Here is a 128,419-nt window from a genome sequence, read left to right as displayed (position 1 = left end):
CGCGATATGTTAATTAAAACTATAACCGCATTAGCATTTATGTAAATACTGACTAATTCGCATGTTTTATTCAGCATTCGAATGTTGATAAGCACCTCAGAGACGCTGCTGAAACTTTACCGTATCTGTATCCCCGTCCCCCCGGACGAGCGGCACTGAAGCCTGCCAGCTATCGTAATTAATGCCGATGATAATAATACGCGAAGCGCCTTTTCCACTAAGCAGACACGGTGGGGTTTTGGGGAAGTTAAAAACGCGGTGAAAACATTTCTCCGTTTCTCTGTCAACAGGCAGATACTGTATGCGCACATCAACATGCTAGTTACATTTGTAAGCGGTATATTTGAAATTTAAGCGCTGGAAATACATGTCTTAAATTCTGGAAACACACACTTTAACCACTTCAGACCTGAGTATTTACTATAGCTTACATTTTTACGTATAAGAAGTTAATCGGCGCTTTTGTGTTTGTTACTCTCTGAGAAGCCCTGGGGTCTTCATACACTGGTATGAATATGCGGAGCATTATAGGCCTACCCTATAAACTTAACATCCTGTCCATGGAGAAACAAAGCAGACTCCAGCACAGCTCACTGAATTAAGTGCTTCATTAGGCGTTAATTACTTCAACTCGGGGAGGTGGTGGTGACTGGGAAATCCAAAGTTAAGTACTCAGACCGCAGTTCTGCCAGCCCTGTAAATGGGCTTGATTTCACTGAATGAGCGTTTAAGAGCCGAACCGAAAATTCCCGGCCTCCAGCACCAACATTTAGCAGAGTAAACACTTTTAAAGATCAACTATAAGCCGTATAAGTCACTCGGCAGAGCGGCTCCAGCAGCAGACACCTGCCGAGCGGGTAAATACTCAGCGGTTCCTGTAAAAGCAGCCTGTCCTGTTCCGTCCATTAAGGAGCGGCTTTTGGATCGTCGTGTTCTTGCAGGGTACGTTCCCTGCTCACGTTTGACATGTTACCTCTGCCCGCCTCCCACCCCCGCGAGTCCCTCGTGTTCCTCGCCAAAGCGAGGCAGAGAACAGAGAGACAGCCCCCAAGGAGGATGTAATTTGGGGTAATCGCGTATAAATAAATTTACATCACTCACCTATAATAATGAAGCAAATGAAGTTTTGTCAAATTCTGTCACGGATGGATTTGCATCTGATGCAAAGGTGGTGCAGTACGACCCAAGAGGGCTTACAAAATTCTGGGGGTACCTATATCACAGCGCCTCCTGCTGCTCAGTGGGGGAGGGGGGCATCTCAGTACTTGAACTTCTGTTTTTATGTTAAATGCACATACACCTATATCACATTTATATCACATATACACTCACCTAAAGGATTATTAGGAACACCATACTAATACGGTGTTTGACCCCCTTTCTCCTTCAGAACTGCCTTAATTCTACGTGGCATTGATTCAACAAGGTGCTGAAAGCATTTTTTAGAAATGTTGGCCCATATTGATAGGATAGCATCTTGCAGTTGATGGAGATTTGTGGGATGCACATCCAGGGCACGAAGCTCCTGTTCCACCACATCCCAAAGATGCTCTATTGGGTTGAGATCTGGTGACTGTGGGGGCCATTGTAGTACAGTGAACTCATTGTCATGTTCAAGAAACCAATTTGAAATGATTCGAGCTTTGTGAGATGGTGCATTATCCTGCTGGAAGTAGCCATCAGAGGATGGGTACATGGTGGTCATAAAGGGATGGACATGGTCAGAAACAATGCTCAGGTAGGCTGTGGCATTTAAACGATGCCCAGTTGGCACTAAGGGGCCTAAAGTGTGCCAAGAAAACATCCCCCACACCATTACACCACCACCACCAGCCTGCACAGTGGTAACAAGGCATGATGGATCCATGTTCTCATTCTGTTTACGCCAAATTCTGACTCTACCATTTGAATGTCTCAACAGAAATCGAGACTCATCAGACCAGGCAACATTTTTCCAGTCTTCAACTGTCCAATTTTGGTGAGCTCGTGCAAATTGTAGCCTCTTTTTCCTATTTGTAGTGGAGATGAGTGGTACCCGGTGGGGTCTTCTGCTGTTGTAGCCCATCCGCCTCAAGGTTGTGCGTGTTGTGGCTTCACAAATGCTTTGCTGCATACCTCGGTTGTAACGAGTGGTTATTTCAGTCAAAGTTGCTCTTCTATCAGCTTGAATCAGTCGGCCCATTCTCCTCTGACCTCTAGCATCAACAAGGCATTTTCGCCCACAGGACTGCCGCATACTGGATGTTTTTCCCTTTGCACACCATTCTTTGTAAACCCTAGAAATGGTTGTGCGTGAAAATCCCAGTAACTGAGCAGATTGTGAAATACTCAGACTGGCCCGTCTGGCACCAACAACCATGCCACGGTCAAAATTGCTTAAATCACTTTTCTTTCCCATTCTGACATTCAGTTTGGAGTTCAGGAGATTGTCTTGACCAGGACCACACCTCTAAATGCATTGAAGCAACTGCCATGTGATTGGTTGATTAGATAATTACATTAATGAGAAATTGAACAGGTGTTCCTAATAATCCTTTAGGTGAGTGTATCTCAAACCTCCTTCTCTACTCATTGCGGTTCTATGTAAATCTTGGTTCAGACATTTAGGATAAAATGGCTCTTTGCTTTAAAAAGGTTACCGACCTCTGGCTTAGAGGTAAGTGACTAATTAAGTTGATCGTTATGTCTTCGTTTGATCAGAAAAACAGCATAAAATTCCTCTATGAGGCTGTGACTTTGCTCATTTGCTCAAGTGTTTTTTTGTAGAACTCGACTACAATTTAATGCCTCCTTTCTAGAGTCCACATCACGTGACCTCAGTTAAGTAATAAGCTCTTCTTTTTCGTTCAATCAGAATATGAGTATCTGCTCCGCGGGCTGCCGATTAGGTGATTTCAGCACTGGACAGCTCCCCACAGAAAACCCCTGTATCATGCTGGGGCTCGACCTCACAACCCTGGAGATGTGAGGCAAAGGTGTAGCCAATTAAGACATTGTGACATCCTTCATGTGTTTTTATTTGAACAACTTAGCTAAATAGAATGGCACCATGGCTACACAAATCCAGGGTTGTGCATTTGATTCCTAGCATAGCTTTGTGTGTGAGTGGATGGATTTTTCAGTAGACGATGGGTATCAACTCTGGGCTCCTGCGATCGACTTTGAAAAGTAGGCAGAGCTGAAGTGAGTAGATGCATTTTTGAGATACACTCTCAGAAAAAAGGGTAAAAATGTGTTCCTTTGCTTGTCACTGGGGCTGTACCTTTGTAATTGTACCTTTTAGAGTACAGAAAGGTACTCTGAGGAACACCCCTAAGGTAGCCTGAGGAACATCCGAAAGATACTGTGAGTTACATCCCAAAGGTACTGTGAGGAACATCCCAAAGGTACTGTGAGGAACATCCCAAAAGTACTGTGAGGAATATCCCAAAGGCACTGTGAGGAACATCCCAAAGGTACTGTGAGGAACATCCCAAAGGTACTGTGAGGAACATCCCAAAGGTACTCTTAGGAACATCCCAAAGGTACTCTTAGGAACATCCCAAAGGTATCCTGAAGGTTACGAGCGTGGGGAACAATCCAGGAAAGATAAAAATATAAGATATCAGACATAAAAATAAAATTAATAAAAAATGTAGAAAACATTAATAAAAAATTAGAAACAAGTACATTTACGAAAGCTGAGCAATATAAGTGTGGTTTTAAACGAGACTTAAAAATGACCACTGAGTCAGCTGATCTAATTCTTGGAGGTGAACTGTTCCACACTTTAAAAACCATCAGAAAATGCTTTATCACCTTTGGTTTTTAGTGTTTGGAATGGCAAGTAAACCACGGTCAGATAATCTGAAAGGTCCAGCTGTTTGATAAAGTACTATCAATTCAGATACATACTTCGGAGCTAAACCATGGAATGCCTTAAAATCGATCAATTATTATTATTATTATTTTTAAAAATCTGAATTGAATGGTAGCCAGTGAAGTGAGACCAGTAAATGTTTTCTGATATATGGGCTGTTCCCCATTGGACTGGGTCCACGCATGCACTAAATATCACATACTGTATTAGTAGCATAACCGGAGCATTGATTCAATAGTAGCTGCAGCCATTTAGGGAGACACGCACAGACCGGGCGGACTTCACGGAGGATCGAAACCCTTCGTCAGGACGCGTAGAACTCGGGCGCGCATGTTTGAAAGTATCACAGGTGTTGTGTCCAGGTGGGTCCGCCTCAAGGTAAGTAAAGGAGAGCTTTACTGTAGTAGACTGCTTTCCGTTTATTTGCGTATCCCAGAAAACTTTAGTAAGTAATGCTGTGGGTTCGTGTGCGTGTTATGTACGTGTATTTTATCGCATGTGGAGTATTGCTTTCGGCACCATTGACGAATCTAATTTTCATATCCTGCTCAAATTAAAAGTACTCTTTGGCTTTGATTAAAATCAGGTTCCCGTCACCATACGTTTAATCTTATGGCAGCTTCGTACTTTATTCTCACGCAACGATATGAATAATTAGACGGTTAGGTGCGTTTAACTTTGTTATGGATTTTAATATATCAATCATCTATATTATTAGTAATACATTTTAATATTATTAATATATTCATATTCTGACAAAAAGGGGAACTATGGCGTATTGAATACTACATTATTCAGTGAGTCCGTGGGTGAAGTGTAACGACCATCCACGCGCGATGCGAATGAAGTGCAATTCACGGAGCGATAAGTCTGAACTGCATATATATGGTTGACGGGAGGAAGCTGATAAGGGGCGACTGGGGAAAGCCTGGAAAGACTCACACCTCCACTGGAAGACATATGAAATCCAGAGCCCTGAAACCCCCGACTGGTGTCAGAATAAGGTCACGAGTTACATGAAGCCAGTGCCCCCTAGTGGCTGCTGGACCTATGGCTCCGCGTTCAGTGAAGGAAGCTTTGTGTTTTCTCAACCGTACTGCATTGAGATGGGCGTTGGTTTCAACACCATGCGGCTCTTCAGAGCTATACGCCTCAGAAAAGCCATCCGCTTTATCTAGCTTTACAGTACCTGTGAGGTTACTCACTTCTCTGGCTCCGTGTCTGTTTTAGGTCTGATGGCAGCCTGCCCAGTGGGCACACACTCATGGAATCCACGTGGAAAAGATGTTTTCACCACGTGGAAAAGATGGGTAATTTAGGCGTAAAAGGCAAGTTGAATTCCACGTGGATGTTGACACATGGAATCCACGTGTTTTCACCACGTGGAAAAGACGTGGAATTTAGGTGTAAAGGCAAGTTGAATTCATGTGGATGTTGGCCCGTGGAAAATACATGTTGTGTTCAACGTAAATTCCACAAAGTTCAAAATGTCTACAAAGCAGACACAAATCACATAAAAGTTTTGTCATATTTTTATCAATTATTTAGTCATATTTCAAAACAAACAATACAAAATGCACATAAAAACTGGGTGTAGTACATAATACTGACATAACTTATAAAAATGCCAATACTAATTAAGACTAATGAAACAAACAGAACAGCTACACTGTAATCCCGAATAAGTTGGCAAAACTCAAAAAAATTGAGGTAATCAGTTACATCCAATTTTTTAAGTTATGAAATTTCCAATTTTAACTAAGCAGAAAAATCTAGTTTTGAGTTTGTTGTACTCTTGCAAAATAATTTGTTCTTACTTAAAATACCCAAGTTACCCTGTTTATACATTTTGAGATCAATTAACTTATTTTTTTTAATATCTACATTACAAGTCAATAGTGTACAGTGGTCGTACACAGATGTTTTGCTTTGGCAGCAACTTGAACAATTGAGTTAAAGTATTAATCTTTATTAACTCTAATAGTGTTTAATTTACACCATAAGGTAAGTCAATGAGTCTCCACCTCCAAACATCTGCCCCATTTTAATATGCGTACAAGTCATGAGGATCAGAAGAGCCAGCCCAGATTTACCCACCATCATGAGAAAGACTCTGACCAAAAAGGACCTTACAGCTTTTTCTTGTTTTTATTTTAAAGCTTTGCTGGTTCAGTTCTGACTGTTCTTGGAGATTAAAAAAGCTGTGGTCCTGGTGATTTTTATTTTTTTTTTCCTGATGTGTGATTTTATTGCATATTGACATCAAATCAGAGGAAAAACTTTAGGAATCAAACTGGGCCCTTTTCCTGAGTGGTATATCGTTTAAAGGGATAGGCGTGTATTTGATTGCTGATTTTGCCCTTAGATGATTAACATATGCAGAAAGGTGTCAGGACATTTGTAATACCCTTTTCTGTACAGTTCCTGGAACCGCCTACTCCCCTGTAGACCAATGGTGCTGGGTATATATTTGCATAGCATGATACAGTACTGTCTTTGAGTGAATAGTTTTTTTTTTTTTTTAAACCCACCACGATTGCGATGAATAGGGCAAGAGAACAAAAACCACAGAAATGGCTCTTGTGTACTACCTGGTGACCAGGCTAAATGGTTTTTGCCTCTATGGCTTAACTAGAGAATGCGTGTTACTGTGAAAAATCTGTTATTTTGTTCATAGGCTTTCTAGAAAGGACATTTGTATAGTACCTCTACAATTGAGGTTTCTGGGGGGGATGCACATAGATAAGTACTACAATACTCAGACAAAATAGCATACACAGGCAACGCAGAACAGCTAATAATGAAATGTGGTAAAGACTAACATCAGTGCCATACCATCCTCAATCGTGGTGGGTTTCTAAAAATGAAGCTTAATGAAGATCTGAATATTAAATGAGCAAAGTGATTTGATTTGTTCTTCTACCCCAAGTTGTGGTCTAAAGCCAATAAGGCCACCACACATTACATATGCTTTAGCAGAAATACACTCCATCTACCATTAAGATAGCTCTCACCTTTCCTCAGCCCTTTTATACCAGAGGTGGTTCTCAAGAAAGCTGGTTCTTTCATACTTCATATTTCAACTTATTCGGGATTACAGTGTAGCTGTTCTGTTTGTTTCATTAGTCTTAATTAGTATTGGCATTTTTATAAGTTATGTCAGTATTATGTACTACACCCAGTTTTTATGTGCATTTTGTATTGTTTGTTTTGAAATATGACTAAATAATTGATAAAAATATGACAAAACTTTTATGTGATTTGTGTCTGCTTTGTAGACATTTTGAACTTTGTGGAATTTACGTTGAACACAACATGTATTTTCCACGGGCCAACATCCACATGAATTCAACTTGCCTTTACACTTAAATTCCACGTCTTTTCCACGTGGTGAAAACACGTGGATTCCATGTGTCAACATCCACGTGGAATTCAACTTGCCTTTTACGCCTAAATTACCCATCTTTTCCACGTGGTGAAAACATCTTTTCCACGTGGATTCCATGAGTGTGTGCCCACTGGGTGCCTATCCCTCCTGGCTTCAGACAGGGACCCGCAGTACTAAGCTGCTTCAATAGATCGGGAAAAAAAAAACATTAAAAGTCCATTTTAACTAAAGTTAATTTATTCAAAACTGTTCACTCGGTGTGCTCACACAGTAGCTGAAATCATACAAGTTTTGATTGAAATGTAAATCACAGTTTTGTGCAAAACTAATAAATAAGGATTATTCTGTTGGCTTTTGGTCTCCCTCTTTCTTTCTCTCTCTCCCCCTCTGTCTTTCCTTCTCTCTATTTCCTTCTCTGTCTTTCTTCTCCCTCTCTTTCCTTCTCTCGCTCTCTTTTTCTCCATATCTCTCTGTTCTTCTCTCTCTTTCCTTCTCTTGCTCTCTCTTTCTCCATATCTCTCTCTTTCCTTCTCTCTCTCTCACCCTCTCTCTCTCTCTCTTACACACACACACACACACACACACACACACACGAAAGCCAGTGATGGTGACAGCAGTAAGGGATTTTTTTCTCGCAGGTCTCCTTCGTCCCAGTCTCATTCCAGATAAAACTTCACCATGTCCCACATACTTTCCAGTCTTCATTTTCAAACAAGCATCCTATTCAGTACATTTTCATATAGCGCCTTTCCCAATGTAGTTGGCCAGAATCTATTAACAGAGGAGATTGTAGCAGCCTTTTCACACAGATATGGACGGTACCAGTCAAAAGTTTGAACACGTCAAGCTGCCTACAAAGGAGAGTGATAGAGTGTCGCATCACATGACCTGGTCACCTGACCTAAACACAGTAGAAATGGTTTTGGAGGAGTAGAGAGTGAAGGAAAAGCAACTAATGAGTACATATGTGGGAGCTCCTTCAGGACAGCTTGAAAAGCGTCCCAGGAGGCCGCCTCATGGAACTGGTGCAGAGGAGTAGGGTCAGACAGTCCCTGGACCAATTGGGTTAATAGTCTTGCTGAAGGGCCCAGTGGTGAAATCACTCTGCTGACTGCAGGATTGAACTGGAAACCTGCTGAGTCCCAACACACAGATCTGAACCCCCCCCTCCACCCAAAATTTTTTGGTTAGTGCATAATTCAATATGTTATTTTATAGTTTTGATGTGCCTGTGATTATTCTACAATGTAGAGAAGAATACAAAAAGGCGTGTCCAGAATTTCGACTGGTACTGTAAATACAACAGCAGCAGTCAATGTTGCACTGTTTTGAAAGTCAGTGCAGAAATAAGGCAGAAGCCTCTGAAGGACACTAAAGATAAAACTCCAGACTGTAGGAGAAAAATGTCTGGGCCTGCAAGGTGAAACAGTTGTACGACAGTCCCAAACAGTACTTTTACAAAAGCAAGTATTATAGCCCGAAATTTGATTAAACATGCCTACAGCATTCAACAGTATTATAGCTGTCACACAGTGCTGTCTCTCAGGCTGCGGACAGCATCAGGGACGATGGGCGGGTCTTGCAAAAAATGAACGTGATCAAAAGTTTATCAGCTGATCTGTTGGTGCCGTTATTCTGATGCCAATAAGGTGACCAGCAAATCCATCTCAGGAGGGACAATATGAGCTACTGCAGGTTTTACAAACTACTTTAAGACTGAAAGGCTCCTAAATACTTCAGTTATTCTTGTGCTTTGACGTTTTTGTTTCCTTGATAGAGATAGAAAGACTCATCCGGCTGTTTCCTATTAACATTAATGGCACATGCATGATTATAGGAGACTGACCAATCACCACACAGCAAGAACTCTGTGCTTAAGTGAAATCCAGGTCCTTTCAATTGAAATGGTAGTTTGCAAACCCCATCCCAGCTCATAGTGTCCCCCCTGACATGGATCAGGTGGTCACCCTAGATGGCACTGTCACAACACAACCTGCAGTGAGCTTCAACTCCTCACCAGAGAAACGCCCAGAAGATAGAGCAGATAATTCAATCCCGCAAATGAGTTTATGCAAGACTGCCCAGCAGCAGGTGGACTTTCGAGCAATTCCAGCTGAAATGTCACCCATCGCATCGCCAAACAGGCCGATGCTCCTCCTTAATCTGGGAAAGACTCATGCATGAATCTCACTGTCAGACAGACTCCCACCGAATCAGGAGAGTGAGAGATCCTTAAAGGGCACGTGTAAGAAGCAAGGCAGATACCATCCTGAATGACGAACGATTCCCAGATTCAAAGGGCACCCTAAACGGATCAGCAAACATGGGCAGGTGGGTGACGTATTGTCCGTGCCCCTGGTGTGTGCTGCCAATGAGGACTTATAGGGATCAGCGCCGCCCTTCTGGCTGACAGCAGTAAGACGCTCTAAGAGCTCCACAAAAAGCCAGGGAAAACTGCTCCAGTCACGCATGTTTTGCCAATTTGTCTGAAATGCTTGCAGTTCGAAAAACCCAAAGCTCTATAAAAAGTTCTAAAAACTGTTGGATCGGCTGCACTGGGGACAGTGACTCACTGCTTCAGAAGCTCTTCTCCAGGACCTGGGAACACTGTCTGTCACTAACAGCCCGTTGGACTTTCCTTAGCTTTGGGGTAATAAGCTGCTTTAAGGGAGGGGTATGGTGATCAAATGAAAGCAGATGAGGGGCAGGTGGATTACGTGTGGGGAGGTTATGGGGGACAGAGTGACGGCTGGGGGGGGGGGCGGGGTGCTCGTTCGTGATCGGACCTCCCAAACATCTCTGCCGACAGCCATCTTGACCTCCTGCATTCAGATCATCAGCAGCAGCCCAGAGATCCTACATCGCAGATGTTAAGATCAGCAGCCCGTTCAGACTCCAGTCCCGTAAGCCTCCTACACTCCCTGGAGATTCACAGCCCGTCAGCCTGTCGTAGCTCATTAAGGTCACCTGTGTCCCTTCAACTGCTGACCTAATTAAGTGATTAATCAGTGACTGGAACATGGGCATCTCTGCTCGTCCGCCTCTTACCCTGAAGATCCCGTTTCCGGCTCCTGCTCTCCTGCACATTTCCTGATTGCTCACTCTAGCTTACCTTCCACCTCTCTTTTCTCTGGCTTTCAGGCTCCACGTTCTCCTGACAATAAGGGTGTGTAACAGTAAACGAAACCTGCACAGAAAAGAAACTGGGGCACATAGTAAATCCCAAGCAACTCCTGTTTGCTTTGCAAATTATTTAGGAATTATGTGACACATGGTGGGGTAAGTGTCTGTGGTTCCATCAGATTTAGTGAAAGTAAACACACTCCACAGGCAATACGGCCGTTCTAAATAAACAAACATACATAAACAAACATTGATTCGGAGACTGCGTCACGTTATGGCTGTGTGCGTGCGTGTGTGAGGCCACCGGTTACCATGGCTGCCCCACTCGCATTTAATTTCATCTGCTTAGCGCAGCTTTAATTGCCCTTATTACCAAGCAAATCTGAAGATTAAACGCATGCACCATTAACTGGGGAGATTGCAGTTCAACATGGTGCTGGGAGCAGCCACTGGAAGTGACACGTGCAGTCACATGACCCGTGAACCAACAGAATTACCTGTGCTGAAATAACAGGTGATCGTATAACAATGTCTCTTTTAGTTCAGGCTAACCTTGGACACTGTCGGCTCGCCACCTCAAACTGAAGACCCTCTGTGTTCCCTTCCCACAATTCCATTCCTGTCGCTTCCTCTGATTTGTCTGGGTAATTTGTGTTAGTGATGCTGTTGTTAACATTCATGGAGATTATTTTTTAATGCTGTTGTTACCTTTTTCTTATGTGGTTTGGGACATTGTGCTGGAAAATGTGAAATAAGAGACATAATTTATGGAAAGGTATTGACTCAACCTTAAGGTGAACAGGTACAACGGCCGTTTAATCGATGCTCCTTCACGCACCCAGGTGAGTTACGCCTGCCCACTGTAACCACGGAAACAGAGTGACGAAAAGGTTGAGCTGACCCCGTGGTCCTTTTCTGGAAATTTCTGTTAACGGTCCAGACATTATTTCCCAGCATCTTTATGGTGAGCAGATTGAATCTCCAGTTAACGACTTTCCATTAGACACTGCACTGCAGCCAGCTCTTGACGCAAACTCATCCTGCTGAGAGATGTCACAGTCATATATGTAGTCAGATACTGCTTTATTTTGTGACTGTATTATATTTGTAACTATTCCATAGGCCCCTTAGCTGTGATAGGCCGCAGGCTCACCACTGCCCTCTAGTGGACAAGAGGTATAGAAGGATGTATGGACGTTGATCTCAATAAAATAAATCAAATTTGGAAACTTATATTCTCCATCTCTTGTTTAATTGACAGAGACACTTGACTCCTTCACCACTACTCCACCTGCTGGACTACAGTCCACACTACACATATCACCAGGCTAGAACCCAAGAGACGGCGCGACACCTCCGTGTTGTCGACTGACATTGCAGGTGTCCATTTCCGCGAGGTCGACTCCATGCCAGGCTGCTTAGGGGTACACAACGCTGTCATTATCCAACATTAAAGTCAGCGTCATGTTCATTAGCGCTAATGAGCATTCATTTATGTCCGAAGATGATTTATCGCATGTGTGCGGTGGGATTAGAGATGGTCCCTTAGATACCGCTTTATTTTCTGACTTTATTATATGTGTAACTATTTTTTGCCGGTGATGGAGCGGCGCTGCACCCAGGGGGGGCCCTTGGCTCTTGAGGAAACGACTCTTTCTGCCCTCTGAAGTTCGATTCCCGGCTTCTTGTTCTTGTAACATTTCCGTAGTGACCCCCGGGCTTCGGAACAGGCGCATTTTCCCGAATGATGCGGGAACGTCAGATGAGGGAGAGCGGCGGCTGCTGAAGCAACAGCGAGCAGCATATGGGGGCCGGTTCCATCATGCGGGGCAGGCCAGAGAGGATGGCAAGTCCGGAAGCTTCTCTGGGGGAGCCGTCACAGCCCCATTCCGGAAACTTCTTGCCCCGGAGCGGCCGTGTGACTCACTACACCGGGCTGCTACAGCCTATGCCCCCGCTGTTGGGATCTGCCATATAATTCCGGAGGTTTAATAAATGGGGGTTAAAGGTACATCCGGAATGGAACTAACACTCACTAATGGATATTCAGATTCACCACACTGCCCGAGCCGCCTGTCTTTGGGTGGGGTTCGTCTCAGAGGTGTAAAGTTCAGATCCAGAAAGTACAAATCCAGACCAAGGTTATGTTTCAACCAAGCAGTTCAGTATTCTGTGACTGAGACTCTTTACACTCAGCTGGTTGGTTGAAACAAAACCTTGGTCTGGATTTGTACTTTCTGGACCTGAACTTTCCACCTCTGGTTTTTATCCCTCAGTTTCTCTTTAACAGATACACAGAGTAGGAGTCCATGTCTGTTTTGATTGGCCACCTACCAGCAGAGCTGGATAGTTTGGATCCAGGAAGTAAAAATCCAGAGCAGGATTTTTTTTCCAACCAACCAGTTGAGTATAAAGAGTCACAGTCATTGAGTACTCAACTGGCTGGTTGAAACAAAAACTGGATTTGTACTTTCTGGACTTGAACAATTTTCCACCTCTGCCTAACAGATTTCTATAGGACAGTGTTTGTCAATGCGGTGGCCAGCACATCAGATTTCCTGAGGAGTGGAGATGATTCTGGAATCATCCTGGAATTTGAATACCCAGCATTCCTCGTGGGGAAAGAAGCTGATCACCTGAATCCGTGGATTTGGGCCAGTCTAAGCCATGTGTATCCCTGACGCTTATGGTATTCAGGCACATCTGAAAGCTTCCCTTAACCTTTGACCCTACCACCCCACCACCCTCCCAGGCCAGCCTCTGTTGGAGAAGCAGCCTCTGGCCACCTGAATCCTAATTAAAAGATGATCAATTTCACTGGCTGCACACCTGAGCTGATATCGATCGGCCCGGCTGCCCATAATGCACTGAACCTCAGTAATAAACAGCTGTAATGTGTTCGGATGAACAGGGTACAAAATAAAGAAAAGCACAGTGTGCAATGGAAATCCAGGTTGGTATGTTTTTATTCTGTCCTTACATTCTTCGGCTTGTGGATGAAAGAGAACAGCTTGTAAGAAAGAAACGAGCAAGACTCATAAGCATAAATGCTTAGCTATTAGCGTAATCGCACTAAAATCCCAGACTGATTCGATTAGCGTTTCAGTGTGCTGTAATACGCACCTCTGCCTGCGATGGGTGGTGGCGCTGTGCTCTCTGTGTGGTCGACGGCTTTATTTCTCCATCCAGTGGTGAAGGAAGTAAGTAGAAACGAACAGCCAAAAATGCACTCTAGTAAAAGCTGAAGTACCCAGTTGGCCCTTCTACTTAAGTAAGTACTTGCTTGTAAATGTACTTATAGTACTAAAGTACTTGAACTTGTAGTCCCTGATGCAACTGTATAGCATGGCATTAAATCTACCATCCGTACGTATATTCTGTAAAATACAAAAGTTCAGGCAACTTCAGCCGCGCACTAGTTTTCGCGCATGCACACACTGCACAACATTTCCCAGCGCTGCCTGATTTTTATACGCATGCTCCAACAGTTAATCTTCTATTCACCTTTTATATTTTCTACATGAATACATTGATATCTTATATTTTGTTACAAGATTAATTTGCGTGAAATTAATTTGGAAAATTGCGTAAATGTTTTACAAAAATAATGAATTATGACTTAGTACTTTTTATTCGTCGAGTAAATAATTTCTTGTGGTGTGCATATGAGATTTTGGTCATATTGCAAAGCCATATATTTGTGTGTTATTAAATAAAACTTTCCAGATAATGACCACAGGATGCAGATTTGAACACTTTTGTCATTAGATTATCGACATGCTATTCAGAGTTTACCGGCAAGTTAACAAACATCCGAGAATCACCGCTCACCCTTTCCAGAGACACTTTATATTATGTGTCAAAAGGTGTTGTACGTAGTCCGAATTGTATACAGGGTTGCCAACTTTAGTCAGCTGGGCTTTACTTTGACAAAAAAGGCTCAGAAATCTCAGTATTAATCTGAGCCAGCACTACCATTCCCTGTCATCAAATGATTAAAAACAAAACAGCAATGTGATTGTGAAACATAACGCAACACTAAGTAGAAATGTAGTACAATAGAAAGTATAAATATTCGCTGCAAAAGTCAGAAGTGTCCATGGCAAAATATATACGTAAGTACAGATATGTGAAAAATGTAAAGTACGGTAACAAAGTAACTGTTCTTCATTATACTTTCCAGCACTGTCTCCATCTCTTCCTTGTTTGGTTTGGTCCTCAGTTAACCCCAGACCAGAGAGCCGTGAAAGACCCCGCCTGTCGCTCCTGCCGAGTGCGACGTGAGCCCCCCCAGTCCGTCCCTGTGAAAACTGAACATTTTCTTTTTATTTATTTGGAGGGCTGTTTTTCTTTGTGTGGGGCCTACATTCACAAAAGGGGGAGAAAAAGTCATCCATCCATCCATCCATCCATCCATCCTCCATAATCGCTGATGTAGTTCATAGTCATGAGTAATGCTTCTCCCAGTAAACACTGGGAATGTGGGACGCCCCCTAGACAGAACACCATGGGACTCTATGTCTGTTACCCCTAATCAGCATGGAGGGGTTCTCTGCTGAGGGATAAGTGTATAATGTCGCGTGGTGACTAAAGAGTGGACCCCCACCTCAGACATAAACAGCTCCTTGGTGACCCCTCCCTCCTCCTAACAGAAGTGTCCCCCTCTTTCCCTGTCCCCCCCGCCTGTTCAGTCTGCCTCGCCCCCCACAGCAGTGATCCCGCTCTGGCTGCTGCTTGCTGTCCCTGCTTTGAGCTCGGAGCCTCTGTGGAATAAACAAGAGCGACACGTCACCACAGGAAGTGCAGCCTCATAGTCCCCCCCCCCCCCCACCTCCCCGGTAAACTAACTGCCAGACGCGTAAAAGTAATATACAAATTTATCAAAGGCTACTCATATATCCTATTTCATTTCAGATGGCACATTATCCTGAGTTACTCCGCTTCCAAAGTTGAATGCTGAGCTCTGTGGCTGCGTTCTGACTGCCGAACCTCTGCAGGCCCAGACAAAACCAGAACGAAACACAAGCTCCATCTGACGAATGTTGAGGTTCACTCTGCGATCAGCTGACACTCTTCTTGGTTTGTACCCCATTAAAGTACGCGGACACTTTAAAGTTCCATAGTGATGCTCTTACTGACTATGAGAGACAGACTGACACCTTGCATTTTGCAGAACAAATAGATGCATTCCAAATCCTGACCATTAGAGGGCGGCAAAGTTTCTCCCATGTAGCTCAAGCCACTGCTAAACACAGACTAGTGTGAACAAGGAGCTGATGACAGGTTTCAGCGATGAGCCAAGAGATGATAGTATGATTTAATGTTGTCTTTACCTCCTCGAGAGATGGTTTTGTAATCCAAAGTAATATAATGTTTAAACCAAAAGCATTTTAGTTAATCACAATGGTGGTAACAATACTGAAACCTCTAGCTTTTAAACATTATGCTACTTATTGACCTAGAGTTGTGCTTAACCCGATGTGGCTGTGCTCGGATGTAAAGGCGACACTAATAACCGCGTGGCTGCTGACTCAGGATCATACCACGCCGCCCTGCTGGCTGGGAGGACTCAGTGGCTTGTGGCTGGAGGCCAACCAATCAGAGAGTTTTAAAGGTGTCTGGCGCAACTCGGCTCAGCTCAGCACAGCTGCCAAGGTCAGAATTGATGATCTTTCAAAATAGAAGACCTGTCAATATGGTGAAGAACCACTATTTTAGTTTTGCTGTTCTGTTCTAAGGTGAGTAGAGAACTGACAAGACAGCTGACACATTCATGAGTGGTATTATATCTTACAATTTGTTAATTTGCTGAGGGGACTGAGTTGATGTGTTTTGGGAAACAGTTAAACAGCAAAGAGCCTTTCAGGACCTGAACCCACAATATTCTGTTTCCAGATCTCAGGTTTGTTCAGTGGACCCTGAACTGTAAGATCATCACAAGGGGGGCGTGGCACTGAACATTCCAGACCACTGTCAGTACTGCATCACCCTGCCAGCCTCCCTTCCTCAGCATTCCAAACCACTGTCAGCACTGCAGTAAGACATTCTAATTGCAGGACCAGGACCTTCAGAGAGGAACAGCCCTGTGGATATTTTTATACGTTCATCTAATTTTTATGCTTAGTGAATTTTTATGTCTGCATTACCCCCCACAGCTCTCCGCAGCAGTCTGTTGCCCATTCTCTGGATATGTACTGCAACAATGGAAAACGCACCCTTGTTTTTTAGGAATCCATAGCAGACGTTCTACTTTTGATGTAGGATGTCAGCTGGCTGCCATTTTTGGAGACATTCCAATGCTTGCTGGGAAATGTAGGCCTTAAGCAAGCAATTCATCACAGAGTCAGACAGGGTGACAGACTGGCAGAATGCAGCTGGGTAAACAGAGTAAACCTCTCCGCTCCTGACTATTTCGATCCCATTCCCCTCATCGCCAGTGTGAATTACATATTTTTATGAGTGAAAATCCTCAGGGCGCATCTCAGAGGGTTTGAAACGTAGGACATTTGGTTTAGTCCTGAAAATCCTTAACACCGTGTTAGATTTGGGTTTAGGGCTCGGAGTTGTTATCTTAGGAGCTCAGCCCTGGTGCCTCGAAGGCTTCCTCGTCACGTTCCTCAGCTCCAGACAGCAAAGCATGAGCGAAATACCAAAAAGTGACAATTCCACCTTCATTAGAGTAAACGGCTAGTAAATGAAGGATGACACCTAGCGCATAAGGTAACTGGGAAAAGGCGACTCACTGCTAAGCTGAAAGCCCAGCTAAGACACTTGGAACCTGGGCCCAGACATATGGTTTGCTGGCTTGTTCCTCTACACCTTTCCTTAGCCAAAATCTGCAGGTTCCAATCCTCGTTACCAGAAGGTTACTTATATGTCTACAGTAAATAGTCTTTATACATTTTCACTCATAAACCCTCACAGATCCACACCCTCACTCATAAAAACATGAACTGCCATCACTTGAAGCTTGTGGGAGTTTTATTCGCACAAAAATGTTCTGAGGGCAGAAGGAAAAAAAATGATTGGTTCAGAGAGATAACCAATCAGATTGTAGAGTATTTGGGTCCAAGCAACTAGAGGAGCCAGGACCAGCCAATCAGTCTTGGTCCTGCCTTTGCTTTAGTTGCTTGGACCCACCTCCTCTGCAATCTGATTGGTTATCTCTCCCTTCCATACTTTGTATGACTATTTTATTTTAAGGTTTTTTGTGTTTAGTAATTGGACTGTTTAAATGCACCTCTGGGGTTGTCATAAGAGTAACTTTGCTGTGTTACACAATGACAATGATGTTCTTGAACTTTATCGAACAATAGAACATTTAATTATAAACATTATTCTGCAAAATATTTAATGCCACTAATCAATACAGCGTCTGTCAACAGTTTGTGCTTCGCTGAATCCAGAATTTACAGTAATTTATAGAATTCCCTGTTTCAGCATTTAATTTGTTTTTATGTCTCAGGATTGTATTTTTTATTTCAGTACAGCTGTTTAAGGCTGAAAAGGACTTTGGAAATACATCTGCTTTTAGGAGAAGTGAGTCTGCTTGGATTTCATTGGTCTAGGATTCTTCCGAAAATCTGGCGAAAACTTTAATTTCTCCATGTCTTTGCCCTAATGCTGAGCCTAAAATGAACCTTATCCCACACTGAAACCAGACACAGCTGGTAAGCCGTGCAGAGATGGGGGGTGGAGTTGTCGGGCCGAAAACGGAGGCAATTATTGTGATAGAGACCTGGGAACCGTAATATACATAAAACATGCATCCAATGATTTTTCATGGCCAATTGTCTAATACAGAATTACCGTGTGTATTTGTTGCACATACGCAGAAATATGTTTAAATGTTGTTATAATTGTGTTCTGATTGCCTAATGTTTGCGTGCATATATTTTTTAGCGTGAACCAAAGCTTACACACAGAAACACAATATCGTGCAAGCAGGGTTCAGTAATCAGGAAAGCCCAGCTGCACCTACCGTCCCTGCCGTGGATGTGACAGATTATGCACCTTCTTTGTGTCACGTCATTCATACTCATATTTATATTCCAATCAGGGCTAATTTGTGCAGAATTCAAGAAAACTTTTAGAATGATTGTTCATGAAGTGCAATTTGAAGAAACAAAAGAGGCTGTTTTACACAATGATAGTGAGGTTGATTTAAGTCTATAAAGTGATCGGACACTGGACAGTGATATGAATGGTCTGATAATTTGGTGCAGATCTGTGTGGGAGTGCAAGTCTGTGCGGGTGCAGATCTATGTGGATGTAGATCTATAAGGGTGCAGATTCACACGTGCGGTATGTAGATGCTAATGAGAAACATACAGATCTACCTGTCAGACTGTGTCACCTTCTCCTGTCCCCTGCTCCAGGCCTCACCTCCCACAGCTGCTTTAACACTCTTTTTTTCTTTGTCTGTGTGTGTGTGTGTGACAGAGAGACAGTCTGAAATTAGACTTTGTGCTCTCGTATGTCACTCTGTGTCTGTGTCAGTGCAGCAATGTGTCCTGGTGAATAGGTGTGTGCTGCTTGCGATTGTGATGATCTTTGTGACCGCAGTTTCCTTACGGAACGTGTGGGTGTGGGTGGGTGGGTGCATGTCATCCTACGTGACTGTATTTTCAATCGTGAGCACAGATAAGTTTAAGCGACTGGTCCGTGTGTCTGGGTGAGGTGGGGGGAGGGGTGCCAGGTCCCCCCCTCCGACACTGCTGTCCTCTGGGATATCATGACCTGGGGAACAGCGACTCACGTCCAGCCCCCCCCACCCCACAGGAAGATGGTGCAGAGAGCATGGGGCCGCATGCCAATGACAGTCCGCCGCTTACATCATCGCGCAGCCACCCAGTCGTGAGGGGCGGGGCGGGGCGGGGAGGGGGGGAGAGTGATGGCACAAGACTGAAAGAGTGTTCCGGGTTTTCTATGTCGCTTTTCTTTTTAAAAAAAAAAAAAAAAAAATTCCAACCCTCCTGCATCCCGGCAACGTCAGGGCAAATGCACCGTGAAGCTAGTCCGTAATAAGAAATGTGATGTCCGGTGTTTTAAGGTACTTACGGTGACTGGCGCACCATTCAGTCCAAGTGGAACACAAATCAATTGATCCTGGCATTAATGCTAACCAGGGTCCAGCCCTGTATAACATCACCCTGTACAGAGATTTTTTTATTAAAAAATTATGTGAAAAAGCCGTTTCCTCATCCGACTCCGATGTGCTCGTTTGTGTTTTGAGGGATTGTTTAAAATTTGAAAAATTCAGCTCGAGCAGATCAGACGGCAATAAATACTGAGAAGGACAGTGGCGATCAAAATCGAAACAATTCAGTCAGAATACACCTATAACTGTTAATGGTAATGCATGGATATTATAGAATTTATTATTGTTGATAAAAGGCGCCCTCTAATCTCCTCCAGCACAGAGGCTGTACCCCCCCCCCCCACCCCATGTCATCACTCTCTTGGGATCTCTCTGAGTGGCCCTTCCCCGCCCCCCACAAACGGACATGTCCGTGAATGTGGCTGTCCGGGGGCGGGGGGGCAGAGACAGATCGACAGACAGAGGGCATTGTCCCGTGACACGCCGCCTCTGCCAGGGGTCCGAACAGCACCAGCAGCGCAACGCGTCTCCAAGTTTCCGTCGCCGAGGAGCTCGTCTGCGGCCCGGAGACTAATTACCCGCTGGGGCAGGAGCCCGGCCGCAGTTCAATAACTCAATGCTGCGTTGCCATGGCAACGCCTCCACGACGTCTCGATGGGAGGTGGGGGGGGGGGGGGCGAGGGCAACGGGTGCAAGCTGCTCCAGTGCACCCATAAAAGTCACACGGTGACGGGAGCCGTGGAAACCGCACACAAAGGGATTACTGCATACTCATTCTGGGGCTGGGGGTGGGATGGATGGGGCAGGGGGGTTTCTTACATCCAACGCGATGGGACCCGGACATCGAAAGTGCGAGAAACCGGGTTAGAGCACTGCAGGAAGTCTCAGTTATTTATCGCAAGAATTACACAAAGAATCTGCAGTCTGCCTCTGGTCCAGCAGGGGGCAGAGCGCCTAAGGGCTGGAACTACTGAAAACTGGTGGATGTGGAGGGTTTCTGCATGACCTCGATTTTCTACAGCAAATTCCTTAATTTGTAAAGAGGCGTAAAAGAAAATCTTTCGCAAATGAAAGCTACACTGTCACTGTGGATAGACGCATCTTCTAGGTGGCTATATAATAGTATTCGAATAGGGATTTGGTGGTGGGGGGCCGTTAAGGGGTTAACGAGCACCCACCGCACACGCTTCATTACCACGTCTCCGGTTTGGCAGCAAGGGGGGCCTTCAGTACTCGAGCAGACTCCCCCCCCCGCATGTGATCTGGAGGAGCCCACTGCCGCAGAACCCCAAAACAGACCCGCGAGTGCACATCACGATCCCGTCACCGTGAAAAATGAGTAGAGCGTTCGGAGCCGCGTGAGACACGGGTAATTTACGTGCCAGGCCTGACCTTGATAGACCGCCTCCGATTCCCCGGCACTCGATACGGACTCCCAAAGCCACGCTGGGTCTTTAAATAACTTTATCTTTTGGTACATCGATCTCAGGCACTAATCTTTCCCCAGATGAAGCAAGACCCTTCAGTCGTGATCTTGCTAAAAACAGGAACGCATTTCGGGTTCCGATGGGTCGTGCGTGCCGCTCTCGTCGTCGGGGAAACAGGGTTCTGTCGTCCCTGAAATGGAACTTTAATTATTAAAACCAATGTCTTCTAGTTATTCTCTGTGTGTGTGTGTGTGGCAGACGCTCCAGTTTAGGGGCTTGTCTAGCCTCCTGCCGCAGTGTCTGGACCCCCCCCTTCCCCACACACACCCACTCCCCCCCCCACCCCCAACCTGATATCAAGAATCTTGCTGTCTCACGATCTTGTCAGAGTCTTGATCCACCAGATCCGGCCCGGAACAATAACCGGGATCGGCGGCGGGGGGCGGGGGGGAAGCCTGACGCCTCACAAGACACGATCCTCCTGTCTTCCTTCTGCTTCGTTCTGCTCTAAGCAGGACGTTTGGGGCCGGAGACGCACCATCTAACCCGATAACCCTGCATCTGTCTCAGCACCACTCAGAAAGTGCAGAAACTCCGGCACGCAGCAGGGGGGAAACTCCCGTCTGAATGACAAAGTTTTCATCGGAAGAAAGCGCCTTTCTGTGTCGACCGCTCAGGAACCGGCATCATATTTCAAAACCGCATCATAATAACGTGGCGACGGCAAAGGACCCGTGCGGTGTTATCAACAGAATAAATAATTCACCGTTGTGTCGACACGCCAGTGTTTGGAAATCGGGGATTAAAGACTGCGCTGTGACAGAAGCGTGTCTGCCATGGCGTGTGACATCATCGCCCCCCCCCTTTATCTTCGGTGAGCATGCGGCTGGGCTTGTCTTCAGCTGTATGACCACATCCCAGTTTGTTCTATTGCTGCAGACCTGCTTTTCCTGCATATATCTGCGTCTTTCATCTATGCCTTTTGAATATAGAATTGAGGAGCATTCCCCCCCCCCCGTGATTCTGCAGCGCGGAGTAGCACATAGATCGATCTGGGGAGTTTCCCAGCCGAGCCCCAACGCTGCCAGCCGCCCCTCTCCCTCTCACCTGCCCCTCCCCCTCTCACCTGCCCATGCACCTAACCTGCAATCAAAGCCTCCTCTGATATCTCCCTATTTCATCTCTAATGACAGGCTGCTGTAGCTCATCCCATCCAGCTCTCAACTCGAAAAGGTGAACTGCAGCTGGCCTATTAAGACAAGAGCAAGGTCTCAAAAGAGGAAGGTTTGTATATTAGGAGAAATACGGGAGGGTGGGACGGCCCCCCCAGGACATTCTGAAATCCAGGTGTGAGATTTCTTTTCTTTTTTTTTTACCACAAATTAACCAGCTAAAATTGCTTGAAGCACAAGTTTTAAATGTTGTGTAGAATCTGTGTAGCAGTCACAGGGTTGAGTAAAACTGATGTTGTTGGACCACATCCAGGAGGTGGAGAACCCAGACAGCAATGCCATTCACGGGTCAGAAGCAAAACTGAGAGGTTCACGCAGGAACATGGCCGACCGGCATGTAACTCTCCCTTAAACACATTGGCATGGATCTGGAGCCATATGCTTTACACGTAGCGAGGTTCTGTCTATAATCATCTCAATTAATCTGATTTTGGTTTATAACGTTTCTGATACCAGGTGTAATGATTGACGTTCAGGTTGGATGTCAACGTTTATTTTAATAACGAGCTACTGATATGGAGAGAGAGACAGACACAGGCTGGGGAAAAGGGACAGACTGGGGTATCTAGGAAAGGTGATCAATCCTTGGCTCATGATGGCCTTAATGGGCTGATAAGCAATAATTACACCGAGAGTACAGAGCTTGAGAAATATGTATAGACTGAAATGGCAATAATTCACAGTAAACTGACACAGGAAATGATGCTCTGCGTTAGTTTCATCACAGATTTACTCTTAAAACGACAACAATCTGCAGTGCAGATACACTGACGTGCAAATAAACACGAAGAGTCGAAAACAATAGTTTCAATAAAGTAGGAGGTGTCAGGTTTGTCTGAGGCTGGATTCTGATTGGTGGGGGCCTTCTTGGGTCCTTGCTGGTGTTGGGGGTGGCCCAACATGCTGCCTGTCAGCTTTCAGTGTGGGTGGGTGTCCAGCCCATGTTACCTCCTAGCTTGTGCTCCGGTTTGGTCCAAGTCACTGGAATAAATAAATAAATAAATTAATGAACACTCGGTGAGAGGATATAATTATCAGGAGGGGAGGGACAGGAAAATCAAGCTACATTCATAATTCACCTGAAACTGGCATTTCAGCAAAATTAATTTGCTTAGGGATGTAGTAAAAAAACGGTGATTAACAAAGGAGGGGGCAATTTGGAGTGATAACAATAAAACTGACAGGCCCGCAATATACGGGTTTAAAGTTACAGCATTTCAGACCAATACTTGTTTTTCCGTATTTTTTATTTGCTAACATATGCATTTACAGATTTTCACTCATTTTTGTGAATTAACATGAGTCGTGTTAAATTTATACAAATGAACAATCTGATAATATCTCTGAGGTGATGCCACACATCAAAATTCTTCAGTGTCGCAGAACTTAAGAAATACTGTATCGTAACATAAACAATGCAAACAATAATTCTCTCACATGGTGGTAAAACGTACTGCAATTAACAGAAAGATGAACTGGTACTTTACATTTATGAGCAAAAGGACTGAAATCACCAAACTGAAAGGATTTCAGTCGAGAACTTGGTGCAGTTCTGCCACACGCCAGCAGAGGGAGACACACTGGACCGCCACTCCTGCAGAGTGTAAAGAGAGCGCTCAGCTTGGTGGCATGTTGGTGGAATGTTTCGTCCCACATTGGGAGCTGATATTTTATTTTTTTTTTGTGAAATTTCAAAATGCAAAAGAACAAAACAATTTGACACAAACTGTAGGTTTACGAAGTACAGAAACCGTTATGATCACAGCACAAAGCTACAATTTCGGATCATTCACAGTTACGACTACGGGCCTACGTACTTGATTGTAATAACCACTGATGCACGCAATAAATATTGATTTAAACATAAGTTTTCAGTTCGTTCTGAGTCGTAGCGTTTCAAAACTCTAAATGGATTGATCGTAAGATCATTTGGCCCAATTAGCTTTTATACAGAATCCGATTTGCCCCTAAAAACCCAAAGGTGAAAATGTATCTTTTGAACGTAGAGATACGTAGCGCTCATGTGCGCCTCTGTCTGGACGCCGTCGAGGATACACGCCTGTGCACGAGGCAGCAGTAAAGCGACGTGCTTCCGAGTCTAGCCACCACCATTTATGCTGTCGTTTTGGACAAAGCCGTGAATAAGCTTCTTTCCTGAAGGGACCCACGACTTTGACTTACCTGGCTACCGATCTCATGGTAAAACGTTCACCATGACCGTAGCGTGCATGAATTGCGACGCTCACACGACGCCTTCGACACAGACATACTTTTTTGCGCTCCTTTTGATGCGTTCATCCTGCTTTGCAGGAGCATGCAGAGGATGCGCCACATGTTAATGAGAATTGATTCACTGCAGTATGAAAGGGCTTCGTCACGGCCCGTGAGGGGTTAAACTGCAGTCTCTGAAACGAGACAGGAGTCCGGTGCGTGGCATGCTCTGGGCGCCGAAACATGCTGTTCCCGAAAGACGCCGACGTACCTGCCGAATCTTGTGCATTCCCCTGTGCATGTGTGTATGGGCGGATTGTCACTCGGGCTGGGTTAAAAAGACGGACCGCAGCACAAGTCACGCCGGACGCCAACCTTTATGTCCGTATTCTGCTCCGAATCGCAATCGCTCGGCCGAAGTCCAGCCTGCAGGCACCTGCTGCGGATCCCGCCTTGCCTGTGCTCCTTCCCTTCCTCGCCTGTCTTGCCCTCCCCCCCCAAAAGCATCCCCCCCCCCCCCCCAGGCGCTCAGAGACGCTGTCCCTTCTTTCCGACTCCACCCGTCTTAAAAAAAAAAAAATTAAAAAGATGGCTGACACTTGGAGCCGATCTTGCCCTCCGCCCGGGTCCCAAGAGCCCAACCCGTGATTTTCAGAACCGAGAGCTCACAAGTTAGGGTCTCAGGGAACAGGAGGAGCGCTGCTGTGTCCTGCCGGGTGCCCCCAAAGTTCGCTCGCACCCCGGCACTGCTGCAAGCTTAAAAAAAAAACAAGCAACTTGTTTGTCCGCTTCGCACCCGCTTGCCAGACCGGGCAGCCGAGAGCTGTCTGGTTCCTCATCGAAAGGAGAGATTTAACTTGGGGGGGTGGAGTGGGGGTCTCCCTTTCCCCTATGCTGCAGACAACTTATGTCCCTGCATACGGATAGCTCGGCGTCTCGTAATGCCTCTCACGAAACCTCGCCACGGTAAACACACACGGGCGGCGACAGGCAGCACACACATACACGTAAGCTCGGAAATCATCACTGAAAGTAAACCAAGGAAACAGCAGAGGATGGAGAAGAAAACGAATGGAGGTTTGACTACGGAGATTCGGATGTGAACTTGTCTGTCGGAGAGCCGGGGAGCCGAATGAGGGAACCGGTGGCCTCCCGCTAACTAGCCAGCTAGCCTTCCGCGCTGGGGAGGGAAGCCCCTGGCCGCTTGCTCGCTGCTTCCTCTTTGTCCTCAGAGAAAGTGCAGATCATCAGTCTACATCTCGTCCTATGAGCAACCGCCCCCCCCCCCCCCAGCTCCCCACCCCCTCCCCACCATGAGACGAGCTGACCGTTACAAGCTCTCGCCCCCATCGGCGCACACGAACCACGGGGGGGAATCGGGATTCCCTCTGCACGCCCTGCAATCTAAATGTTTCCCAAACGCAGTTTGATGCAAATGAAAAACAAATAAAGGGATGAATGAGAGGCGGCGGTGGCGGTGGTGTCGCTCGCTGGCCGCCCGGTAGCGCCGTGACAAAGGGGACAGCCAGCGCCGGCACTGCCGGACGGGCTCAGCCTTATAGCTGCGCGCTCGGGACACGCACACACGCGTAGGCACGCACGAGAGCGAGCAAGCACGCACACGCACCTCCTCTCCCGGCGGCAGCGGTGTGGTGGCGGACAGCACGGGGGAGCCTCGGCGCCACTCCGCCACGGGATCCGCCGCGCTCACGCCACCCGGCTCACGCATGCCGCGCCGCCCTCATCATCCGCGAGCCTGCAGCCCGTCCTGCCGCGAGTTTACACCACCGCTCGCTGCCCCAGCTTCCCTGCCGCCTGCCAGAGCATTTTTCTGCCATCTCCGTCTCGCGCCTCGCTCACGCCGATTCCATCCCCCCCCTCACCCCCTCCCCCCCCCCCCCGCTAACGCTCAGACGAGCCGTCCCTCCTCACGCGGGGTGGGGGGGACTTCCGGAGAATGAGCCCGGCCCCACCAGCTGTCTGAGACGCGCCGCTGGACCAGTCTGCCGAATGAAACTGCCGTCGGCATTCCCGAGCCAAGATGGACGTGTGTGTATGTGTGTGTGTGCGAGTGTGTGTGTCGGGGGGGGGGGGGAGCCAGCGAGCGAGCGGACTGCCGGCCTTGTGGATGGAAGCGAGAGCGGGCGGGGGTGTGGTGGCAATTCCCTCCCTCTCATCATTAGCTGGATCGCACTAGTCCCCCCTCCCCAGCACCCGAGCACTGCAAGAAAATGTCATTCAACCCCCCCCAACCTCTTCCTGTCCCATCCCCACCCCCCCTTCATTTTTTTGCAGGTCAGTCACAACGATGACACAAACGATAGTCCGATGCCCAGATGCAGGATAGTCTCTCTGTTATCCACCCCCCCGCCCCCCAACCGTGTGGAGTCCCACAGCCCCCACCCCCAACTCCGACATTCGGATCGATGTGCTCCGTCTCCGAAGGTGCTCGGGGCTTCTGCCGCCACGTCACACGGCGCTCGTGTTGCCGTAGTATGGGGGGGGGGGGGGGGGACCTTCAGATGTCACTGATCCACACAAAGAAAAGGCTGTAGGGGAGCTGTAGAGGCGTCCGATCCAGAAGGAGATGAGGTTTATAAATGCTGACGAACGCCTTGGTGCCTGGGGGGGCACACGCTCCACATGCCACGCACAAACACGCACACACGAGCGCCACACGCCACGGTGGAGATCTGCCAGCGTTTCCGTTTATATGTCTGCCTACGTGCCAAAAATTAACAGCTTGCCGTGCTGGCACAATGTGTGTTGGGGGGGGGGGTTTATCGCCACTGTGGTCTCACACACACACTAACGTCCTCCGTCGACCAGACGGCTCGCCTGGAAACCGAATCGCCAGATTATCGTGTCCCGAGTTGGGAACTGGAGCACGGAGACTGGCACGCCGCTCTGCCTGTGTCCATCTCTGACCACGTCGGGGTGTCCGCAGAACCCTGACGGACGTGGGGAACCATAATATAAGCGACTGCATCTTAGGGTCACCCAAAAAATAAATAGCCGAATTCATCGGGATGCTTCCTTTTCTGAAGGAAGCAAGTTGAACCGGATACTTGTTTTTCCACAGTTTGCATGTTGGTTTCCTGAATGCCCCAAACGGCTAAACACAGGGACACCGGACGCAGGAGCAGACATCAGACGGTAGAGGAAGTGTTTGATTCATGTCTGCGTCCGACCTGCCGACTCATCAGCTCGCAGATTCGTATCTTAACAGCTCATCTTTTACCCATGAAGACTCAGACCGCTGGGGTCGTGACCCCAATGATTCCATCAGACAAGAAGCTTGGGTGCAAGAGGCAGGACGCCGTTTTGATCTTGCCTCTGATCAGTGATTCCCATCACATCACCATGCAGATCACAGACAACTCGATTACCGAAGGTCCCAAAGTGGACCTTCAGATGTGGACACCCCACGATCCATGTGGACACGTTCTCCGGCATAATCAGCAAGTTCACAGAATAGTCAGTCAGGCAGTCAAGCCATAATCACTGATGCACATTTCTGCAACTGATCTGCATTCTTTTCTGAACAAAAATTTCCCGGAGTGATTTAGTATTTAATGCAGAAATTATTGTTTTCCCTAGATGCAAAGTCAGGACACTCAATGCTCGTTTTTTGACAAAACCTCTCAGTTTCAGCTTCTTTCACATGGGGAATTCTGCACCTGAGGGGCTGCAGGGGTGAAAACTCCAGTGTAGATCCTGCCAGTCATATTCCAGATCATCTCCTCTGCCCATTCACAGGACTCTGCTGCACCAGAGAGATAAAATATTACAAATTTAATCACTGCTCCTTTAGTAACCAGCAGGTGGCAGTGTGGTTAAAGGCCTGGTATTGAAAAGAGTGTCATCTCCAGTTCCTCCTATGGTAGCTGCGGCAAAGAAAGGGAGATGACTGGCTCAGTAAAAACAAGCAAATGTATAAACGGGTAATGTAATATCAGCACCTTATTATTTGTTTCCATTTACCCAACTCTAAAAACTATAGCCATCAGTGTGTTGGAGGGACCTCTAGTGGTGGAGGGTCAGTCCGACAGACTCATAAATAAATAAGTGAATCTCTCACAAAATGCCACCAGTCAGAGGGGAAACACAAGCTTCCCCAAGGCTAAAGTACAGTGGCAAGAAGCTGCAGAAGCATCTCACCACCTTCTCAGGAGAGCGACGCACCGACAGACACGGCACCCCGTCACGCTGCACAGAGGCACCCGGTCCACGACAGCCCGACTTCTGTCCTGTTCTGAGGTCAAAGGTCATGGCTGCGTCGACCCAAGAAATTGCCTGACGCATCACCCAGGATGCCCATGGGGTGTGTATGTATGTGTGTGTGTGTGTGTGTGTGTGTGTGTGTGGGGGGGGGGGGGGGCAGCCCCAGACAGATCAATGACCCCTCAGGCTGCTGTGTATATTTTGTTTATCTTTCTGCCAAGCTGCTCTTATAAATTTTCATCCCTGAGGGGCTGGGGGGGCTTGGGGGTGATTAAATACCCTAAAATACTCTGAAACCTAATACACCCATTTCCATGTGGTGTATTACTCATTATGTTTAATTTTATGTATGTATGTGTGTGTGTGTGTGTGTGTGTGTGCATAGAGTACCAGTCAAAAGTTTGGACGCACCTACCCATGGAATGGTTTATTTTTTAACTATTCTCTAAATTGTAGAGAATATATAATTATATATTATAAAGGCATCAAAACCATATGATAACATATATGGAATTATGCACTAACTGAAAAAGTATTAAGCAAAAGTATTAAAAAACAAATTCAATTTGTTTGGGGGGGGGCAGCTCTGTGGGTTGCCAGTTCAAATCCCACAGTTGTTAGTGCGACGCCACCATTGGGTCCTTGAATAACGCCCTTAAGCCTAATTCCTCTAGGGACTGGCTGACCCTACTGTCTCCCCCATGCTAGTTTCATCCCTGCTGGGCTGCTTTTCCAGCTGTCCTATATGCTATATGCTCCTCTAAAACCATTCAGCTGTGTTGGGGTCAGGTGACCAGGTCATGTGATGTGACACTCTGTCACTCTCCTTTCGTGGTGGCTTGGTGTGGCCAAACTTTTGTGTGTGTGCATATAAACAAGTAAATAATAATAATTATTATGAGGAGCTTCTTACATGAATGATTTAATATGAACACACAACAGCTGTGATGTGTTTTTCAGAGGCATTGTGGTCATGGTGACTCAGTGACTCAGACCTTTGCCTTGAGCCCCTGGTTCAATCAACCTGCTTTCTCTGGACCACGCATGTGAGCTCGAGGATCTATCAGCCAATGGGGGCACCATGGGCGCAGTTGGTGATCCCTGCAGAGCTAGGGGAAGGGGGGCTACAGACCCATGCACAAAACAGGCGTGGTTCATTAAATGACCTGCTCTTTAAACACAGTTAAGCTTGTTTAACCTACGTTCTCTCTCAGCAGCAATAAAAATACCTCAAGCCTAATAAGGGTACCTGTCGGAAAGCATAGGTGTGTCTATATGTGTGTTCGTGTCTGTACTGCTGAAGAATGACCCACATTCCTTAAAACGTAAAACAGGTTCTCATACTTAAAAAGCCAAGTCTTTTGAACTTAAAATTACGATCACTGCCCTTGATAAAACAAATCGAGGTAAGGGCTGCCTATATACTCCCTTGTGTGGGTTAAAAGATGAGCAGGGAAGATAATTTAAATCCTTGATAAGTTGTGAATGTTAAACTGTAATGTGAAGGTCTGCAAAGGCATTTCACCTTGAATGAATACAAAGACATCTGAGAACGGGAGTGTGACGGACAGTGAAGGAGACGCTCACCTCCATCTAGCAGTCTGCTCTTTCTCCTAGTCAAACTGAGTTTTTTTTTTCTTTGATCGCTGTTGCATAAACAGCAATTAAACCACAAAGAAAGCAGCCATTTTCCCCTTCCTGGTGCCCCCTCCAAATCTCCTGCCTGTGGTTGCTTACCCCCCACCTGCTATTATCTGGGATCAGGAAGTTCTGTGTATTTAGGCACATTTGTATATGTATGCAGTCACATGATTTTTCTGGCTTCCTACTTGTTCATTCGCTTATTATGAGCTCAGGGTACATTTCCCTACATCAGCAGTTTGATTTATTCTGGTTTTGAGTTGCCCTGGAATTCCTGCAACACAATTGTGTTAAATAAAACCTCAATCTTAAATGAGCCAGCAAGCACTACTTCTGGATTTAGTTGCTTGGATAGAGCTGTTTGGGGAATCCAGTGGTATCAGACCCATTTGACCCCAGAGCTAAGCAGTATACAGTGTGTTTGACCTGGATCTGTCAAAGAGCAAGTGTGAAATCTGCCCTATTTTTGCATCACAAATTGTCCAGAATTGTGCTGGTTGTATTCAGTACTCTGCCAGTTGTGTCTCACTCGTTACTCTCCTGGTAGTGTCCTGTTCAGTACTCTGCCAGTTGTGTCTCACTCGTTACTCTCCTGGTAGTGTCCTGTTTGGCACTCTCCTAGTAGTGTCCTGTTCAGTACTCTGCCAGTTGTGTCTCACTCGTTACTCTCCTGGTAGTGTCCTGTTTGGCACTCTCCTATTAGTGTCCTGTTCAGTGCTCTGCCAGTTGTGTCTCACTCGTTACTCTCCTGGTAGTGTCCTGTTTGGCACTCTCCTAGTAGTGTCCAGTTCAGTACTCTGCCAGTTGTGTCTCACTCGTTACTCCTCTGGTAGTGTCCTGTTTGGCACTCTCCTATTAGTGTCCCGTTCAGTACTCTGCCAGTTGTGTCTCACTCGTTACTCCTCTGGTAGTGTCCTGTTTGGCACTCTCCTAGTAATGTCCCGTTCAGTACTCTGCCAGTTGTGTCTCACTCGTTACTCTCCTGGTAGTGTCCTGTTTGGCACTCTCCTAGTAGTGTCCCGTTCAGTACTCTGCCAGTTGTGTCTCACTCGTTACTCTCCTGGTAGTGTCCTGTTTGGCACTCTCCTATTAGTGTCCCGTTCAGTACTCTGCCAGTTGTGTCTCACTCGTTACTCCTCTGGTAGTGTCCTGTTTGGCACTCTCCTAGTAATGTCCCGTTCAGTACTCTGCCAGTTGTGTCTCACTCGTTACTCTCCTGGTAGTGTCCTGTTTGGCACTCTCCTAGTAGTGTCCTGTTCAGTGCTCTGCCAGTTGTGTCTCACTCGTTACTCTCCTGGTAGTGTCCTGTTTGGCACTCTCCTAGTAGTGTCCTGTTCAGTACTCTGCCAGTTGTGTCTCACTCGTTACTCTCCTGGTAGTGTCCTGTTTGGCACTCTCCTAGTAGTGTCCTGTTCAGTGCTCTGCCAGTTGTGTCTCACTCGTTACTCTCCTGGTAGTGTCCTGTTTGGCACTCTCCTATTAGTGTCCTGTTCAGTACTCTGCCAGTTGTGTCTCACTCGTTACTCTCCTGGTAGTGTCCTGTTTGGCACTCTCCTAGTAGTGTCCTGTTCAGTACTCTGCCAGTTGTGTCTCACTCGTTACTCTCCTGGTAGTGTCCTGTTTGGCACTCTCCTATTAGTGTCCTGTTCAGTGCTCTGCCAGTTGTGTCTCACTCGTTACTCTCCTGGTAGTGTCCTGTTTGGCACTCTCCTAGTAGTGTCCTGTTCAGTACTCTGCCAGTTGTGTCTCACTCGTTACTCTCCTGGTAGTGTCCTGTTTGGCACTCTCCTATTAGTGTCCTGTTCAGTGCTCTGCCAGTTGTGTCTCACTCGTTACTCTCCTGGTAGTGTCCTGTTTGGCACTCTCCTATTAGTGTCCTGTTCAGTGCTCTGCCAGTTGTGTCTCACTCGTTACTCTCCTGGTAGTGTCCTGTTTGGCACTCTCCTAGTAGTGTCCTGTTCAGTGCTCTGCCAGTTGTGTCTCACTCGTTACTCTCCTGGTAGTGTCCTGTTTGGTACACTCCCACTTGCATTCTGCTCTGTTCTTTGCTAGTTGTGGCCTGCTCAATACCCTTCCAGTCGTGCCCATATCAATACTTTCCCACTTGTGCTCTGTTCGGTTCTCTCCCGTTTGTGTCCTGCTCGATAATCTCCTGATTATGTCCTGTTTAGTACTTTCCCGGGAGTGCCCTGTTCAGTACTCTCCCAATTGTGTCCTGCTTGGTACTCTCCCGATTGTATTGTGCTTAGTACATCCCCAACTGTGTCCCTCTAAGTACTCTTCCAGTTGTGTCCTGTTGAGTACTCTCCCGATTGTTTTCTGCTTGGTACTCGCCCAATTGTGACTTGCTCTGTACTTTCCCTGATTGTGTCCTGCTCTGTCCTCTCCCGATTGTGACCTGCACTGTACTCTCCCGATTGTGACCTGCACTGTACTCTCCCGATTGTGACCTGCACTGTACTCTCCCGATTGTGACCTGCACTGTACTCTCCTGATTGTGACCTGCTCTTTACTTTCCTGATTGTGTCCTTTTCAGTACTTTCCCGAACATCTGCTGCTCTGTACTTTCCAGATTGTGTCCTGCTTGGCACTTTTCCGGTTGTGTCTTGATTTTCTCATTCTTTCTGAAGTAGCTTCATTAGCTTATCGAATGCACACTGGTTCCTTCAAAAATGACTACTCAGTGTTCCATTTTGCCTAATGTACCCCCTTGGAAGAGGGTTGTACTTGCTCTCATCAGGTTTACATTTCCAAAACAAAAAAAAAAACATTTCTCAAAATGAGAATGCCACACATGACCTTCAAAGAAAGTCCACACAATAGCTCCCTTAATACCATGAGCCCCAGACAGTTTAGAAGTGGAACTGAAAGGCTGGGAAGCGTGTTTCTGGGAGCTTAACCAATTTCAGCGAGCAGGCTCCTGTGCTGTCAAGGCGATGAGCGCCTTCACAAATCAGCACAGAACTGACCCTGATGTATGTCTAGGCAGGCATCTCCTGAAAGATCCACACAGAGAACATGCCTTCTTCAAAAGCCAGTTTAATTTATCTAGGAGAAGGGAAATAAAATGCAGCAGAGAAAAAGAATCCAAAAATTCACATGGAGGATGGCGACAATGAGTTGACATTGAGTTATAGAGGGTGTGCTTATACTATACTGTATTGAGGCACTCTAGGGTGTGGTTTGCAGCTGTCAGTCTGGTCTGTGGCCCGAATTGCACCACGTCGCGGAACGCTGGGGGATTTGCAGAGGGGCTGGCTAATAGCTAAAAATGAACCATATATCTTCAGTCTTTGATGACTAATTACATCCGCTTATTGTGGTCGCATCAGAAAACAAAACGGAAACAGTTAAGGTTACGAAATCGCTGATAGATCTGCCAGCAAACCCTACCCAACCCATGAAGTTTTTGTAAGATGCAAACCAGTCCTCAGACATCCACACCTACTCAAGGGCACCCAGTTTCTTTTGGGAGTATCCGGCAACTTTCACATAAACTGCTACCAGTCATCTTCACCATCTCCTTGGCAGGGCCCCTCATCCAACACAGCTTCCACACATTATCCATTTTCACAGCCATCTACACAGGTTGCTGCTCTGTTTTCACTGATGTTAGAGGTCTTCCACCAAAACCGGTTCATTTCAGTGCTGGGCTGTTCACTCAGGCTGAACACCGACTGAATGTTTGAGCGACTGACGTTCAGCTTAACGACTCTTAACGGGCACCTCAAGTAACGCACCATGTTGCCTTGACGACTCGGGTGAGCCCCAGGGAAAGCTAGTGGGTTGTACAGTTAACTCCCTGGATGTGATTCTAAACCATACAACCTACTACCTCAACCCGGATGCGCACGGTCTCTGCAGAATTGCCTTTGCCGACAGAGACGGCTCACTCTCCAGTGCAATCTCCAGGACTAAATGGGACATTAAACAGTCGATAATTTATCTCAGTCAAAAATCCACCGCATAATTCTGAAACACTTTTTCATCCTACAAGTCCTTCTTTCCGGTAATAAAATGTATCTCTGTGATTCTGAGACATGGCTGCACCTAGAGTGAATTCTCTGACCTTGATGTCAGCTTTGCAGAAGACACAGAAAAAAATAACACACCAAAACGGCGGTATTCAAAAGGTGAAAATTGCTGTGCTGTGATATTTTCATAAAGATTCACTCAAATTTCGCATTTAAGGAGTAGGGTTTCAAAACAATACTGCAGGACATACGAGTCACTATCCTCTATTGATTCTGTCTGCAAATAGTAGCCAATGAAACATGTATTATATGCAGTTACATGCCAACAAACACCATTATTTGCAGCAATATTGAAATACGCAACAATAAATAAGAACAACTGAGTCTACAGACCTGATTTTGAGGGCAACCACTTCACATTTCTTGCAAATTTCTTCCGACTGGTTATGCACTTGTAACACACTTGACTGAGAGGGGGTGCATTAGTGTACATTCAACCACAAAGTTAAATAACAAACACTGCATAAGCAGGATTGGACGTGAATGGGGTGGTGGGGGGGGGGGGATAAGGATAAATGGTAACCGAGGAAACGAGCCGAGTCCCTGGGAGGCGGAATCCCTGGCCGACAGTCACCCTTGCCACAGAGACACTGACCCACAGAGCCAAGCTTGTGTCATTACAGTCACCACAAGTTCGGATCTACGGGTTCGTGACAAGTGGCCGTCTAGGCGTGGGGCAGGAGGCTCAGCTGACCTCACCAACGTTACCACATGTGCTTCTGTTGTCATGTGACTCAAAAAACAGTGAGTAAACTTGGAATTTCAGGACTGCCCATCCCTACCTAAATGGCCCATTCGGTACTGGTCACATGACTCCCCACAAATACACTCATCACTCAGGGTCAGCTTCAAAGTTGGGATACATGTAAATATAAATTATTTTCTCTTTACCTTCCAATCTGTTCTAGCAACATCTCTCAAGGGGCACACCACCCATGTCCAGCCCTGGAACAATTAGAGGAAAAAATAATTTACAATTAATGGAATACTCATCAAACGTGCCAATAATAGCATTTATGTGTGTCTATACTTAAAATTGAGTCCAAAATTAAGCTATGGACTGTCCCAAAGCTTAAATAGTGGTTTATTCTATCACGCCAACGCTGCTCTGTGGTTCAGCACTGACATATCAGGATCGACACCCCTTTATCCTATGAGCAGTTAAGTAAGAAGACCTCTGTCTGAACACGGAAAATACCCCAGGATGCAATGGGAGTTTGGAGTCTCTCTGCACGCTGTAACAGGTCATCGGCCGCCCCTGGCTCCCTTTAACCCCCCCGGAGGTTACCCCCCCGATGCACTCCTTCTACATCCTGAAGCAGAATGCTTCTGTTTAGTCATTTCCGACCGCGGTGAGAACTGCTGTGACTCCTGCAGTTCTTGGTGAGGCTTCATACTTAGCGTGGAAGTGGGGTGAGGTTGCGGGGACTATGGTGACCCTTGGTAGAAATATGGAATCACAGACAAAGTCGGGGGGGGGCATGATAGAATGTCTGCCTATTTTGGGCTACATGTGGCCCATCCACGTTGGCATCCAGACGTACCTGTATTTCACTGTTACTTCCCCCCCGGACATTTACTTGGTCGGTCCTCCCAGGGGGCAGACACTATGGCTATAATGAAGAGGAAGAGCACGGCCATCACTCCAAAGCTCGCCGATTGGCTAACAGCGGACATGGACGCGTGTCGGCCCCGCCCTGCACACGCTTAGCGACTCCCTCCAGCTTCCTGGTCACAGGAGGGTCACAAAACTTACAGCTTACGGGAATCAGCCTACAGCCCAGCTCCACACCAAGCTGCCATCATCCATCAATTTGGTCTGTCAATGGGGAGGCTGACAGGTCACCTCCTTTTCTGTGGACACCTAGAAGAGGAGGGAAGGGCTTCAGCCAATCCGGCGGACGTTGGGAGGACCAGGAAGGCCGAGCCGGACAAAGATTCTGAGAACCAGCGAGCAGAAGCTCCGATGATATGGAACTTTCTGAACTCCCTTGTTTTCGATTATGGAGGGAATCTGGTGCCGGTTTTTCGGATGCTCTGTGGGGGTAATTAAAAACCTGTATGATAACCATGATAACACTTCCCTTTGGCTGTGTGCCATTCATTCTGCCAGGGGAGAATAATGAAGATGAGAAATATGGGCACTGTAATCCTATTTCAGGAGATACCTGGAATGCAGATGGGTACAGATGATACTTATATTCTCTTCCATTCAGTCTAGAAAAAAATGAAACAATCACTAGTCTTCATATCACCGAGGATTCAGGACAAAATGAACAAAGGATTAGCTAGGATATGAATGTAAATATTAGGAGGGAAATATCGTTTTAAGAATAGAGACACGTTAATGGAAGATCAGGAGCTGGAGTGTGAGGTCGGCGAGGATGCTCTCTGAATTTATGTGACACAGGGGCGGGGGGGGGGCAGTCTAGGAATAGACTGGAAAAGGTCTGCGGTCCAGTATAACTGCGACTCTGCTCAGGAGGGGAAGGCTGACATGGGGGAAGTCGGCAGGCGGCCTCACGCGTTAGGGGGTGTAATTAGCGATCGAACGCAAGGCGCCGCAGTCTGGTGGCCCTTTGTCTTCCCCCGAAATTATGACCTTTTAGCGTCAATACAGATCTAGATAAACAAGGCCATGCTTAGGGAGTTAACCAGGGGCCAGTTCAGGGACCGATGAAAATACGTCAATATTAGACATCCGAGCAAGTGAGACAGGATGAAGCAAGACTGCCAGCCTCCTGACATATTTTGAGCTTCCCTGTGCCAAGCAGAGGGGTTTAGCGTGTGTCCTGGGTTCAGAGGCTGTGCTTCAGACTCCCAACTGTGCTTCACTCGTTTCTCACTCCAGGTTAGTGCATCGCCCACAGGAAGTTTTATAAACCTGCCTCTTCTGCTGTACGCAGTTCCAAGTATCTGGGTGCTTGAGCTCATGGCTTCAGACGCTGCCAGCAGAGCTGTTTCATGCGTAAGGATGCTTCCCACAATGCCCCACAGCCCAGGGGGGCCTTTGTTGGCTGTGTCCCTGTAACACCCGCTGAGACTGCTGTCTAAATATGCTACTGGCACACAGGGATGTAGTCAAACATTGAACAGACTTCCTTTGAGTCGTGTTTATCAAGCGGTTTCTTAGGCAGGTGCCAAACCATATATTCCTATCTGTGTTGTAGCTTGAAATAAACATCATACGGCTCAGAAGAAGAATTTAAAGGCTTTATTACAACAGAAAGGCATTAGGATCTCAGTGTTACTAAGCCAGGACTTACATCAGTTGAGAAAGACATTAAAAATCTATTTAAACATGCAGATTATGATTTGTAAATCTGTAACTGTAGCCTTGGACACTGTTACAATTAAATATCCCTGGAAACGCCATCAGTGATGTCTATTGCAGTGGGGCGAAGGCCGCCCAATCCCATCTCCAGCTGGAAGTTCGGCCCACAGATCCAGCGCCCTCTGGTGGAACCAGAGTGCATGAAGCTCCAAACAAGGTTGGATCTGCCGATGTGTGGATGAGTATTCGCCATGGAACATAATTGCGCAAAGTTGGACATCCGGATTCGCCCACAAAGGCAGCCCCCTCGCCATAAAAGTGCATTAGTTATTTTAATTGGCTTGTCCTCCATCTCCATCCTGGGTGAAGCCCATCACAGGTTGCATGGGCGGAGGTCTCCTGTTATTTCTGGAGGACTTAAGTGAGATGTCTGCCCTTCAGGCTCAGGCTCATCTGCATATCCAAACCAGCATCTAAAATGGGCCTCGGTCTCCCCAATGAGTTTTCGGCAATGCCCCTTTAAGATGCAGACTCCCCATTATGCCGATGAAAGGGATGGTCTACGGCGGAGATCAGAGCAAAAAGCCTCCGGCGTGTCAGCTGTCTCCCACGGTTGCCTGGCGATATCCGGCTGCCGTGCCGGGAGCTAGCCGGCCTTCCGAACACCAGCCGTGGGGATGAAGCGGGATCCGGGAATCTAGGAAAATCCGAAAAGCCCCCAGCCCGATGAGACCCGACCCAGATTCAACCGGAAGGAATGTCCAGGCTACAGAGTCGCTGCTTGTGTGACTGTTTAATTGAACCCGCGGTTCGGCTTTTAGGGTCACGTGCAAAACGGTAACCTGCAGCTGAACTGCGCCGCCAGCTTCCAGAATCTTCAGAGGAAGACGAGGATTCTGGGAGCCGGGAAGTTGCCAAGCCTCATGTGAGAATCTCAAAGATCTCTGCCCTTCAGGAACACATGACCTCTCTGATCTCCTCCCCGATCCTGGCAGATGGACGACTAGGCCGATCACTCACAGTGGGTGCTGAGCTCACCAGGTAAATACAGCACCCCCCTCCACCGCCACTCACCCCTCTCATGTTCTTCAAACTATTTCTTTTCCTTAAACCAAACCAATGAAGCTTCTGCTGGCTCCTGGTCCAAGATGACAAACAGTCGGCCGTGATGTAAACATCCAAGTGGGGGGAATGTTCCTGTAGCCCAGCGCTCCTGCAAAAGGCTACCCAGCGACGGGCTGGGCTAACGCTCCAGGCTCGCGCTTTCTTCGTCGGCTGGGTTCCTGTCAACTCGATAAGTAGCTGATGCTCATTTTGCAGAATCCGCTGCACGTGACACATCAAGGTCAAGATTCCTCAGCGAGGAAGGTGAGGATGGACCTTTTGAGTTACCGTAGCTATGAAACGCTTCAAAATGGCCTGCGGAGACATTTACTCATGGAGGTTTCTGGAGGTTTCACCCCCCAGTGACCCTGAGTAAATAGACCCAAACAATGTCGACGTTTAAAACAAACAAACAGGCATGTTCACGAGGAAGCAGTCACATGGATCACTGGGGGGGGGCAGGCTCAATCTGCACATAAAATCTGATAAACAACCCCCCCTCCCCACCCCGGCTCGCCTACACATCCAGGATCAGAGGTCAATGGAAGTCAGGGGAAGGTGCCCCAGGAGGGACCACCTCCCCCCTCCAAGACACACACACAAAACAGACAAGCAGAACAGAGACAGACCCCCCCCCACCATAAATGCGTAATGAAGATTCAGCACTACTGGGATGAAGGTTAACACATGGAGCCCAGATACACACACAGACACAGACACAGACAAACACACTCACAGACATCGACATAGACACAAAGAGACAGATACAGACACTCACAGACACTGACAAAGCCACACACAGACACGCTCACAGATACTGACACAGAAAGACATGAACACCGACACAGACAGACAGACACTGACACACACAGACACCGACATAGACGCATACAGACAAACACAGACATCAACAGACACACACAGACAGTGACAGACACACACTGATGCAGACACACAAAGATACCGATACAGACACACACAGACACTGACATAGACACACACAGACACTGACATGGACACACACAGACACAGACACACACAGACACTGACATAGACACACACAGACACTGACATAGACACACACAGACACTGACATAGACACACACAGACACAGACACACACAGACACTGACATAGACACACACAGACACTGACATAGACACACACAGACACTGACATAGACACACACAGACACAGACACACACAGACACTGACATAGACACACACAGACACTGACATAGACACACACAGACACTGACATAGACACACACAGACACAGACACACACAGACACTGACATAGACACACACAGACACTTACATAGACACACACAGACACAGACACACACAGACACTGACATAGACACACACAGACACTGACATAGACACACACAGACACTGACATAGACACACACAGACACAGACACACACAGACACTGACATAGACACACACAGACACAGACACCGATACAGACACCGACATAGACACAGATACACATAGACAACAACAAAGACAGACAGTGACACAGACAGACACAGATCATTGTGTTCAAACATGTGTCACATGTGATTGTGTCACACACCCCGCAGCCCAATCGGACTCTCCTGTACCCATTCAGTCACACACGTCGCCTGGCAGGCCTCCAATTGAGCCAGGCGCTTTTCCATCCCTTCCAGACCCCTGTCTGTCTCTGTTCCCAAATGTCAGCCCTTCATGTGGGCCACATGGGGAACCCAGAGTACCATCATGCTTCAGTTGGACAGCGAAAGCTTTTAAATGACATTTATGAAGACTGTAAAATTAATTTCATTAAGTAAGAGGCCTATCCCCAAAAGGGTGTCATGGTGAGGATTAATTCCACAAACGCAGAACACAAACATGCTGTTTTGCATCAACATTCCCTACCAAAAATCCTGAATGGGGGAAACTGTCGTCCTGGCAACAGGCTGCTCCGTAAGCGATGTGCATCTCCATGGTGTGTCTGGTGAATCCCGCTTGGGATAGTCTGGTGATCACGCGGTGCTCCAGCACAACGGAACGAGGACGGCGCCACGTTTTAATTAGAGGCACTTATGTCAGAGCCTCACGGAGACTTCAGGGGACAGAGCCGCACGGCGCGATGTTTATGGAGAGGCGGTCGATCGATTTTAATGAGGCGACCCACAGTGACGGAGTCTGGGAATAGCAGTGCCATGCAAAGCCACTGAACAAATGTGTGGTGTTAAGTAGCTGGATGGGCTTGTGCTGAGGGAGGGTGCTGGACTAACACCAGACCAGGCACAGTAAACAGGAACACAGCAGAAGCCTGTGCTAAGTTGTTCAGTGTTAAGTCGGTCAGTGTAAGTGTCCAGTATGAAGCTGACCAGTGTTAAGCACACTGGTGCTAAGGTGTCTAGTGTGAAGCTGGCTACTGTTAAGCTCGCCGGAATTATGATGATCAGTGTTAAAATGTCCACTGTTATGTCGATCGATGTTAAGCTGTCTCATTTTAATCTAATCAATGTTGAGCTGTCCAGTGTTAATTTAATGTTCAGCTGTCCAGTGTTAAGTATGCCACAATGTGCCTGCATCTAGCCCCTTGGTCCAGCACACCTCGTAATGGCATAACAAATGGATCTGGGAGCTGATTGGTAAACAAAGGTCAGCTGATCTGCTGGACCTTGGAGAGGACGGTGTTGTGACCATGTCCTAAGGAGAGCAGCTTGGAGATTAGCATCGTCAACACGGTTTTAATGAGCACGCCCTGTTGGAGGTGGCTGATTGGCTGTTCACAGGCTTAACACAGCATGATGTAGCAACTGGCAAACCTGCTGAAATCCTGCTAACCACAACCTGCCTACCCTAACCGTAACCATAAACCTAACTGGTGCTCACAGCCGGCCCAGTGGATCATGGTTCGTGGTTCCTCAGCTCCGGTTGACGAACGTGATGCTTGGTTCAGGTCTGTTGGTGTTCCAGCACCGGAAGCTGTTGCTCTGAGCTTGGAGGTGATTAAAGTGAAGTTGGGGTGTAGCGTGGTCACATCAAAAGAGCTCCCACAAAGTCACCCCCGACTGTGTTAAAGAGGCGTCTATCAGACCGGCCAGCTCTCCGCGACACGCCGGCCTATCCCGGTCTACCCCCCCCCCCCACCCCCACCCCGCTCACCGTAACCAAACCCCTCACTACCATCTTAAACAGCACCGGCAGACTCGCCGTGTGCCCAGCTGCCCCATGAAATTACCCCAATTAGCTCAAGGCTTCGGGTAAATACTTGAGATTTAATCCCTAATTAGGTTCCTAGAAGGCAATCAGCGGTAATTACACGGTAACATCCCGAAAGCCGGATCCATGAAGCCGAGGAGAGACGGAGTTTGAGAATTCCTGAAGAGGACCGTGAAATCATCTCAGCGGCATTCAGCTCACACGCAGAGCCGCTGTGGAACTCTGGCACGGTCTCTACCCTGCGGCCTCATTTTAGACGTTACGCTGTAGTCTGAGCGTCTCGTCTCGATTCGGCCAGTGGCGGAGGTTCTGTCCGGCTCGACGTTCCTCCTCCTCATCTGTTACTGGGTCGGGCAGTGAATTTCGGGCCTTAAGAGGCACATTATAACCGGTCCTACGGACCTCCGTGTCCTGGTGGGCTAATCGGGGCTAATCTGTGAAACAATGTTTACACAGAGACTGCAGGCCGCAGACTACGGACACAAGCGCTTGTGTTCAAAATGGCTTCCACTCTGGCGGCAGTCAAAATCGGTCACCAAGGTCTGCTGTCACCTTTGCCAGAATGTTTACTGCCACCGGTGCCTCTATGACTAGTCTTTACATCTGGGGGGGGGGACTCTGTTGTGTACAGCCTTCCACTGTATCATAAGCCTGGGTCCTCTTGATATCATAAAAAAAAGTTAACCTGCGCAAACCCATTCTCTCAATTTTCATTTTGCCTCAAAAACAGACATATGGAGCTCCTTTGACGACACACAGCTCGCTGAATCGAAGCGACTGATGTCCAGAAGGAGAGGATGTGGCCGTCTTGCTGGTGTGTGGGGGGGGTGTGTGGGGGTGGTGGGTGGGGTGGGAGGGGGGGTGGTGCCGTGTCACCGGGTCTATCAGCGGTGGGACGGTTAAATCCAGATTATAGGGCAAATGGAAGAAACCAGCTGCTGGCTGGCCAAAATATAAGCAAAGTCCGAGATAAAGATGTATACAAAACTGCTTTTAGCGGACGGCTGTATTAAACAACCCAACTGAAAAATGGGCGGGGCTGCCAACTTTGGTCAGCTGGCTGGAGCGAGATTTTCAGTTCGAGGCAAGTGTGCACACGCACATGCACACGCATCTACGTGTATGTAGCAGTTTGCAAATAGTCTGTAGGGTGTGCAAACTACCCCAGTGCTTTTGATGTAGCTAAGTCTAGGTTTGTAATGGAATAATATAGATTTACCGTGAGATTTCCTCGGTGTGCGTGAGAGTCTGAAAGCGTGAGCGTCACGCCAGATGTGCGAGAGCCGGCAGCCCTGGAAATGGGGAATATAAAATGTGAAACTGAGAGGGAAAGTTGCTCCTCCTGCCTGTTTATGTCTTTTTAAGTGTCCTTTTTACACTGGAATCACTGGTTTCCCAAAAAAAAAGCCGGCTGACACACTCGTGTGGGCGGAGCTTACAGTGCAGTGCAGTTTGGACCTTGTGCTTCGTCTTAATGCAGCTGGTCTCGTTCTCCCCACCTCTGGGCAGGGTCGGGCCTCAGGGCGTGTTTATTAAACCCAGGAATGTCTCACCTGGTAAAAGTGGCTATACTCATAGAGTACTGGGAGTATTTAGCAGGATAAAATTGTTATAAAGCGTTACTGAGGGTCGATCACGGCCTCTGTGAGTACAGAATGACACCCTAGGTGAGGATCTTAGCCCAATTCATCATTAATTTAATGATCTAGTCTCACTTACTAATTATTTCATAAATTTAGTCCAGGTAATAAATTAATGTTTTAATGAGTCTTAGCAGGTAAACTCTGCCACTATCTGATTGGATGTGAAAACTCGTGTACATGTTATATACAGTAACGCTTTACATTGACCGCACCTTCATAATGCATTCATAGAACATTCAGTGCACCTTCATAATGCATTCATAGAACATTCAGTGCACCTTCATAATGCATTCATAGAACATTCAGTGCACCTTCATAATGCATTCATAGAACATTCATAAGCAGCATGTAAGTATACCTTAACATGCTAACACACATTAACAGTTTGAATATACATTAATAATAAGCATTATATTATAATAACAAACATTATAATCATATAATGTCTGTTATTGATGTGTATTAAATCTGTTACGGTATGTTAGGATGTTATGGTATACTTACATGCTGCTTATGAATGTTCTATAAATGATATGAATGATCTGAATCATAAAGGCATTACGAAGGTGCAGGTGCCTCATTAATAGAGTATTACCATATTTACTGTACTATTTTAAACTACTGTAAATATAGAAAAACGCCCAGTTAATTAATGACACCCCCTATTAGTGCTCTGACCACACCGTGAAATATCAGGTGGCCGCCATCGGACGCCAGAGCAGAGCAACGACAGGAGGGGGGAGACAGAATTTAGTAACAACGGCGGCACACTGCGTACGTATTACGGAGCCGGGAACTAAACACGTGTTCAACATTAAAATACCCCTGTAGAAAAAAACCAGCAATACAGAGATTTTTTGGAGCATCTTTCAGCACCATTGGGGGTAAACATGAACAGAGGAAACACGGCGATTTTTCCGGTACTCACCGATGGGGTGTGGGGGGGGGTCTTATCTGTTTGAAGCCTCTAAACGTTTCCATCCTGTAAAAGAAAAATATATAAATTAAAATAACTACTAAATATCGTATTTTAAATATGTTTGTTTCCGAATATGCAATGATTTAAAAAAACAAAAAACAAAACTCGTTTTATTTATGTAAAAACGATAGGAATGACGTAACCGCGAAGTGAATAGCCTGTTAATGTCAGTGAGCAGTGAGCTGGTGGTGTCCGGCCTCATAAGCGTGCCGTCCAAGGTCATGGACAGACAGGGCGGGGTCTGTATTTATGGTGGAGCGGTTTGAAAAGTCACAACACTGATCTGACATAAATGTCCACCATTTATCACACCGTAAACGGAAACGCAGCAGGGCGGCTGAGCGCGGCGAGGGTCTCCATGTCCCGAGTTACTGAGGCTGGGCGGAGCTGAGCGAGCCTTTAGAGCGGCAGAATGTTCCGGAGAGATCCTTACAGCTACAGCACAACTTCTCACCAACACGCATCAAGACACTGTCCTGCCACAACGTCAGAGTATCCCTCCCTTCTCATCATCAAACAAACGTGCATATCGCATATATTCATATTCCCAGCTTAAGATTGGCTGAACCTGATTGGCCGCAACACGTTGCATTATGGATAAAGGGATGGTTGGGCCCCTTCTAGCCCCCAGAGGGGTGCCCCCCGCTAGGTCAACGGGCCCCCGGGTGCGTCCAGCAAAGCCCCCACCATACCATTGCCCCCATCCATTGTTCCCCATTAACTCATTACATTCGACACCGGGGGTCCACTGAGCAGCATGACTCTCTCCCTGGGGGGTATGGGGACCAACCTCTTAATACAGTGACACCCGCTGGGGCACGTGTGTGCTGTGTGCCTCTAACCCATGTCTGTGGGTGTCTGGTGCTGAGTTATTCCCACCATATTAAGATGCATTACATCCATATCCAAATGCTTATCTGGAAAGTTCCATGATCATACCCCCCCCCCCCCCCCCCCCAAGCAGAGCCCCGATCCATGAGGGATCTGCAGCGTTTTGACATTAAGTGCAAGACAACTGTTACGTTAGAGCGTTTAACCTCATTAGAGCTATTTATACACCAGGGCATCCTTTACGGAGGTGATTCGGGGTCTCGACGGGACACCTCTGATGTATGAGATCTGTACGACCTTCTGGAGTCCTTTGGCCAGGAGTCTGGGTGCTCAAACACTGCTAAGATGAAGAGAAACGAAAAACGAGATAAAACCAGGTAGGATGTAGGATGTAGGTGCAATGGATTCAAATTAAAGGGAAGGTATAGTGCCTTCATCTTAAAGGGAAGGTGCAATGTGTTCAGATTATATTTGCATGACACAGTCCAACCTGTACTGCAGTGAAAAACAAAGCAAGTATGAATACTGCTAAATGAGTTTCAAACTGGCATGTTCCCCAGAACAGCCATTCTGACGTGTCAACATTCCTGTGGACCAACAGGGGGCGACATCACAACAACGCCATCAAGTTCCAGCGGCAGGACGTGAAGTTAAACCAACAAGCAAAGATGAGGCTGATGAGGGGCTGCCTTGTAATGAAACCCACTTTGAAAAGATCATCTGGGAAAACAAATGAATCATCGCAAACCAGCTTTAGCACTGTCAGTTGCTCGCAGGCATTTCATTGGACAATTCATGGGGTTTCCCACAATGCACTTTCAGGAACTTCAGGAATGTGTCAAATACGCTGCGCGGTAGGATTGTAATGTTTTTACATTAAATACAACACAATCATCTCCCTTACTGGGGGGGCTGTTGCAGATGGTGGGTGGGTGGTGGTTGGGGTGCTGCTCCATCATCACACAATAGTATTACCATCAGATTACGCCCATTTGACAGATGACACTGGCCAGTCAAAATGCAGGGGGGGTCGCATTTGAATCTGAATGGCTCATCCTTGGGTGGTGGTGGTGGGGGGGGGTCAGCTTGCCTTGATGGAGCACTTCCTGGGTGCCTCATCGTGCCTGTTCACAGTCGTACCTCCATCCCTTAACGCAGATACTTTACTCAGACTGCTGCGGTAAGTATGAGCTCTATAATCAGCTGTGTGTAAAATACAGGTTTTATGGCTCGTGGGCCTGTGTGAGGACACACTGCAGATGAGGAGAGCTGAGGTACTGTGGCGGCGCCGAGCAGGATGCCATAAGACCGGGAGGCCCGTTTTATCACGCAGAGGGGAATGGAGAGACACCACACAGGACAGGACAATGAGGCTCAGCTCAGCCGAGTTCAAAGACGACATCAGAAAGAAGGGGACGCCGCCTAATTTCAGCAACCAAACCCATCGACCGAACACCAACAGCCAAAGTACGATTCCATCTCTTTGTAACAACCTGTTTTTAAATAAAGAGTGAACTGACCCGGTCTCCGTGCTGCTCGAAAAAGATCTAATCTGCGCAACGCAAAAACAATAGCAATACTCTTGTGCCATGGTATCATATATATCTGAGATTGGGGGTCATTTTTGCTTAGAAGCCTCATTTACTGACCTATAAACACCGAAATCACAGAGTAACCCAGAGGCCTGAAGTGCGTTATCACAGCGTCACTGTGGTGACAGTGCGTTACACACGCTGAGAATGACACAGTCACCGCCGCCACCAAGGCGCCCCCCCCGGCCGCTTAATCGCATCTCTTGACCCCGATCGGTACTGGTCTTGGAGTCGCCATGGAAACACCCCAATCATCATCGGGCCAGAAAAGGCCATCTATGCCCTTGGTCCTGTCAGGGCCTGTGTCATTCCAGCACCTTCTGTACCCAGCATGCACCACAACGTAGCACAGCAGCCCAAAAAGCCATCGCATATTCTAGGTTCCACATGTAAATATATCTACAATTCACTGTATAATCTGTATAAATATATCTACAATCCAGCTATGCATGTTTAACACATAAAAAAAAGTTATCAAAATCAGTCTCTTTTTGGCTTTTAATTCTTTAACATATGTAGCTCTTAAATGTGTCTGTAAAAATCATGTAAAACCAACAATAATGTTTTAATAGCCACCCCTCCTAAAAGAAGCCAGTTTCCCCCCCAGAATCTTAAACAAAGAGGGGCGTCAGACGCTGTGACCAAACCGAACCGCCACATCGCACTGTGACAAGATTTCCTCTCAACAATATCCTCTACGCAAAAAATATAGTTAGATATGCTAGAATTTCACTTCGGAAAAAAAAAACGATTGCATATATTTCATAGACAGACCCTCACACGTTTAAAAATTGTCTTCACAGATTTATATTTCTATATTGTTAAATTTAAGATAATTTTAACCGACAGACAAATGGAACATATACAATACAATTTTAAAATGGGGTAAATAAAACATCTGTTAAATCACAGCAAACATTAAAAATTATAACAAAGGTTGTGAAGTAACCTGACCTGCCACTGATTTATTATTATTATTATTATTATTATTATTATTATAATAAGCAAGCCCTGCCCCCACCCCTTTAGCACCCCCACATCAGCGTCCGCTTTTCTGATTTGCATTAATCCATCCGAGGCCCAGATCAGGTGTGTGAGGGCAAAGCCTCTTTCCCACGGTCCGAGAGCTAAAGCCAGACCCCCACCACCATCATAGAAGACGGCCATCTGCTCTATTCGACTATTGGGGTGGGCTTGGAGGGCAAACACCGGATCCAAGAACAGATTTAGCGTTCCAGCGGACCCCCCCCCCCCATGCAGTGACCGCAGCTCGCTTCCCGTTCCCCTCCTGTAACTTTCCACGCCTCGAGTTTCCGATTCAGAAGAAGACTGATGTTCCTCGCTCGGATCCCACCGCGACGTGTCACACCGACAACGCCGGACCGCGGCTCACCAACGTCTGACGTGTCATTCGCACGCTCGCGCACATTCCGGAACGCTCTGACGGCCACGCCGGGCATCGTGCGATTCCTCACGGCTAGACGAGCATTTTGAGTCCCGGTGTTGTTTCACAGTCTAAGCGTTTATTTTTAACTACTGCTGAGTCGACCGACAATTCTATCACCGAGAGATGCCATGTTAAAAATGATTCACATATAAATATTAAATAATAATAATAAGAAGAAGAATTCTAGTGTTTGAAATGAGCTTGATGTCTGAATGCGGTGAAAGTCGCATGGAGATCCGGCGACACGTCACACCCTGAGGCCACAGGCGGGCATGCTTGTGTGACCCGACTGTATGAATATCCCTCAAACAAGCGGCAGGAAGTTCCCTGCATCAGTCTTTCCCAGCAGTGTGCGCCCTCATCGGTCCGATCGAGAACCCCGTAAACAAAGCTCACGGCAGCTGGAAAGATGCAGCTTTCATGCACTGTCAGACTTATAATACCAGTGGAAAATTGAAGCCAGGCCCGAATCCTAATTAAAACGGCATTCCCAGGGACGCGCCTCGAACAATGGGGTCCTCACAGCCCCCCACACCCCCCCCCCTTCAAAATTGTAACACGTGAGGCAAGAGACGTGGATTCATCCAGAAAAAAAGCACATGCCCAACCCGGCAACGGCGAAAGAAACAATGCGAGATGAAGAGTACCTTCCGGAATGAAGCGGCTCTCACTCCGAACAAGGGATGGGGTCTCGCTCTCATGTTGATCATGTGACGGGAGCTCTTCCAATCTCCTCTGGCTCTCCACCCCTTCCCGCAAACTGTCTTGAGCTGAGGTTTTATTTCACATCCGTTGTATGAGGAAGGGGGGGCCCGAATGCGCCATGCAGCCCTGGAACAGGACGACGAGAGCCGCCCCCCCCCCCCCCCCCGCCCCGACAACCGGATCCTCATGCTCGACCTGTAACCATGGAAGCGGCCGTCCTCCGTGGCTTCCTTACCTCCTGGTAGCTCAGGCCCACTCCAATCGAGGCAGGGTTGGGGGGGGGGAGCCAGCGGGGGGGGGGGGGCGGACTCCTCCCCACCCTATCTGAAGTCCACTTCTCTTTGGAGGGTCAGAGGGTATAGCTGTCCAGTGAGTCTGGGGTCTAGACTGAGTTGAAAGAGTAGCCTTAAGGTAATTATTGGTGTCTGTACGACTACAGACTTCGGTGTGTGTGTGTGGGGGGGGGGCTGTTTGCGTGTGTTGAGAGGGTGGGGCGTCGGGACCCATATTCAAAAAAACAGCGTCTGATTCATGCCATTGTGCTTTTCACACTCATCGATCTGCCAGCGCATGTGTTAATCGGACAACTTAGCGGGCCTCTGCCCCCCCAGACCTTCACTGGGGGGATTGGGGCGGGGGGGGGGGGGGGGGGGGGGCCGCTGACCTTCCTCACCCCGTCCACCAGGTCACGTCTCACCCATCCTGCTTTTTTTTCTGTTCACTGTCTGCACCCTCCTCTGTAAGTAACCTTTACATAAATGTCATCCATAGTTTTTAAATATCAAGAAATGTTCTTTAAGCAGAGAAATATTCTACAGTTTAATGACCGAATTCGTCAAATTGTTAGAACCTAAGACATTTTTTACCTTATTGTTCTCGTTGCCAGGACTCTTTCCCATGAATTAATATTCCTCTTTAAAATTCTTACCAGAAATACATTTCTTCATCAAACACAATAGGATTCATAAAAATAATGGCAACAGATGCTAAATCTCATATAAACACTGTCATTTATATTGTTTTCTGGCTTTTTTGACTGACTGCTTCAAAATAAATAAATGTCAAATGTTAATTTGAAGGTTTTCAATAATATGTTAAATAAACCTTTAACTTTGCAGATTTAAATTATTCAGTAAATAGTAACTTATTCTTCAACCATAGGGTTTTATTATAATATACACATGAAAATGTACAAACCTAAACACAGTCAAAAATATAATTTATTATTTCCCAGCGATCAGCTAGGATTGTTAATGTTTATATGCTTTGATCTGAAGTATAAGAAAACCTACATAATAAATAATTGGTAACAAGGACTGAAAACACAAAGTATCGGTAAGACTCAGGCCAATTAAGTTAATTAACAGAAACGCTTTAAAAGCTAAGGTCAAGATGAAGGCAGACAAAAGCCCAGACAGGGTGGAACTCCTGTGGACCGTGCTGACCCCCAGGGCAGCGATGCGTTGGGGGCGGCCGCCCTGTCACACTCTGCCGGCCGCGTCTCGCCCAAACGCCGCTTTGTGTCTGGCGTCGATGCAGAGAGGGGACGGCTGAGCGAGCGGACCGGAGGTCACTACGATTACGGCCATTAATATATAAAAAAGTGACCAATTGACATTGTAATCTTGGTTTTTTTTTCATTGAACATTGAAAAAACATTGAAAAAACACATAAAATTATTTTGCTGTTTTAGCTGTTACATCATATTGTTGTTGCCAAATTTCATTAAATCTCTGACCCCATTGCAAAACTGAAAAAAAAACTTAAAAATGATGCGGTTGCAGAAACGGTGCTTTAGGGAGATGTTAAGTTTACACTATATGATTTATTTACATCTTTGCTAAAATAGTAAATATAGCCTACAGTTTAGTAAATGCAAACATGTCATTTTAGTATACATTTACTTTAAATATACGTTATTGTGCTAGAACATTTGCACCACTTCAACAGCTGTAATTGCCAATAATGTTACAGTTTAAACTTTCCGAAACTATGCAGAAAATCGATATTAATGCTGTGGATAAAAATGCGGTGTAAAAAAAGCAAACGAGCACAACATTTGGATGCAACATTTGAAACGCTGGCGTCTCATGCTGTGTTAATGCTGATCGTCCTTGCAGGGAGAGGGAGACGCTCGGGTAAAAGGACAACCAGACAGAAGTCAAGCAAATTCAAAGGCGGCTGATGCTAAAAGATCACTGGAGTGAAAAGATCGGCAGCATTGTTCTCCAGAAAAGGAGCGACGGCCGAGAGAAACTTTAGCATCCAGTGTGTAGCATCAGCATCAAAGGCAAAATGAGCGCGCGAAAACCCGAATATTTAAGAATATAAAAATGACGTTTGCGCCAAAACCGAAGGGTAATACTGTGTTAATGTGACGTCGGAGTTGATATGGACCAAAGAAATGGGAAGTTATGTGATTATTACTATTATTATTATTATTATTATTATTATTATTATTATTTCAGTTTTGGACGTCGTTTGAGAGAGACTGCACACTGGCGAATGAATTGTGTAATTATAAAAGGTGTCCCCGTTTTTATACTGGATATTTAGGATGTAAAACCAGCCAGACGTCACTATTCTATAATACTTTGAAATAAGTGAAAAACAGCCCTCTTCTCTGTATTGTTGGGGCTATTTATATATAAACTAAATTGCAGCTGCTGCCAGTACCGGATTTTATTTTTTTAAAAACTATTAACATTCTTTATTTGATTAGTTTTGCATTTTTGTATTGAGACAACGTGGCCAAATTTGGAAATTACTATAATACTATTATACACATGACAATTTATATATATCAGGTATATCGGAGAAAAAAAATATTTTTTTAGACAGTAGATTTTTTTTTTTTTAAACAACTTAAAACCGTGCCTTAAATTCTATGTTTCCTAATTCTTTAATTCATTTTAATGAAATAAAAATACCGGCCACTGTATACTGAATAAGCATGAATGGATATTAAAAATGTATTTATGCCATTTTTTAACTAAATGAAAAAAAGTTCTAAACTAAATTTAAAACCATGGGAATATATCATAACTTAACAAACAAGCCCCTGCCTTAAAATAGCAATATTAAAATGTAATTTGCATTCTGAAATACTTCCAAAATCACAAGCAGGGTTGAAATGCCGCCCGAACATTCCTTTAGAAAGCTATAAAAAGGACTGTCAAATGTTTTTTCTTATTGTGTTATTTCTGGGCTGAAGTATTTAACGCGACCGATATTAAGGATTTTATGTTTACAGATAAAAGGGAATTTTCTTGTTAAATCCATGTTTTGTGAACTGTCAGGAAACGCGTTTTACTGGCGAAACCTGACAAGGATGCGTCGCAACTCGCCGCCGGAGGTCTGCCGAGGCAGGGTCGGAGCAGAGCGCCGGACCTTCTGCGAAACAACTGGGCTTTGAAAGTAGCCATCGGCACGGCGGACGGTGACGGCTGAGGGAGCCGACACAAAGAGGTGCCGACCGTCTTTAAAACCACACACACACACACACACACACACACACACACACACACGCACACCAGGGATATTACTAACGCGCTATAATTCCCCATAAAAAGGCAACGAACGAACCTTATTCATCCACTGTCATTTTATCATCAGCCAACGCTAATGTTTATTGTAGAGGTGCGTACAAAAGCCACGATAAAAAGGTACTTGATTGTTATTTCTGCCAAATATTTCGTTCCTTTATTTATAAGTAATAATTCAAATCATAATTCAAATTTAGGCCTATTATTTTATTTTAATTATCATGCCATCAAAATGTAGGCCTATTATTATTATTATTATTATTATTATTATTATTATTATATTGATAGTGGTAATAGCAGCAATAATAGCCTGACACGGGAAACTGATCAGTGTGTCCTTCCAAATAATATATAATGTTAATATCATCCACTAGGTCAAAAAATACACTTTTAGACAGAATAGCGACTATAAATAACTGACCAGGACAAAATCTTTAAAGAGCCACAGCACCGTTCACCCCGCCGACGTTGATATAAGCATGTGTATGTAACATTCACTGGACCGAATGAGTACGACTGCTTTCCACATCAGCCCCGAACCCCCACCCCCTAAACCACACGGTACTCCAACAGTATCGGCAGGGACATGTCCCTACCGTCCGTACAAAATCTGTGCCCCGAAAACGAGAGTAAATTACGGCGAAGGGAGGCACGCTGCTTATTTCTCACGCCGGCAAATCGGGGCTGCGCACGGCGTATCTGTGACCCTCCGACAGACCTCAAAAAGCCATCAGTGTAACGCAAATCAAGGACTTTTGTTCCGCCGCGGGGCATATGGCCACAGACGGGAAGGTGCTGAATGACGTTACCCTGGGTTACAGTCGGGGCCAGCAGCTCTAAGGAACCGCAGCGCCTGATTAATAACGTACGTTTGGATCAACTTATAAACCTGCATATCGGCTCCTTTTAGTCATGAGCCCGTCAGACACGCTGACCCACGCGACCCTTGTGTGACCCTGCATTATTCCCCAGAGAGCAGAGTCCCGCTGACGGGGGCGTGTTGAGACGCAGCGGTGACAGCCAGCTCTGTTCACCACCAGAAACGCACACGGTGCCACAAGAACCGCAGCAGCGCACAACGCAGCCCTGTCGTACGGCCCAGGTAAGAGTCCAACAGGAAGAGCACCCTTTGCTTAAAGACAGTAATATTATTAGGAACCTGGATGGTTTCAACTGAAACTTCCTGCTTACGGTGTCCAGACACCGTGATACATATTTCCCTTTTCAAGCTTGACAGTTTCCGGGTCTTCTCCTCTCTAGTCCTGTTTGTCTCCATGGGATGGATCTCCATTGCGTTTCCACGGTAGCGCCATTAGCCACGGCGTCGCGCACGTTGCCCATTTGGCTGAGGGCGGGATAACAATAAAACATTAGCAGTCTCGTTACGCTGTGAGGGTGCAGAGCCGGATTGGCCGAAACACGGCTCTCCCTGAAACCCCACAGCCGTGACATGTCCATGGGACAAAAAGGACGAAGCACTAGGGATGTTTCTTTGATTGCTGGCCACCTCATAATGGAGCATTTAATTACCTGAAAACAGGCAAATAGTCCCCATTTTGAATACGAGACATCCCGCTCGGTTAAGGGTTTGGCCAAACATGTCCTTCCCCAAAAAGCCCCCACCCCACACAAATTACGTCGCGACAGGACCACGGCTGGCTCTGCTCCAACAAACTTCAAAGGCCACAGCGCCACCCATAGGCCATGATGAGAATGACGAAGTTCAATTTTACTTACAAGGCTGATACTTGTTGGATTTGCTAAGCTTTGTCGTTTTTCACAAGGCTGGTATGTGCGCTGCTCTTTTTTTTTTTTTGGGGGGGGGGGGGGGAGTCGCTTGCAGAAACCACACACAAGCTGGTGGTGTATACCCAGTCTGTCTGTACCACCACATGCTTCACTCAGCACACTAGTTGGATTAAATATTCTACCACAAAATTAAACAGATTCACTGATAGCACAAGTAAATCTGGTATTCAAAGTAGCAATCTAAAATTAGTACCTAATTAAATTGTTAAAAAGTAGTCAAAGTTAGGTGTATACCTTATGTAAAGCCAAGGTGGAAGAATAATTGTATTATGGTCTGGAACTACAACTGAAAGATGAACAAAGAAAAGAAATTCTGATGTCACAGCAACGTAAGATAATCAGCCTGTTTATGTGCAGGACATCTACAAAGCCAATTAAGGAGACATTTAGCTCATATATAGGGACAGTAATCTGGGCAGGTATCATTTAATATTATGTGAGTTTCCATTTTACATCCATGACAGAGTCTGAAACAAGCCGATGGACAGCCATTTCGATGAAGTTTGGAGAAGCAGGGATGGTGACAGTGCAAACCACTTACTTTCACTCTGGAAGTAAGCATGCAAGTATCGGAGCATGCAAGTATCCCAAAACCCATTTTCTGCACTCTGAAGTTGAGGGTGCGAGTGTCCCAAAGCCATTTACCTATGCTCTGAAGCTGAGGTGCAAGTGTCCCAAAATGCTCTGAAGCTAAGGGCGTGAGTGTCGCAAAGTCATTTACCTGTGTGACTCTGATAAAAATGCCTTCAATTCTGACCTGCTCCAGCAAATCAAAACAGAGGGAAGCTTAACCAACAGGATAAGAATCAGGCAGAACTACCAAGCAGTATGACATGATATGGCCGCCCCTGCACATACAGTCAGACATACACAGAGGTGATTAACACGTGACATTCAGCATAATTGAATCCCACAGAACCAGACTGTTGTGACGGGACTATCCAGCGGGGCAAATCTCATTTACTGCCCCCTGACACATTCATACCCCAAACGGATTCCCCCCCCCCCCCCGTCCCCCGATCGCTTCCTGTCCCCAGGCCAAGTAAAGCCAAAATTCTGGAAGCAAATCATAATAAGACATTCAGAGACTCTGCATATAAGTGGAGGCCGACCATGACAGAACGGGACCGCAGCCTCCGGCCTGGTGACAGCCAGGCATTTTATTTAGGGTCGCCTGTCGCCGTGCCGACACTCGTCATAGTCCCACAGCATAACCCTCATAGGCTCCAGAATGAAGTCAGGCTACAGATGTAACCTATTAAAACCAGCACTACCACAAAACATTGGGCTCCTGTCCACTACAGCTTCACTGTTTCATCTGCCTTCATTTCGAGCCTCAAAATAGCAGTTTCCAAAAAGAGGAAAGATGGGGGGCAGAGCAGACAGACGAGGACGGACAGAGGGAGACATAGCAGACGGAGGTGGGGGGGGGGGGGGGGGTCCCTGGGCACTCGCCACTCAGCCCCGTGGGGTCACCCCCAGCCCTGAGGGGCAGATCCAGTTTGGGTGAGAACTTGCCCTCTCTCTGGCCCCCATTTCCATATGAATCACTGGGCAAACCCCCCCCCCCCCCCAGCCTGAGAAAGGCCTGAAAGGAGTGAAAGTCGTGCTTCCCAGCAAAACGGCCTTGCTTTTGGTGCTCATCTCGGCTAAACAGAGTCTAAACTGCGCCGCCCCCCCCCCCCGCAAACCACGCCCCGAGCTCAAGTCCCCAGCACACTGTAACCGAACAGCAGCGTTTCTCACAGTGCAACCGTCACCTGGCGAACAGATTTTTTTGATGCACAGAGCTGTCTGTCCATCCATTGTATCATGTGCAGACAGGAAACACACACACACACACAGACCCACACCTGTGCATACAGACCTTTGTGGGGACTGCCCATTCATTTCTATGGCCAAAACCATAATCCCAACAATGACGACCTTAACCACAAGTAACCAAACAAAATGCAAGTCTTTTGGCATTTTTAGTTTTTTTTTTTTTACTTCACAGATTTGTATAAAAGTGAGGTTATCCTTGTGGGGACCAAAAAAATGTAAAAAGTATGTGTAAAAAGTAAAATCAAATTACAGGAAATCTGGTCCCCACAATGTCATAATTCCAGAAAGTCACACACAGACACACCTATTTACCTTCTGCTTGAAGGACTTCACAGTGGAAAAACTCCTAAAATTCATACTTCCTCCAAGCGGGACAGGGAAATGACTGCCCCCTGTTTTTAGGGTTCCAGGACAGACACTTTAATACAGGATCCCATCTTTCTCACTGGGTGGGGGGGGGGGGGGGTCACCATACAGCCCCATCCCCACCCAGTGATGCAGGTGCTGGAAAACCCCAGGAAGTGGCCATGAATAAATGAAACAGAGGCTCATCTCGACCAGCATTGGGGGGCGTGACATATGTGACTCCACCCTCTGGAGGCGGGGCTATGCTCCACATCACCCTGAGTCATAGCCAGCTTGGGGGGCGTGACATATGTGACTCCACCCTCTGGAGGCGGGGCTATGCTCCACATCACCCTGAGTCATAGCCAGCTTGGGAATGTCAGTGCAGCCCCCATTAAGTGCCAGTTGATAACCACCACCTGCACCTACATCAGGACTTTAATCATGCCCAAACTGGGGGCACAAGAGGACCCCTCCCCCCTCCCTCGTGAGGATCAGCCCCAGGCCCTTTTTTTAAAAACTATCTCTGCACACTGTCATTTCATTCATGTCCCAGAAGCTGACATGGTGAACAGCAGGAATGGGCGACCATTTGTGACAGACGTGGAAACAGGTAGCGACATCATTTCCCAGGGGGGGCACACCTTCGTCCCTGTACCAACTGTACACAAGATGCAAGAGGTGTTGAGGGGATGTCCAAAAAATACCCAGAGAATACTCAAGAAATACTCAAAGAATGCTCAAGAAATGCTTATGGAATACACAAGAAATTCTCAATAAATACTCAAGAAATATTCAAAGGTGCGTCCAACACATTTTCAAAATCCAAATCAGGGCATCGTCTGAAGCACAGCCGTGAAGAGGCCACACCTTTTTTCCCATAAGCCCCCACCCAGACACATATCCATTACCTCATCCCCTATTTGTTTGACACGTATGATCCAGGGGCCTTTAGTGGTCCCTGTGGATACGACACCAGACTCGTCAATATAAAATCAGACGATGGATTACCCTGCACTCCAGGGTGCCGTGCAGCTGGGGGGGGCGTGTATTCCAGACCCCCCCCCCCCGCCATACACACACACACACTTATCGCATCTAAATCCAGCCCACATGACCCCTGCCATCCCATGCACACGCTTGGGGCCCTGAGCTGTGTGTGGGGTGGCCTTTGTCTGGATCTGAGGGCCCGGTCAGCTACCCCCCCCCCCCCCAAGAATAGCCACCACCCACCCCTATAATTGCCTCTAGGGGGGGTGGTTCTCCAATAAATCATTGTTCATTTCCAAAACAGAAAAGTAGATTTCAATTTACTCAGTATTCCATTAGAATTGCCACTCTGTGTTTTATCTGTTACGAAAGACTATGAAGGGGTATTTATTAAAGATGCTAGGTCAGCGGCCGTTATGTTAGCTGGGAGATAAAGGAGATCAGTATGACGTCGTACACTGACATCAGCACAGAATAGCCAGCGTTGCCATGGACACACACACAGCGTTGGCAAAGCATCAGTGTTTACTCTGGTATGATCAGTGGGCTCCTAATGACTATACTGAGATTTAATGTTTCACTCTTTTCTTCCCTGGTCTAGAAATGGCCATCTAATCCTATAATAAGTTTCCCTTTTAGAACACAAGGGTCACGCCCCTTGGAGGGGGTTGCAGGCAGTGCACATCTTCGACGTTCCCTGGATTTCATCTCCACAGCAACGATTGAACCGGAGTTATGTCGGACGCGGATCACAAACACAAAATTCATCACTTCACATTAAGTAACAATCCACTTAAATGTAATAATGTAAATACAATAACAGATTAAATGGTTATAATAGAACCATTTGTGTAAGTAAGTATAAAACATGTTTCATTTGAAAGAAGAAATTATATAATTTAACCAGCATTTTAGGAGTTTTGCACCACCATATTATAAAGGTGCGGGAAGGTTTATTCGGACCAATGATGTTGAGCGATGTTAGGGATATGCTAATGCATAATGCTAACAACGGGCACACATGCTAATGGATAATGTTAACAACAGGAACACATGCTAACGGCTAATGTTAACAATGGGCACACATGCTAACGGCTAATGCTAACAACGGGCACACATGCTAATGGATAATGTTGACAAAAGGCACACATGCTAACGGCTAATGTTAACAACGGGCACACATGCTAATGGCTAACGTTAAACAACTCTCACACACAAAGCCTTAGACCCCTCAATATGCCAACACAGGAACCACCGCAGGTTAAACACCCCCCCCCCCCCCCCCCCCATTAAGAGATTCCTCTGAGGACAATAGGAGGGTTAACTCATCTGTGGGGCTGCCTGGGGGGGACATCATCTCCCATTAAATATTTACTTAGGCCTGCTGTGTTCATAGCAACTGTGCCACTGTCACCCCAGCCTGTCCTCACAGACAGATGCACGTGAGGACACAGAAAAACAAACAAACAAAGTAATTAACACACTAATTCTATATAAAAAGCAAAGTCTATATAAAAACAACGTCTCAGCAAAGCAGCCTGCTTTACCGGCCCAATTGCTGGCCGAATTTAGGTTAACTGCTTCGCCAAAGGGCACAAAAGCAGAACCCCTCATGGAAACTAGAGGCTTTGAGAAGATGCTCTTATCGTTGCAGAAAACAACGCCCCCTGCAGGGCCGTCATAAAAGCATTACATTACACAGAACACATATCCTACTCTTAAGAAACCAAAAGATTCCCCTGCAGTCAACAATGGTTTCGCCCACAGGAAGTGACGTCACAATGAGCAGTACCCTCCAGTGGAACATCCCAAACTGGATGATAGGGGGGAGCAGCCAAGCCAATGATTGTGTGTTTTTTAACCCCTACCCAGATACCAGTTTTTAACCACATGCAAAGACATGCCAACGGCACGCCACCATCACGCAATCGCCATGCAATCAGCTGCTAGCGTCTCCACAGAAAGTCCTCCAGCCCCTGTCGAGCTGCACACGGGGCTAAAATAGGACGCCGGCTAATTCACTCCACATAAACACAGGTCCTCTGGGACCTGCCTCCATTCTGCTTATGGGTTTAATCCCCCTACCATGCTGTCTGGTGTGGCAGACCACCTGCCAAAGGTGTAGTGGGGGTGGAATGTACCAATATTGGGGAGCGGGGGGGTTGAAAATCACATAGCTGGGGCGTTGGAGGCCCGTGATGACGTTTACAACAGGGGGGAGCTGGAAAAGCACACTAAGAAACATGGAATGTAGGTAAACACGCGTGTGGAAGGCTCACGTCTCTCACATGCAACAGCACATGCTTCACTCAGGCATACAAATAATAAGTCTGTGTTCTGGGACAGTCCAGTCACTTCCTGTAAAATGCCTGTGTCTATTTCCACATTTTTCAGTGCTAAAAATAATAATGATTAAATACCTTTCGAGTTAAAACTTATAGCTGTTTAAGTAAACAGATATAAATACCTTTCAGTCAACTTTATGTGCCAATCAACATTAATTTTATTACTTCATAATCAGTATGTCTGTTTTTATGTGTTTTATGTGTTTATATATTTCGATAATTGGTCAAATTAACATATATACAGGTACAGGATTCAGCAGCAAAAAATATATTAAGATTTAATATAAATTCAAATATTTACCAGTGAAGTCTGGGCAGCTTTAAATAATTACTGATATTCAGGCATTTAAACGACTAAAAGTACTATTTTTACTCACAAACTTTTACTTTTCTGTTGACCAGATTTGCAGGGAGGGACACATTTGATCCAGCACGATACATGGGTGAGACTCAGCCCTGGCACGTGACAGATAAACCATCAGAGACCCCGCCCCCTTCACAGCTGAAAATGATGACTTACAGCTCACACAAATAATTCCATTCATTCTTTAAATCCAAGGTCAGTTTTAAAAGGACTTTTTGAAATGATTATTTTTACATATATCAGTAAAAATCTACGGAATGCAAGCAAATGTCATCCAGCGCCGGCTTGATTGGAAGATGGCCCGGTGCTCCTGCTCCTCCTCCCCCCCCCCCCACGCCATTTTGGTAATTCCCTAAAAACACTGGTGCTCTCTCCCAGTGCAGCGGCTGCATTGTGCCGGTTGCTGGTTCACCATCAGCAGCTCCTGCCAGGAAGCCACACCTGAAGACCGCAGCCTTTCCTTGGCCCCGTCGCTCAGGCTTCAGGGGCTGTGGCCCCCGCAGCCTCCTTGGTCCCCCTGTCAGAGAACAGCCCCCTCCCCCCTCCCACACCCAACCGTCGAATCTTTATCTGGCTGGCACAAAACCACATGCTTTATGTTCAGGATGCCATTGCGCCAACTTCCTTCTTTCTCGTGTAGATAATGCGAGAGACTGCAGCCTTATGGAAAGGTGACGGGTGGGGTATTTTTAGGGCGGGGGGGGGGGGGGGGCAATGCTGACAATGGTTTGCAAAATCAGAGCACGCGGCCCGATATTCCAGCGACACATCCCATAATATAGGCCGGCTGTTTCTCTGTGAACGGCAACATGGCCACGGAACTGGAGACGCAGGCGGACCAGAGTGACCCACATATACTGCCTGCTTTTAGGATAACCATGACCTACATAGAGGGGAGGAGCATCGGCGTGGCCTCTCCTGCTCCTTCTCCAAAGCCTTCCAGCCTCTCAGCACCCTGGGATGCTGTGCTGGACCTCGGCCGGCTCCCACGGTCCAGACCGGCGTCCGGTTCACCTCTGAAGTCCTGCCGCGACCCAGTCAGAGGTCGCTTCTGCCCTCGGATATTCATTCAGGTTTTAGCTGATTAACTCATAGGCCCAAAAGCTACAGCGTCAATCAGGACAGGTGACATTATTTCGTGGGGCTATTTTCATCTTCCAGCAGCCCTGGATGCGGCAGGGGGGGGCAGGGGGGGGGGGTAAATTCAGGGCGGGAGAAGGATGGGAGGTTTAGACCAGAAAGACATCGACAGAGCAGGAAAGGAGCCGCATGTCAGGCTCCAGCAGAGCCTGAATAAGCAGCCGCTGAAATGAACCCTAATCCTGTTAGAAAAACTCACGCATGCCACTGGATCAAGTGAGTAAATGTTAAGTGTTTCTAGTCAAGCGTACTAGTTCTGTGTTACATATTTTACCGGCAAACTGCTCAAAGGCACAGATCCAGTGGGATTTAATCCCTTAACAGCATTAAGAGGGAGCAGGACCCCCAAGTGATCAGTAGCCAATCACATGGAAGCTCAGCCAGCTCCCAGAACCCTGTCACCTGACCAGGAGTCACATGACTAACTGTCCAATTGTAACACAAGTAGCTACTTGACCAGATAAACAACAATGACCTCACATTTATAACCAAAAACCAGAGGGTAATGCAGAAAAAGTATGACTGAAACACTGCGGTACATTATCCTGGATTTTTTCAAATGTGAAGCATATTTGAAGACACTAATGTTTTGAAAATTTGAACACAAACCTGGAATGAAACAAATAACCACATTCTAACAGCTATTTTTTTAATGATGTGATGGTCCTACAGTCCATTATTATTTTATTTTATTTTATTATTTTCTTACAGGCAAAGCAATTCAGTCTTTTATATTTTGTTTTATGTTTAATTTTTAGAGAACAGAAAAATATAATAATAATAATAATAATAATAATAATAATAATAGGATAATAATAGACTAAATAGAGTGAGGTTTTGCTTTTCTGACTAAATTGAAATGCCAGGCACAGTAACTTCCCGGTTATTTCAATAACGCGTTTCTGGAAATATGAAACCAAGCCGGAGAGATTCCGTCTCGGCCAGAGCGCTGCTGTCTGAAAGCTTTTATCCTGCATGTCTTCAGATTAGACATTTCACTATATTCTCCTCACATTTGCAAGCCTCAAACAAATATGATTGAATTAGCGCATGTATCTAACTGAATATAGTTCTCTATCGTCCATCTGTTTTGCTTTTTTTGAGGAAGAATTAAAAACTGAGCAACTTCTTAAAAATAACAGACAGCATTCAGACACTTGGCAAAAGACCCTCAAGAAATAACTTTGAAAACAAAATGTGTTCAGAGCCACTTCCGCATGAAGATGCTTTAAAACATTGCCTGGCCTTACGAGCAGCGGTCGTTCAGAGCCTCACGCACGGGTTACAGGTGCTCCGTCCAAGTCTGGAGTGTTTCACACATCATTTAAGGTCTCTGACGATTCCCCAGAACACCGTTCCAAACATTGTCTCGCTCTGCCGGCCGTAAAGCATCACTCCACGCTCAATCGCGCCTTCAGCACAGCAAGCAGAACGTGAAGGGCGACCGAACGGATATTATCGCGCCATGAGGAACCCGTCCCACGTTAGCACGGACCCGACATGCTCCATGCTCAAAAAGTGCATCTTTAAAAACACGAGCGGAACATTCCAGAATTTCCCAGTTCCTGTTAATCTCCACTTTCCCGGGATTTATCTGCCCAGATACAGGCTGAGGGTAAAATCACTGGGGGGGGGGGGGGGGAGGGTGGAGAGGTGTGACCATAATGCATCGGGCTGCCCGCTGTGTGTTTAGGCTGTTTCCACGACGATCCGCCGCACGGTCGCACCTCTGCACACATCTGGTGTGAAGCGGTGGACAGCTGACGGGACCCCCGCCCCCCGGACATCCCACCCTCAGGTCATGACCCCCCCATCTCGCCAGGAATTCAGAAAGCACAAAGCCCTCCTTTCAGTGTGACATGCCCCCCCCCCCCCCCGTCCCACAAGAGAAGAGCCGGCGGTGGCAGCGGGATTCTGCCGTAATGGCGGCGGTGGGACAGGTGCTGGAGCGCCCAGGGGATCCCAAACTCGGAGCGGGGGTGGGATGGGATGAGAAGCAGGCGGATGAAAAGGATAATAAGAGCAGCACGGAGGGGGGGTGGTTACTCACCACGGCTGGACCCCCAGCAAAGGAGCGCTTTCCCCGTGTTCTCCTGGCCGCGGCGCGATCCGGCCGCGCTGCTCCGCACATCCTCCTCGCAGGCGGCACGGAAACTTAGTGCTGCTGAAATGAGCTGCCCCCCCCCCCCCCCTCCAGATGGGCCCCCTCCCTGGAGAGGCACTGTAACTGGCTGTCAGGATGTCCGCCGCCGGCACGGCGAGGGGGGGGGGGGTGGGATTAACAAAAGCGCAGAGTCCCACACACGGGTCGCACCAGCAGGTTCACTTTCCCGGCACTCTGGCCTTAGACTGGGGGGGGGGGGTGTTCAGGGGGTAGGAGGGGCTGGGGCTGAGCGCATAGGCCCCTCCCTCCATGCACCCCTCACAGGGCACTGGAATGCAAAAGGCCCAGCTTTGAGAGGCCCTTCTTGGGGTGGGGGGTGGGGGACGCGTGTGTGTCTGTGTGTGAGACCATATCATGTGCTCTGGAACTGGGGGGGGTTTGGTTGGGGGGCAGATCGCCGGGAGCGATATTAGACTGGCCACAATATCATCACCAGTTACTTAATGCCGTCGTCGTGGTTACTATAAACCTCACTGTCCTGCTGTAACCCTAACCCATGGGCTTGTTTGGGGCCCCATTCAGGATCAGAACCCTCCTCGGGCCCCCCAGCTCTCCTGGGACCTAAACCCAGAGCCTCCTGACGCCTCCCAAACCAACCCCCCCTCCCCCCGAGCCCATGATGAAATATTACTGTAACTCTCCTAGATACCAGGATACTCAGACACCGAGATATTTAACATATTTCACAGTTCACTAATATTAAAATGCCAGGTTATATAATACCACGCAGATAATTACTGATATCGCCGCATATAAGAATGGAAAAGAAAGACATTTTATATGAAAAGGTTGGTATTTGGAGATGCGAAAAGTGTCAGCTGTGGAATGAGTCCTTTAGCCGGAGTTCGTCTATTAAACATAATCTTAAAGACCAGCTAGAAATAGAGTGATCCCCCCCCCCCCCCCCCAGGAAAATGTGAGCAAACTGTAGCTAGTTACCGTGATGGGCCACTCTACTGGAACTGGTAACTAGTTACCGACAGAAAGAGACCCGTACGGTAAGAACGGCTCTCGGCATAAACTCCGCAAGGCGGGAGGAGCAGCGTCCTCCAAGGAAACACACTCGCTGACCTCAGTCGCTGGAAAAAAAAGAGCAGGAGCGAGAAGAGAAAGAGAGAAGCTGGTGTTTGTTTTGTCTCCAGTCCAGAATGAGGCCCATACATCCTGGCACTAAACACATCCCCGCTCTACTCCCAACAGCCATTCGTGTGGTTCAGGGATTCCAGGCTCATTCGAATCCGTCGAATGGAAACTACACCAATCATGGTGAGTGTCGTTAATCGCGACACGCCCCTACAGAGACATTCACCGGGGGTCCTCGTATGGAGTGCGGTTCGGGCATCTCCCGGACGCCTAAAATCCAAGGGCTCCGCGGCGTGCTTTCATAGACAGGAGCATAACATCGTACGTCGTGACACATTGCTCTATACGGACCGAGAGCGGTGCGGTCTGCCTAAGCAAAAGCACGACCGGAGACTGACCCTCCCTTGTATCGACCGGAGAGCCTAAACTCAAATCTGCTCAAAGGGAGTGCAGTTTAATACGGTTTGATCAGCAAAGGCCCACAGCCAACATCTCCAGAACCGGAGTGGCCTGTCAGGACAAATCGGTATAGAAAGAGCGCAGCGGATGAAGCCAAGTTGAAGCGACGGCCTCGACCCAAAGCAAACATATTAAACATAACAGAGTCTGTTTGGAGTCTCTGTATCTGGTTCCCTGCTTCAAAGGATCGCTGTCAAATACGGCCCCAGTATAACGGAAAGCATGTGTGTTTGAAGCAGCGGTAATTAATGCGGCTCATGTCGCAGTCTGGCCACGTACCGACGGCCATTGCTCTTTGGGGGGGGGGTTCGACTTTCCAGAAACGCGACGGCGAAATTAAGACGAACGTCACGTACATCATTCTGAAGAGGTAGAGGAGGTTTCTTGAGGACAACCTCATAAATACCTCCGACGCAAGTTACCCAGTCACCCTGCCAAATGGCTCAGGGCTCCGACATAAAGCCGAACGTGCAAAAAAGAAAAAAAACACTGGCCGGCGTATCGTCTCTCTGTAAGTTTTATTCTGATATATTGAGAGGGGGGGAACTGACTATAAACGACCTTAAATGAGGATTTACCGCCGTGTGGTTTTAATGAGCCAGGCCCCAGAGTCTGGTACATGCCCGCTCCCTGCGATGGCTTCCACTGCGATGTCTTCATGCCAAAAATGGCACACTGGAATCACCGGACCCCAGGCCCCCAAGCAGAGCCCAGCGGGTGACCGTGGACCCCAGACAATTGTTCAAGTCACACCTGACACGGCACCCTCTTCTGCTCAGGAAAGGAACTGCCATGTAACCAGTAAGAAAAGAGCCTTACCTGACCTGCACTGGGGAAAACATGCCGTGTAGCTCATCTCAGGACAGCCCAATTTCACAGCTTGGTCACGCCTGGAGCTAGTGTAGCACACCTCACAAACGTTTAAAGGACATTCCTTGAGTTTCCTAAGTATCCATGCGGAACGTTGACTTTTTATGAAAATACTGCTCAATATATATTTCGAGTCAGTTAAAGGGAAGCCATTTATTTTTGGACGAGAAAAGGAAAACAACATTAAGACTGGCCATAAAACACCAGCCACATAAACACTTTAAAAGGAGAAGCTGATTTATGTGTCATTAAGCCTTAACTGGAATGCATTCTGAGAACAGCGTCGACTCACGGAAAGTACAGGTTTGCGGCTGCAGAGCTGTAACTGAATCAGCCTCCCCGACGTGAACGGATTCTCAGAAACCTTAATTTATGAGCTGGAGGGCAGGCAGACATTTCTGGCGCAGGGTTGATCTGGTGAATGTTGTTCTGTCACTCAGACAGAACCAGCTCTCCTGCTAAGTCGAGCTTAGAGGTCCAGCTCACAGTCCACAGACCCTCAGGCCGCCGACGGGTCGCTGGTGTGCGTCACCATGGCAGGGAAACCCGATGTTCAATCAGAAAATCACCCATGATGCAACACTGACAGGGCCCTTTTGTAACATATCCACAATTTGGCTACATTTCTTTCCGTCTCCAGATCTGTTTAAATACGATGGAATAAGGTCTGACGTCCAGTTTCATCAGCCGTGGGTTTCACCTCTGTACACGTCTGGAATGGAGGGAGGATACTTCGCTCTGGGGGGGGGGGGGGGGGGCAAAACGCAGCCCCCCAACATCTTGACACCTTCAGGGCAGTCCAGCCCGGTCCGGTCCGTGGTCCAGCTCTCCTCCGCTCCATTTGTGTAGACAGAACCTAAGCTGGCAGCCCCCCCCCACAAACCCACCTCCCCAGCACCTCCAAAATCAGATCAAACACTGCATGACGACAGACGGTGGATAGAAGGGGAGGCGGAGGGGGGGGCAGAAAGGACACGATAGGGGGGCATTAATGGGACGGCTGGTGCTGACCCCCACTAGACGAATGAGGCTGTCGCACCACCACGCGAGCAAATGAATTAAAAACGAAAAAAGGAGCAGAGGACTAGGAGGACGTGTGCAGCCAGGGTGAAGGTGCCGTTAGCCAAGCTGCCCTGATCCCGCCCTGCGCGATAATTAGCCAGCAGCTAATCTAAAAAGCCATTTAGACAACAAAAATTCATTACGATACCATATATAGGAGCTCTCTCACCGATTAAGTCACCGATTGGCTGGCGAACAGAGTGCTGGTGTGGGATTGGCTGATGCAGGCGCCCTGGTAACAGTCTGGCTTGGGTGGCAACACCGACATGCCTCTTGTTTGTCCGGCGGACGGAATCTTGCTCAGTCGCAGCTGCGTCTCCATGGAAGTGGCATTATGTGAGAGCACCCCCCCCCCCACCCGCCTGCATGCCTGACCCACCCCCCCACCCCCACACAAATTTCCCAGCATGCCTCAGCACAGAGTCTAACTGCAATGAAAACCCCGACCTTCCATTGAGCCGAGATGGGCATTTTTCCGCGGAGACGACCGACCCGTTGGACCACAGAACACAGCTTGGCGTAGAGTAACCTGTGTCATTCCCAGGGTCATTTTATTTGGACCTCTGAGCACCAAAAACCGCGATAAGCTGGGAAATGCCCAGACAGTGCAGACAGGATTTCTTGCTCTCCAACTCAGAGATACTGTGCAATGAAGCTAGAGCACGGCACTGACCCCCTTTGAAAGCTGGTGCCGGTCCAGCTGGGGTTTAGCCGGGTGGGCGGAGTCCGTTTACGGAGCTGAAAAATGCCAAAAAGATGTTCAGATTTATCCTTTGCTCTGGGTGAAGGCGTGAGGATGAGAGGTGTCATGGAAACCATCAAACAAGGGTGTCTCACCACCATGGGTGGGAATACATGCGTCTCTCTGAAATGCTGTGTTTCTATAACATGCAACTAGGTGTGTCGGGAAACCGTTGACATCAACACGGCTGGGACTCGCTGGAAAACTGACTGGATTCAGGAGGGAAATGAGAAAAGAGAAAGTCCAGGCTGAATCTTTGGAAGGTCAAGGACAATGGGGCCAAGACGAGCTGATTAAACACGGGCGGCAAAACCGAAGTAACTGCAACAGAATGTGATCGGTGATCCGATGCCGGTTTGGCTTATCTTCCCGATTTAGTGCTCTGCCAGGACTCTCCTGGCGTAATTACCATCCACGTCAGAGAACGAGCCTCGAATCAATGGCTAAATATGGTCACTGGAATTATCGGAGTATAAACACAGGCGCTAATACGCCTCAGATTTGCTGGATGAGACGCGACGAAAGAGGTGTTCAAGGGAGACGAAGGCGGCATCAGGAACCGTCAACGTTGAGCAGACAGACCAGAGAACCTCAAGGAGCAAGTGAAGAAGGTGGTATCAGGAAGGAGGGGAAAGGAGATCAACTGATATCTCCTTACGACGGGAGACGGGGAGCGGGACGGCGGCCCCAAAGCCCTGCCATTGATTTCCAGACAAACCGGATCTTTACAGACTTTGAGAGGCCACAGTCAGGTGTCACCGGTGTCTAGACGGCCCAAACAATGAAAGATCACCATGGAAACGTCTGGCTGTTATCACTGAAGTGTGACAGGCCAGAAATGGGGGTGGGGGGAGTCATTTTGAACAGATATATTTTGTCTGCACTTTAAAGAGGATGGATGGATGGATGGATGGATGATCATAAAAAGGCAGAGAAGCTGCCGGAAATAGCCGCGATTCACTGCGGCAGCCAAACCTCATTACCTACCCCTAACCTGATTACCAGAGAGGCCCGGTAACTGGAGAAACTGACGCCTGTCTGGGGATAGCTTCATTTTCAGTGTTAAGGAGTCATTTTAAAGTGCGATATTGTCTACTATTTGGCAACAAAACAATCGCCACTTATCAACTCTAAAATTTCAGCGGCAGCATTTCCAATGAAAATGTTTCCACATACTAATATCACCACAGAAAAAGGCTATACGTCGAATGTGGCACTCATAATTTTAAGAAGCGAATGTGATATTCGATGCCACTATTTAACATTTACGCATAATCATACCATACACCACCTCCCCCTTTTCGAACCCCGTTCACGGTCCTGCTCCGGCCGCAATGCAGGACAGTGAAAATAACATCACTCTGGTAACTGCGGTAAGGACAGACAATAATTGTTCAATAAAACACACACACTGCAGTTTCATATCGCCGCAGTTAATAAATATCACGGGGAAAGTACTAGAAAAAAAGGTTGAAAAAAAAACTTTCACACTGATTGCCGAAACAGGCGATGGTATTAGAGATATATATTTTCCTGGCCCTTAGGGGGAAAAGCGCTACGATGCCTGCGAACACAAACTAGAAAAATATCCCACCCATGACACGAAGTATATACTGATATTCAAGTAAATTTAAAGTTTATGTTATCCTGCCACGCGCCTCGCATTACTGCGGAGGTCCACATATGTTTCGGTATTTATACAGTTATACCAAAAACCAAGTGTAACCTGTACCAGGATGTGCAGTATAATTCCCATCATTTTCGAAGGCCACTCCACACACACATATATTTTGTGTACGGATCCCTTCATAATGTCAATCATAAATCGAAATAAGATTCTTCAGAACAGATAAAATAGCGCTCAAATGTTCTGCGTTATTTGAAACTTAAGTTCCTGAAGCCAGTCATCCATCCATCAACCGCTTATCCTGGATAGGGTCGTGGGGGCCTCGAACCTATCCCAAGCTTCACATAGCTGTATTGCCATAAACTACGGATACTATGCAGACGACCAATTCCCTGTTTTTTGTAGTGTATAGGAGGGACACCCGGAAGCGTTTACAAACCATATAGAACTATATTGCAACATGAACCGTGACCTAAGCAAGTGTTCAACTTCAATTTAAAATCATCGCCACAGGAACCTGACGGACTTCCAGCGAAGTTCCGACACCTCTGGCACTTCATGCACTTTTCTAATTACAGACTTAGTCTATAAACTTGACGCCTTCAGCCAGCGGCACATAAGATTTGGGCTTTTCCTCCATGGAGGTGGCAGTAATATGATTTTATATGTTTGAAGGGATGGGTGATTCACATTAAAATATCTTGCAAACTCTTATCTCTTACTGCAAAATCTAATGCTCTGCGACGACTCCGTGCGATTAAAGGAAGCGTTTAAAACCAGCGCGTCTCTAACTGGGACCGATGATATGTTTATATGACCGGCCCAGTCTGTTCCAACATTGACTGGGGGCAAAAATGACCTACGGCGCCATTAAAACACAGATAAATTCATGTCCTGTTTGCATTTGAAGCTTGGTGTTTATCGTTCGCTTAATAAATTATGGCAGAAAAGTATAATATTTATAAAGTTTTGATTTCACGATTGTGGATATGTTAAAACGAACTAAAAAACATTCCAATGACGACATTAATACTCCGTAAAATGCATTAAAATGTGTTTTTTGTTGTTGCGAACCTTTTGACGTCAAACACCGCAAAAGCACCGTGGCGTATTTATATTTCGGGCAAAAGCCTTTGGTAAATAAATGTAGATGTAGGCTAAATATCTTGCCGTAGATCGGAGGTATATGCTGCCGGAGGTATATGCCAGTTTCAGATGGAGTCAGGGATACACATGCAGGACAAAAAGCAGGAGAAGCGCCGGCACCCCGCGTCTATCTGACGGACCCGCTTCAGGACGCCGGGTTCGGCGCTGCGGGGATCACCGTCCCCCATCCGCTGGAAAAGTACCGGTACACCCCTCCCCACACAGCCAGCTCTGCCTTCACAAACACGTCAGACCACGTCAGCAGCAGCTACTTGGCCGAAAAGGGCCATAAATAAAACTTTATTCTCTGGGAGTATTAACAAGCCGCGGTGTGGCGCCGGAGCCCGGCGGAGGGGCGCAGTCCTGGGTGAGGGAGCCGCTGCGGACGCCGCCCCATGATCCACCATGGGGCTGGGTGAAAGGCTTTAACACTGACAGACTGGGGGGGGGGGGGGGGCAGGTTGGCGCAATGGGGTGGGGGCAACCAAACAATACTCCGTCATTAAATTAAAAATAAAAAAAGTCAACCTCGTTTGCGCAGGAGCAGCATGCACTGGGCGTCTAGTAATGCAGTGGTGCCGTTACATTTTAACGTTTTTTTGCTGAAGTTTTTTTTTTTTTTTTTTTTAAAGTATTTTTTAAAATGTCCACACTCCTCCTGCTGTCGCAGTTGCTGACAGGATAACTGAAAGAGGAATAAAAGTACAATAATGAAACCTATAGCAATACTGGGAAGGGAGGGGGGAAAAAACTGAAGTAACAGGCAGAACAACCCGCGGCCAGCAGGGGGCGAGGCGAGGGCCGGCGGAGGGGCTGACACGGGTCCGTGAGTGGGCATGTTTGGCGGGTGGCTGAGCAGGCGGGCGGTTCATCTGCCGTCGGCGGGCGTCCGGCTCAGGGAGGCCATGACGCGGGCGTAGCGTTCGCACAGCTGCAGGGAGGAGTAGGCCGGCAGCTTGGGCGGCTCCTGGAAGCTCCTGACCTCGGTGGAGCAGTCCAGCAGCTTCGGCAGGAAGTCGGTCAGCTTCTCCTGCAGGTGAGCTGGAGGGGTCGAAAGGGGTGGGGGTAATTAGGGCCTGGTTTGACCTGGCCTTCACTCCCATGTGTTCCTGGAAGGTTCTTTGGCATCCTGAAGGAACCTGACGCAGATGAAGGCCAGGCCTGAGAAGCAGCTTCTAGGTGGTCTATGGACCCCGTCTTTGATAAGTAACAGGGTGCTCTGATTGTTCAGGGAACATCACGGCTGGTCACAATACTGAACTTAAGGCGACCAATCAAAGCATGCAGATCTCAGGCCACCTGACACGGGCGACCAATGAGGAACAGGGGAAGCAGTGACACCACATGAACTGCTGCCAGTGCTGGGAATGCAAACAGCACAGCGACGCTCAGGAAGTGTTTAGCGAAGGCCGGGCGACCGGATCCTCACCGGCCGGCCCCCGCTGACCCCCCCCCCGACTCACGCTCCATCTCCTGGCCGAGGTAGGAGCACCAGCGGTTCCTCATGTCCTCCACGGCAGCGATGTCCTTCTCCTCCGTCTCCTCGGCCAGCAGCAGCGGCAGGCAGGGCACCACCAGCTCGTTCATGACGCTCAGGCCGCTGCTGACCTCCGCGTCCTCGCCGGACTCGAACATGGCTGCCGCGTGCTCGTTCAGCCTCTGTGGGATGGTGGTCAGTCACTCCTTCACAGCACCATAAAAATGCCCGTCCCGGGACCCTCTTAGCCGCTGCTGGCTCAGCACGACACGCACCCCGCTCCACTTAAGCGCTTAATAATTTATTACCCCCCAACACTGGTCCCTGTGATTTATAACTGCGTGCTTTACCACTCGTCACCGACTGCCGCTCCGTCCCTGTTCACGTGATGTGTGCCCCCCCCCCCCCCACTCTCAGATCAGGTTTCCGGAACCTTCCACATCGCACACTGAAAGCACAGAACACAGGCCCCGCAGTAGGGGTGCCCCCACCCTACTCTGACATCAAAGGGGACTTTTACCGGGCGGCGTGTCCCAGCCAGGCTGCCGGTAATCCTGCGGCTTTCCCAGCATGCCGGACGGATCGGGCACTTCCGTTAACGCCGGCCGGAAAAAGCAAGTATCAGGGTTTGCGAGACGCGGTCCAACATGGGCCGGGCGCGGCTGGGGAGGTCAGCTCGGGACACGGCCCCACCTCCGCACTGGCGGTGTCGCGTTACACGTCCCCACCCTCCGAGACTGGGCTGCAGAGCGGGGAGTGCTGCTGGATATCAACGATCGATTGTACACCCGTGGGCGTCACGAACACGACTCGGCGCTCCGGGGCCATTTAGCCGTGACACACACTTGTGTTCTGACACGTCACATGCGTGCGAGATGCCTCAGCCTGACGGATTTACAGCTGAGAAACGGCCCGGCTGACGACCAGAAGAGCGAGTGAAGGAGTGAATGGATGAATGAAGGACAGTATCATGCCCTCCCGCATACATGCCCCATCAGCGCCCAGTTGGCAGGGAGAGGGGGGTTAGCTCACCAGCAGGCACTCTCGTCGGTAGTGGCCGATCAGTTCCTCGTCATGTCCCCGGTATGGCCCCTTGAACAGGAGCTCCTTGTTGTACTGGTAACAGTAGACCAGGTAGATCAAGGCCTCCACATAGCTGAGAACATGGGGGTGAGGGGTGGGACAAACAAACCAGCGTTACCGTGGTGACGTCTGCAAAGGAACCAATGGGATTCGTAGAACAGAGTATATGAGATCGAGGTGATGCATTGTACTGTGTATTAGTTCTGGAAGATACAATCAGAATGTGGATCTAACAGCCTTGCCGAGGTAGTGGTCCACACTGCTAAACCACAGCCGAGTGTAACGATCATGGTCAGGGGACGGATCTGGGCCGTCATTCGTCGTGTCACCATCTGCGCTGACCCCAAAACCACAAGCGAGTTTTTATAGCGCCATGTCTCAGACGAGCCCCCGCAAGGTCTCAGAGACCGGCGGCCGCTCTGCGCGGAAAAGAAAGCCCTCGAGAAATACCTGAGAGGCGAGAGGAATGACCCAGTACCAACCTGGCTGAACATCATAATCGCACCGTGCAACCTAAATCACTGCTGCCTCTCACTGAGTTATGTGTGCTGTGGATTTACGCAAGGTACTGCAGAAACAGTAGGGAAATTGTGAAACTTTGCTGACCCCTGCAGGCGGATTTGGGGAATTACAAGGAGGGGAGAGGAGGGCAATTTGGGGTTTGCCGGGAAACCGTACGAAACCCAAATGAATGAGTCTAGGAAGAAGTCTGAGTCAAAGAAGCTTGACGGACTCCTCAGAAATTACCGTTAAGAAAAGCTGCCGACTCACCTTTTCTTCTGGAATAGTTCCAGGCCGATCATCAGGAAAACAGTGGTGTCCCGGAAGGACTGATAATCCCGGTGCCACATCTGTGGAACATAGAGGGTACAAATCTGGACTCATTTGGGAGGGAGACCATGAAACCATCTCCCTCATGCGCTCCAGAAACTTCCAGAAGCATGTGAGGCGGCAGGCTCACCTCGTACTCCACCATGTTCACCTCATCTGGACTTATGAGGTCCAGCTTGGCACGTGCCACTTTCATAACACTCCGACACCTGGGCGAGAAACGGGATGATCGATCGTCGCCAACAGAATATCAAGGCATGAATAATCGACTGCCGAAATCGCCTATTTTCAGCGTGCTTGGTAATCCTGTCCTACAGCAGATAAATGTAGGACAGGATGACAGAAAGTGTCCTGGGGGGGTGGGCCGGTTATGCGGTCGTGAGGCCGCCCCCCCCCCCGCTTCTGTTTACACCCCAGTGCTGCCACCAGCGGTACGAGCCACAGAAACAGACAGGGCTGCAGGAATGTGTCTGGCCTCTGGCACCATTCTGGGGGGGGTGGGGGGGGGGATAAATTATACTACGCTGTTTACTGCTGAACCGAAACGCGTGACAGGAATTCCTGCTGCTGAAATTCAAACTGAACACCTTCAGGGTAGACTTCTTCCCCCCCCCCACCCCCACCCCACCCCGTTCCGAAGCGCAGGATGACGTCGCCTCGCTGAGCAGCGCCATACCGCTCGTCGAAGCTCAGGTTGCGGTCGGCGAACTGCATTAGCAGGGTGCGTTCCAGAACCTTCCGGGGCGCCTGGTTGTGCAGAAAGTAGATGAGGACGTGCTGGAGGCGCCGGTCGTTCTCGGGCGCCGTGTCCTCCTGGGCGAGTCGCAGAAGCCGGGCGTACTCCACCTTGAAGGCCTGGTCGGGTGGAGGAGGGGGTACACATCAGGAATGCTGCGCAAGCCGCCGGCTAGCAAACCCATCACCCAGCGTGCCGATGGGGACGTGTGACCATGTCTGCACATCCAACGCCCGCTTGGGCTGCCATGAATCGTCCTGTCTGCATAAAATCCCAGCTGGACCATGTTACTCTACCAGGGACCCTCCACCAGGCTCTCAGGTTACACACCGAGCAGCAAACATGCAGCTCTCAAACCGCGGCTCGATGTCGGGTACGAGCCCCCCGCTTTCAAAGGTTAGTAGACCAGACGCACTGGCTGCCCACACACTCGCTCGCCACGCAAGCGCTCAAAGCTCATGCAACTTCCCCGCAAAGCCTGTGCACATCATCACAAAATGTTCAGTTAGACATCTGCTGCACCTCACAAACAAAAAAACAAAAAAAAAAAAAACACTGCTTCAGTTACAGTGCCACTGTGTGGATATATTGTGCTACTACACCTTTCGGGCACACACTGCCCATCACCATCGCCACCACAGAGGGCCTTCGATTTAGCTGCCCGGCACGTGCCCGCAGGAACAAACACAGTGCACCAAGCCGCTCATTCTGCAACCCCGCCGCATCCGCCGGACGTCCCACGGAAAATCAGAACCGGGCCCCGGGAGTGAGAGAGAGACGGGGACAGACCAAGCGCTTCAGCCCCCACAGAGGGGGGCCGGCCTCATGGGGGTGGGGGGGTTATTGGGAGACGAGGGAGAAGCCCAGCAGGTCAGAGGTCATGCAGAAGCAGAGGGATGGAGAGATGTGCTTATACCATGCGGGGAGGGGGGGGGGGGGGAGAGATGTACCTTGAAGAAGGCTGCCTCTGGCCCCGCCTTCTCATACACACTCCCGGCTTTGTCAATGGCCAGGATGACACCCTGCATGTTTGGGGTCAGCATCGCCTAACCAGGAAGGAAGGCTCATTACCATGATGCCTGAGACCTCACACACAGTAAGCACCACGCCCCCCACTACCCACCCCTCTAAAACGTGACGGCTGACACCAGTCCCGGGCCCGGAGGCGATAGCCACGGGAGGCGGCCAGATAGGCGTCCAGTTAGGAAGCTCTGTTCAGTTCAGGAAGCAGCACGTTTCGTACACGAATATAAAAGTGCTGAACCTGGAGCCTTAAATTAAATGCACTCCATGCAGATTCTGTCGTGTTTCTATGCTCCAGCATGAAAGACAGGATGAGAAAGGCCTCCAGAGCCACTGAGGGGGGCCTCCTGTAGGGGGCGCTACCTCGTCGTCGTACCCCCCCTCCTCCGACTCGATGACAAAGGTGCCCACGTGGGGGATGGCCACCTCCACTACGCGGTGGGGGGGGGCCGCCGGCCCAGAAGGTTCCGCCGCGAGTTCGGGGGACGCAGCCCCAGAGGGGCTAGCCTCGAGCTCGGGGGGAGGGGGAGGGGGTGTGGAGGGGCCGTCACGGGCGGCCTGTGAAGAAAAGACACAAGACAGACGGATGGGAGAAAGCGGGCACGGGGGAGAAGGAGATGTCAAAAAAAAAGTTAAAACAGAAACAAAATGAATGTGGTGAAGAGAAAGTCAGGCAAGGACTCAGACTCAGAAGCCTACTGTTAGCAGAGGCTAACACTACTAAAACTTCTGACCTCTAAAGCTAGGGGTAAAGCCAACATATCGACCCCACTACCAATGCTAACACCGTTAGCAACGCTATCATGCCACCACCACCTACCTGCTAAAACCGCTAATATAACTAACACTGCTAACACCTCCTGCCCTTGTAAAACCATTAACACCGCTAATGCTGCCAGCCCTGGCACAACCACTAACATCGCTAACACATCCTGCCCTGGTAAAACCGCTAACACCGCTAACACCTCCTGCCCTGGTAAAACCGCTAACACCGCTAACACCTCCTGCCCTGGTAAAACCGCTAACACATCTTGCCCAGGTAAAACCGCTAACACCGCTAACACCTCCTGCCCTGGTAAAACCGCTAACACAGCTAACACCTCCTGCCCTGGTAAAACCGCTAACACAGCTAACACCTCCTGCCCAGGTAAAACCGCTAACACCGCTAACACCTCCTGCCCTGGTAAAACCGCTAACACATCTTGCCCAGGTAAAACCGCTAACACCGCTAACACCTCCTGCCCTGGTAAAACCGCTAACACAGCTAACACCTCCTGCCCAGGTAAAACCGCTAACACCGCTAACATGTTCTGTCCCAATTATACCGGCAATACCTCCTAGCCCATTTAAGGCGCTAACACCGCAGCCAAAGCAAGGCCAGATTGAGCAGTACTGGCTGCCCCGTGAGGACGGGGCCTTACCGTGCTGAGCACGGCCTCAGGGCTCATCTCATCCTGCTCGGCCGCAGCCCGGGAGATGGCCCGCTGAGTGTCCTCACGCAGGTGCTGCCCGTCGTCTGTCGGGGAGGGCTGTTCCATGTACTCCAGGTCTTGCTGGGGGGCTGCAGGGAGGGGGGAATGTCAATCCATCACCTTGCACAGATTCAAGCCTCGGGGTAGGCAGAACGATCGGGGCTCGGGTCCCACTCACCAGGGCTCTCTGGGTCACTGTGCTCGGTGCCGGCAGGCCGGCCCGGTGCAGTCTTCTCCTGCCGGGCCTTGCGGGTCTGCAGCGCGTCCCACTCCTGCAGCTCCTTCTCAAACAGCTGGTTATCCTCCTGCACGTAGAGCTTCAGGTCTGCAGGAAGCTTGTCCAAGCCGCTGAGGACTTGCCCCGTTTCCTTGTCGAACTCCTCTGGAGAGGGAGGAACACGGGGAGACGGTCAACAGCACCCACTCTCAAATGGCACTGTCCCCAATTTCGGGTGGCTCATCTTGGGTGCCCCGAGACCATCTGAATTATGATAAATCTGTACATCAAGTCAGGGGAATAGCAAGGAATTCTGGGTCTCCTGACACAATGTCACCTTGGGCTTCCTCGGTACATTCTCCTGAATGTCCTCCTTGTACCCCTTCCAGGCCAGGGCCCAGGAACCACCCCACCCCCCCAAGGGAGAGAGCATGAGGGCAGACCAGCTTGCTTATGAACTGGTCACCTTCTGGTCAGGTCTTCAGGCCCCGCCCCCTGATGGCTCACCCTCTATGAGGAAGGGTTTCTTGTCATTGATGTACATGAGGCAGTAGGCGCTGGCGTTTCGGTAGCCGCCGAACGAGTCGCGCACAAGCTCCTCCCAAGACGAGCGCGTCACCGCGATGTCGTTGTATTTCATCCAGCAGCTGTGCTTTGGGTCGTGGATGTAGGCCCAGTAGTGACCCGCATTGGCCTGGCCCTCATGGACCAGAACCGCGTGGAGCCGGTATGGGACCTGCAAGGGGGGGGGGAGCGTGGTGGGGGGCGAGGAGGTCAGGGAACAGGGATCGTTCGACCACGGGGTGAGAATGTGGTCATGCATGTTGGGGGGGGAGGGGGCAGAGAAAAAGAGCAAGTGGGAGAGAGAGAGAAAGAGAGAAGAGAGACAGAGACAAAGAGGAGAGAGAGAGAGTTCCTGGCATCCAGTGGCTGACCTGCATCATGCTCTTGTCTGCGTACATGAGCTCCATGGTGCGATGGATCCTGGCGATGCTGCCCTGCAGCTCTGGGGGGGCAAACAGACAGTATGTGTTCACAGCGAGGTTCCTGTGGCCCCACCCCTCACATTACACCCACCCTTTACTACAGTCCATCCTCACCTGATGGTACTTCACCCCTTGTCACAGCCCCACCCCTTACCCTTTCTGGCCCGCCCCTTACAGCAGCCCCAGTTCTACACACACTTACCCAACAGCCCCGCCCCTAATCCCACAGCCCCGCCCCTAATCCCACAGCCCCGCCCCTCACATTAGACCCACCCTTTACTACAGTCCATCCTCACCTGATGGCACTTCACCCCTTGTCACAGCCCCACCCCTTACCCTTTCTGGCCCCGCCCGTTACAGCAGCCCCAGTTCTACACACACCCAACAGCCCCACCCCTTATCCCACAGCCCCGCCCCTTATCCCACAGCCCCGCCCCTTACCCCTTGTGTCCTTCTCCACCTCACTCCTCCAGCGCTTGAGGCAGCCCTCCAGCACGCGCAGCTCATCCTCAGTGATGTGCCGCGGGGCAGGGTGCATGGGCAGGTCCAGGGGCAGCCGCGACTGCGTGAAGGGCTTGTGCACGGACACCCGCGGCTGGGCCTCAGGAGCGTTGCATGTGCCAGGCTCAGGGGCACTGTGTGGCGGGGATACCCTGAGCTGTCACATACCTGTCCCCTACTGTAACAGCTGGCTAACAATCATAACCATTTAAAATCATAATGCCGCTTGCCTTGGAGTCAGCTGAGCTGCAGTGCCCCCTGGTGGCGTGGAGGCGTCGATGTCCTCCACGGGCGAGGTGCACACAGGCTTGCTGGAGGCGAACTCCATAGCGTACTGCAGCACATCGGCGAGAGGGAACCTTTTCGGGCCGGAGCCATAGCTCAGATACCTGGGGGGGGGGGGGGGGGGAGTCACATCAATGTCCAGGGTTGAAGGCCACAGGGAAAGCTGACACGTGGACATTGTTCCTCATACCTCTCCAGTCTCTGCTGGAGAACCGTAAGATGTTCCTTCAGCCTCCGGATCTCCTCCCGCTTGATCCGGGTGGTCTCCCGGTTCCTGTCCATGTACCTGGAATGCCAGGTGGTGGGGGGGGGGATGTTCAAAATTATGACCCGGGGCTAAGTTTAGGAGGAGCGTCAGGGCGGGTACACACCGGTCCATGTAGAGCACGGGCGGGAACTCCAGCTTGTTGTGGATCTTCTCGGGTCGGCCGAGTGCCTGGTTGAACTCGAAGCGGGACAGCTCGAAGGTCAGGACCGGGGGTAGCTCCGTGAACCAGTGCTGGGGGGGGGGTGGTGGAGGAGGGCAATGCGGTTAGGGATCACTCATTGTCAGCGGCACGTCTACAGAGATGCGGCGAGCCTCGTCGCCACAGGGGAGGGCCGCGGCTTAACATTCCAGAACTTTCTGTGCCTTGACGTCCCGTCATGCTGCGATTTAATGACAGACACCTCCCTGCAAAATTATTTGTAATAAATGGCTTCTGGTTTATATTTACCCTGAGAATAGCGGACCCCCCCCCCCCGCCCTGCGCCCTGTGTGCTGAGTCACTCAGGCCACGAACAAAACCGCTGACATGTGTCACACTGTCGGCATCCGGGGGCAGGAAATGCATCAGCCCCCCCTCCCCCGTACAGACCTCCTGGCCAGACTTGGCAGAGTTCTCCGAGTGCAGAGACTCGATCTCGCCCTCGATCATGGCGGCCTCCAGGCACTCGTGCAAGTCCTTGTAGCCGTTGACCTGCAGGGGGTACTGTCCGAACGTCTCAGAGTTCTCAAACTTTTTTCCTGAATGGGGGTGAAGGAGGGGGGGGGCACACATACGGACTAATATTAGACAAATGCTGTTATTACGTGGGACAGCGATGTCGCCACCTGCCAAACCGGTGATTAACCAGATAAAGGTCAGAGGTCACAAGATGGTGGACGATTCAATTCCACTGTCGAAAATATCAACAAGGGACATAAATAACCTGGAGTCATGGGGTCAGCTGCCACTTGGGGGGCATTTTTCAAGTAGTAGTAAGAAGCAAGAGGGGGGGGTGGCATGTGTAAAAGTCAGGCCGCCCCTCCAGGGCCCCAACCACCATCAAGAGGGACTGGAACCAGATTCTGTGTGACGGTCTTCTGGACATTCCCGCAATTAAAGCTTCCAATGTCTCAGTGATGCACAGGGAGCCTCGTCAGTCAGCCGGGAGCAGCTGTGCCCCCCCCCCCGCCAGGGATCCGGGTAACGTGACCCTAACGACCACCCACACACACACGGGCACCAACCCTCACCTTCCAAAACTCCCACAGCCAGGAAGCGTCCGTAGAAGAGCTCCACCATTGGATTTTTTGGCTTCTCGCCTTCCCTGTAAGACATGAACAGCATGTATGGTGCCCTGAGGCATAGTCACTCGGCGTAGGGCCTTCATCCTGCAACTCCGGCCAGGAAGCTGGAGGTCTTACTGAGTGCTATTCCTCCTGGGATCCATCAGGAGGCTCCGTTACTGAAAAAGGCCAATCCTTCGAACAATCCTTCCATCATATTTTACATACAAACGAAAGCATTTGCTAGATTTCTCAAGCACACCTATTTTCTCAGGCTGGGTGTAACCCCCACCGGCTTTTGTTGTGGCCCAGAAGCAGCCCCACCTGCACACCCGTCCTAGTATTTTTTAAATTATTTTATATGAGGTGAAGTAAAGGACAGGCCAGGCGTGGTTACCTCTCCTCCTCTGCCTTCATCTGGAAGGCGTCCTCGAGCCAGTCCAGGAGCCGGTGCGTGAACTCGCTGACGTCCTGCTGTCATCCGAAACACAAGGAAAACGGATCAGAACCAGGCACCGGGTTTGGCTGTCCAAGTGAATGCTTGGTCTAAACAGAGACACCTAAGAACACCTGCTCGAGGATCCCGGGGGGGGAGGTTGTTAAACGATTTGAGTAAACGTATACTTCGCATGATGTAGCTGTTGAGTGGTTGGATACATTTATAAATAACGTGCATAAATAAATGACACAAGGCAGGAAGTGAGAGAGCTGGTGCATCAGGTCCCAAAGACCCAGGTACCAACCTGCTGCGAGTCGCTGGACTTGAACGCATCTTTCAAAATCTCCACGGCCCGGGATGGATCCACGTACTTCCTCTTAGATCCGACCATGAGCGAGAAGAGGTACCGCAGCTCCTGCATGAATGGCAGGTTCCTGTGCTCCTGCACAAACATACGGCGCTGTCAACATATGGTACCTAAAGCGACCTGCAGGTGGGGCTGCGGTTAAGGAAACCAGAGTGAGGGATCACCGTAGAGACACGCGGTCACATGACACGTGTCCAGATGATTACAAGGCTGAATGGTGGGTGACTCCCTGCTGTCGTGGGAGGGACTCCGGGAAACACCGCGGTGACTAAGCCGTGATGACACGGGTGCGGTCTTTCTTCTGCTCGACGCCCGCAATGCGTTCGCTTAATCATCACGGCTGTCCAGCATGTCCTGCATTCGTTCCACGTGTTGCTTGCGCAGCTACGCATGGAATTAATGCTACACGTTTGCAAGATGCAAACCGTATGAACAATGAAAAATATACAAAGTACAATAAAATTCTTCTCCACAGAAAGATTTTTTATATTGCATCATTACAATATAAAAAATACTAAGTAGGGCTGGGTGATGTGCAATATTAATTAGAGATGCACCAATCCGATTTTCGGATCAGCATTGGCGCCAATCCAGACCTATTAGACGGATCAGGAATTGGCCATACATGACTGATCCACATCCGATACTTACTTATTTCATTTTTGGCAGTCTGTAAAAAGAGCTCTTATTGTTAAATCAATTTGCACAATCAATCGCACAACAGCTATTTCCTATCTTAGATGCCTTTTTTTGCAGCATTCAAGCTGAATGCTAACGCTGCCTCAGTCTTTTTGCCACTCAGTGGGTGTGAGCGCAGTGACTTTCGCCTGCTGTGACGTCATGCCAATACCCTTCGCTGAACGAATAGCATAAAAACATCAGATCAGAGGGTGACGATCCGGAAGTATTTTACGCGTTCAACAGGAACTAACAGCACGGCGATTTGCAGCCTTTGTGGAAAGGAAAAAAAAAAAAAAAAAACTTTTGAGAGGTGGAAGTAGCGTTTAATGGAAAATCTCACTAAACAAAGCGCACGCAATTGCACGAGACAACACGAGTAATATGAAAAAATGTTCATGGAGGCGTCCATGTTTGTCCCGAGATGTGCAGCTCGAACAGGAGATTGGATGGATGTGACATCACACACCTCAGAATTTACGACTTCACCGATATAAGATACATCATAGAAGATATTCAAAATGCCTCAAAAACGCTTAAAAAAAAAAGACGTGCAAACGAGGTGGAATTCTGTATGTTTCTAGTAGCCTAATTGAAGACGTTTTTGGCATAAGTGTTTTCATTTTTATTTACTAGTTTAAAAATATTTATAATATATAAATTACAAATATGTACAGTATTTATTATATAAAAATATTAGATAGGCTCTTGTATTGGAATCTGTATCGCTATCGGCAGTTGTGTGGATTAGCCCATCCTTAATATTAATATTGATATCGCGAGTTACGCACATGGAATACTCACAAGACTGCAACAATCAGCTGGGCTGATGTAAGGCCTTCGCATACCTTCATAAGGTACGAACATTACACGATATTTTTAGAAAATTATTTTTTAATACAGTTCTGGTATTTAGAAATCTTGGTGATAAGTCGCAGAGCATGAGGTTTATGTTTCGCTAAAACATTTATATTCTGTCATAAGAAACAAAACTTAGCAAGCGTTGCAATTTTAATGATTGTTCCTTCACGAATATATGTTAAAAAAATGCTTTAAGTTTACCACTGCTAATTTAGCATGAGCTCTGCATGCACTCTCTGAGCCGATAATAATTATTTCCACCCAATCTGTTTAAAATCAGTCATAGATAAGTTTCTGATAAATTTATCTAACTCCTTTTTAATTTTATAAATATTGCAATATTTATCACAACAAGAAAAAAAATCACGATATTTGAAAAATTTACGAATAATACCAAGTACGAAATACTTCTATGAGATATCTAACAACATTCAACATGAGGTAGTCAAGTGATATACGGCAAAGCTAAGTGGGTAGAATATAGAGAATGCTGCAGCAGTATTACAGACACAGCAACTCTGTGTGGAGGCAGCGAATGTAAAACATTTCATGGCAAAACCTCATACGAACGAGTAAGACCGGAAACGATGGCGTTGACCAAGATGATTTTCTCGCACTGCCCCCTAGTGGACATAACTTTTCATACATTGACGTGCCTATATGTGCAAATATCAGCAGCACCAGCGAGCATATGTGTAGGCGATGGGACCGTTAAATATCAACCAGCCAGCACGCTACCTGATGCAAGGGCCCAGGGGTCAAAAATGGCAAGAGGTAACTGCAGAGGGTACCATCCATCCATCCATCCATCCATCCATCGTCTAATGGCCTATCTTGGTCAGGGTCATGGGAGGACCTGGAGCCCATCCCAGTAGAGATGCCACGGCCCACACACATAACACACATGGGCAGTTTAGGAGATACATAACTGCCTATTTTTGGGCATTGGGGATGACATGCAAACTCCACATACACAGAGCCTCAGTGGGATTTGAACCCCCAACCCTGCAGGTGTGAGGCAGCCTTCACTGGTCCCAAGTATACCACTGTTCACCGTTACTCCCCCTACTGTCAGGAAGCAGTATGACGTTATCATCGTGGCGTGTGTGTGTGTGTGTGTGGGGGGGGGGGGGGGGTCTCACCTTCTGGTTGCGGGGCAGGTCCTGGACTTGCGCCGGGGGGGAGTAGTGTAGAACCAGCCTCTGGAACTCCAGTAGATTGAAAAGGGACTGGAACACACAATGGGGGGGGTGACATATACCACCCAGAGCACAGTGCTGTCCTGTCATGTCAACATGCTTCCCCCCCTGCCCCCATCCCACCTGTCCCAGTTAATCACAGGCTGGATAAACAGTCTGTACTTATGTTGAAAGCGGGGGGGTAGACTCGGCAGGTGTGGCCAAACGCTCATCATCCTGCATCCTGTGAGCAGGCCGCGTGCCATTGCACGTCTGCCGCCACAGTAACACAGCATGAGAGGACATGGGGGGGGGCAGGCGTGCCATCTGGCTGCCCCCCCCCCCCCACACTGAGTACCCCGCCCCCTACATAGACCTGAACCACACCCAGCTGGCAAACATCATGTGACAACCAGCTTGGGTTTCCATGTCGATCGCTCCATTTGTTTCCCAACATGCCGTGCAAACCAAGAGTCGGGGGGGCATGAGCTGCCCCCACCCCAGCAGGCCTCCCCAAGGCACCGCGGGAACCCACCCGATATAGATTATTTTCTGCTATGTTTATATGACATGAATGAAGCGGCCGCCCTTCAGCACCGCAGAGCAGAGGTTGCGAACCTGTGTCCCCCCCCACCCCCCCTCACCTGGATGACTGCACTGAACCAGCAAGTGTTGCCCACGTTCTTGAGCCCCACGGGGCAGTTGTCCTGCCGCTTCCTGTCATGGGGGTTGGGCGAGTCGCTCCACACTTCGGTATGACTCCGCTTCAGGCTGGCCTTGTTCTCCGCGATGCTGGCTTCCAGTACCCTGCGGGGCGGGACCGAACCGCGCTCAGAACTCGGCGGCGGGCCGCACAGACACCGGGCCCGATCCGGCCGCACCCTCCCACCTGCTGATGGCCTGCTCCTCGTCCGTGATGCCCGTCTCCCGGAAGGCCCGGCTGGATTCCTCCAGGCTGAGCGCGATGGCCCTCTGCAGGTCATCTCCTGTCAGATCGATCACATCTGAAACAATATCCCCGGCACACATCCTCATGTACACAGACCGCCAGCAGGGGGAGCCACTTCCCGTCCCGTCCCGTCTGAGGGAGGGCAAAACTGTGGCGGCAAGGAACAGGGTTGTGAAATGAAAGAGGCGGGATCCCGTCTGCAGCTTCATCTCCAGTCACCTGGCCTCAAATGCAAACGGGAGTATTTTTAAGGCAGAAAACAAATTAAAACCTTTCTCCTTTTAACAGATGGACTTACAGTCACCTAAACACCATAAAAAAATAAAAAAATAAAGCCTAACAGCAACATCCCCCGGGATTCGAACCAACAACCTCCGGCACAAACAGGCTCCCGCCCTGGCCTGTCCAGACCGTCCTCGCCAAACACCCAGCTTTCGCGCTTCCATCGCTGCCCACCGGGTACCTACTGGTGTCAGCCTGGCTGCCGACGCTCATGTAGCGCTCGCTGGCGCCCCCCTGCGCCGTCTGGTAGTATGCCGCCGCTGCGTCGTCCTGCGGCGCCACCTTGCCGTTCTTCTCCGTCAGGAAGGCCACTGCCTCCGACAAGTCGCCATTGCTGACCTGTTTTGGGCAGGAGGGCCGTAGGGTGAGTCCTCAGAACACCCCCCCCCCCCAAGCAGATGCCCCCCAATAGGCTATCATTAGCACCCCCATCTCCTAACCCCAATTTACTGATATCTATGCATGTTAAACTTATTTATTTTTAATACGTACTTTCGTATAAGTGCTAATGTGTACCGTCTATTTCTGCCTTTTTGTGTGGATGTGCATTGTAATCACAAACAATTTTCACCCACATAATAAGTTTTCTATTCCGTTTCATCACAAGTAGGAGATTACTGAGGCTCCCAGACACACCTGTCAGCTGCGCACTGACTGACTACTAAACAAGCAGAAACATCGCAAACGCTTCAGGCAAACCGATTGACATCCGTGCAAACATCCCAAAGCGGGAATCGCTTAGTAAGGCCTGTTTCCACCGTGGGGCCTATCAGAGAACACCCTGATACTTAGAGGCAGGGCTTCAGGAAGTGTCGAACGGGAAGTTAGGGGCTTGTGGGTGCGGCCCGCCCTGTACCCGTTGGCCCACTGGTACCTGGAGCGCGTGCTGCAGCAGCTGGACGTCGGTGGTTCCAGTGACCTCCCTCAACTGATTCAGCAGGGTCTGCTGGTGCTGGAAGGACAGGCGAGATGGTGTTATATCACCCCCTGCTGGCAGGAGGACCCAAGGACAGTCCCACCCATTTACAGGAACATGCACACACACACACACTATGATTTACGCTACCACCAATAAAGGCAGAAGACAGCATGTATCCTCCTGTCTCGCTGTGTCTGCGAAAAATTTATCCCAGCTGCAAAAAAGACAGGTGAACAGAAGGCAACTAGCAGTTCAATAAGGGCCGGGTCACCAGTACCCAGATCACCCTGATCAAGAAATGTCGTAAGGGTCCAGCATGAAATGAGAGTCCAGTCTGATACAGGCACACCAGAAACATGTCTGACGCAGCATTTTAGGGGTAGGGGGGAAGGCACAGACTGATAAGCTGCCTTCCAAAAAAGGCCACTGGGTTTTAGCATCAGAAAGTAGGTCCGACAATCTCTCAGGAGCAGCGCCGATCGCTCTGTGTTTCCAGACAGGAGCCACAATGCTCACGCCGTCCCAAAATACGTTCCAGAAATAATTCAAAGCCCCGCCCCCATTTCTGGCCCTATTCGCAGGTTGAGTCACACGCCGCCGTGTGCGTGCCGGGGCCCTTCACGGCTGACTCACTCATACCGGAGGATCAGAGCCGGCGACTCCCGTGAATTGCAACCCTGGGAGATTACAGCAGGAGCAGGAATGTCGAGCAGCGCTCCACTGTTACACCATGTCCAGCGCAGGCAGATTATCACGCAGCGGCTCGCGTGAATGCAGGGTTTGCGCCATATCGGGTACAGGCTGGCAAGCACCTCCAGCAGGGCAGTCACGTGGCCACGCGCCGCCACCAAGGGCGCCCCCTACAGGTTCCCCTTTCACAAACATTATCCAGAAACTGCCAGGCTGATTAATTGTAAGTAGTTATTCAAATCACCGAGGCTTCGACATTGAGTTGTACACCAAGCCTCCAGAAAAACACTAAACGAGACAGCATCGAAAGTGGCCCGTGTTACTTACACACTATTTAGACATAAAATACACAATATAAAAAAACTGCAAACGCTACGGCACAGATAAGTAACCATCAAGAAACTCGGTTTAACAATCAGCATGCAGGTTTACTCTCATTACTTTGAATGTTTAATTTACAACAGTTTAAAGGCGTATAACTGACTAGGACTGCATTCTGCTCTTCACCACGTGTTTATATGTTTAAGGACTGCCCGGCCAGTTCGGCCCGGAATCATCGCGGATCTGATCCGGACCCCCCTCGCTAATAAGGTGAGAGGTGTGTTTACGAGGTGTGTGTTACACTGCGAGTCAGGCGACGCCATGAGCTGGGTGTGGGGGGCGGGTCCGCCGGCGGCTTGTAACGTAAACAAACCCGGAGATGGTGTCAGGAGCCGAACAGCCCCCCAAGAAAGCCCGAAACACCAGAACGGACCCGAAACCATGCATTAAACACGTAGAGTGCAATGCAAGCAGACGCACATTAAAAGTGTAAGAAGCCGTATAAAGCATGCAGCTAGCATATTTGCCCCGTGTAAACAAACGGAGTGCCCCTCCCGCGGACTCGCCGTGCAAACGCGGCTACCCTCCGCACGGCACATCTCGTCTATGATCAAACTTTATCGGGCTGGAACACAGTCCCACGCCCCCCGGGGTAAAGCGTCTAACATGCATACTAACGCACAAGAAGGACTGCCGCTGACCAGACGCAGAAACAGCTATAGCGGTCCCCGTGTGGGCGAGCTACGATAGCCCACAGGCCGCCGCACGAAGCACAGCGGAGCCCCGGCCTGCAGTTCGGCCCGGGCCGAGGAGCGGAGCCCTGCGCTCGGATCTCGCTCTCCCCACCCCCGGCTCACCTTCTGCGAGTGCTGCTGGAGAACATTCTGCTCTACGGTCATGGCCGGTCGAGGACGAAATAAAAAAGAAAAATAAAAAAACAAGGCGGCTATCCTAAGCTAAAAACCAAAAGAAAATAAATAGAGGAGTTAAGCTGTCCCCCTTCCGAACGGCGTAATAGCGGGCGCCATGGGAAATGCAGGCAAGGGAGGAAAAAGGCATGTAACGATCAACAGGAACGACTCTCGATGTTCCATTAGTCAGGCCTGGCCGTGCCGCCTTACGTCATCCCCTCACCCTCGGGCATGACGTCATGCGCACTTCAGCGCCGTGGCTTGGGCTACAGCCTGGGCCTTCGTGCAGATATTCAGCAGCGCACGTTCGAATGTTCGAAATACAAGCAGAACATGACGCAGAGTGTGAGCAATACAATGAAAAATACACGTGTTACAAACTGAATGACAGTATATGCTACGAATTTTGTGTTGAACCTCAATTAGAATTATTAGTCTTTTAAACCGCAACATTTTCTGCTTCAATCCACAGAGGCGGAAAATAGATAATACATAAATAAAACGTTTGGTAAGCGTATAATTCAGACAAATCCAGTTGTCTAATCTTTACAGAATGTGCACAGGAGAATTAACTTTACTACATATAATCATGATTGGGTGCATCCAGTGGATGGAGTCTCAGAAGACGTGATGGGACTCCACAGAAACACCACGGGATATTGGGAGCGTATAAGGCCATTTATGGTGATTACGGGTCGGTTCTTGGTCCTATCTGAGCCATATATAGAGCTTTTCTCAGGAAAAGATTTGCAAAATGTTGCAGATTTTTCTTTTTACTAAAATGATATTACATAACTATTCTTTGCATTTTTAAAATATTAAGAAGCTTTGTTTTGTCCTTACAGAGTATTTGACTGGTGCCGCGGGCCAGTTGGTTTTGTACGTGAGGAACGTGAAGCCAGGCAGACCTGCAAATTTACACTTCACCAGCAGAGGGCACTACAGGCCCACTTAAGGCGAGAAACCGATGGCCACGTTTGACTAAACCTAGAGGCTTACACCTGCCTTAGTGTAAATGGGACCGTACTGTAAAACAGCGTAAAACTTTATGATTTGGCAGATGTGTTGATATAGCTCACAGGTGCTGATTGTAAGGCAGTTGAACATCCTGCTACAGTTACTGGCATGAACCAGCTCTGTAAATCAGAGCAGACAGAGATAGGATTCAGTCCCCTAGCTCTGATACTCACTGTTCCACAATAAGTACATCAGCTCTTATTAAGCTGTTGATGCCGGCGCTATGAATATCCAGCATGAGATTGTGATGTTGTAACATAAGCATCATTTCATGGAGTCTCGTATATGTTGAGTGGTTTCCTAAGAGTGCAGTGAAATTCACCTGACACTGGAGCAGAGGGGATGTCAAAATGCAGGCTGACATGGATACTGTCATAACTGTAAGTACGGACGTCTCTGACAGTCACACTTGTTGATTGTGCGTTCAGAACTGCTGCACGAGGCCAAGGTTCGAGTCTCATGTTGCAAAATGTGAACCCATGTTGGACTGTCCTGTGCTGAAGGTACGACGGCTACTGAATCCCACTGTACCTGCACTCCTCTGTGTTGATAAGTGAGCAGACGGTGCATAGCCCTATAAATGATTCTGACACAGACCCATTTTAATGCGGAAATTCAAGATCACAGGTAAGAGCTTCAAATACCTCATTGCTGAACTATGTCATGCATTAGGGAAATTTCCAGGGTTTCGGTTTGTTCTCTTTTTTACCGTGGTACCGTGTTTATGAGGGGAAAAAAATCAAGGGCAGTGGCATTTACTGTGAACCACATTAAGAGAAACCAGAGCTGATGCTCTTCAAAAATAAAGAGCGCCTTGTGCTGTTTTTTGCAGAACTCTTGCTCTGACACTGAACTTCCCACAGAAATAAATCTTTTCTAGATAAACATACTGTATAACATATAAGTTGCTTTTTAGCCATGCATCTACCTGATCTGTCTAATATTAATGAGTATTTCAGAGTTAAAATCGTTACCCAACTAACGATATACGACTTCCTACACAAGCAATTTCGTCTCTGATAATATTAATTGCGGTTAATCATAAAAGGACGTCGAGATTACTCATTTGCAAATCTCCTAGTGACGTAAAGGCTCCATTGTCAAGCTTTTGTAGTGTGGTATGAATACAGTATAAAATACGGTAATTTTAATATTTACGCTACGATTGTTTTTTCCCTACAGTACTGATACTGTAAGTCGTAATATGATCACAAGGTGCTGTGCTTGCTTTTATTTTCATGCTATAAACTTCTTTCCTCCCTTTCCGTGACATCTTCACTCACTCCCTCTTATTTATCTGGTGATTTAGACGGAGCGTAACTACATATCATCTCATAACCTTTCTCAGCTGAAACAATAGCATGGGTACATTTTTAAGGCACAAAAATGTAGGGTTAAATACCATGTGAAACAGCGGGTTCTTCATTTGATGCTCCCCTTTGACACCCACCTGCATTTTTCCTCCTAAGGAATTCCAGAAATCTCTGCCCCCCCCTTTGCTGAAATACGGGAAGTTAAGATGCTACCACGGCGCGATCCAAAAGGTCACGTTTGTGCACAATCATTTCCTCATCTTTCTTCTGGATGAAGTGAAGATGTGCCGGACGTGATTAATTATGACTCTGGCTCATTTACGGCTGTGACCTTCAGTTTAAAGGTAACGGATGAGGTGAGTTTCCCTCATGCGGCTTCGCGGGACCCTTAGCGTAAGACGGGGATCGATGCCTCTTATGCGTCTCGCCTATTATTCTGCAGGATGAACACTGATAGACAGTGCAGCTCGCCGGAGAATCCGTTTGCTCCAGATGATCAGACCACAGCTTCATGTGTGCTGAATGCAAACACGAATTCAGTATATTCTAATTTACAAAGCAAATTGACTCGCTAAGTTCCTCTTCAAATAAAATGATGCTGTTTTGAAGGATTAGCGATCGGCGCGTTACTGCGACGCAGGCGTAAAACACGTTTCCGGATGTGTGCAGCCACAGCGTAGAACAGCTATGCCACATGAGTTCACAATGTAATTAATGAAAGGTCTTAATGAGAGATTGTTCTAGAACAGTGCCTCCTACTCCTGGTCGTCATGGGCTACGGGTGTTCTCAGTCCATTGAGCACTTAATAACTCTGGTGGACAAATGATTACGCTAATTGATCCCATTTACCCTGCAGTACTGGTGCCGATCACCTGACCCAAGGGAAAAGTCGAGTTTTTAACGAGGAAAAAAAAAAAAAACGTATGTGGAGAAAACATGTCGTTTTACCTGTTTACCAGCGTGTAGTTTATTACAACGGGAGGTGGCAGCTGGTGACCTCTGGTGACACGCGTTAGAACAAGGAGACCCCATCCACAGAGGCAGGTCATTGCACCCTGCTGACTCAGGAGCAGCCCCCCCCACCAACCCGGACACACAGACCTTTATATTCCTGACAGCCATTCCCTAACCGAAACACTTAATCTGTTTTTGCTTATTTTTCCCAGCTCATATTCAGGCCCTTCAGGGGAAAAAAAAAACATTCACTCCAGATATAAAAAAAATCATACAATGAAAACATATTTAAGGAAATTTTAGCCTGCACTTTTCCGTCTTACCCGGATTTCCCCGTTAGTGTTACCTTTTGCCAATGGACATGTTTGGCATAAAAGCTGTTTACTGTACAATGCAAAACCAGCCCCCATCCCGCACGGCTCTCTGCGCTTTGGGTTCAGTGCTGCTGGTCGACATTCAATCCGTGCCGGTAAGAATGAGTGGCGTTCCTGAGGCTGAGGCCAGAGCAGGGGGGGGCGGGCGGGGGGGGGGGGGGGCAAAAGCTGTGACCTCATGACCTGGGACTGCAATACCCAGAGACGCAGAGACTCCAGAGAAATACAGAAGGTGCCAGAAAAAGAAATAAATATATAAAACGGAGCTCTGATCCGGTTGCTTGACCCGCTTTACGCTTTGATGGTTTCAGGACCCTGAACGGGGCTGTTTCCCCGCATGTGTTCCTCATCAGTGACCTTCAGCGTCTGGTTCCTAAAAAAGCCAGGCTGCTTACTCAGCCGATTGTACATAATGGCCGAAAGTGGCCCCCGCCCGACAGAACGGCCCACTTCGAAGAGGGCAGCCACAGTTACCCAGCACGCATTTTCTGAAGCGCTCCCCTCCCCCCCCCCCGGCCTCGTTAACACATCCAACGTCGTGCACGTTGGTCGCCGACATGCGAAACCGCATCGAATGTGGAGACTCTTGCGAAAGGTTTGCCCTGAAGTGACACCAGGGATGGGTTTGTCATTGTGAAAATCCCCAGTGTGGGAGGATGGTCACGCTCTGACGTCGATCCCAGAGCCCAAACGAGCGAAGCGACTTTGAAGAAGACTGCGATAAAGATCCAGGGTGTCGATAAGTGTCACGCAGCTTTCGTTTGTGCAAAGCGTGCCTCTCCTCGTATGTTCGGGGACGGGGTTGGTATCCCGGCAAACACACCTGCGCAGGCTGAGGTCTGTGGCTGAAAACCAAAACTCTGTTCGTTTCAGGTCGGGTTAGAATGCGACCTCATGTCAGCGTGAGGAGTTGGCAGTGACGGGTGAATAAACAGCCCCAAAAAAGTGGGTTTTTAGGCAGTTTTAGGGCTAGAGGCTGAGGCTGGACTTCAGGCAGATGTTTTTGTAGCTTGATCAAGCGTTTTGTTTACTTTTTATTTATCACGAGGACCTGCTTTCTCTGTCAGGCCTCCCTGCTCATTCTTGGGCCATCGGTTAGGGCCTGTGACTCGTTCCCCGGCGCTGCCCTCCTCCTCGTCTCTGCAGCCGTGGGAGATGAAACCTGGAGGTTTGAGCTTAAATATTCATGACCGCAAAGACGAAAGGTTACATGGAGTTTAGAGGAAGGCTGAGCTTCAGATGATCAAAGCGGGGGCCGGATCGCGTGCGTGTGAGTGAGTGAGTGAGTGAATGGGGGAGGGGCTCACAGTGCTGCCAGCTCACGTTACCCCGGTCCACACAGGCCCGGTTTTGTTTACCGGGCGGTCGCTAACGGTCAACTGGAACCGAAGGGGAGGGTGGTGGGGGGGGGGTCATGAAAATGAGCCTTTATGAATAATCCTTCATATTACTTTATGATGACATTAAATCAAGATACTCACCCTGGGGTGTCAATCAGTTTTTGGCAACTATTTATCCAATCAGGGCTGCTGTGATCCAGGAAACACACACACTGGAGCAGTGTTATTCACTGCCACGCTTACCAGTGTACAGCTGGCTAGCCAGAAGTCATCTTGATGCTGCCTCACTCGATTGTTAGTTAACTACATAGCTGCACATTATTGGGGAAGTTGTGTTGCATCTAGATTAAAAAAATAATAATAATAATAAAACTGATGGTCAGAACGATATGCTTATTTTTTAATTTGGTTACAGGCTGCCACACAGGCCTCTGGAGGCCGCCAGTGTCCCGCAGGCCAAGCAGTGAAGACCACTGCACTAGCAGTGTCCCGCAGGCCAAGCAGTGAAGACCACTGCACTAGGCGGACACATGAATCACATGAGTAACATGTGTTTGGTTTCAACCAGAAACCGCACAAGTACAGGAATGGACTTAGAAAGGACTTAGAAAAACCCATCAGGCAGGCAGATCAAATTTATTCCGTTTCCAGCATTGATGACATAACAAAAGCTCCATGGTTACTTGAGTAACTTTTAGAAGGGAAATCCAAATCAGCGGGAACAATCCAGAAACAGAAAAATCAGGGACTGTGTCCAAATTCAGGGGCCGCATCCTTCTAAGGCTGCCTTCGAAGACCAAATGTATCACAGAGGTGTGACAAGGCTGTCCCACTTCGAAGGCTCCTGGAAATGCAGTCAAGAGATGCCCAACATATCCTAAGAGTCATTGTGCAGACCTTTGTAGGTTACACCATCATGGACGCCGTCCTTTGTAGGATGCAGCCCTTGAATTTGGACACAGGCAGGAAATGATCGCTGGACAGCGACCAATGACATAGTGCTGAGCTAGTCTTTCGGAAGTGGGTCACCGGAGAACATCAACCTTTTTTGGTAGGCCCGCAGTATCCATCTTTACTCACGGCCCAGGCGGAGAGGAGATCTGAGGCATCCCAGGTCAACTGTGAAGCTTAAAGACTCATCCAGCTTTAATTATCTGAGCCTCCTAGCCACCTGAACCAGGCTTTGTGTAACAGCGCCTCCCCATGGCCAGTCCGTGGGCGCGTGATACCAGATTATGGGTGACCCGCACTTTTGGGTTCCACAGCGCTGCCATGCTTTTACCTTTAAAGATTATCTGATATAGTCCGGTGGGGTTTAGCAAAACGCTGCCTACATTTTTGCCGGTAACCACGTTAAGATGTACAGAAAAAACCCAGTTTCCATGCCAACCGGCAGGATGAAGTGGAGGACGCGGGCTCAGCTCTCCACAGACCGCTCGCAGAGCCATCTCTGCTTGACTCTCTCTGCCGCCAGCGTCCTTTTTCCTTGAGAAACGCACGAGATGCTAAATAGCTGTTACATATTGTGAGAAGTCATTCTGCGGGTTTCCGCTACACTTCTGCAGTTTTGTTAAATGATCAGTGGCGATTCTAGAATTTTTTAAGGTATGGGGTGTATAAGAGGTGCCATAATTCATGCAGAGAGGCTAATTTTATCATTAACAAATGATGTTTTAAGTCAGTGAGTGACAGGGACAGAGTGGGCTAATGAATAGGCTAACATAGGGTACAGCCTAGGGGCCCAGAGTGATCGGGGGGCCCTATTGGCTGTCTAATATTATTTTATTACAATTTTTTTAATGATCTTTTATTGGTCGTTTGATTGCGAGTTGGTGATTGGTTAAAACCGAATGGGGAGACCAGTGGCCTGTACTACGAAGCGGGGTTACTGGCTTATCGGGGTAACTTGTCGGATTTAAGGTACCACAGTTTAAATGGACTTCATATTCGTTCACTTACATTTTGTCCAGACTACCTTAAATCTGACAAGTTACCCCGGTAAGCCAGTAACCCCGCGTCGTAGTACAGGCCCCATTTCTTAAATGCATCTCCTTTTTGGTGCTCGTTTTATGTCGTCGTGTATTTTCTGGTGTGCTTATGGCTGCTACATATAACTTGTAAAAGCTTGCCGGTTGTTTTTCTTATGACGCGATTGTTGTCGTTTGATAGAGCGTCACACTCTCTTTTACTTTGTGCAAATTGTTTTATAGTTACAGTACCAATATTCAATGGTTTTATAGTTAAATGTATTGTTTCGGGAAGTGGGGGCAGAAGAGAGGCATACGGAAAGTGTAGCCTAGGGGCCCCTGAACTCATTAATGCAGCACTGGACACGGGAGGGGGCACTCCAAGGGCCAATCAGCTTTCAGATGGGTATTTCATGTAGTATTTCAGTAATATTCAGAATATTTCTGAAATATTAGTTAAATGCTGCTACTTAATTGGCAGTTGACTGACAGGAAGCACCCCAGAGGTTAAATGCTTTGCATTTATTTAATAACGCTAAGAAAGGGAATTAAGAAAAGGAGTTGAGCTGAAACCTGATCACCAGGGTCTCCTTGAGGTCCTGGGTCAAGCATCCCTGCAGTGCTGCATCTTCCCCGGAAGCAGCTTTATGCTTAACTTTTAGTGGCTAATGTTACATATAGTTATCCAATGCCATTGATACGCATTTAATGGCTTTGAGAGAAAGGATTGTACCAGTTAAACTGATTGCAGAAACATCTTAATCCCAGTACGATGTGTGCATCTGTACCTGTGTTTTTACTGTTTTGTTGTTTTTTGCTTTTTTTGAGAATGTTTACCCTCACATTTCCCGCAACGACACGCCGATATAATGACTGTGAAAGCCCCCCCACCCCCCTCAGATCACCGCAGCCGGTGGGAATTAAGGTCGCAGCTTAAAGCTTTCGAAGGAATGCAGGACAGCTGCTGTTCCTGGGCCAGGCTTGGGTCGTGCTCCCTGCCCCAGAGCGCCCACCCACCGCGCCCAGGAGAGGATCTTTCGATGGAACCCCCGCCCCCCCCCCCCCGACCCCTGGGAAAGAAGACAAAGGAAGTCTCTATTCAGCCCGTGCATCAGAATCTCATGCTGGACAGGTAGTTTCTACAGTTAGAGCAGTGTTTCCCAATCCGGTCTTTGGGGAACCACAGTCGGTCTATGGTTCTGCTCCCTATGAGCTCCTTGCCAGACACGTTTTTTTTTCTTTTTTTTTGGGGGGGGGGGGCACTTAGACTGCCTCCGGGTCCGAGATAGAGAGAGAGACTATAAAGGTCTGATCAGGTTTAACATAGTATCAGAATAACAATAATACATATGACAATTTTGTGACGACGAACTAAAGCAGGCAGGTCAGGCCATTTTCAAATTGTGCATTTCATTACTTTATTTAAAATCTGTGCAGGTAAACACCAACAAATGAGAACATAAAGAAAAGAATACAGGATACAGGTAATGTGCATGGGGATGCCGCAGAAAAGTCGGACGGTTTAACGTCTGTCTGAGGCCGCCCCCCCGGGAGATGAAGGGCAGAAGTCAACCGGGCGGAGAGACAGGTCTGGTCTGGACAACAGCAACAGCACATGTGACGCGCTTTCCGTACTGGCCTGTAGATTCACCCACTGCTGGCGATGGCCATTGATGGGAATGAAGGCTGCTTAAGACTTTGTTACTTTTTTATATATTCCCACATTCAGTGCTGTTTTCTTCATCGAACCTACATGCATGTACATGCAACAGGCCCCACTGTGGAGCACCAGACTTTTTTCCCCCCACCCCAGAACAAGGATTATCATAAACTTACAACAGAGACACATGCAAAATAAGCATTTCCACCTCTTTCTTGTTATGTACATTATGACACAGAATTTACATTCGTTTTCAGAATTGAAAATCGGTATGTCGTCTTTTTTTTTTTTGTGAACGGTACAAAATAGTTTTGTTTTTTTTTAACGAAAGACCTATTTACATACGTTTTAAACCACTCATCGAAACATCGACTGTAAATAGAGGACATGTACATTAATACTGAAAAAATATACATATGTCACACTGAAATCTTTTAAAATGTCATGTTCATGACAGGACAGTCTGATCAACATGCTTCTTCGATTCTACACTGGAAAAACACTGATCCGATAAACAGTAATCACAGCCAGGGCAGGCGGTCGCCTAGTGCCTTTACAAACGGACCTCGTACAAACGGACCTCGTAGCTAATAGGTTAAGGGTTCAGACTCAGGATTAACGTTAGGATTAATCCTGCTGTGATACTTGTTAGTAGGGCAAACTGCTTCTGTGAATCATCCTGCTGTGCATATTGGCGAAACGTATATAAGTTAAGCATATATAACATATATAATTAAAGCATTTGCTCAGGAATAAAGAGAAGGTTCTGGTCGAGCTGCTGCTCTCCACTCCAGTCCCAAGCCCATGAGCCCAGTACAGGGGTCCGCTCTTCAGAAGTGGTCCCAGCCTTAATCAGTTTCACATCTTCGCAGAACCTTCCGGACGTAACAAGATATTAGACATCTAACCATACCAGGTGGTGATGGTATATTTGTATTTCCCTATTTTCCCAGAAACAGGCATTCTCTAATCTCAGGCCTGACATTGATTTGATGTTTTCTGTCGAAAATGGACCTAAAAGCAGTTCTGCTATGATACGACCCAACAACTCACATCTCAATCCCCATATCTCTTCCTCACAAATACATTAACGTTACATTTTTCAAGATTTGGCACTGCTGAATTTCAATATACACAGCAAAAAAACATCACCGAAGTATCAACGAAAGCCGTACATAACATCTTCTAAGACCAGCTCATCACGACATCGAAACATAAATCTCTCCCGTAACTGTGGGGAAAACTCACAACACCATAAGATAAATCTCCAACGTGAAGGCCCAAATGAAGCTCTGTGTACGGGAACTGGCTGCTTCTTCGTGGACTGACCTTTAGCTGACACCTAGCTCTGCTAAATACCAACATTTAGAGACCCTCTCTGTTCAGACAAAGACCCACATGGATCCTTCTGCAGAAAAGGCTCTCAGAGCGTGTATCGGTGATACGTGTCTTTTTGTGAGCTGCTAAGGTGAACGACGAGGCTGGGTAGCATTAGCGTATCCCTGATTTGACGTTAGATCCTACTTCCCCAGGTTACTCTCAAATTCCCGAGGTTTCAGAGAATATTTAATTTCCAGTATCTGCACAGAACCTATTTGTAGAGTAAATCCCTGGATGAACATGAGGGGATAAAGACTGGACTGACTGAAGTAGCACTGACTTTTCGGTCTTTTCAAAGTATTAACAGGCTCAGAAAAGTACAATGTGATGTAGGGGCCCTTTTACAAATAACCTCATAAGGCTAGGATCATTTCAAAGCCTCTGCGTGGATGTTTCTGAACTCATCTAGTGTGGGTGAGTTTTCCCATAATTATTTTATTTTGTGCATAAATCTTTTCATTTTAACCCCACCAGACATCTCTGGTTTTCAAAACAGGAACCAAGATGCAGATTATAAATAGGTTAAAATACTACAAACAAAACAATCATTCAGGTTTGTGTTAATTCTGTTAGTCGCATTTGCGATGCACTTAACTGACCCAAACATACTCCCATCTTAAACATGCTTAAACAAAACTAGTAAGCAAAGCAAACGCATTACAAAACCCAAAGACACCGGGACCTTCAAGTCCCGAGTAGTTAAATCGCATGCCCTTGTGCTGAAGAGTCAGCATTTCTCCAGAGACCCATTGAGCTGCCCGCCTTCTTCTCCTCGCTGTTCGTCGTGTGGCTTCAGGTGACATTTTAAGTTCAGTTTGTGGTCATAGTCTTTCACATCCACCTCAGATTCATCCTTTACCTGAACCTCATGATGCTCCTCTGCCCCGAGGTCTCGTACCTCTCTCGCGAGATGAGCATTGCCCTTCTGAAGCATGTAGTACAAGATGGGGTTAGACTTTGTAAGTCTTGGGGAGTCAAAGTCCGAGTCCTGTTTATCTTTCCTGCTAATCACCCCCTGAATGGGTCCCTCGCTCTCTTTGTTAAAGGGAACAGGGTTTGTTTTTTCCTGGCGTGCACCTGGGTAGCCCCAAGGTGAATCAAGAATTGTTCCTTTGAGTTCAGAAGGTCCCAGCCCCGGCACACCAAGGTTCCACTTTGAGCTGCTAGAATCGTGAGAAAGACCCAGTGACATACTCCCATTGGTCTTGCAGTGGGTCAACAAGGCGGGGGGGCTGGAGGTGCCCCCAGGCTGAGCTAAGTCCCTCAGGCAGTTGTCCGAGAGCAGCAGCTGCTTCAACACATTGAAGGTCCGCCCACCTTTTGGTGGGGATTCGCTACCAAGACAACTGGCAGGAAGATCAGCTAGCTGCGGGTTTTTCGTCTGTCTGACGCTACTCCACTCTGGCATCCTAGAAGCCGGGCGGTCACCCGTGGCAGCAGTACCTTTTTGGGTGGCTTTGCCCGCTGACATTTGGGTGGGATCGTTGCTCAAGCGACTCTCCAACTCCAAGCAGATCCTCCGTTTCTTAGGGATTACAAGTCCTTGATGCTCCTGCCGCTCCTCGTTTGCATTCCCCACACTGACATCTGCTTGTGCATTTGCTTGGTGGTTTCTTGGCTGCTGTTTTAAGAGCTGGCTGAGGAGACCATCCTTGGGGACAGTCTCGGTAGGAGCTGGCTCGGATTTGACGTCCTGCGGCGGAACAGAGTCTAGGCAACGCCTGGCATTCTCATTACAGGACCTCTCAACCCCTCTAGCATCATCAGATAGTTGACCTTCATCTTCTGGCTCAACTTTGATCTTTACATCCGGGGAAGGTCCATTGAAGCGATCACAGGTAGTGACTTTTTCAGACTGCTTTTCATAAGAATCTGTCAAAAACTCTCTGCTAACCTTGCTGCCTGGTTTGTCTTTGCTGGTGCTGTTTCCTAGGAGAAGCTGTAAGACCGTTCTCCTCTCAAGAAGATTCTCGATCTCTGACACAGGCGAAGACAGGCCCCGCATGTGAGGTCTATGGTTCTCCTGGGGCCCATCTAACATGGGGGACTGGTTCTGCTGAACTGGCGCAGGAAGTCTTTCCGGTAGAGTCTTATCCGCTTTGATTTCCAGTCCCCTACACAACCTTTTACTGGGGGGCATAGGAGCGCCATGTGGTGGTGAAGGGGCAGCATTCTGCACTCCGCACTGCGCTAAGTTCTGCAGAAGTTTACTGGCACTAAAAGCGGGCTCTTGGACACTTTCGCTTGGGTGGGACTTGGACTTACACAAGTCCAGGGGGGTAGACTGAATATGAGGAGAAGCATAAAGGCGGTATGGAGAGACAGCGCCACTGGAGTCTTGCCCACTGGGAAATGTGGACGAGGACTGAAAGTTCTTATCAGGCATCCCATTGGCAGGACTCTGTGTCACCGACCGCTCGCTGAGAGTCGTTGGCGTAAACCGTCCTTTAGGCACGTTGCTGAGCTTAGGAATTACGTCACGCTGAAACTCTGAAGGATGCTCTGTGATTCTGCTTGGCCGCTCTGCATTCTTATGATCCTGCAGTAATTGCAGGAGCGTGACTTTCTGTGGGGATTTCACCTCTCGCCTCATTTTAAGCTCCTCCGTCTCTGACCCCGGCGTCTCCGGCTTCCACTTCTTTATCAAGGACTCTGTGAGCTTGTCCAGAGAGGAGGAAGAGGATGAGCCAAGCACAGGCCCAGTGCTCCTGCTCTTGACAGAGAGGTCGATAGGAGAACAGCAGGAGTAGGAGCTCTCTGCGTCACTGTTCTCCTTAGCGTGGCCATTCTCCTGGTTGGAAAACTCTCCATCTGACGGCAGTGGGGATCTTTGGACAGGAAGGGTGCTGTCTTCTCTCTCTGGGTGGCCATTGCTGCTGTTGTGGTTGTTCAGAAGAAGCAAAAGCAAGCTGCTGCAGGTCTGCGAGGGCCTGGCACTATGCTTGCTCAGAGGACGCTTGTCTCGGGCAGTGAGGGAATTCTGGGGAGAGCCATGAAGCCGGCTCTGTCCTGGAACCGGGGATGGATTTTGTTTATGGGAGTCTAGGGGCAGATGAGGGTGTGTTCTGTGTTGGGCATTTAAGGAGCTTACGGCATCTGGGGTCAGCCGAGGCTGCCCGTGCTTATCCTTCTGAGTGGCCATGGCGGCGAGCCGCTCACTGGCCGCCCGGCTGGACAGCTGGGCCTTCATGGCCTGCTCCCGGGAGTACTGCTGGAGGTGCGCCTCGCTGGACAGCAGCAGGGCCAGCTGACTACAGGCCACACTCGGCCTGGGCGAGGATGCTGGGCTGGACCGGACCTTTGCCAGACCAGCCACAGCTTTCAGGCGCGTGGCGCAGGAGTCAGAGCTGGGGAGGCGCGGGGTGTCCTGCGGCGGACTCTCATGGGCTGTCCGCCGGCGGTAAGGCACATCGCCATGGTTCTGTGTTCGGCTCCTCCTCATCAGACTCTTCAGGCGACCAGACGCTGTCCCACAGCAGCGGGGGTCCTCCTTGTTCGCCTGAGGCTCCTGATGCTTGGCATCTGGCTGTTTTGATTCCGGCTCTTTAAGCTCCGGCTCCTTCAGGTCCTGCTTGGGCTCCGATTCTTTCAGGTCCCGCGTGACCTGCTGTGTAACGGCAGCGCCATGAAGCCGTGAGCCAAAGGACTGCAACAGCGAGGCCAGCAAAGTGCTCTCCCCCTGAGCGGAGCTGTCTGCCGCCCCACCCCTGGGGGCCATACCCTGCTCATTGGTGCCCCCGGTGGGAACCCGCAGTGCTTGACCTTCCGGTTCCCTCCAGGCCTCAGACCGGAGCAGCCGGGCCTTCTTGAAGTGCCGCGGAGGCCCCCCGGGAGATGGCCTCTTATCCTGCTGGGCGGGGCTATGGGGGGGTGGCGGGGCCCTGGCCGCCCCGTCGGCCTGATCCTGGCCGCCAGGCCTGCCCTCAGGCCTTTGCGCAGCCACGGCACCGCTCGGCCGGCCAGCCACCTGATGCATCAGTAAACCTTCCAGATACGTTAGAACAGCTGAATCCTGGTGCGTCTCTGAGCCAGGCTCCCCCCCATGAGTCATGTTCGACGTCAGGATCGCTCGAGCCGTCAGGCGGGGCTTAGAAAAATCACACCAGCTCACAGGCGAAACCTGTCCGGCCTTCAGGGTGGGCCGCCGGTCACGGGGAGCGGGGTGCGTGTCTTATCCCAGACAGAACGGCGGAAGAAGTCAGGTGTGGGTCACGACTCTCAGGGGCACGCCTTCTCCATCCTTGGAGGCAGGGAGGGTGGTCTTCACTCCAAGCCCTCTTCTTTCAGCAGCGGTTAGATGATCATCCAGGCCGTCTTGATACGTCCCGTGACAGCGTCGGGGGGGGGCGGGGGGGCTCTGTCAGATGAATGACACCCTCTCTGTCTATTCTGACACCCTCCAGGGGCAGAGGAGGACCTAGAACAAGAGGAAGCAGAAGATGAAATATTAGAGCCGCGGCTCTGCACGCTGTGACTCCACATGCATCAAAGAAGCTGGAATTTTGACAAGATAGAAACGAAACCCGAAGAAAACAGGAGATCAACAGGATCTGCTTCACAAAGGGGGCCTGCTTTCTGAAGGGATTCTCCATCTTAACATCTCCACCCACCCCCTGCTGTCCAGACTCTCGCGTACAAACAACTAACCCCCCGGCACTGGGGTCTGTGTCACAACCCGTGCCTTGCGGTGCTCACACCCCCCCCCGAGGCGGGCGCGTCCGAAAGCACAGAGCGTAACCGTCACCTTCAAGGACACAGAAAAGTCCTTCGAGTTAAAAGTTTGCCGTGTGCGGCTCTGTGTCCTGCACTCGAGGGGAAAAGTAGAATGAAACCAGCCTGAGGACACAAAGGTTTAACGACAAACGACAAAGCTCTCCGAGTCTTCATTAGTACCTCAATTAGCTTAATTACTTAATTACTAATCTAATGTACAACTAATGTGCCAATTTAAAACGAACAGGGATTTCTGAGGAGCAAAAACACAGGTTAATTTAGGCCTTGTTCTGAGGATGAAACACATGACAGGCCAACAAGGATAACGTCTTAATTCAGTTCCGTCCATCAGTCTCAGTTGCAAGGTTAACATAAGCGGCTGACCTACATCTTACCATGGCGACAGCTTACAGACAACCTCTTTAGTTAGGGGCCACCTGACGTCCTACCATAAGCTTTAAAGGCAGGATTATATTTTTTGGTTGAGATCTGTTTGATCGTGGCTGGACAGGCTAGGAGGGTAAAGGTCATGGCCTGCACTCGTTTGCCTAATGTTTTCATCCAACTCTTCCACAACAGTTTTTCTCGGCAGTATGTCTAGGGCCTCTGTGACTATTTTAAATACACGCATGACACCAAATGCTGCTCTATCAGGTCCTCTGTCTGAGGGGGCGGAGTCATGGTGTTAAAAAAAAAACCACAAAATGTTAAAATCTTGACCAAATAAGGATGTTACACACGAAAAGTTATCATTCTGTGGATCGTTGAATATAAATGATTTTATTGGCAAAAGTCGTAAAAAATTGGGTATGAGGTGCACAAAGAGACTCATCTTTTAGATGCCCTGTAACACCAGGGACTGCAAATCTATTGCTAGCTGAGAGAAGGTGGGATCTGATTCAGGACAAAAACAGGTTCTGATCTCCATATCAGTTCACCCCTGATTATGGACACATAATACACAGACACATGTAATGTTCAGCAGACATGTAGGTAATCCATTTAGGATGTCTGATTTTTCAGCCAGATCTAGGCTGGTTGTCCAGTTCAATATTCAGACAGCATCTTGAATCTCCAGACTTCTGGGTCCTGTTCCCAGTATGAGTCATTAGTGGGCAAATCCGGTGGCTTTCCGGGTCACGAGACCTGGCAGCCTCGAGTGACCGCTGCTCTAGATCACGACGCTGCTCAGGATAGGAGTGACTAGCAAATAAATGAACCGTTAATGAAGAATACCTATCAGGAGACCAGGCGTATTAAATATCAGGCAACCAAATACAGGAAAAAGCATAAAAACCCAGAGAAAAGTCAGCAGGAATCAAGGTCGTCCACACTGGCGTCCGACCTGATGGAACAGCTGGTGCCCGCAGAAAACACTAATAAGAAGTGACGGGGCTTCTCTTGGTGGGCATTTCACGACATTGATAAGCTCCAGCTTAGCAGATGTGTCCTGAGCTGAATATTTCTGTCAAGGTTACAGTTTAGAGGAGACGCGACTGTGTTATGTGACATAACCAGTGAGCCAGGTAGAAGCAGAAAGTGTAGAGTTTCATTCCTCTGTGAAGAGCACAGCATCACATATGGTGGCTCTGCCTATTAACAGTTGTTACGAGAACAGCTACCATCAGGCCGTGAGTGTTTAATTTAGCAGCATCACACAAAAAGCCCGGAGAAGATGAGCGAAAGCCTGCGGCCAACCCTCACCGATCAATCACACTCAAACATCTCAAGTCACCTTGGGTTAATCTGTTTATTGCCGTCGTTGTGATTAACCTCCGGGCGAAACACCAGTGACGACAGCAGCGGCAACAACAACAAGATCCGTAAGGACTGCTGAAGGGAACATAGCCACCTGAACTCAACAGGCTAAGGGAACCTCGACACACATCAGCTGGGAACCAGAACATGGCAGAGCAGGTGAAGGCAGGAGCCTGACAATGACACAGTGGAAGAAATCAGGAGCCTGAACCCTGAACAACAAGCGGAGGCGGGAACCTGAACCCTGAATAGCAAGTGAAGGCGGGAACTTGAACACGGCATAGCAGGCGAAGATGGGAATCTGAAGACAGCCCAACAGATGAAGGCAGGAACCTGAACCCTGTACAGCAGGCAAAGGCAGAAACCTGGTCGCAACACAGCAGGCATAGGTGGAAACCTTAACACAGTAGGTCAGGTGAAGGTGGGAACCTGAACACAGCACAGAATACAAAAGCAGGGACCCGAAGACCTGGCATTCTTACCCCTCTGATGGAAATTACAGGTCCAAGCTCCGGAATCCATAGGAACAAAATCTCTGTTCACACAATCGGTTACCCCAACAGCCTGCACACCTCCAAAGTCACTCTGTCACTCAGTAGGGTCATTCATGGCAGCGGCAGGCCATCGCTAATAGCACAGTCCCATAAAGACACGTCTACTGCCCGCTCCCTGATCCTCAACAACACGGGAAGCTCCACCCTCCAGTTCAGCTCTGACACGGACGGCGCGGCAAGAGCCGGGAATTCGGTTATCCGGCAAGCAGCGCCAGCAGAAACGCCAGATGTGCCTGTTGCCGTGGCGATGGACAAATTGAGGAAGTTATTAGAGAAAATGTATGCGAGTGACTGCTCAGTGTCAGCTTACATGAGGATCACAGGGAAAGCAGCCCGCTGGCTGAACTGCTTAACAGGTGAAAACACCAAGGCACCGTCACATAATTCCTGTAACAAATAACCAAAATCAAAGGTGTGTGTTTTCTAGAATGTCGTATAATTGTATAATTTGGCTCAGTGGAGGTGCTGGAGAAGCTCCTGGCATTGCTCCTCTTTTTCATTTTAACGTTCCAGCTCTTCCTCAGGATGAACCAAGTCGGCGTTTTTCTGGTGACATTAACTGCCTCCCTGTTCCGGCTGAAACCAGTTTCCTGTAGGAGTGGGCCCAGTGGGACACGCCGACACGGAGACGCCAGTGCAGCAGGCATCCTGCCGACGGTGACACGCCGGGCACAAACACCGGGCCTGGGGGGGGTTGGGGGGAGTTCCTATCACCTGCCTCCCCCAACCTTTCCGCTGGTGGGGGCCTGTTCTTCCCGGGATCCCTAACGAACGTCCCCAAGATCAGCGCAGAAGGGCACGGAATTCCCCGGATGTCACTGTACCAGTGTTCTGAGGAGCCAAAGCCAGCCAGCAGAAGCATGTCAGCAAGCCCCTTTTAGATGACGCTCTTTTTAAATAACACATTCGTCGTTGGTGACAGTGTTTACCACCACTTAAACCACAGGGGTGCCCCTGCTGGCCATAAACGGTCATTACAGTCACTACACTGGGGAGCAGGAATTATGATCACGTCAGTGCAGGGAGAAGGACGAGCAGGACAGATTTTATACCCTCCCCCTCCCCAAAGCCAACTACACAGGCTCACAGCCGTCCCGAGAATCAAAATTCCCAAACCATCAGCTCCTGCGCGACCAGCTCATTGGAGTTTGGAGTTTTTTCTTCTGAGGGTTAGGGGCGCTGCTAAGGATTTTGGGCCCCATGAAAAGAATCTTGACAGGGCCCCCAACACAGCTGAGACTTTTTTCATATTATTTTACATAAAATCGTGCACTTTTATGGTATTTTGACTATCATTCTCATATATTTAAGTCAATCAGACAATTGAACTCCATCCCATGTCCACACCCGTAATTTGTCCTCTGTAATACTGCACTACGTCAGTACTGTATAATGTATATACTGTACATAGCTGTACATGTGTCATATAGTGTATTCTATATAGTGACTGCATTGAACGTTTAACTAAAACTGTGTATTGTTATTTTTTCCAGCGTTTTCTTGATCTAACATGGGGAGAAAATTGAGTTCCCTTATCATGCACTTTTAACACTAGAACGGCCACCAGCAGTCATTTTAACCGCAACATTTAAACTTACGGTAATTATCTTTAACACTAGAACGAACAAGGCGTCATTTTGACCGTTTTGAAATTTGCATATTCAATAACTTTGTCTAAATAAATCACAAAGCCTTGCTGCTCCCTGACTTTTCCTAAAACTACATGAATTTTCATTAAAACTAGTTTAAATATTTGTGTAAATAAATATTTAAACCGTAGGCTACGATCATTGTCACACGGGCGGTCCACTAACAATTTAGTCCTACTTACAAACCCACCTTTTCTTCTGAAATATTGGGTAACATACTGTCGACCGTTTGCCTCTTTCACTTGTCTTATTTTTTTCTCTTTCCGTTTTTGGCTTCCAGATTTTTGAGGCATTTTCACTTCTGCCGGCGCTATAAGTGAAGTCAAGCTGTTGCCTGGATACAATTTGGGCGGACTGAACCATTTTATGATAATCGAGAGGGGGAGAGGGGCTCACGGACGTTTGTGTTTCCTAAACAAACACATTTTTTGACACCAGGAAACAGCAAATAGAATAATTTTAAAGTTAATAATTTTTACTATCAGCACCACAATTTTATTGGGGGCTTCTCTGGGCCACCTCTCAGTCATGGGCCCCGAGAATCGTCATCGTTTACCCCCCCTTTACAGCGCCCCTGCTGAGGGCAGAAAGAAAAATGATTGGTTCAGAATGATAACCAATCAGATTGTAGAGGACGTGGGTCCAAGCACCTAGAGGAGGCGGGACCAAGACATCTGATTGGTCCCGTCTCCTCTAGTTGCTTTGACCCACGTCCTCTACAGTCTGACCGGTTCAGAGAGATAACCATTTTTTATTCTGCCCTCAGAACATTTTTGTGTAAGTAAAACTCCCATGGGCAAACAACACCCTAAGGAATAGCCCCGGCTTTCACACCCCTGTTGACCAAAGGGCTTTATCACTGCTAATCCTCATTAGCGGGGCTCTGCAGATCTTTGATTATTTGTTAGCGTCACTTCAGAAATGATGGATCTGAAAAACTGTAGGTGTTTAAGTTGGTAATGATCTGGGGGGATGGGGGGGGGGGTGTTTTCACCAAATCCGCCGGTTGCTTGGGGGTGTTTTATTACAGCCACAACAAGCGTGCTCGCTCGCTCTTAATGTGAGGACCATCACGATCTCCAAAAAGCAAGTTAAAAAAGCATGCCAGAACAGCGGAGGTGAAAACGGAGTAACCAAGCAGCGAACCAACAGCCAAAATAAACCGCGGCAAAACAGCAGCAGGCGATAGCTGTGGCCGGCAGTGCCCAAGGCCGTGCCCTTGACACACTGACACGCGGCTACTGTCATGTGACACCCTGTCATCCGCCACCTGGCAGAACACCCCCCCCCCCCCAGCACACCGCGACTCCATCCTGCGGGGCGGGGGGCACACCCACGGGCCCAGGGTCACCGCGTCCTCGTCCATAATCCGTATACAGACAGTGAAAGAATGCCCAATTAGACAGCTGTCACACAGAGGACAGCTCCCTCCCTGTCTGTGGGACAGGCCCTCTGGGTGTGTGCCTAAACAGTTTCAACACCAGCGGGATTGTGGGATACCAGAGAGGAGACTCACCGCGGCTCGGTTTAGGGGTGTCACCATACAACAGCAAGAGGGTCTTGTCATTTTGGCACTGCAGGTGTTATACCATCACCAGAAAGCTACATATCCCAGCATGCTCTGGGCTCCTTACTTTTCTTCTCATAATAATAACTTCTCATTTAGGGGATAAAAAAAAAAAAAAACAACATGACAGGCTTATGTTAACAGAGGATGATGTACAAGAAACGGATGAAGGGTTCGGGTCGAAACGAAACCGATTCTCCGTGCAACGGCCACCCCCATTCAGATCTCACACAGAATCGAGCAGCGCGGCTTCCAACACTCTTGAGTTTAATCAGAGATAAACGGGGGCCCCCAAAGGCAGGCCGCATCACCCCCGCGTCCTTAATTAAAGCAGTGAGGAGACGCCGGAGAGTCACTGGCGAGGCTGCATTTGTGCGAGCAGCTCTTCACACTGGATCGCACGCGAGCCCGGACACTGGCGTTCCCCCTCAAACCACACTGGATCGCACGCGAGCCCGGACACTGGCGTTCCCCCTCAAACCACACTGGATCGCACGCGAGCCCGGACACTGGCGTTCCCCCTCAAACCACACTGGATCGCACGCGAGCCCGGACACTGGCGTTCCCCCTCAAACCACACTGGATCGCACGCGAGCCCGGACACTGGCGTTCCCCCTCAAACCACACTGGATCGCACGCGAGCCCGGACACTGGCGTTCCCCCTCAAACCACACTGGATCGCACGCGAGCCCGGACACTGGCGTTCCCCCTCAAACCACACTGGATCGCACGCGAGCCCGGACACTGGCGTTCCCCCTCAAACCACACTGGATCGCACGCGAGCCCGGACACTGGCGTTCCCCCTCAAACCACACTGGATCGCACGCGAGCCCGGACACTGGCGTTCCCCCTCAAACCACACTGGATCGCACGCGAGCCCGGACACTGGCGTTCCCCGCAAACCACAAGCGTCACATCATTTAGGAAGTTCATTTAGGGTCACCAACGGTAGGGTCACCCCACCCCCAGGGCTGGACGTGCGGCCGAGGTCAGTTTACACGCTCTTTGTGTGTGACACGGTGAAGAAGACACAGATAATGTTTCAGAAAGGACCGGAACAACTGGAAAAAAAAAAAGGAACGGGCTCCACAAACACACTGGTGTCTGAGAAACATGGACCGGTTCAGGAATGTAGGAGTTTAGACCAGTAAATCCAGTTTGAGCAGAGTGCTAAATCTATGTGAAGTGGGGGGGGGGGGGGCGTGTAAGACCCTCAGTCCCTCACGGCACTCGCATCTCCCCCTCCTCCCAACCCCCGGACCCGGCGCGGCGCGCGGCTGTCTGTGAGGCGACGCCTCAGCGGGTCGCGAGCGTCTGCGCAGAGGGCTGCGCGCCAACGGCAGACCGGCGCCGCCCTGGTGGGAGAGTCCACAGCGTGAGCAGCCCGATGACGGAATGCCGGGGGGGGGGGGGTGGGGGGTGACGGTAGGGTTGACGGACCCAGATTTTTAACAGACTGGGGGCGTGACGGGTGTGGGGGGTGGCGGTGGGGACTCTTCCGCTGAAGGACGATGGTGACATTTAAAGGGCCAGCACACTGGGAGCCTGAACACGGAGCTGGAGAAGCGAGGCGCAGGCTTATCATGAGTGCCGAGACAAAAGCAGCTTATCCCGGCACAAAGTGGCAGGAGGAGACAAGCATAAAAAATGGCTGTGTGTCACACACGTGTGTCATACGTGTGTGTCTGTGTATAGAGAACGGGCATGATTGCACTCATGTGCCTTTGTCCGCCCCTGTGCGAGGGTGTCTGGATGCCCGTGTTGGGGGGGCTGATGAATTTTACAGCATCCCCCCCCCCCCCCGCCCCCCACGGCTGAATGTCACGGGGCGGGCGGCTGTGACCTTGAGCCGCATCAGTGGCGCCGTGAGAGTGACATCGCCCGCAGGCGTCCTTGAACTGAATCCGTGAGACAAAACGCCATCCGAAGCACCAGATAGACATCGACCCCCCTCCCCACGCGCTATGTTTTTTAATCTCTGGAGGCCTTATCTGTAACCCTGGGGGGGGGGGGGGGGATTTATCTCAGACCTGTGTCTCATTCGATGGGGGGGCGGGGTGTCTGCCCCGCGTATTTTTAACCTTCGCGCGAAGCCGGCCGCTAATCGGCCCAAGGCGGGGGCCCCCGCCCAGCCCAGCTGCCGCTTGGCGTCTCACCGTGAGGGAACCTCCCCCTTCCAGGCTGTTTCCGCCTTGCGGACATCTGGAGCGCCGTGGAACCTTCCGGATCCCGCACCCGTCATACAGGCAGGGTGCCCCGGTCTCCGAGTCGGCGGGAAACACCCCGTCGGCGCGACGACGCGACGTGTCTGGGGACCAGAGTGAGCGGGGTCACGCGAAGGTCTGGCCACAGTCTTGGTCACATGGTCTTTTCCCAGAAGGGTTTAGACGGCCCTGTGCCTGAAGGTAATCGCCATTTCTGAGAACCCAAGCTCGTCCTGAACGGAGACATACGACTCTTATGATCCGTTTTAAAATAAAAATTGCAACATGCCACGTCAAGCATAAAAGGACGAGCGAGCTGCCATCAGCCGGCAGGGGGAATCCCTAAGCCTGCAGCGGACACCAAGGGAAACGGCAGAGGCTCCAGGGTTCTCCCAGAAAGCCTTTACCCCCTTCAGCCGCAGTTGGGAGGGGGGGGGGGGGGTATCGAGAAGGTGTTCTCGGCCGTCTTCTAAGAAAGAGTGCCTGCCCCCCCCCGCTTGGCTGTAACGTTATCTCCTACCCCGAGCCTTCAGCCAGCTGTTCCTGTCCGACACGGCACACAAACCGGCAATAAATCGGCCACCACAGAAATCACCACCCAGGGTTCTGGAAAGGTCCATAAGGTCCATCTATATCCACCCCCCTCCAAATCAAAACATGAAATAAATAACAAACAAGCAAACAGCCCAAGACACCAAGATCGGTTTATGGCGCCAATCCATCTGCTATTGTTGCTCCTTATGGTAAAAAATTATGATAAAGAGCATTGGGGTTGGAAGGCAGACCAAGAGGGCCCCTCCCCCACGGGCTGGAAATGACGTTGAGCGAGCGTTTGGCTTTTATTTTAGCCGCCGCCTGTCTCAATTTAGCCCGACTTAAACGGGAGTGAGTCCTTGCTGATGCCAGGCTGTCAGGTGAGGGATTAGGTGGCACGGAGCCGGGCTGCACACAGCTGTCGGAGACCTTCATGGGGAAGCGAGGTGAAGGTCTCACTGCCACCGCTGCCGCCGCCGCAAGGTCGCGGCCAGAATAGCGCGGCACGAGGCTAAAAATGCCCATCAGGTTCATGGTGAGCATGGGGGATGAGCGGGATGGGGGGTGGGGCGGTGACCTCCCCACAGGGCCTGAAGGGGGGGGCAAGGCCGGGATAGGCGGGGGAGGACACAGCCGCGAGGGGCGACCCTGCCCCGTCACACCAGGCCGGCCACTATCCCCAAGCTCTCATCCCTGGCCATGTCAGCACACCCTCAAGAAAAGGTGCCATTAGTGATCCTACCCAGGGCGGGGCGAGACCTTAATGCCTCAGGGACAGCGATGGTGCATCAGTGTGTCAGCCCCCGCACACGTTCTGGCTGTTCCCACATCCTGGCGCACCATCACGCCCGCTTCAGAGCGACACGCACGGTAATCCCCCGGGGAACATTTCAAATCGCGTGAAAATTGTTGAGAATTAAAAATAAACTTTTGTCGGACGGGGAAAACCTTATCTGCCCGTGCCGGGCCACGCCTGTCAGCGCCCGGATACCTCTGTCATTACAAATGACAACGGCGACCTGCCCATGACCTTTATGTGACCTTCTCCCAGCCAATGGCGAGCCTGCATTCCGAGGCAAGCCGGTACACGACCATCCTGGCGGCACAGAGTTGAATGGGCGTGTAAATCTGCCCGGCCATGCCCCCCCCCCCGCTCGGAACAAGGACGGCACCCCCCCTGGCGAATAATACGCAAAACCCTAGAGGCCTGGGGGTGTGCTGGGCTGCTGGAAACGCCCCGCCTCTGCTTTGGGTTATGCAGCGGGATTCTACACTGTCACCACCCTCCCAAAGCAGCCTTGCTGTAACCTGTCGGGTGGCTTCTGTCTGCCAGGAGAAGAGAAAAACACGACAGAGAGATTAGAAATGCCCAGGCCTCGAATCCCCCCCGCCGAGGCGACCTCTGACCCCACACAAGGCTGCCTCTAACAAACGCGTCACATGACGCCTCTATTGGACGCCTCTATAAAAAGTACAGGGGGCCACGCTGGGACTGCGAAGGACTTACGAGGTACAGAAAGGTCTAGAAAGGTGAGGGACCCATCGGTTCGTACGCCAGGCCGGTGTCCCGTCCCCCTCGGGGTGTCTGAAGGGTGCGGAACGTCACCGGCGTGGCCGAAAACACTCCGGCCGCACCTCCGCGAAAATGACCTTCACGCGCAGGGCGTAATGAGCTGGGGCCTGAATGCAGAGAGAGCGCGCGGTGCTCACTCTGCCGGGACCCGGCTTAGCCGCAGGCAGCCGAGCGTCACGGCGGGGAGAGAAAAACACGGCGGACAGAGAGAAAGGGCGGAAAGCGGCGGCAGCGCTACACGCTTCCGGATGGCGTCGCGTCTAGTCCACTTTAACGCTCAGCTGAGCGCGAGTCACTCATGTTTACCCGGAAACAGTGGACTTCGCTGTATTTAAGTCACCACTGGCACTGCCGCGTGCAGGGCGGCCCTCCAAAGTGGGTCACGGCCCGGAGCAGCTTCCCGCTAATCGCCGCGCGGCCCTCGTGACCCCTGAACGCGGTCATGTGCCTCAGGGTGGAAAACCACTCACGGCCCAGACTGCCTCTGGCTGAACTCGGCCTGACCGCCAACGTCCCCAATCTCACCGTCGCCGTCACCCTTTCATAACAGGACGTGAGGCTGTGGGGTTGCTATGGAAACAAGTCCAAAACCCAACAGGTCCCAGATCAGCGGTGAGCCCTTATCGCAAACACAGCCACGCCCCCCCCCCCCCCGGTCCAAGGCACATTCCTCTGGGTGTCAGTTCACACAGTTACACTCCAGGGCTTCCCTGCTGAACGTAAACGCAACCTTTGCACGCGGCGACAGTGAAACGCAGGTTGCCAAATACGCGACATTCACTAACTCACGCTGACCACCAGGAAGCCGAGCCGGACAGACCGAAGGCAAGGCTGAACTCTGCACTGCCCTCTGTCAGCGTTGGCGTCCCCTGACCCCGCCCACAATTACACCCCCGCACTCCAGCCGCGATTAAACACGCCCTGCTGCCCTGATTTCATGACAGCCGGTGACCGCCTACCCAAACAACCCTCTCAGATCGCCCATCACGCCTGGCAGGTGTGCCAAACATAACCACAAATGGCACACTGCACTGAGAGGAGCAGCAGGGGGCGCTGTGGTTAAGGGCCAGAAGGAGCATGTGTGTGGCACGAGCATGACCCCGATCAGACCTAAAGCTCCAGCTGTATAATAAAGGTAAGTAAATCCACAGAGCTCAATGTAGGATCTGGTGTCAACCGGCATAGTGTGTTAATCTGCGTGTTCAGTTACCTCTGAACACGGCCCACTCCTGTTCTCCTCGATCCCGGGCAGCGACTATCAGCTTCCAGACCCGAGGCTGGCATCACCCCACGGCAACCACGCCCCCGCCTTGGCAACCGAGTGGAATGAAAGGGATACCGCGGCCGGGGTGGGGGCACAGGGAGAACACCCATGGACGGCAGGAAGCAGCCGAGGGGGGGGAAGCAGATTAAAGGGGGAGCGTTATGAAAGCCACTCAGAGCGGTGATACATGTTACAGAGGTGCATTAACGCACTGGCAGTGAAGGTGTGTCAGCCCCCCCACGCCCCCCCGCTGTTAAATAAAACCTCACCCTCCCAGGCCACACAGATAAGACCATCTGTGTGCTGGAGAGAGCTGGCTGCCCCCACAGAGGGCAACCGGTGGGGGGGGGGTATAGGGGAATCGCCCTCATAGCTCCTCATGTAGGTCAGAGGGGGAAACCCGGCCTGAACACCAGGAGGCCTGAACACCAGGAGGCCTCTTGTAACCACAGACCTCAGCTTCCGTATTTCACGTTTGGGGTGGGTGGGCGCAACACAGACACAGGACGACTTGGGAGGGTTGGGGGGGGGGGGGGGTGTTCTGATCTGAAACATAAATACTGTGTCAGAGTAGAACATAAACCAAAGGGGGGGGTTCTGCTGCTCAGCAGAAGCGCGGAATCCACACAGCGTTTCCACGGAAACCTTCCGGAACAGGTGCAGAACTGCTACTGTGGCCGCCGCGGTGTTTCCGGGCCTAAAACACCAGCCGCTCCCATCACCCCTAACCCCCGGCAACAAAGAAAGCCCATCACCTCCTCATTTCTATCTTTAAATTAGAAATTAAATAAAATTTGAAGGTGTGTGGGGGGGGGAGGGGTCGACTCCCTGGCATTACGTAAGGCCGCCCCCGCCCGCACAGGCTGTGCCAGCCGCGGTGACCTCGCTTGGTAAAGGGCAGCCTGAAGGACACGTACGCCCCGGGACCACAGCGGCCTTGGACTTTGGATCCGTCACGAGATGCCAGTTCTCACAGCGGGACGCCCACGAGCCTCTGGCCTAGGATGGTACACAGACGACCCTCCTCCCCCCCCCCGTTCACTTCACACGTTAATTTATAACAAAGTTTTCGTTTGAGTTCGCTAACGGTCCCAGGCAGAGAGGCGCGCCGTTTTAGCTCAGTTCCCGACCCGCTGCTCTGACCTTTAACTCCTCCCCCGGCTCTCCGACAGGAGCACGTTCACCTCGGACCGACGGCCGGCACACAGCGCTCCGCATGGCTCGCGTGCGTATGGGCCCCGAACTCAAATCCTGGCAGCGTCACTGCGGGGTACCTTTCTGTCCCGGAGCACCATGTTTCCTGCAGCTGAGAAACTCCCGAAAATAAACTCCTGGGCGCCGACCCACACGGCGGCGTTCTGAGTAAGCACATCTGACCACACGTGGGAGCTGGGCGGGAGAAGGATGGCCTGTTAAAAACAGAGCAGTAACCTCAGCCTCCCTTAGGGTAATATTTCCACAACGCGAGTGTAAAAATACCTCCGCTGGACTGTTTATATTTAACTGTAAAATCAGCAAGGGCAGGAGCACGGTGTGATACGCGCCGCTCCTCGCGGCAGAGCCTTCGCCCGTCAGCCTGCTCCATTTGTCGCCGCTGCCGGAACCACTTTCGGGTTCAGCTGCGCCCCTAGGGACCTCCAAGCTCACCGGTACATGTACAGGCACGCAAACTCCGACTAATTTACAAACATTTACCCAAAGATGCAGGCTGATATATTATACAGCCTGTTTGTACATCTACTGCTGCAGCTTCAGAAGTGCTCCTGCGCTTCTGCATCATCCTCATCATCACCACGATTTTATACTTCCTTTTTGCCCATCTACCCTCACTCTATTCCCACATTAAGGTCCACTGTCAGGAATGGACGCAGGCACTGGACACACACACTGGACGCTCTCACACTGGATGCTGTCATTGGACACTCATACTGGACACTGGCATTGGACAATCTAACTGGATGCTCTCACTGGGCACTGTCATTGGACAGTCACACTGGATCCGGTCATTGGACGCTCACACTGGACGCTCACACTGGACAGTCACACTGGATGCTGTCATTTGATGCTCACACTGGACACTCGCATTGGACACTCACACTGGATGCTCTCATTGGGCGCTGTCATTGGACACTCACACTGGATGTGGTCATTGGACGCTCACACTGGACACTTGCATTGGACACTCACACTGGGCGCTGTCATTGGACACTCACACTGGATGCTCTCATTGGGCGCTGTCATTGGACACTCACACTGGATGTGGTCATTGGACGCTCACACTGGATGCTCTCATTGGGCGCTGTCATTGGACACTCACACTGGATGTGGTCATTGGACGCTCTCAGGAGCGTGCACAGTATATACACAATGCTGCCCTTGCTGTCAAACTACTTCTCCATCAGACCATTAAACAAGAATGCAGTTTTCATGACATATATCTGCTTTTCCAAGGCATGGGGGGGGGGGGGTGGCGATTGGGGAGCTCTATATACTGTAACGGTCATTCTTCAGAGTGGCCTGGTAATCTTCCCTGCACCAGCCAATTAATAAACAGCTTGTTACATTGTCAAAACCAAAGGAAATGACTGATATGGGCTGTGCGGGTACCAGGCAAACTCCCAGCTGGGTCCGCAGTAGACTTTGGTCCCAGGAACGTTGCCTGACGACAGTATAAAAAGCCCTAACGATCTCGTCCTATCTTATCAGGGGAGTTACGGTCTGCCGTTTGAGGTCAGTTCTGTTTTCATACAATCGCTTGATAAAATGCACCTGTTTGCAAGCCCGTCTGGGACACCAGCTCTCCATCTCATACCAGTCTGTCAGAAATACACACTGCAGAAGTCTGGGGTGGTGGTGGTGGTGGGGGGGGGGTGGACTTCTGGCCAGTGGGGGGCGCTGTGGAGCACTGAGCCAGAGACAACCAAGATACATGCCAATTAGCGATTAATCCACACAGAGAGTATGAGGTGTGCAGATATGAAGGTGAAGGCTGAAAATGCTAACAAGTCAGTGCCAGACAGGAGGACATCAGCCGCTGGAGACATCACCTTCACCTTCACCATCACCTTTACCTTCACCATCACCATCACCTTTACCTTCACCATCACCTTTACCTTCACCATCACCATCACCTTTACCTTCACCATCACCTTTACCTTCACCATCACCTTTACCATCACCTTCACCTTTACCATCACCATCACCTTTACCATCACCTTTACCATCACCTTCACCTTTACCATCACCTTCACCTTTACCATCACCATCACCTTTACCATCACCTTTACCATCACCTTCACCTTTACCATCACCATCACCTTTACCTTCACCATCACCTTCACCATCACCTTTACCTTCACCATCACCTTCACCTTTACCATCACCTTTACCATCACCTTCACCTTTACCATCACCATCACCTTTACCTTTACCATCACCTTCACCATCACCTTTACCTTCACCATCACCTTTACCTTCACCATCACCATCACCTTTACCATCACCATCACCTTCACCATCACCATCACCTTCACCATCACCTTTACCATCACCATCACCATCACCATGGGTAGCGGCCCAGGCGTCCTGTTTCTCCCATTGTGAGAGACCCAACGCCCCCATCTCCACACCAACCAGTGGTCTGGCACGAGCAGGACACCACACAGGACACAGCTGTCCTGTCCAACATGTCCACGAGAGTGACAGCACGAGAGTGACAGCACGAGAGTGACAGCACTCGGGGCCCAAACACGCCCTCCGCCCCAGAACCCAAACAGAGCCAGAGCTTAATCTGACTCCAATTACTGCTCCTAAACTCTCAGCACTGGAAAAGAAAAGCTTAACCCAACATTATAAATATATATTTTTTATCAAGTCAAACCGTGTTTTATAGCTGTTATCACAATTTGTGTGCATTCTGTGGCTAAGTATGACCCAAAATTATACTGTTTTACTGATATTATTATTGCCGTCCTGGTTATCATTTACTGCTAACAGCTTTCAGAAGCAATCTACAAAGGTTTATAAAGCATTCCTACATTATATATGTTATAAACATTTATTGTAGACATTTCTACAACTGGATGTTTTGACCGGAGGAAATTCTGTTTTGTTAAATGTAGATCAGAGTGTCCCATCCTGCAGGTCAACTAACCACTATGACACATCACCTATTTATCATACACCAGATTGTTTTCACTTGAATCCAATAATGAGCAAATCACAACTGTTTCAAAATTACTGTCTAACACAAGCAGGAGCAAAAGTCAGCTCAGTTTGCACTGCCTATCAGTGGATTATCCCGTTTCGGAGGAAACTCTTGTTAGGGCTCCTGGCAGATTCTCCGGTCAATAGTATCCAGCGACATTTACAGGCCTATAAAAAATATTTAACCTCTTAAAATATCATAAGTTCAACGGGATCAACACAAAACATTACAGCTGGCTTGGGTCAACTTCCAAAGTATGTCAGCGTTTAACGTGACAAAACAGGGGGGAAAAACATGTAACGAAATGAATACTTCAGCAGGGACAATCGATATTATTGAAAAGCGGAATAAGGCGACGAGTTAATGTTGTGAGCTTGGCACCGCCATCGGACTCGTTCAAGCAGCACCGGGGGATTTAGGGCAACACCTGAACCAACAAAGCCGCCATCCCTTTCCCCGGCCGATTCCGTGACCCTTTCGGCTCGGACCTTTGCCCCCGTCCGCCCACGCATTGATCGATGGCAGAAGATACTCCATTATAACCACGAAGCCGGCAAATGCAAAATCCATACATGTGTGCGACGCAAAGGAGCTTAAAGACCCAACATGTAGCGGAGGATTAAACACATCGCAACAGGATGTGAAGCTGTCAAGACCCACAAGTCTGTAAAATACTACAGAAATACTACATTACTACAGGGTATGAAACTGTCAAAACCCGCTGGTCTCTAATATACTACAGAAATACTCCATTACTACGGGGTGTGAAGCTGTCAAAACCTTTAAGTCCCTCATTTTGGCTACTACAGAAATACTACAAAACATAATACTACGAAATAGTCGAATGCATATTTCAAAAAACACAAACAATGATTAATGAAATAGGCCGATAGCACACAGTGTTCAAATTCAGCAATTTCTTTTTTTAGTTTATTGCCTGGTAGCTTGCTTCTTCAATAAATTCGTTTAAGCGTTACATCTGACTGCGGCTTGTAAGTGAAGTTGTGCCCTGATCTCCTCCAACAAACCGCAGAGTATTTTAAAGATGTTCAGCATTAATTGTACCTGCGGAAAACGCCGTAATGAATGGCATCGTTGTGGGTATTTTAAGGCGGCCGCTGCACCGACGGGTGGCGCAGGATGAACCGGCGCGACCCGCCACCGGGTAATGATCAATATCAGCCTCCGACTGAGATTCGGGATCTGGCTCTACTGCGTCTGTCACTGTCTAAATGTGCAGCTTTATATACGGTGCAGGAAGCTGTCAGTTCATTTTCATACAGCACACGGACCATTTTCACGGGGATCCAGGCTGAAGGCGTATTGCACTGAGCGCGGATGGGCGTATTGGGTTAAGTTGCAGTAATCGCAGGGTGGGAAGAGATCACATAACCCAGGATTTAGCCGACTGACCCATTTCCTGAAGTGTAACGAAGTCGCTTGCCGATCACGGTGACCCCACATTAATGAAACACAGTAGGGGACGCGGACTGGCTGAAAGGATGAGCGGAGACGACACCGGCGGCAGCACCGCAGACCCGGAGGCGATGGTGCTGAAACACGGCCTTCTCCGGCTTTAGTGACGCAAAGATCAGCCTCTGATTAATGAAGAGCCATTATGTGCCCGGCCTCACCTTAATGCAATAGAGCAGAGCGGGCTGTGGCTGCCCCCCTCCGGCCCCGGGGCCACCCGGCTGACGCGTCCTTTATACGCTGCGCATCGGCAGCGGAGCCGTCGGATCTGCGCTCTAGTTCAAGCCGAAAAAAAAAAACGCACCGAAGAAAAAAAAGACAAACAACATGGGCGATCAGCGAGAGGAGAGCTGCGGCGGCACGATCCGTCGGACGGCCGTGCCTTTCCGACGCCGGGGACCCCCACTCCCACCCGCGGGCTCCCGGGGTCCGAGTCGCCCGGCTCGGCGCATACCTGCCCTCGCCGCTGACCAGATGGCTCGACGTGGACTGGACTCCGGGGAAAAATGCGCTGGCTCTCCTGAAAGGGCGAAATCCTTCGCAGGTCCGGGGCTGCGGTTCCCGGGCGCGTCAGCGGAGTAGCGGCGTTAAAGGGGCGATAATAAAAACATCCGTAGCGACCGAACAATAACAATGTAAGAGCGCGACTGATTGTTTATCCCAGGGATCCCCGGCCGTACGACTGCAGTGTGCGCTGCGCTCCTCCCTCGTTCACTCCCCCGCTCGCTCGCTCACTCTCTCCCTCCCTCCCTTCATCCATCCCTCCATCTCTCCCTCCCTCCCTCCTCACGTCTTAAAGGTACAGTGGCGCTCCTGACCTGCCCCGACTTCGCACCGTAAAGCACTAATGACACCAATAACCGGGAAACCATTTTGTCTGTTTTGCAGGCTCGCGCCAGCCCATTAAAAAGTCTGTTTATTTGTTTATTTTTTTTTCCGTCGCTTCACAGATTAATCTTTAAAAAAGTTATATTAAAATAGAAATGTATAATGACAATTAGTGCAGCAGACATTTTGCGGCTAAATCTTCCCGCACAAATTCTGACTGGAAATGCAACTGCATGATCAGCATCTATACTTATTTATTTAGCAGACAGTTTTTGTCCAAAGTGACTTGTAAGTGCAGGATCAGAGGGCTGAGTCAGCCAGTGTACCTGGAGTAATTTGCGGTAAGAGTCTTGTTCAAGGGCTCAACTGTGACATCACTCTGCCAGCCATGGGATTTGAACAAGCAACCTTCTGATCATGAGTACAGAGTCCTGACCCATGGATCCACCCGCTGCCCATATGTCAAATAGGAGAGCCATTGGGCGTTTATGTTGTGAGGATTAATTAAACTGCACTGTCTTGTTTTCCGTAATCTCTATCTGTGTCTTAATATGTATTAAATATATTGTGCTGGCCCCTACAATTTCAATCATGGAGACAGTTGGTGCAAAGTCCAAAAGCAACCCCCCGACCCAAAAAAAATAAAAATAAAAAAATAAACGGCAAGGCATGAGGGACCTACCGCCATGACTGTAGTTGCTGGCCGGTTCCCTCCATAAAGCGGTGATTTCCCAGCCTTTTCCAGCCAGGTCACGGCCCGCAGGAGTGGCTCGGGGTTCATGCAGCCAGATGGCCGCTCGCGGCCGAGGTCCAGCCCGGCCCGAGGTGGCCAGGAAGCGGATCTCTGATGTGGGTCTTCTCGGTCGAAGGCCACCTCTAGCAGAAGGTACATGCCTGCTGAAGATCTGCAGACGCGTGCATCAGAGCAGACGTGATGATCCTCAGTTAATGTCATGTGCCACAATAGCATGGTACTGTCCAGTCCTACTCGCTATTATACATTTAATTCTCAGAAACATAATAATATTCTTAATATTTTGCTAATCTATTATTAATTTCAAAGTCACAATTATTTTCTGTACGTATGTTGATGTACTGCTTCTAAATAACACTCTGGATCTGCATTTCAAATATTAAATTTACCTCTCATGACCTTTCACCTTTGACCTTTTGTCTTTGAGCCTTGGCCTTAAATGTCCTAGGAATGGACATGCGATATACAGCCATTCATTTTATCCCTCCCTGACCTCTACCATCTAAAGAATGTCAGAATAATGAGGCTCATTGACCTTTGAACTTTAACCCGAGAAGAGTGCAGCGTGAGTTCTGGAAGCTGTAAGCAGAGGCATAGGGAGAGGACAGGCAGGACAGGCAGGGCAGGCAACTGCCTGGGAGGGGGCCCCCGAGGGCGGCCGATTACAGGGTACGCTGCAACGACAAATCTGCTTTATTTGTGTATTCTGTTTTTCATAGTAAAGTGAAAATAAAGAAATTGTGTTTATTAAATTCTCTTTGTTGATATTATTAATTTAGACTTCATGCTAAAATATTGGTCCTAATTTTTAACATGTCAGGGTGGGGGGGGGGGTGTTGGGGGCCCCCATTTTCCCTAGAATCACCTTTGTGGTGTAAGGGGGTCTTAGTGCTTTCAGGATGTGTGCCATTTGATAATGCACTGACGGTCTTCATAGACTGATCACACCTGTTTACATGCATGCATGAGCCTTGAAGGGTACACAGAAATTTTTCGAGACCCTGAACTTTAATGCCTTGTTACTACACAAAAAAGCAGGCGTAGAGAAAAGAAAGAGCAAGACATTTATGGTAACACCCCCCTCAAAATTTGTGTATGTAGTTGATTTTTAAGACACACAGGTTACAACCCTGCTTGCTGTTAGCTTTACATTACACAGCTCACCATGTCATCTACTCATCATGTAAATCGCTGCTAAAACTTTATTTAAAACTTATTACCAGGCAATAAAATCCTGCGGACTGGACAGCTCCAGGAGTGCTGGGTTTTTAAAATCTCCTCTTCATGGATTTGATGCTCGTTTGATCGTTTAGTCTAACCTGCCGTTCAGATCCGATTCATTTACGCTCGCTGATAAGTCATCTCGCATTTTAGACGCCTCTCTCCCTGGCGTGCTCTTAGACCAAGATGCTAAGATGCAAGTTGAGACTTTATCGTACTGCTCGAACCAAATACCCAAACAGTGCAAAAAAGTACACATTTCGTCAATTCCTCTTCATCAAAAAAACATTCACGGGGCGTTTTTCAGAGCAGGAGGAAAGCATTACAGGAAACCGATAACGTAACTACGGAGAATGGGAAACATGTCACGGAAGAGTAATGTCTACTGGCAGTAATTACAGTAACGTAATAAAAGAAAATTTAGTATAAATGATAATAGCAGAGAACCACTGTTGATATTAAGAGTAGAATTGCTATGTAACATTGGAGCGACGGCCTCCAGATCAGCTGAAGCATTTAAACTCAGGTGAGACGCCATCTGGGGGCCCGTCGTCACATCCTACCTCCGAGAATACATTAGTCCTCTTTGAGCCAATCTGAAGCAGCTAGGTCAGAAAATCCTCCCAAGGACGCAACCTTGAGCGTCCCAGGCGAGTCAGGCACAAGGGCACCCTGGGGGCGGGGCCACCAGCACCGACCTCATTGGTGGAGAGGGACCGGTGGGCGGGTCTGGCTATGACTGGCAGGTTTCTGAGGCAGGCACCTGGCACAAGGGACTGGGTGTAGCCTCCTTACTGGTCCCTGCTGCCGTAGGCCTTATTGGGGGACCCCTCTCTGGCATTCTGGGGGTCTCATCCAGAATATTGCGCTTTAAGTGCAGATGCTCGCAAGCTAACTGCTAGTGAACATTTGTTATGCTAATGTAGGATTTTTCTAATTTAATCATTCGTCATTTTCCATGCGGATTTGTTTCACGCAAACAGAATCTTATCTGTCGAAATTTTTCATTGATGCGTGGTGATGTTTCGCTTTTAAAGAGTGTCGGCGCGGATTCCGCGGCACCCTCCGGCTGGCGTTTTTAGCCACACGGCTGTTCTCTGCTTGCTAATGGAGATGCTGCAGTGTTTTCTGACACCAAAAAAATAATCCCGTCAGACCGTGACAGACCTTGAGCGCCAAACTAAAGTTCAATCCGTGGTTAGCGGGACAGATTTCCAGCGAGCATCGTGAGTGTGACTCTCCAGCCTTAAATCTAAGAGTTTAACCGTCTCTTCCGCCCCAAGACAGCTTCTATCTCACGGCCAATAGCGAGCGCTTGCATAACCGTGGACTCTGAGTGCTATTTTCGCCCCCAGGCTGGCATCACAGGCCTCGCAAAGAGGTAAATAAACTCAGCTCCGAGAAGCAGGAGCCCGGCTTTTTTCCCTCAACGCTGACCTTTCACCTTTGAACCCTGCGGTTTCAGCTGAAGCAACGGCGAACAGGAAGAGCAAAGTACTGTGGAGAGTGCAAACAGGGACAGAGAAAGGTGGAACAGCACACTGTAACCTGACCTTTGGACATGTGCTCTGGGTGGCAGCTCTGGAGGTATGGATTACTGATTAACGTGTCAAACGCGGGTTTGTTTAAGCCATGGGCACTTGATGGCTATAAGAAAGGTTCTGACACTATGACACTATGCAAAAATACATCAAAAGGCACAATATTCAGGCACAAAATGTATGGGTCCTTCTGCTGCTGTTCTAGAGCATATATAATATTTTACAGGAACTAACAGTCTCCCTGAGCACGTATCCAGGTAAACTCTTGCAGATATGAGGCGTTAGCCATTAGCTCGTTAGCTCGTTAGCCATTAGCCTAGCCACACCTGGTTTGCAGATGCAGACGGTGTCTGAATTCGAGGCCCACGCACAAATGGGACCCCCGCTCACGGCTTAACCGAGGTAATCTCGGCGGCTGGGTAATCTTGATTGATGCATCAGCGGCCGATAGACATTACCCTGCTTTATCTTTCGCCGATAAGGCGCGCCAGATCTGACGATGCCTGGCCCCTTTCCCAGTAAGAGGCTTTGTGTAGTTGGACCTTCCGTCAGAAAACCAAGGAGTCCTTTGTGGAAAAAGTGCTGAGGAGAAAAATTGGTTTTGAGGCAGGTGGCCACTCTAAATGAAGCAGAAAGTGTCACAGTTATGACAGAAATGTCACCTGTTCACCTGTTCACCTGAAAGTACTGTGTAATTTCTAAAGTAAAAACATCTCACCTTAAAGGGGAACATTGTGAAATCACATAGGTTTGCTAGGAGGATGTGAAAGATAGTTTTCAGGAGACGCTGCTGCTGTGCGAGGAACGAGGATGCCAGGGCACACAATGTTACGGGGAGTAATGGAGATTTCTGGAAGGGGAGATCCAGGAGCCGGTACCCACTGCCATCCTTCCTTAACCCATGTCACTATGAATCAGGAGGCCATCAACCTGATCTATGTTGACAGGAGACAGTACAGGTCCATTTCTGCTGCACGAACGCGATGTAGGTGTACTATGAACCTAGAAGATCATGTGACAGTGACTAACAAAGACAGGATCCACCCGGAGGACCTGCAACACAATGAAAACGCAACTTCATTTTGCGGTTTTGTGATGTCACGAGGGGACAGCGTTGTTCCTGAGATTACTCTCTGAGGGACACGCTACAGTTCACGGACGACGTTCTGGGTCTATGAGAGATACGCTTGTCCTCTTTACGAAGGTGGCCATCTTACACTGTCCCTGTGAGTTTTCTGGGCACACACCATGCAACATGGAGCCATATGAAATGTGCTGAAGATACACTGCCCGTCGCACCGTGACACCGCTGCATGCCGGATGCCCGTCAAACCCCCTGACAGGTCACCAGAACCAACACAGCAAGTCGCCATTTGAATTTTTTGTTGGGCCGCTTTTAGCTTTGATTATGGCTCATATTTATCATGGCATTGTTTCCACAAGCTTATGCAACAACTCATCCTTTATTTTCATCCAGATTTGCATTCATTTCTCACAAAGATCCTGTATTGACAAGTGAGTTGAACCTCCATAAACCTCCTTCATCACATCCCAGAGACCTTCAATGAGGTTAAGGTCACAACTCTGTGGTGACCAAGTCATGCGTGAAAATGATTCCTCATGCTTCCTGAACCACTCTTTGACAATTCAAACCCATTGAATCTTGGCATTCTTGTCCTGGAATATGCCCATGCCAACAGGGAAGAAAAAATCCATTGATGATGGATGGAGGTGTAACCTGGCCATTCAGTAGATTCAGGTACTCAGCTGACTTTACTTTATTGCTGCATATCGTTGCAGGACTGTAATAATGATTCAGTCATTGGCTCTTAAGTATTTGCTGATATAAATTCAAATGGTGACCTTTTTTTTGGACGGGCAGTTTATATAGTAAAATATATATTGTCTGCTTCACCCTGCCTGTGCTTCACCTTGCCTGTACTTCACATTGCCTGTGCTTCACCCTGCCTGTGCTTCACCTTGCCTGTGCTTCACCCTGCCTGTACTTCATCCTGTCTGTGCTTCACCCTGCCTGTGCTTCACCCTACCTGTACTTCATCCTGTCTGTTCTTCACCTAGCCTGTACTTCACCCTACCTGTACTTCACCATGCCTGTGCTTCACCTTGCCTGTACTTCACCATGCCTGTGCTCCAGCATGCCTGTACTTCACCTTGCCTGTGCTTCACCTTGCCTGTACTTCACCCTACCTGTACTTCACCATGCCTGTATTTCACCCTACCTGTACTTCACCATGCCTGTGCTCCAGCATGCCTGTACTTCACCTTGCCTGTACTTCACCTTGCACCATATTGTAGGGGTTTCCACTACGATGGTCATCATCTCAGGCTGCCCTGGCACTGTAGGATCTCGCTTGGGCTCCTGGAGCAGACTGAAGCATTTGAGATGAACAGGAGTTTAAACCATGCATGTATAGATGGGGGCCCTTACCTGGGCTGTTCCGGTAAAACCGCCCCACTGGTCCAAAATATCTCGATTGTGTGTGTGGTATGAAGGAAGACAGTGAGGCAGATTTGTGCCATGAAGTACGAGGTGCCCACAGCGTTAAATTCTGCGCTTATGAGCTCTCGATTTGCCGTGATTTGGGCCATGTGAGACTTTGTGCGGGGGGGGGGGGGGAGGGGGGATGATGGGGTGGTGAAGGGGCAGCATATTTCAAAGCTCGAATCAATAAGCGCTTATTTCATTTTTCATTCCATGTTCTTACAATTATTCCCCCTTAATGTGCTGCTGCAGAGACTCCAAGTGAATAAAAATGGCATTTTGTAAAAATGGAGCATAAGGGGTGAATTATATTAAAGGGTTTTATTAAAACGAGACCGCATTCAGATCCGTGCTGATGAAATATTAAAGCAGCCTTGCTCTTAAGCATACATATGCTCAGAGCACGGGGATGTTAAAAGCCGTTCGACATTTATTTTTCTGGCGACGCCTTTAAATAATGTCATTAAGGGCCCAGAGATGGTGCACAGGCCGCTGACTGCGGTCCACGTCCATCCAGATGCACCAAGCAAAGGTTACGCTTTGCCACTGATCCCTGCTGTTTCCTAAATGTTTCCTCTAAGCTTCAGACTGAAAGCCTGCAATTTTAATGGGTGGAATTACCTGTCTAAAACTGCCACAAAGGCAGTAAACAGCATCTGAATAGGCAGCACTATGCTGATCTTTACACATGATTCTAGGGACTTTGGGGGCCCTAGGAAAATAAACTCCATAGGGCCCCCCAACTCAGCAGCTTGTGGGAGTTTTACTTACACAAAAATGTTCTGAAGGCAGAAAGAAAAATGATTGGTTCAGAAAGATGCAGAGAAGGCGGGTCCAAGCAATTAGAGGAGATGGGAGCAAGACATCTGATTGGTTGGTCCTGCTTCCACTAGTCGCTTGGATCCGCCTCCTCTACAATCTGATTTGTTTTCTCTGAACCAGTCATTTTTCATTCTGCCCTCAGAACATTTCTGTGTAAGTAACACTCCCGTGAGCCAACTCACCATCCCCCAACATGGTAAAATTAATTACCATTATTTTAGCATGTCTAAATGAATAATATCAACAAAGAGAAGTTATTAAACACAAGTCCTGTATTATCACTTGTGTGTAAAACAGAACAGACAAATAAAGCAGAATTGTCCTTACAATGTGCTATGTAATCGGCTGTCCTCAGAGACCCCCCCCCCCCCCAAGCTTCAAGCTGTTGCCTACCTTGCCTGTCCTGTCGCTACGCCTCTGCACTTTGATTAATCTTCGGCTGCTCTGGGGGGGGGGGGGGGGTGGCGGTCTGTAAGGGACACCCACCCATCACACCCTGCTGATCCGTGTGACAGGCCGGCCTCTCGCTCTTTACTGCGCTATAAACGGCATCACTTACGATTTACTGCGGGGTCTTTTCGTTTAACTGCCCCAAGCGTTACAAGCTGTACCCGTCTTGGGGGACCGACTCCCAGCCGGGCCAAAGGGCACGCAGGTCAAAAGGTCAGGTACCTGTTTCAGAGGCGACGTGGACCTGCTGTCTGCTGACTTGATGGAGGGATCCGGCCCATTTGGACCCCAACCTTGTCCCGGTAACTCTGGGCTGGCCTCTATTCCTCTGAGTCAGCACGTTACCCTCAGCAAAATGGCTGCACTGCCAAACTTAGCACCCCCCCCCCCCCCCATGAAAGAAAGCCGGCCGCTGTCCCGGCTAAAAGCAGCCGGCCCGTAAACGCAGCTTCCAGCACGTGTGGAAATTTTCGGGAAAGAATTGGCTGCCTTTCTCGCATGCGTCGCATTCGCTGCGCTACTCCAGTTGT

At 48.9% G+C, this 128,419-nt stretch overlaps 2 protein-coding genes and 3 long non-coding RNA genes across 13 annotated transcripts; 2 read left to right on the top strand and 3 right to left on the bottom strand.

The window, feature by feature from the left end:
- The first annotated feature begins 13,565 nt into the window (after window positions 1–13,565).
- Window positions 13,566–17,909, top strand: LOC111860906 (uncharacterized). 3 transcript variants are annotated; one of them, XR_002842122.2, is made up of 4 exons: window positions 13,566–13,641; window positions 14,593–14,650; window positions 15,285–16,108; window positions 16,266–17,909. It is a non-coding gene; the product is annotated as an uncharacterized lncRNA (long non-coding RNA). The 3 variants fall into 3 exon arrangements; XR_002842120.2 differs by having other exon boundaries at window positions 15,285–17,909; XR_002842121.2 differs by lacking the exon at window positions 14,593–14,650 and having other exon boundaries at window positions 13,569–13,641; window positions 15,285–17,909.
- A 4,697-nt stretch (window positions 17,910–22,606) lies between these two features.
- Window positions 22,607–63,703, bottom strand: LOC111860760 (uncharacterized). Of its 5 annotated transcripts, none has more exons than XR_011985229.1 (7): window positions 63,429–63,703; window positions 44,391–44,444; window positions 35,996–36,103; window positions 35,784–35,852; window positions 35,131–35,184; window positions 23,617–23,723; window positions 22,607–23,110 (listed from the first exon to the last, which is right to left on the bottom strand). It is a non-coding gene; the product is annotated as an uncharacterized lncRNA (long non-coding RNA). The 5 variants fall into 5 exon arrangements; XR_011985228.1 differs by lacking the exon at window positions 35,784–35,852 and adding an exon at window positions 36,408–36,456 and having other exon boundaries at window positions 22,842–23,110; XR_011985227.1 differs by lacking the exon at window positions 35,784–35,852 and having other exon boundaries at window positions 22,842–23,110.
- Window positions 52,101–60,550, top strand: LOC111860912 (uncharacterized). The gene is made up of 3 exons (XR_002842123.2): window positions 52,101–52,484; window positions 53,534–53,663; window positions 60,277–60,550. It is a non-coding gene; the product is annotated as an uncharacterized lncRNA (long non-coding RNA).
- Window positions 63,704–70,795: 7,092 nt separating the features above from the next.
- usp25 (ubiquitin specific peptidase 25) lies at window positions 70,796–88,465 on the bottom strand. Of its 2 annotated transcripts, none has more exons than XM_023845032.2 (26): window positions 88,215–88,465; window positions 86,302–86,379; window positions 85,613–85,766; window positions 85,086–85,200; window positions 84,841–85,003; window positions 84,161–84,247; window positions 81,417–81,554; window positions 81,071–81,147; window positions 80,641–80,714; window positions 80,000–80,148; window positions 79,514–79,641; window positions 79,333–79,428; window positions 79,088–79,246; window positions 78,798–78,991; window positions 78,306–78,376; window positions 77,878–78,106; window positions 77,332–77,535; window positions 77,103–77,242; window positions 76,045–76,239; window positions 75,609–75,704; window positions 74,599–74,777; window positions 74,053–74,131; window positions 73,863–73,942; window positions 73,041–73,164; window positions 71,995–72,190; window positions 70,796–71,572 (listed from the first exon to the last, which is right to left on the bottom strand). In XM_023845032.2, exons 1-26 carry the CDS (start codon window positions 88,254–88,256, stop codon window positions 71,400–71,402), a joined length of 3,420 nt encoding a protein of 1,139 aa, XP_023700800.2. In that variant the 5' UTR covers window positions 88,257–88,465; the 3' UTR covers window positions 70,796–71,399. The 2 variants fall into 2 exon arrangements, with proteins under 2 accessions (XP_023700800.2, XP_072562451.1); XM_072706350.1 differs by having other exon boundaries at window positions 85,086–85,182; window positions 88,215–88,464.
- An 8,162-nt stretch (window positions 88,466–96,627) lies between these two features.
- Window positions 96,628–128,187, bottom strand: LOC111860889 (nuclear receptor-interacting protein 1-like). 2 transcript variants are annotated; one of them, XM_023845035.2, is made up of 3 exons: window positions 128,112–128,187; window positions 121,281–121,503; window positions 96,628–102,691 (listed from the first exon to the last, which is right to left on the bottom strand). In XM_023845035.2, the coding sequence occupies exon 3, from the start codon at window positions 102,323–102,325 to the stop codon at window positions 99,002–99,004; it is 3,324 nt and encodes a 1,107-aa protein (XP_023700803.1). In that variant the 5' UTR covers window positions 102,326–102,691; window positions 121,281–121,503; window positions 128,112–128,187; the 3' UTR covers window positions 96,628–99,001. The 2 variants fall into 2 exon arrangements, with proteins under 2 accessions (XP_023700803.1, XP_023700801.1); XM_023845033.2 differs by lacking the exons at window positions 121,281–121,503; window positions 128,112–128,187 and adding an exon at window positions 120,225–120,499.
- Window positions 128,188–128,419: the final 232 nt, after the last annotated feature.

Source organism: Paramormyrops kingsleyae, chromosome 24 (assembly GCF_048594095.1).
Source record: "Paramormyrops kingsleyae isolate MSU_618 chromosome 24, PKINGS_0.4, whole genome shotgun sequence".
Classification (NCBI taxonomy): domain Eukaryota; kingdom Metazoa; phylum Chordata; class Actinopteri; order Osteoglossiformes; family Mormyridae; genus Paramormyrops; species Paramormyrops kingsleyae.
This window is presented reverse-complemented; position numbering and strand designations above follow the sequence as displayed.

Bases quoted from the DNA above. Each gene is read 5' to 3' on its own strand.
- LOC111860889 (XM_023845035.2), bottom strand. From the start codon at position 102,325: ATGACTCATGGGGGGGAGCCTGGCTCAGAGACGCACCAGGATTCAGCT.
- usp25 (XM_023845032.2), bottom strand. From the start codon at position 88,256: ATGACCGTAGAGCAGAATGTTCTCCAGCAGCACTCGCAGAAG. The intron at 85,767-86,301 runs GTACCAGTGGGC...TGCCCAAAACAG, and splicing joins TGCTGCAGCACGCGCTCCAG to GTCAGCAATGGCGACTTGTC. The intron at 80,715-81,070 runs GTAACCACGCCT...CATGTCTTACAG, and splicing joins ATGAAGGCAGAGGAGGAGAG to GGAAGGCGAGAAGCCAAAAA.